Raw genomic sequence first — 128,936 nt, 5'->3', positions numbered from 1 at the left:
TCTGCAAATCGCGAGATGAATCTTTTGAGCCTAGTTAATTCATGATTGGACAATAATTGCCAACTAAAAACGAAAGTGTTTCAGTACTTAAAACAAAAAAAATTAGGAACTAAACAAGGTCTAAGGAATTTTTTTTGGTTTTGGCTATTGTAGCACTTCTGTTTGTATTTGACAATTATTATCCAATTATAGACTAACTAGGCTCAAAAAATTCGTCTCACAAATTACAGGTAAACTGTGTAATTAATTATTTATTTTATCTATATTTAATGCTCCATGCATACGTCTAAAAATTTAATGTCACGAGAAATCTTAAAAAAATTTAGGAACTAACAAGGCTGTAGTTGTTGTTATTCTAGAATAAACGTCTGATTGGTTCCTCTTGCTAACTTTTAGTCACTTTAGTTGCTAAACTTCCAAACACACTGACTAAAAAAGAGCTAAAATAGTTTAGTTACACTAGTCACCCAAGAGTAGCTAAAATAGTCTTAGCTGGCTAAAATTTAGCAGGAGAAACCAAATAGTACCTAAATATTCTACATCGTAAGCCAAAACTAAGTAGAGAAATGCTGAATAGTACTGAACAACGTGGGATATTTAGTACTACACCCAGAACAAAAAAACTGTTTAGGGTTTAGGGTTTAGCCTTTTAGGGTTTAGGAAACGCAAATACTGAACGATACTGAATTTTGTCAGTATAACAATTCGGAGGTGTAGAATAGTACTTGTATATATATACTCATAAATACTTAACTCTACATACAAAAGCAATATTCATATACAATAATTTTAATTCATATAAATGTATAAATACCTTAAAAATCATTGCATGCTTTATTGGTTTGCATACTTGGAGGTGGGGCCCTGTCTGGTTGGGGGCCCAGGGCGGCCGCCCCGCTTGCCCGCCTCCAGGGCCGGGCCTGGCCGCCATCTCAGCCATTCCAAGCTTGCTTCGGAATGTGAATCTACTGCCCGCATCGTCCTCTCCTCCATCTTCTTCCCCTAGCCTTTCCATGTGTGAGTGAGATATATGGCCACTGTGAAAGGTCCAAATGGCTAGAGGGGGGGGGGTGAATAGCCTATTTAAAATTTCTACAAACTTCAACTAGACAAGTTGGTTAGTAAAACAAAAGGCGAAGCTATTCTAGCACTAGCACAACTAAGCTATGCAAGCCACTTACACAAGTCTAGCACAAGTTACAACAAGAAAGAACAACTACAAACTTGCTATACTCCTAAACAAGAAGACTAAACTAAACAAGCTAAACAACTTAGCAAGAAAAACAAGTAAGTAAAGGAGTGGAGAGTGATTGTTATACCAACGTTGTAGAGTAGAGATATATCCAACCAATCACTCACAATCACAAGAGAGTCCTCGGTAAGAGATGACACAAGATTTTTACCGAGGTTCACTTGCTTCCCGGCAAGCTAGTCCTCGTTGTGGCGATACACCCACTTGATGGATCACGAGCTAATTGGCAATCCAAAGCCAAACCCTCAGCGGGTGCCGCACATCCACTCACAAGATGGGGATCCTCCAAGCCACGAGCAATCCACTAGAGTAGCCAATTGCGATCTTCCGCGGGGAAGGCTCAAGAACCCCTCACAAATCACTTGGTGAGGCTCGAAACAATCTCCAATCACGAGCTCAACACCTCCCTTGCACCAAGCCGTCTAGGGTGTCGGGAAACACCCAAGAGTAACAAGAAATCCACACTTGCAATCACCACCTAGTGCCACAAGAATGAAATCACAAAAGCACAACACTAGGGTTTCCCAAATCCTCTCACCAAAGATCACCAAGCTATGGGGATGGAGAGGAGAGGGAAGAGATGCTCTTGAAGCTCTCAGATCTATTACTAGAGCTCAATCTCTCACTTGAATGGAGCACAAATCCTTGGGAGTGAGAGAGGAGGAGGGGAGAGCTTTTCTTTTCTTGGAGTTCTTCAAGAGAGCAAGAATGGGGAATAGAGTGAGGAGGAAGAAAGGAAGGGGTGAGACCCGACCTTATCCTCTGCCAGCCACTCATCCGACCGTTGCAGCAGCCCAAACTCGCGAGAAATTCCAGTGCGGGTAGGAAATAATTCCAGGCGCACACGCTTTTGACCGTTGGCGTGGGTGAACTAAAGTATCGAAAAATTTCCAGTGCGGGTAGGAAATAATTCCGATCGACCCCTCTCTGTTGCAAGCACAAACACTAGAATATCTAGGTAGGGCAGTGAATAATTCCGATCGACCCCTCTCTGTTTGGGCAAGACTACTAGCTCGGTTTTCCAACTCAAAATCCCTTTTTAAGGTGCTAACTTTCCCACAAAGTACCAAAAACAATTGAGCACTTAAGTTAGCATTTTCACAAATAATTTTTAGGGCTTTCTCAAGTATTCTCACCACGTCACTAAGCGCTAGTTATATGCAAATGAGACTCACACTTAGTGGCACTAGATAACCTTTGCAATTAAAGATTTCCCCTCTTTATAGTATGGCTATCTATCCTAAATCCGGTCAATCACTTCTCTACTCATCTTAGACCGGCAAAAGCAAAATCCTATGTTTATACCTTTGCCTTGATCACTTTACTCCTTGTCCATCACCATGATCTCCACTTCATGCCTTCTCTTTATGACCATGTGTCCACCACTCATGTCACGTTGCTCCTTCTTCAAATGTGTTTCTATGCCTAACTCAAATCACTTGAACACAAAGCATTAGCAACTTGGTGTCATTAATTACCAAAACTAAACTTAGGCTTTCAATCTCCCCCTTTTTGGTAATTGATGACAACCATCACAAAGATATGAAATGAAATCGTAATGAACTTGAATTGCTTGTCCAAAGCATTTTAATCATGAGACAAGGTTGGACAAACATTTCAATTTTGATTTTGGTAGTACTAGCTCCCCCTACATATGTGCTTCCATGAGTTTGGTTCAAGTTTGCACATATGCATGGATTAGAATTTTGGGAGATTTACTACTACCAAAATGATGCTAAGGTATATAGAATGGACCTTTGAAGCGTGATACCAATCGGAGTTTCCAATATACCATCCTTAGCACCAATGTAGCTAGACATACATCAAAAACTCAAAATACCTCGTGAGATCACATTATATGTCTAGATACCACATGAAAATAAAAACTCTATACTAGAATTCAAAGCATCATTCAAGTTTTATTTCTAGCAATCATCAATCAAACAAGAGTAGTGAATTTAAACTTGTAAAGCAACACCTCATTATGTTAGTGCACATACAAATGCAACAAACACCTCATTATGTTAGTGCACATACAAATGCAACAAATGGTTCATGAGCTTGCTCCCCCTATTTGTGTGCTCAAGTTTTAATTTATCCCTTTCTATTTTCAAAAGTTTTCTCTCACTTTTCTCCCCCTTTACGACTTATCTTTGTTTCTCTCCCCCTTTGTCATCAATGACCACAAAGGTTCAAATTGTTAATGAGAATTAAGTCAAACAATGTGAGGGTCAAATTATAGTTCAATCTAGATCACTTGCCTAGAACATGTAATTTGGTTTGATCCAAGGACAAGCTTTTTCACACCTCATGAAGTATAAGGGTTATCTTGACCATGTTGAATTACACATCATAAGCTCATATTCTAGATTCAACACTAGGCTTGCAAGCTCACAAACATGTCATATGCTACCACTAGATCAATCAATCATAGAAACAATAGTGGTACCATACATACATCAAATTCTTTTGATTTTCATGAATGAGCCTATTGTCATGCAAACATGTCTATATGTTCTAAACATGTCCTTGCAAAGTATGAATGCTATGTCAACCATCTTTACCTTGCTTTGTTGGAGGAGAGACATGTCATATAGAAATGTAGGGGTGTACTCATCTCAAGTTGGAGAAGTCAAGTATGTTCAATTCATTCCTCAACTTACAAAATCTCTTCTCATCAAGTGGCTTTGTGAAGATGTCAGCTAGTTGATCTTCGGTGCCAATGCTTTCAATGCTAATATCACCCTTTTGTTGATGATCTCTTATGAAATGGTGCCTTATGTCAATGTGCTTGGTTCTTGAATGTTGAACCGGATTTTGTGTCATCTTGATTGCACTCTCATTGTCACAAAGCAAAGGCACATTCTTGAATTTGATTCCAAAATCATTCAAGGTAGCTTTCATCCAAAGCAATTGTGCACAACAACTACCGGCACTAATGTATTCGGCCTCGGCGGTTGATAGTGCAACACTATTTTGTTTCTTTGATGACCATGAAACTAGAGATCTTCCTAGCAATTGACAAGTGCCACTTGTGCTCATTCTATCAATCTTGCATCCACCATAGTCGGAGTCCGAATAACCAATCAACTCAAAGTTGGACCCCTTGGGATACCATAATCCAACATCATGAGTGCCCTTAAGATACCTCAATATTCTTTTAGTTGCCTTCAAGTGACATTCCCTAGGTGAAGCTTGGTATCTTGCACATTTGCACACACTAAACATCACATCCGGCCTTGATACGGTGACATAGAGCAAACTTCCAATCATGGACCGATATAGCTTTTGGTCTACCATGTTGCCACTTGCATCACTTCCTAATTGATCATTTGTGCCCATAGGTGTGCTCATTGGTTTAGCTTCTTGCAACCCAAACTTCTTGATCATGTCCTTGATGTACTTTCCTTGACTCACAAAAGTGCCATCCTTCATTTGCTTGATTTGAAGTCCGAGGAAGTAACTAAGCTCTCCAATCATGGACATCTCAAACTCATTTGCCATCATTCTTCCAAATTCTTCACAAAAATCTTGATTGGTTGATCCAAAGATGATATCATCAACATAGATTTGCAACACAAACAAGTCATTGCCTAGCTTCTTAGTGAAGAGGGTAGTGTCAACCTTTCCCATCTTGAACCCTTTAGAGAGAAGAAAATCTCTCAACCTCTCATACCATGCTCTAGGTGCTTGCTTCAAACCATACAATGCCTTCTTGAGCTTGTAAACATGGTTGGGTTTCTTGTCATCTTCAAAACCGGGAGGTTGTTCAACATAAACCAACTCATTTAAATATCCATTGAGAAATGCACTCTTCACATCCATTTGATAGAGCTTGATGTTTGTTGACACCGTTTTTAGGCACGTGTCCAGGATGGCAGGATAAGATGACAGTATGTGGTTTACGGGATGAGTTGCCGATGAGGATGGTTGCCGATAAAGGAGAGGTTGGACGTGACTAAATTTACAGGTGATGATGTGTCTGTGCCGATGACTATGATGAGGAGGTCTGCCGATGACCGTGGCGAAAGAGTGTGCCGATGATACAGAGGGGGAGTCTGGAAGCTGCTGATCGGGTTGTGGAAGAGTTTCAGTTTGTCACGAGGGATAACTGAGTTATTTCCTTATTTGTTTAAATCGTTTTGTATGCGGATTCCGTGTAATTTGGAATTCAAATTCTGGTCGTGTTTAGTTATAGCTCTTTGAACAGGGTATAAATATGGACCCTAGGGCTTTGTAATGAGCTATCTATCAATCAATCAAACATACGTTTTTACTCATATTCCAGCATCTACTTTTCGACGACTTCGTCATACTTTTTCCTTTTGTTACGAGTTCTTAGGAATTTGTCGACTTAAGCTCGGCGTGTTCTTGAGTTCCGCGTGAGTACCTCTTAGCCGTGACATCCGGGCGCATCGCTGTTGTCAGGACTAAAGTATTCGAATTATCACCTTTGCCGATAGTAAGGTCAAATCGGCTGGCACGCCTTAACGTTTGAATCGGGTATTAGCCCTTTGTGTTTGCAGATCAGCTTTGCATCAACACATCTTTTGGCACGCCCGGTGGGACAAAATTCAAGATCAAGATCAACATTTCGATCTCTGACCTCGATCAGGAGAACGTCATCCCCGTGACGGAGGCCAATCTCAAGGACGAGCAGAAGCAGGCTATTGCCCAAGCCATGGAAGAGTTCAAGCTGCAATGCCTGAGGTCTTTCAGCATAAGCAGGAGCAGCGAGGTGATTCAGAAAGATGCACTGCCGGCACCACGGCAGGTCACCTTCGAAGCCAATCCTGGCAAGCTTCATGATATGGTTGACAGTGCTATCAACCGAGCTTTGATCAACCAAGCCGGCGTACTGTCTAATACGGTTTTCAATGCCGTGGCAAGAACTTTCAAGGAAAGACAAATCCCACCAGATTATGTGGGCCCCTCTCATCATCAGCCAACAGCACCAGAGGTCACGGCTCCATCGGCTGCTTTGACGGCTGCAAGAGCACAATCTGCCGTCCCTCCAAGTACATCGGGAGCTACTGGTGCACTATCTGTGCCGATGACAACCAACCCACAAACTTCAAGTGGGCAGAATAAACTGACAACAGACATGTTGGCATCGGCAATGTCAAGGTTGACTCTTCCTCCTAACTGGTGGGGTTATGGTATGCCTCCAGAATTGACACCGGGAACATCACAAATAACTGACATGAGGGGCAAGACTCCTATGACATCGGCACCTCCCAATGCGCCGGTGAACCAGAGTCCTCGGTATACCACAACTACTACTGCAAGGCCTCACACTGGAAATCCTCAAGATTCAATGTTCCAAATGCCTAATGCATCGGCAGATTCAATGCTGATGCAACAGAGGTCTATGGCACAGTCGGGGTATGTCAATTCAATGATGGTACCCAATTACCAATCATCGGCAACACCTATGCCGATGAACGCCAATAATGGATGGCTTGGACAGCAAGTCTCTCCACAGTCGCCCCAGCAGAGTTATCAGACTACAGGGTTCCAGCAAGGACAGGTCTATCCCGGGTTCCAAGGTCAGGGGATTCCCAACCAGCCAATGAATTTCGGACAACAACTCGGGGGACAACAACTCGGGGGGCAGCAGTTCGGTGGTCCGCAGATTGGTGGTCAAATAATCAACCCAGTGTTCCGTGCAGATCACGTCCCGAACAGACACGTGGAGGTTCGCCACCAAGTGCCAGATCCGCAGCCGCCTCATCGGCAGGATGCCGACGCGTATTGGGCCGATAAGATTGCTGAAGTAATGAGGGAACAATTTGGGATAAAACCCAAAGTCAACACGTACTCTTATCGGACACCGTATCCTCCCGCATATGATTTGATCCCGCTTCCACATCGGTATAAGGTACCGGATTTTACCAAGTTTTCCGGGCAGGATGATACGTCAACCATGGAGCATGTCAACAGGTTCATCATTCAATGTGGAGAGGCTGGTAACAGGGACGAATTGAGGGTTCGTCTATTTTCATCATCATTGTCTGGATCGGCCTTTACTTGGTTTATATCATTACCTCCCAACTCAGTGATTACTTGGGCCGATCTGGAGAAACAATTCCACAAATACTTCTTCTCCGGGGTTCATGAGAAGAAGATCACCGACTTGGTCAAGTTGAAACAGCGCAATGATGAATCAGTTGAAGGTTTCGTGCAGAGGATACGGGAAGTTAAGAATAAATGCTACAGTCTGGTTCTAGATGATCGGCAGCTAGCCGATTTGGCTTTCCAGGGTTTATTGCCACACATCAGGGATAAGTATGCTTCTCAGGAGTTTGAAAGCTTAAGTCATTTGGTGCAGAGGATTTCTGATCAAGACATCAAGCCTTTCGAGCCCAAAAGAGCATGGAACAAGAAAGTATCGTTTGTTGATGAAGCAACGAGCTCCGATTCTGATGAGGAACCAGTCATCGGCTTGGCAGAGTGGGTCAAAAACAAGAAGCCGATGTCTTGTCCTTTTGGGCAGAAAGAACCAGAAAAGTTCGCTTTCGACACCGCTAAGGCCGATAAGATATTTGATTTTCTACTCCAGGAAGGTCAGATCAAGCTGTCTCCTAATCACGTGATCCCATCAACTGAGGAGTTCAAGAGGATGAGATATTGCAAGTGGCATAATGCAACTTCTCATGACACTAATGAATGCAAAGTGTTCAGACAACAGCTGCAATCGGCAATAGAATCCGGGAGGATCAAGTTTGACAGTTCCAAGACCCAGAAGCTGATGAAGATAGACCAACATCCTTTCCCGACAAACATGTTGGATGCCAAGGGGAAGGCCAAGGTCTTAACATCGGAAACAGCCGAGAAAAGTGCATCGGTAGATCCTCAGCATCAAGTTACTACTGCCGATGCAAAAAGTAAGGGCTTAGTCCAGGAAGGAACCAGTTCGGGTAGGCCCCCTCGGTCTGGTATTGTTATAACTCATAGAAGACCTCGAGAGAACTGGCAGCAACGGGAAAATCGGTATCGGCGCCAGCAAGAAGATTATCGCCAGCAAGAAGATTACCGACGGGAAGAAGAAAGACGCCGACAGGAGTGGAATCGACATAGAGATCTTTGGAACTGCCCGTTCTTCATCCATTGTTGGGAGGAAAATATTAAGCTTCCCACTGTCAAAGATTGTCCTGAGTGCAATGGTTATGATCGGTACGACTGGACTGATCGGCGTTATCATGATGACAATCGGCGATTTAATGGGCCGATCAGAGGAAGAGCATCAGTTCATGATCGGCTGGGGGGCAGGCTCAGCATGCACGATAGGCTTGGCAATCGTGTCCAATATTTTCCCAGAAACCAGGAAGAACTCGAGGAGATGGCTAATGCGCGGGTTCCCGATGAGTTCGTATTTTGCAGGGATGCTAACACACATCGTATGGAGTCAAGGGAGAATCGACGCCCGGCAGCAAGGCAAAAGCCACTTCCTCCATGGTGCCCTGAAGGATTAACCAAGACACAGAAAAGGAGATTGCAACGTGAAAGGCAAGAGGAGCTAAGCAAGGGCGAGAACTCTGGCAGTCAGCAGCCATCAGACCCTAAGAGGGAAGGTCCATCGGCAGGAGTCAACATGGTCTGTATGTTGCCGATGGAGTTTCTTGCACCATCCAGTGATGATGAGTTAGAGTTTTCTGATCAGATATCTCAACTGGCTCTGGATCCCATGACATCTGTCTTTGAGAAACCTGCCGATGATGAAAGACAGCATCTCAAAGCTTTATTCGTCAAAGGCAGAGTTGATGGGCAGCCAATGACCAAAATCCTGGTTGATGGTGGGGCTGCTATTAATATTATGCCGTACGCAGTGTATCGGAAGCTTGGGAAAGGAGATCAGGATTTGACCAAGACCGATATGATGCTCAAGGATTTTGAAGGAAACGTGTCTCCAGTCAAGGGGGCGATATGTGTGGAGTTGACCATCGGCAGCAAAACCTTGCCGACAACATTCTTCGTGATCAGCGGAAAGGGTGCTTACAACTTATTGTTGGGAAGAGATTGGATTCATGCTAATTGTTGCATCCCATCCACAATGCACCAATGCTTGGTTCAGTGGATAGGTGACAAGATTGAGATTGTCCCGGGGGATTCTTCTTATGTCATTGCATCGGCGGAGGCGGATACCTATGAGAGGACCAAGTGCATTTCAGGAGAAGTTTGGGAGAAGGATTTTCTCAAAGTTGCCGATTACGAGATTCCACCGATCCAAGCAGTCGGTTCTGACGACAGTTTTTAATGGATAGATTCGCCGATGATGGAAAATTAGGCCAGGGATTCACATCGGCCGATGATTTGGTAGAAGTAGATATAGGTAGTGGTGATAAGCCTAGACCTACTTTTATTAGTGCTAAATTAAATCCTGAGTGTAAGCAACAATTAACCGATTTATTAAAGGAATATAAAGATTGCTTTGCTTGGGATTATACCGAGATGCCTGGTTTAGACCGATCAATTGTTGAACATCGGTTACCCATCAAGTCTGGATTTCGGCCACATCAGCAGCCAGCTCGCCGATGTAATCCTAATATTCTACCTGATATTAAGGCCGAAATTACCAGACTCATTGAAGCTAAGTTTATTCGACAGTGTCGGTATGCCGAATGGATTTCCAATGTTGTTCCGGTTTACAAGAAAAACGGGAAGCTTCGGGTGTGCATTGATTTCAGGAATCTCAATAAAGCTACGCCGATGGATGGATATCCAATGCCTATTGCCGATCTGTTGGTTGATGCTGCGGCCGGTCATCGGGTCATTAGCTTTATGGACGGCAATGCAGGATACAATCAAATATTCATGGCAGAGGAAGATATTCCAAAAACTGCATTTAGGTGTCCTGGTCATGTCGGTTTATTTGAATGGATAGTCATGACCTTTGGGTTGAAGAATGCTGGTGCTACTTATCAAAGGGCCATGAATTTTATATTTCATGAGTTCATCGGCAAGCTGGTGGAGATCTATATTGATGATGTGGTAGTTAAGTCTGGGGATTTCTCAAAGCATCTTGCCGACTTACAAAAGGTATTAGAGTGCACAAGGAAGCATGGGTTGAAGATGAATCCCAATAAGTGTGCATTTGGTGTATCGGCAGGGCAGTTTCTTGGTTTCATGGTACATCAAAGGGGGATTGAAATTAGTCGAAGATCTATTGATGCCATCAATAAAATAGTGGCCCCTACCAACAAGACTGAGCTCCAGTCCTTGATCGGCAAGGTAAATTTTATCAGGAGATTTATATCCAATCTGTCTGGTAAAATTCATGCTTTCAGTCCTCTTCTTAAATTGAAAGCCGATCAAGAATTTGTTTGGGGAAAAGAGCAGCAGTTGGCTTTGGATGAAATCAAGAAATATCTAGTGAATCCTCCAGTTCTAGTTCCACCTCAACAAGGAAAGCCCTTCAGATTGTATTTGTCTACCGATGGGACAGTTATCGGTTCAGCTTTGGTCCAAGAATTTGAAGGGAAAGAGAGGGTAATTTACTACTTGAGTAGGAGGTTGATTGATGCTGAAACTAGGTATTCGGCCATTGAGAAACTATGCCTATGCTTGTATTTTTCGTGTATCAAACTAAGGCATTACTTGCTATCGGCCGAATGCACTGTTGTTTGCAAAGATGATGTGGTCCGGTACATGCTATCTATGCCGATTATGAGTGGCAGGATCGGTAAATGGATTTTAGCGCTGTCAGAGTTCGATCTGCGTTACGAATCGGCCAAGGCAGTCATAGGACAGATTATGGCCGATTTTGTGACTCAGCATTGCGGTGTAGTGGAGGCCTTGGAAATTGTGCCCTGGACACTTTTCTTTGATGGATCTACATGTGACCGGGGGGCAGGAATCAGCATTGTATTAGTTTCCCCTAAGGGGAAGAAGTATGAATTTTCCTTGCCGATTGTTGCTACATCGACAAATAATCAGGCTGAGTATCAGGCTCTGATCAAAGGATTAGAGTTGTTGAGAGAAGTTCGTGCTGATGCTGTCGAAATTTTTGGAGATTCTATGTTGGTTATAAATCAATTGGCCGGGAGCTATGAATGCCGAAGTGAAGCTCTCGTAACTCATTTCGAGAAAAGCATGCGACTGTTGAAAGAATTCAAAGATTTCCGATTAGAGCATATTCCTCGATTGCATAATGAAGAGGCCAATCGGTTGGCTCAGCATGCCTCGGAGTATCAGCCTATGATTAATGCAATATCGGCAATCGGTGCCGATGATTGGAGGAAGGAAATTATTGATTATCTAAAGGATCCATCCAAGAAAGTTGAAAGACGAGTTCGATTTCAAGCAACCAAATATGTGCTCCTCGAAGATGAACTGTATTATCGAACTATTGATGGAATTCTTCTCCGATGTTTGGGTGATGATGAAGCTAGGAGTTTGATGGGAGAAATCCATGAAGGGGTATGTGGAGCACATCAGTCGGCTTTCAAAATGAAATGGATGATTAGAAGGAATGGATATTTTTGGCCGACTATACTTGAGGATTGCTTTAAGTATTTCAAGGGATGTCAAGGTTGTCAAAAGTTTGGTAACATTCAAAGAGCGCCCGCATCGGCTATGAATCCTATTATCAAGCCTTGGCCGTTTCGGGGTTGGGCTATCGATCTGATCGGCCAGATTTATATACCATCTAGTAAGGGGCATAAATTTATTTTGGTTGCCACTGATTATTTCACTAAATGGGTTGAAGCTATTCCTTTGAAGAAGGTCACCTCGGCCAATATGATTGATTTTGTGAAGGAACACATTATTTACCGATTTGGGATTCCTCAGACAATTACTACCGATCAGGGCACTATGTTCACATCGGGGGAGTTTGATGAATTCGCAGTCGGTATGGGGATTAAAGTATTGAATTCTTCTCCTTATTATGCTCAAGCCAATGGGCAGGCCGAAGCATCTAACAAAGGGATTATCAAGCTTATTAAACGAAAGATTGAAGAAAATCCTAAGCGGTGGCATACATTGTTAAATGAAGCACTGTGGTCTTATCGAATGGCTTGTCATGGATCAACCAAGGTGTCACCCTATCAATTGGTGTATGGACATGATACAGTGTTGCCCTGGGAGATTAAGGCCGGATCCAGGCGATTATCTTTTCAAGATCGGTTAACCGCCGATAATTATGCTACTTTGATGACCGATGAGTTGGATGATCTAGCAGGGCATCGGTTAAAAGCTTTAATGAGTATAGAAGAAAATAAGAGGAGAGTTGCTAGATGGTATGATAAAAAAGTGAAGGCTAAGGAGTTTGTCGATGGGGATTTGGTATGGAAATTGATTTTGCCAGTCGGGACTAAAAGTGCGAAGTTTGGAAAGTGGTCTCCTAATTGGGAAGGTCCTTATCGGATAAGTCGATCGGCTCCTGGTAATGCCTATATTCTAGAAACTCTCGAAGGAGTTGAATTTCCTAGAGCATTAAATGGCAATATATTTAAAGAAGTACTACCCCAGCATATGGGTCGATGCATAAAAGTTTAAATGCCGATAACACTCCTATCGGCTGGATTCAAATGTTTTGGGGCTTAGTGTTTCAAAAGATGCCGATAACAGTCCTATCGGCTAGACTAAAAGCTGAGGAAGCAGGAAAGCACAGATATGATGCCGATGAAAGCTTTATGTGTTAAGCAGTGCCTGGATTGCCGATATAGCGCGCAACCGGATTTGGTTGGCTGCTTCTATCTCCTTAATGTCATCATCGGCAGAACCTTCTATCGGCTTCAGCTTCTTCTTCAGTTGAAGTGCCTTGCGACCATGAACATTTCGCTCGTGCTCAAGAAGCCTGATGGTCTCTGGCAATTGGCTCTCTTCCTGTTGGGCTTGGGATAAGGCGTTCTCCACTTCCTTGAGTCCCGCCAACAGGGATTCTCTTCTTGCCGATAGATCGGATATCTTCTGCTTCAGCGCATCTCCTGAAGATCTCAGGATACCGATGTTCTTGTGCTTCTCATCGGTCAGGAGTTTCTATTTCCTCATTTCATCGGAGAGTTGAGTCTGAGCGGCTCTATCGGCAAGACGCCGAGAAGCTCTCTGGTACTGCAGCTGGCGACTCTCCAGATGAGCGGCTTGGAACAGGATTTCTTCGACGTCGGCTGGGATTTGGCCTCTGAGAGTTCTGAACAGGGTCTTGGTAGGGTCGGAGTCATCGACCAAATGCGCTGTATCCTGGTGAAGGAGAACTGACAATTCTTCCAGCCTGGCCCTGATCTCTGCCGATGTAATGCCAACTGTCTGAGAAGAGCTTGCTTCTTCGCCTTCTTCTTCAGAGAGATCGATGGCGAAGGAAAACAGGCTATCGGGAGAATCTTGTTCCTGGGAGGGAAACCAAGGTTAGCTCATATTCGGAGAATCGGCAAATAATGCTGGCGGTAAACAGTGACTTACTTGCTTCAAGGCGATCTCTTGCCTTGGACTGGGAGGTGCTGACGGAGCTGCGGGCTGATCGGCCAAAGATGCCGATGGAACTACAGGTTGATCGGCTAAGGTTGCCGATGGGACGATATCGACTGAAAGAAGACAAGAAAGGTTATGAGACTAAATGAGAATAAGTTCATCGGCAACGGTATTGTTAAAGTATGTTACCTGGAGGAGGAACAACGGTTGTCTGAATCGGGAGAACCGCCGATGATATAATTGGACCCACCGGACCAGTTGTTTGTTCACCCACATCAACTGATGTACCTTCTGTTTGAGGCTCTTCCTGCTGGGATTCTTCCATCTGTGGTGCTTCCTGCATTGGTTGGGGAGATGGTGCTTGCTGTGTCTGGACTTCTGGAGAAGAAGGAGAAGACTCCACTAGGATTGGAGATACCGGAGGAAGAGGGGGAGTTGCCACTTTTTGGCGTTTCGTTTCGGCCCTGGTGCTCTTGACACCCTTCCTCTTTGGCTGGCTGGACTGGGTGGCATCGGCACCTTGACGTGTGACCTTTGCCGATGCACTGGTTTGCTGCAATAACGAACAAGGGTTTATAAGTATAAATAAAGCCGATATAAAGATAGTCAGCGTAAAAGATAAAGATTTGACAAATTGCCTTGAAAGCCCGCGCCAGAGTGGGAGCAGCTACCGTTGGTGATGTCTGGGTTCTCCTGGTGGTAACTTTCCTGAGGCGCACACCCCGATGCACGATGGAAGCCAGAGTGGGAGCATTGTGGCCGATTGAGGAAATCGGGCCTGATGGAAACAAGTCGATCGGCTTGCCACTCCTGCTAACCGATGAGGGGATGTTATCAACCTGCAAAAGGAATACAAGGGTAAGCTACTGATGGAAATAATGTTGAAAAAATGAAACATCGGTTGGAGATACTTACAGTGTCATCGGGAATTTCGTATTCAGAGTCGATCATGCCGCGGTATGAAAGGGCCGATCTGCAGAATAGATGCTCTTTCCATTCTGCCCACCATAACTTGTATGCCTGAGTGATAAAAGCAGCCGGAACCCATTCTGATAGATCTACATCTGTATCGGCGTTTGGTGGTAGTTGGGCTACTCGACTCCACTCAAGAAAGTTATTGATAGTTTCTCTGGGTTTTATCACATCGGCATAAGGAAGTGCGATTGGCAACTGGCCGAAAGCTAACTGGCGAGCTAATGCCGATGGATTGTAAAATTCATAAGTCTGGGGAGAAGTTTTTGTGCTACCAAAGAAATTCACTGGAATGGCTCTGGGAGCCACAATTGCCATCATCGCCTCATTGTCCCTGTCGAGAGCTTCATCAAATGGATTGAAGGTCAGAGGGAGCATGCTATCTGGGTCATCATAAGCCAACCATGGTCGTTCATCTCTGGCCAAACCCTCATACAGAGTCTGGAAGAATCGGCCGATCTGATCCGGATTACTCCCTGAACCAGGTAGAACTATGACGGCTTCGCCAAAGTTCAAGGGGGCACGCGTTGCCGATTCCTCTTCACCCAACACATGATTTTCGGCTATATCTCTTGGGAAGTGCTGTGAGAACAAGTTGAAATCAAGGCGCTTATGCAGGTGCAGATTGAGCCACATATTAATAAACCACCAGGGGCCTCCCAAGTTGCCGATGGATTGGCCAAGCAGGAGTTTCTGGGCTACCTGATGGAGAAGGTGGTAAACAGCGCCAAGCAAGTATCGGCCGAGAGGAAATTGGCCACCGTTAGCCAGTCTCTCTGCTGCCGATAGATAGACGGAAGTCGGTCCTGCCGATCGACCACAGAATACAAACTTGTCCAGCCACATGTTCAGAAAGGTGGTTTGCTCCTTTATGGTGACAGGCCCTCTCCCGCGGTACTTCTGAATGTACCCTGACCAACCGCTGATAGCGCGAGTCTCCACTTTGGCACTGGGGGCAGTATCAAAAAAGTGGGTGCTATCGGCAGAAGATATATCTAGACCAGTGAGCATGGCTACATCGGCAAGGGTAGGAGAAGCAGGGCCGTGGCCAAAAACAAAAGCATTGAGGGTGTCTGACCAAAAGTAGGATGCAGCTATCAGCAGTGACTCGTTCCTGTGCATATCGGCAATGGATAGCCTAATGCATTGGGCTAGCTTCCTTTCGCCCCACTGGACTTCATAAGAATTGCTGACCCTCAAGAACCAGTCTTTCCACCCTACGGTAGGGCTGGGCCAAGAGCGAAAAGTGTCTTTCCACAGATCTAAAGAAAAGTTTTCAGCTCTAAAGGGGATCCTATTGGTTTCTGCGTTGATAAGGTTGGTTGGATCTGAATCCCCTAGAGGGCCGAGACATTGAAGGTGTGGTTGATCGGTGGGGATGACAATTTTATTGGACAACTCCTAGTGATTTTGGGGGAATAAAAATACAAAGAAAAAGGAAAAGGAGAATATTCAGTAAGATGAATCGCGGATGAACAGGAATAAAAAAAAATACAGAAGATGAGATGGAGATCTGACCTCAGGGACGACGAAGCCAATGGCCATCTTGTCGTGAAGAGGACGTTGGAGGGCACCGGAGTTGATGAAGAGGAGTGCTTGTCGGAGGTCTTGAAGGTTGTGAATGGCGCCGCCGCTGGAAAAGTAAAAGTAGGGATGGTGAAATGATGTGATGGAGAAGGAGTACCCGAGAAGGAACTATTTATAGGATAAAACGGGCAAGGGCAAATCTGACTTATCTCTTTGCCGCATCCGAGAGACCCGGGGATGCTCAGGTAGATATGGTAACTGTTCGCACGGTAATCAAGGGATTGTGCAGGTGATTTGACGGGGAGCGGTCATTACTTGGAGATATTTTACTGTACAGGATCTTTTGGTCGGTCCATCGGCAGCATACTGTAACAGTCATATTGCCGATGGGCGGATAAAGTAAAAGGTAGCCATTTATACGAACGTCCTGATTAGTCCATCGGTAGATCTTCGTAACGGTAATATTGCCGATGTGCGGATGAGAAGGAAGTGCCCGTTCAGGAAGTTGAGGATTTCGAGGAATTTGCAGGAGAATAGGATCGGAGTTGTTTGGATTGAGGTTGTCGGTTACGAAATTAGGAGCATTAATTGCGGGAAAAGGCATTATTACTGCAGAAAATTTCGGAGCATTAATAGTTTCATACTCCGAAATTGGGGGGCATGTGTTGACACCGTTTTTAGGCACGTGTCCAGGATGGCAGGATAAGATGACAGTATGTGGTTTACGGGATGAGTTGCCGATGAGGATGGTTGCCGATAAAGGAGAGGTTGGACGTGACTAAGTTTACAGGTGATGATGTGTCTATGCCGATGACTATGATGAGGAGGTCTGCCGATGACCGTGGCGAAAGAGTGTGCCGATGATACAGAGGGGGAGTCTGGAAGCTGCTGATCGGGTTGTGGAAGAGTTTCAGTTTGTCACGAGGGATAACTGAGTTATTTCCTTATTTGTTTAAATCGTTTTGTATGCGGATTTCGTGTAATTTGGAATTCGAATTCTGGTCGTGTTTAGTTATAGCTCTTTGAACAGGGTATAAATATGGACCCTAGGGCTTTGTAATGAGCTATCTATCAATCAATCAAACATACGTTTTTACTCATATTCCAGCATCTACTTTTCGACGACTTCGTCATACTTTTTCCTTTTGTTACGAGTTCTTAGGAATTTGTCGACTTAAGCTCGGCGTGTTCTTGAGTTCCGCGTGAGTACCTCTTAGCCGTGACATCCGGGCGCATCGCTGTTGTCAGGACTAAAGTATTCGAGTTATCACCTTTGCCGATAGTAAGGTCAAATCGGCTGGCACGCCTTAACGTTTGAATCGGGTATTAGCCCTTTGTGTTTGCAGATCAGCTTTGCATCAACAATGTTGTGGGCACAAGCATAGGCTAATAATATTCTAATTGCCTCCAATCTTGCAACTGGTGCATATGTTTCTCCAAAGTCAAGACCTTCAACTTGAGTGTAGCCTTGCGCTACTAATCTTGCTTTGTTTCTCACAACTACACCACCTTGATCTTGCTTGTTTCTAAAGACCCACTTGGTACCAATCACATTGTAGTTCTTTGGCCTCTCAACAAGCTCCCACACTTGATTTCTTGTGAAGTTGTTCAATTCTTCATGCATGGCATTTACCCAATCGGAATCCTTCAATGCATCTTCTATTCTCTTTGGTTCTTCAAATGAGACAAATGAATAGTGCTCACAAAAAGATGCTAGCTTTGATCTTGTTTGTACACCACTTTGAATACCACCAATGACTTGATCTAATGGATGATCCCTTGCTATGCTTGTAGGTTGGAGTATTGGGAGTTGATTGCTTCCACTTGCTTGATTTTGATTTTGATCATCATCATGAGAGCCACTAGTACTAGCTTGATTTGTATCAATCTGCACTTCTTGATTGATCATGTGAGTGTCATTATCATCATCAACTTGCATTGGCCTTATGTCACCAACATCCATGTTCTTCATTGCATTTGCCAATTGATCTCCTCTCACATCATCAAGATTTTGGGCTTCACTTTGAGATCCCTCGGTTTCATCAAACTCAACATCATGAACTTCTTCTAATGTGCCACTTGCCAAGTTCCAAACTCTATGCCTTGCTTTTGGTGGAATAACCAAGTAAGAACCCTTCATCACATTTCTTCTCAAACTTGCTCAATCTTGTGCCTTTCTTGAGAATGTAGCATTTACAACCAAACACTCTAAAGTATGCAATGTTGGGCTTTCTTCCATTCAATAGCTCATATGGTGTCTTCCCAAGCTTCCCATGGCAATAGAGACGGTTGCTACAATAGCAAGCCGTGTTGATAGCTTCACTCCAAAATGAATGACTAACATTGTATTCACTAAGCATTGATCTAGCCATATCAATCAAGGTTCTATTCTTTCTTTCAACTACACCATTAGATTGAGGAGTGTATGTTGGAGAGAATTGATGTCCAATGCCAAGATCATCACACAATTCCTCAATTCTTGTGTTCTTGAATTCACTACCATTGTCACTTCTAATCTTCTTGATAGTGGTTTCAAACTCATTTTGCACCCTCTTGATAAAAGACTTGAATAGATCACAAACATCACTCTTGTCATAGAGAAAGAACACCCAAGTGTATCTAGTGTAGTCATCAACTATCACAAAACCATACTTGTTGCCACCAATGCTAGTGTATGTTGTTGGCCCAAATAAATCCATGTGCAATAGCTCAAATGCCTTTGATGTGCTCATTTCACTTTTCTTAGGATGTGCATTTCCAACTTGCTTTCCGGCTTGACAAGCACTACATGGTTTATCTTTCTCAAAGGTGACATCCTTCAAGCCTCTAACTAAGTCATGCCTCAATAGTTTGTTCAATTGTTTCATTCCAACATGACCAAGCCTTCTATGCCACAACCAACCAAACTTGATTTGCTAATTAGGCAAGATGTCAATTGAGTGTCACTATCATTGAAATCAACCAAGTATAAGCTACCTGCCTAAATCCTTTGAATATCAAGTTTGATCCATCAACACTAACCACCTCAACATCATCACTACCAAAGATGCACTTGAAACCAAGGTCACAAAGTTGTGCAATTGACAAGAGGTTGAAATCAAGGCTCTCAACTAGCAACACATTTGATATGCTCATGTCATTTGAGATAGCAATTTTACCTAGCCCTTTGACCTTGCCTTTCTTGTTGTTGCCGAAAGTGATAGAATCAAAGCCACCATTTTGACTAGTATCAATTGATTTGAACATACAAGACTCCCCGGTCATATGTTGAGTGCACCCACTATCAAGCACCCAGTGCCTTCCTCCGGCTTTGTAATTGACCTACAATACAAGATCAATTCTTTTTAGGTACCCAAACTTGATTGGGTCCTCCAAGGTTAGCAACTAAGCTCTTTGGTACCCAAATGGCTTTCTTCTTTGAGCCCATCCATGGTGCACCAATGAACTTAGCATGAACACCTTTTGTATCCTTGGTAAGCACATAGAAGGAATTAAGCTTAATTGAGGATACATAAGCTTTGGGTTTCTTGTTCATGCATTGTTGCTCTAGGTGACCAACTTGCTTGCAAGCTTTGCAATACCGGCCATTGTTCTTCATAAAGCTAGTCTTGTGAGGAGCAAAGGCGGCCTTGCCTTTCTTGAGGTTATAGCCTAATCCCTCTTTGTAGAGAGAAGCCCTTTGGCTACCCAAGCACATAAGCAAGCGGTCCTCACCACCATAAGCCTTGGCTAAGGTGTGATTGAGCTCTTTCACCTCCTTCTTGAGAATTTCATTCTCAACTTTTAGTGTGGTGTCGCAAGTGAAACCATCACTACTAGATGAGGATGATGTAGATGTGCTACATGAAGGGTTAGTAGAAGCAATAACAATAGGCTTACTTAAGATATCACATGTTATGCCTATGTTGCAAGTTTGAGCTTTTTCAATTTTAGTTGGCTCATTTTCACATTTGTTAACTAGTGACGAATGAGCTTCTTCAAGCTTAATGTGAGCCTTTTGAAGCTTCTTATGGTCTTCCTTTAGACTCTCATAAGATGCTCTAAGCTCATCAAGTTCTTGCTCAAGGGTTTTCTTATCCTTAAGCAAGGCCTTGCACTCCTTCCTAGTTTCTTTATAGTGATGAGTGCAATCTTCTAGCATAGTGATTAGTTCATCTTTAGTTGGTTCATCATCATCACTATCACTATCACTATCATGGTCACTCTCATCATCGGATGATACCTTAGTGGCCTTAGCCATGAAGCATGATGGAGTGTCGAAGATGGAGCTCTTTCCTTGAATTGCAATGCTAGCATGCGCCTTTTTTTTGGTGCTCTCATCATCACTTGAGGAGTCATCACTATCCCAAGTTGCAACATGGGCATCACCCTTCTTCTTGTTTGAGCCTTCCTTCTTTTCTTGCTTCTTCTTTTGCTTCTTTCTTTCCTTCTGGATAGCATCTTCATCATCACTATCATAAGGACACTTGGCGATGAGATGATCCTTGCTATGGCATCTAAAGCACCTCATGGAATGGTCATTCTTCTTGGAGGAGCTCTTCTTCCTTCTTGCCAGATAGCCCTTCTTCTTCATAAACTTGCCAAATCTCTTGACAAGAAGAGCCATCTCCTCATCTTCATCACTATCACAAGAGCTTGCTTCTTCTTCACTTGATGATTCTTGCTTGGCTTTGCCCTTGGATGTGGAGGCCTTGAATGCCACACTCTTCTTCTTCTCATCATCCTTCTTCTCACCATCCTTCTTTTTCTTGATCAACTCATCCTTTTCATCATCCTCTCTATAAGCATCATCGGTCATCACTTCTTGGAACACTTGTTGGGGAGTTGATTCACTAAGTGTTGTCTTGACTAGCACGGTGATCAATGTGTCAAATCTCTTGGGCAAGCTTCTCAAGAACTTCATAGAGAATTGACTATCTTTTACTTCTTCCCCAAGTGCCTTGAGTTCGTTCACAATGACTTGCAACCGGTGAAACATCTCCGGCACACTTTCATCTTCTTGCATCTTGAAGCTTGAGAACTTTTCTTGGAGGATGTATGCCTTGGCGGTCTTGGTTCCCTTGGTGCCCTCAAATGTTTCTTCTAATTTTGCCCATGCATCATGAGCAATCACAATGTTCTTGATTTGCTCAAAGGTCTTGTCATCAAGAGCTTCATGAAGAGCACTAATTGCAATGTCATTGCATTGAAGCTTCTTCTCTTCGACCGGTGTTGGTGCATTCTCATTTGCAACCTCAAACTTTGTTTCGGTCACCTTCCAAACTTCTCTATTGATTGACTTGAGATGGGCAGTCATCTTGACCTTCCAATAAGCATAATTGGTGCCATCAAAGTAAGGTGCCTTCTTGGTGTTATTGATATGCAAACTAAGAGCCATTTCTTCACCGTAGGTTGTTAAGCCTCAAATAAACGGTGCCTCGGCTCCGATACCACTTGAAAGGTCCAAATGGCTAGAGGGGGGGTGAATAGCCTATTTAAAATTTCTACAAACTTCAACTAGACAAGTTGGTTAGTAGAACAAAAGGCGAAGCTATTCTAGCACTAGCACAACTAAGCTATGCAAGCCACTTACACAAGTCTAGCAAGAAAGCTAAACACAAGTTACAACAAGAAAGCACAACTACAAACTTGCTATACTCCTAAACAAGAAGACTAAACTAAACAAGCTAAACAACTTAGCAAGAAAAACAAGTAAGTAAAGGAGTGGAGAGTGATTGTTATACCAACGTTGTAGAGTAGAGATATATCCAACCAATCACTCACAATCACAAGAGAGTCCTCGGTAAGAGATGACACAAGATTTTTACCGAGGTTCACTTGCTTCCCGGCAAGCTAGTCCTCGTTGTGGCGATACACCCACTTGATGGATCACGAGCTAATTGGCAATCCAAAGCCAAACCCTCAGCGGGTGCCGCACATCCACTCACAAGATGGGGATCCTCCAAGCCACGAGCAATCTACTAGAGTAGCCAATTGCGATCTCCCGCGGGGAAGGCTCAAGAACCCCTCACAAATCACTTGGTGAGGCTCGAAACAATCTCCAATCACGAGCTCAACACCTCCCTTGCACCAAGCCGTCTAGGGTGTCGGGAAACACCCAAGAGTAACAAGAAATCCACACTTGCAATCACCACCTAGTGCCACAAGAATGAAATCACAAAAGCACAACACTAGGGTTTCCCAAATCCTCTCACCAAAGATCACCAAGCTATGGGGATGGAGAGGAGAGGGAAGAGATGCTCTTGAAGCTCTCAGATCTATTACTAGAGCTCAATCTCTCACTTGAATGGAGCACAAATCCTTGGGAGTGAGAGAGGAGGAGGGGAGAGCTTTTCTTTTCTTGGAGTTCTTCAAGAGAGCAAGAATGGGGAATAGAGTGAGGAGGAAGAAAGGAAGGGGTGAGACCCGACCTTATCCTCTGCCAGCCACTCATCCGACCGTTGCAGCAGCCCAAACTCGCGAGAAATTCCAGTGCGGGTAGGAAATAATTCCAGGCGCACACGCTTTTGACCGTTGGCGTGGGTGAACTAAAGTATCGGAAAATTTCCAGTGCGGGTAGGAAATAATTCTGATCGACCCCTCTCTGTTGCAAGCACAAACACTAGAATATCTAGGTAGGGCAGTGAATAATTCCGATCGACCCCTCTCTGTTTGGGCAAGACTACTAGCTCGGTTTTCCAACTCAAAATCCCTTTTTAAGGTGCTAACTTTCCCACAAAGTACCAAAAACAATTGAGCACTTAAGTTAGCATTTTCACAAATAATTTTTAGGGCTTTCTCAAGTATTCTCACCACGTCACTAAGCGCTAGTTATATGCAAATGAGACTCACACTTAGTGGCACTAGATAACCTTTGCAATTAAAGATTTCCCCTCTTTATAGTACGACTATCTATCCTAAATCCGGTCAATCACTTCTCTACTCATCTTAGACCGGCAAAAGCAAAATCCTATGTTTATACCTTTGTCTTGATCACTTTACTCCTTGTCCATCACCATGATCTCCACTTCATGCCTTCTCTTTATGACCATGTGTCCACCACTCATGTCACGTTGCTCCTTCTTCAAATGTGTTTCTATGCCTAACTCAAATCACTTGAACACAAAGCATTAGCAACTTGGTGTCATTAATTACCAAAACCAAACTTAGGCTTTCACACTGGTCGTAGTTGAAGCACGAATATAGGTTAGGCCTTGTTTAGTTCGCCCCGAAAACCAAAAAATTTTCAAAATTCTTCGTCACATCGAATCTTATAGCACTTATGAAACATTAAATATAGGCGAAAACAAAAATTAATTACACAGTTTAAGTATAAATTATGATACGAATCTTTTAATTCTAGTTAGTTTATAATTGAATAATATTTGTCATAGATAAACGAAAGTGCTACATTAACGAAATAAAAAAAATCGCATCTAAACAAGGCCTTAGAATCACGCTAGATTAGGTCCATTAAACAATGAGATCAAGGGTAGACATTACTCCTATTTTTAATTAATTAATTAATTATATTGGTAGACTTCATAAAATTGGACTCCTTCCTCCATTATGGGTATATAAAGTATGTTTGGTTGTGTGGTTCTACCTAGCCTGACTAGAAAATAAGCTAGACTTAAGTTGGTCTGTCGAGTCAAGCCACTGTAGTAGTGTTTAGTTCTCATGTACTAGCTAAGTCTGGCTAAATTAGATTTTATTTGGTTGTCTGAATTAGTTGATATTGCTATCTCTTGTCCACACTGGTGATCTTACCTCCACCACTGTCTCATTCAACTCGTCACCATAAATAACGTTTTTATTAGTCAAACTAAAAAAAGAGTTTCATTTCTTGATAAGCGCGATATATACTTATTTTGAGACGGAAGGAAAAAAGTACCATAGATCAAGATTAAATGTTACTCTTAGGCCTTGTTTAGTTCCGAAAAATTTTAGGAAATCGACACTGTAGCACTTTTGTTTGTATTTGATAAATATTGTCCAATCATGAACTAACTAGACTCGAAAGATTCGTTTCGTCAATTCCGACCAAACTGTGCAATTAGTTTTATTTTTGTCTATATTTAATACTTCATGCATACGTCTAAAGATTTGATGCGACGAGAAATATGAAAAATTAACTAAACAAGGCCTTAGAGTGTCCCCAACAACGAAATCCAAATAGCCAAGTGAGCCGAAGATTGGAAACAATAAAATATAGAAAATGCATCCAACATTTCAGAGGACTCAGAGAGGGAGTTTTATGGGAGTCCGTGCGAGACTAGTAAGATGGGAAGCACTAGTGTTGTATTCTCTTTCATCTACAGCCAATCAAAATTCACTTGCGCTGTCGATTTTGGACACTGTTGGGGAGTAATTAATTAGTCATAAAAGAGAATTTTGACTGTACAAGTGTTGTGTACAATAATAGACTTATAGCTAAGCTAATACTGATGTAGAGGAGAGAAAACATAAGAAAGATGATAACTTGGCTCATGCAAGCACCAAGTTGAACACGGATGCATAAGTAGGGTAGACCCAAATAACAAGTGTTGTGAGGAGGAATAAGAAAGAAAAGATATTTTAGAGACAAGTATGAGACAACTTACTGTATAACTTAGCTCTAATCACTTAACTTATAGTCAAACACTTATTCTATTATTGACGTTACGCCGCTCGATTGCCGCTAGTCTAACCCAGTGGAGCTCGATGGGCTATGTCTATCATGCTCTGTTTTTGTCCTTTCCTACCGTCCTTTTCCATTGTGCGATCATAGGTGTAACTACTGTCTCCTCTCTCTTCTCCCCCTACCTCAGCCACTTTGAACGCCCATCACCATCATTAATCTATCATTAACATATGTGGGTTACTATAACACTTGAGGCTAATCATGGACTAACTAGGCTTAAAAAAATCGTCTCGCGATTTTCAACCAAACTGTGTAATTAGTTTATTTTTTATCTACATTTAATATTTCATACATATGTCCAAAGATTCGATGAGATGGATAAAAATTTTTTGGGTGGGGAACTAAACAGGGCCTTAGGCCTTGTTTAGCTCACCTCTAAAACCAAAAAGTTTTCAAGATTCCTTGTCACATCGAATCTTTCGCCACATGTATAAAGCATTAAATATAGATGAAAATAAAAACTAATTGCACAGTTTAACTGTAAATCGCGAGACGAATCTTTTAATCCTAGTTAGTCTATAATTAGACAATATTTGTCACAAACAAACAAAAATACTACAGTAACGAAATCCAAAATCTTTTCGCATCTAAACAAGGCCTTAGAATGAGCCATGCCTGACCGTATCCCCTGACTCCTGAGTGCAAAAGATAGGAAAACTGTATTCTCTCTTCGAAGTTATCGTCCTAACTATAATAAATTTTTGATAGGCCCTGTAATCCTGTTACTGGTGGTAGAAGGCATTGCCTCTCGTAAGCGTAATGTATACCTGTGTACGAGCACATGTGTTTGTTCTGTTTTTAAAAAATAAATCGCCAACAAGCAGAGAGAATTTAGGAGAGGTCAGACTCGTACAGGTTATAAATGCATTTGGCTAATAGCAAGAGCTGCAGAAGCAATGCTTTTGGCGAAGAAGCATTAAGAATAGGACAGGATTGTGAGCGGCAGCAGGCATGCAAACTATAAAAATTTTGAAAGTAGCGAAACGGTATTATCCATCATCAGACGAGAAACTAGCGACGGCCTCCATAGGCAACCACTGTAAAACATCACAAATACCCACATATATTACATACACATATAGCCCGAAGAGAGAAGAGGGGAAAATGGTCCACCAACTTTTTCTGCAAATTTTGCCTCCGAGACCAACTTGACAAAATGGCTAGAAAATATGCTTATGATACTAGTCTTATTCAATCAATGAGTTATGCCCAACATGCGTGTCAACCAAACTAACTGTGGTGTTACACAGCACCACACCTCAACAAGAAAACAGAAGGTACTGTCCAGAATGGTGGCCAGGCCAGCCAGCTCTGCCTTTGTGCTCATGCATTCCAAGAAAAATGCAAAACCGGTCCTTTGCTCTCGTTTCTAACCCGGTCGGACATATCAACATTCATTTGTTTGCTAAATTGCTACCGAGAAGAAAATGGAAACTGATTAGCTAATAACTTTGGAGACAACTCCTGCACCAACTGTTCTCCCTCCTTCCCTCAGTGCAAATCTTTGCCCTGCATCACGAGAAAAGAGTTGACAATCTAATATGAATTTCTTTTATCTTTAAGGAAAAAAAATAACATGGAGTGTTTAATGGCATCACAAGGAAAAAAAGAACAAGTTATCAAAAGACCAGATCTATATTATGAAAGAAGATTTGAGAATATAGTAGTTACCAGGTTCAAGAGGAACAGGTGATATCAACTCAAAATTCGCAGTAACATTGTCACCGGGCAAAACCATCTTCGTTTCACCAAGCAACTCAACCTTTCCAGTGACATCAGCAGTCCTGAAGTAGAATTGGGGACTGTAGTTTGTCATAAAGTGAGTGTGGCGGCCACCCTCATCCTTTGTCAGGACGTATATTTCTGCCTCAAACTTTTTGTATGTCTTCAGACTACCAGGTTTACACACCACCTGAAACAGTAGAAAATGACAGGCCATCGACATTACAGATGGTTCAATTTCGGTATTGGAGAAAGAAATTGTGGAACAAACACTAAAGATCACATATAGAAAATTTGTACAAGTCGTTTGGTGATCACACAACCATGTACCGTCAAATGCAAGACAGTATCCAGACAAAACAGTTCAGTGGCTATTTCAAGAACTTCTCAGATAATTTTGAAGTCAGGAATTATAACCTGGCCACGCTCAACATCACCACGCTTAAGACCACGAAGAAGAAGACCAACGTTGTCACCAGCCTGCACACAAGTTGCATGTATGATAATTTGGGTCAATACAAAACCTGGAATAATCTGCTTTCAGAATCATTACCTCTCCATGGTCCAGTATCTTTTTGAACATCTCAACACCAGTAACTGTAGTCTTCAAGGGACCACTCTGTGAACAAGAATATATTTCATCACAACATATTGGTGCAATGGGTACTAACCGCACAAAGGAGAAATAGAATAGCAGAAGAATCTTCTGCTCTTGTGATTAGTCATTGGCTTACATGTACAAATAAACCACCCAAAAGTTAAGCAGTCAAGGAAAAAGTGGGCTGTCTACTAAGTTGGAGCTCCATGTCTTACACCACAAGGCTCCTTGTTAACTACTAACATACTAAATTTGATAAACTAACAACTCTCCAAACACTAGAAGGTAGGATCAACATGCAGTAATTTAGTTGTACCAAACATTCGATCTCAGGCAATAAAAAAGATCTAACCTGTGTCAAACCCAAGATCTCAACATCTTCACCAGTTTTAATTGTTCCCTGTTCAACACGCCCAGTAACAACAGTTCCACGACCCTGCAGATCAAACAGGCTAATTAAAAACATATGATAACTCCCTCACAATAAATTTTCATTGATAATTCAATGGTCAATACTTCATTGCCGCATTGGAATGCCTAATAGCTCCATCACTAATTCAATCCATGATTATTTTAAAAACATGAAAGCACAAGAGAGGAAATTGTAAAAGCCACTAAAAATACTAAAAAAACACTTTAAAAAGAGAACAAATATGGTTTAATAAAAAATGTCTACTGAAATCACTCTTTGGTTCGACACAATAGGAATGTAAGGACAAGAACCATCATTGTACAGTATGTAACTGGAAACAAGATGTCTGTCTGAGATATAATTAGCAGATATTTAAAAAAAAACATATTACCAGATTGTACAGTACAATCCCAAGGCAACACTTTGACGAGTGATCTCTTTAACGACCTTATTTCAAACAACACGAACTAATACTATTTATGTGGTTTCATTCGACAATATCAAATTCAAGCTGTCAATCTACGTAATTTTTTAGATGTTCTTGGTGCAAACTTAAATTGTTTAACAAAAGAAGATGCTGAATTGAGATATTTGTTGTTTAGTTTTCTAGACTCCACGGCAATCACTTGTTCACAAAAACAGGGATTATACAATGCCTAATATCGAGGTGTTGAAAAGCTCAGCATTTAGTTGAATTGTCCAAATAATATGATCCATTTTCAATGGTGTAGGGTTATTCCAAATCAAATGTGATCAGTTGAACATGTAATTTTGGGTCACTACTTTAGCTCTTTGAATCCCTACGAGTGTAGGGAAACTAGTTCAACTGGGTAAGTTTTGATCGACCCAATAACCCAGGGAAAACCAAATTTGTTGCCCTGGTCAAAGTAGTGATAACAATAGCATAATCATAATTGAATAACTTGTGAATACTGCAGTAGTGATAACTCATAAATAAAATCACCTGGATAGAGAACACATCTTCAATTGGCATCAAGAAAGGCTTATCAAGCTGCCTCACAGGATCAGGGATGTACTCATCAACTGCATCCATTAGTTTCAAAATGGCATTCTTTCCAATCTCATCATTGTTCCCTTGCAAAGCAGACAAGGCCGATCCACGAATGATCGGAATCTCATCACCGGGGAACTTGTAGAAAGTGAGGAGCTCTGCAGAAGGGTGGGGTGGGGGGCTTAACCTTATTAGAACATATAGACAGCTATCTAAACATGATATGGAGACATGGATGGTAGCATACCCCGAAGCTCCATCTCTACAAGTTCCAGTAGCTCTGGGTCATCAACAGCATCAACTTTGTTCAAGAAGCACACAAGCGAAGGTACACCAACCTAAAAAGAGATCACACGTTCATCTGATCAAGTCAAGACTATAAAAGCAACACCTATACAATCTAAAAAGGCATTTGATACCTGACGGGCAAGAAGAATATGCTCCTTTGTTTGTGGCATCGGGCCATCAGGAGCTGACACAACAAGAATACCACCGTCCATTTGAGCAGCTCCAGTGATCATGTTCTACCATTTTCACAAATAATTAGGCTTGGACCACAAACAAGCTGGGCAACTACATAACATAATAGCCCTAGATGATGGCTTTCACTAGGGCTCTGTCAATTTGACGTGCAAACAACTTCCATTCATAAAATAGCAATAATGCATTTGAGAGAGAAAATATAGTTGGTATTAACCTTGACATAATCTGCGTGACCTGGGCAATCAACATGAGCATAATGCCTTTTAGCCGTCTCATACTCGACATGAGCCTACACAAACGATCCAGATGGTTAAAAATTGGACAGTAAATGAAGATTAAAAATAATACAAAGAAAATTGCATCTGGGGGTCTGGCCCAAACTATAGGACATGTGCTAGGACTCTACCGTTGCAATGGTGATTCCTCTGGCTTTCTCTTCCGGAGCCTTGTCGATCTCGTCGAAAGCAACGGCTTTGGCTTTCCCTGCCTCGGCAAGAACCTATAATAACGAGGAAACAAACGCTGTTGAATCAACCCAATTGTTTGGAAACCAAACGAGCAATTAAGCAGGACCATTGGCTAACGCATCAAACCTTGGTAATGGCAGCAGTGAGCGTGGTTTTGCCGTGATCGACGTGCCCAATGGTGCCGACGTTCACGTGAGGCTTCCTGCCACAGATTGATCCGACTTGCAAAGTGAATCACACGAAGCAATAGGCGGATATTGAATTGCACGGATCGACGGAAATGAATTCATGAAAGAATCCAAAACGAGAAAGTAGCGGGCACCGCACGGATCTGGGCCAAGGAGTACTCACGTGCGCGTAAAGGTGGCCATGGACCTCGCCCAGAGGGTCCCGGCCATAGGCGGCGGCTGGGCCGGCGCCGCCGCCGCCGCCGCGGGCGCATCGGGTAGCGCGGCGGGACCCGAGATCGCGGTCGCCCGCAGGGCTGGGTAGGAGAAGAGCCGGCGGGAGCCGGCGTTCCGGAGCACCGCGGCGGAAGCCATTACCTGTCGTCGCGTCGCGTCGCGTCGCTGCGTCGGCGGCGGCGGCGCGAGGAGGAGCAGAGGAGTGGAGACGAGGGGGGAGATGGGTTTAGGGCTTTAAGTTCGGAGGGGAATGAGAACGGCCGGCATCATCTAACCGTGCGCCACGCTGGGTTTTCGGGCCCAGACTTGCGGCCCAAGCCAAACGCCATCCATGGCCCATGGGCCGGTGGGCTGTTGGTTCTGCTCGCTGCCTCTCCTCCACGGCCACGAAAAATATATAATTAATAATTAATATTAATTAATTATTCTGTGCCGTCCCAGCTCAGTCCGTCCACCACACCCACTGCTCCGTACCATCCGTCGCCGCCGGCGCACCGCGATGGCCGCCTCCGCCACGGCCGCGAGGCCTCTCGCTGGGGCCGCCGCCGTCCCGCTCCCGCTGCCAGCGCGGCCGCGAACCGCCAGGGTGGCCTTGCTGCCCCTGACCCCTGTTCCGGGCCAGCGCCTCGCTCTCGGGCGGGCCGGGCAGGAGCGGCTGCCGGCGCGCGGCCGGTCGGTGCGGTGCCTGGCGGCGCTGAGCCCGGAGATGCGGGCGACGCTGGACAAGGTCGTGGGGTCCAGCAAGGTGGTGCTGTTCATGAAGGGCACCAAGGACTTCCCGCAGTGCGGCTTCTCCCACACCGTCGTGCAGATCCTGCGCTCGCTCGACGTGCCCTTCGACACGCTCGACGTGCTCGCCAACGAGGCGCTCCGGCAGGGGCTCAAGGAGTACTCCAGCTGGCCCACCTTCCCGCAGCTCTACATCGACGGCGAGTTCTTCGGCGGATGTGACATCACCGTTGGTAATAAACTCCTATATGTTTTTGTCGATTCATTCATTCACAGATGCTCTAGCCTCGAAATTCAGTACGTTTTTTTACTGAGCTCACGATCTCATGGTATTGGAAACTGACCCATTGGTTCAACAATTTGTCTGTCTGCCATCCTAATCCACTAATACGACACTTTCTAGTGTCTCACTAATAAGATGATGATAGATTTCACAGATGATCGGTACAAGCTCCATACATGCTTAGCTAATTTCAAGCGTACGACAGTATGCTTGTGCTGAAGGCATAGTCTGGAGTAGTGTCTGGTTTTTCCACCAAGTGCACATTCTATCTCAGTAACAATTTGGTTGTATTGTTGGAAAACTCTGGTTGCCCGTGTAGACAGGGGCGGAGCCAGGGCAGGTGCTGCCCACACTGTAGCACTCCCAGAGTCAACGAATGCTTAAAACATTTTGAGGAAGTCGAGAAACATTTTGGGAAGTCAAATTCAAACATTTTAAATTAGAAGTACAAAGCACCCTCTTTCAGACAGTGTAGAGGAAGTCGCTGACACAAATCTCGTTCTTAATCAAAATCTTTGCACACAGCAAATGAACATTTAGGGTGTTTATCACCAGGATGGTAAATTTCACAAATAATCAGTGCCAAGCTTCATGCCTCTGAGGCATACTCCAGACTAGCGTCTGGTTGGGTCGAACGCCTGTTTGGATGCTGCCTGCCAGGCAGCTGCAGAGCAATGCAAGGGCACAAGGCCACCTGGCGTTCGATTTGCTATGCCTGTGGCCAGGATGTGTTGCCTGGCAGGCAGTTGCCAGCCAGGTCGTCATCCAAATAGGCATATTCTCTCCCAAATGGCTATTCACTTGGTAAGCTTCAATTGTAGGCCTATAGGTGTCTCCAAAGGCCATGGGAAATGCTAATACGTGTCCTGGTCGCTTCTCGGCAGTTACTGCATAATCCTAATCTAGGCATTTGGTGTTGGAGACTCTTTTACTTTTTGGAACTATTTAAACGTCTAAAAAAATGTTTGTTTCCTTTGGAAATTTTGACTCTTAAAATATTTAAGCGCCTATAAACATGTTGCTTCTGTTGGAAGTTGAGATTCTTACACAACTCTTGATGACATGTCATTTTTCTCTTTTGTTCAGTGTCCGTGTAAGAGCTTTGCAGTTTGCACTGTGCATGCCCTAAATAGCAAAAGCATATTCTAAATAGTCGGGGGCCATTGACAGAGATCCTTCCTTCTTTTTCTTAGTAATCAGTGTCTTTGTTAACAGCAAGTGTGTCTTCTAAATACCAGACAAATACCTAGTGTTTTCCATTTGCATCAATGCCATATGCTCAATCCTTATTTCATTCCCGTTTGTATATTCCAATTTACTTTGTCTATAGATGGTCAGCCATCCCTGTTGTTTATCGTGGTTGCAAGAGGTGGGCATTGCCTCATAGAAATGAAACAGCTGGGTTCATCACATTCAGGAAATGACTTGCTTCTTACTTGCTCAGTGCCAATGACACTAACAAGACCACTCTCTAGGACAAAAGCAACATTATGATGGTCTCTACATCTAACACCTAATTTCTATCAACCATATATAACGACAGTATGATCTTTTAGTGATAATCAGGGATTGTCCTCATCTTCATTTTTTTTTGTCAAGAAGGAACAACAATTATCGTTCCATAACTCAAATTGATGACCGACAATTGGTAATTTCTTCCCAGTTGTATGAGTAAAATCAGACATGCTCAACTTTATTGATTCAGTGACTCTTAAGAGCAAATCACATTCCTTCACCCTGCATCATTGTTTGCCATGTCATCAGTATATGTTTTTGAATTTTGAGACATCTTAACAGTATCTGATCTGCTTGTGGACATTCCTAGATACTTGCATAATGACAGTGTCCTCTAAACTTAGTTAGATTATAGGGTTGATGCTGTAGGTTTACTCCACCCCAGGATGTGATGGTTTTGGAAAGTAGATAGCCAATGTACAAGACTTAATGCTTTAGAAAAAATAGTGACGAAGGGCAATCAATCTTAGGCCTTGGGGATCTCTACAGGACATTCTAAATCAGTGGTAAATTTTTTAATGTTTATGTACTTTGGGGTCAGGGGCTAGGACTAACCTGATTAGTCATGGCTAGAGTTGTTCCTTGGTTTTTTGTTTCAGGTGTTTTTTCCCTAGTCTTTTGTGGCAACCTGTTATTCTCTAGTGAGATGAGGGGACATAAGGGGGTTGTGTTGTATGGGACCGTTTTTCTCTCTCTTTAATACAAAGATATGCAAATCTCTTGCGTGTTCAAGAAAACAAAAAACTTGGCCAGGAGAACACAGAATAGCACAAATATATGGTGCAAACTGCTAAGGCATTATTTTTACTGAAGTAGAAAAACACTGCGCATACACCTGCAGATGCCTGTATTGATACGTGTACATTGACTTATCATGTACTCAGCAACTGAATTCCATACACACGGTATTTTCACTGCTGTTTCCACAACTCAAAACATGTATTTTGCATTTGAACCAATCTTAGTGGCTAATGCTAACTTCGCGGTCTATTTTGCAGAGGCATACAAGAGTGGAGAACTGCAGGAAACTCTTGAGAAAGCAATGTGTTCATAGGAAAAAAAAATTGAACAAGGACCACACAGGATACTGTTGATCAAAATGTTATAGTATTTGCTGTACGATTCAGCCATGTTAAGCTGGAGATGCTAAGTTGTAGACAATTTCGTGTCCAGATGTTCAGTGCACTTCGAATACATTTTTCTGGAATAAGCAACCAGCTGATGTTGATGCTGATATTGATTTGTTGTGAGATAAGAACACTATTATTTTGCTAAAATGATACAGCTGATAAGTTCGAGCGAGGGTGGGCAGCAAACTGTTGCACTTGCCGTTACGACACACAGAATTAACATTAGATCGAATATGGTTGCATAAAGAAAGAATTGCATCTGTATTCTTTGGTGGGTGCTCACAGCTATATTCCTTCAATCACCCCTGTTCGTTTCAGTGAAATTTGGCTTATACTGATGCTTATGATGAAATGTGATGAGAGAAAAAAAATCATGTTTGTTCACTGAAAAGTACTGCAGATGCTGCTGAAATACCAAAGTTGAGTCGTTTCGCTGAAATTTAGCTTATGCTGATGCTTGTGCTGAAATGCTGTGAGAGAAAAATATTGTTCTTACTGCAAGGAGTACAGCAGAACATAGCCGTCTCAATCCCCTACAATATTTTGTACGAACAACCCTGTGCTGGCTGATACTGGTGGATCAACAGCTGACAATTGGAATCTGTTCAGTGCGATGCCTATTGAATCCAAATCTTGTCTTGCTAGGATACAATTATACTACATTGGAGCATAGTTTATCCAAAATGATGCAAAGCTATGAACTTGTGTCTCTAATTTGTTTATAGACTTGAAGGCCCGAAACTGCCCATATCATTGGCAACCAATTTAGCCATCTCAACTTTTGATGATTCAAACGGGATTAATGTGGTTCGTTTGCGTACAATGGTGTGATATGTAACGAATGGCAAAATGACGACAAGAACAACCAGAACAAGGATCGGTGTGGCAGAATTTAATAATTTTAGAATTAGGTATGGCTTCTGGAACGTTTGGAATACAACGCTGCAGACTAGGTAAAATCATGTCAACGTGACTTTTTCCCGAAGAGATTTTGTTAATTCTTTGCACTTTTGCAAACTATGTCTGAGATCAATCGAAGTCATCATCATAGTTCACACAGACCAGGAGCAGCAACAGCTATGTAGCTGACCTCGAATTTTAATCAATGCTTCATAATTCACATATTTATTCAAGATTATTCCGTCAACCTTGAATCTTCAATTGAAATTTAGCTAGGAAATAATGTAAATTCCTAAATATAATGTCCAGGAAGCACTTAGTTTTGACACTGAAAAGTGAGAACTAAATGTGAATGATTCCAGTATGGTGAATATCTCAATAGTCGGAAAGAAAATTCTGTCACTGTTGTTCTACTCGTATAGTTATTATTTGCGGGGAAGGTACATGACACACGATTCCATGATACAAGAAAGATGTTCACCATAAAGATTTATGACACTCTTGCACCCTGAAGCGATTTGCAGAAAATTGGGCCTGCAGAGGTACGCATTTGTTTATCACCAAGAACCACAATGCAGTTATCTGTTGTTCTAAGATGAGGCTGAACAGCTTCCCAGATCTTCTTCTTTTGGACCTGACATGACAAAAGTGGAATGATGCATTACCTGCATTGCTCCAAAACAACTTCAGCAGCAAGACTAACATTCCTAGGTTTTTAGTATAATATAAGGCCCTACGTTTGTTTAGTATAAATTGGCTCAGTAAATAGGGAAGCAAGGTTTTCAAATTCAAGCTTGCTTCACATCCACACTTCCACAGGACTAGTTCTTCCACCACATTTTGTTTTACCGTAGAAAGCACCAAATTGCAGTGTAAGTTACTAGAAATACTAGAAGATATATCTATTTTATTTCTGCTATTTGTGTCCACTAGATTTCTTCCTTATGAGTTCTGACCAATACCAAGTCGAAAATAGACTCTTTAACTATGGATTTTCCAATTGAAATTGCAAAATGGTGTAACCATATGTGTACAATAATCTATATGACATGCTTCTATCTAAATAGCATACTAACATCAAAGCTTAAAAGATGTAGTTGCTATGAAAATATGGTCCATATGAAATGATCTTTTCTCAGACATCAGATCTTTGGTCTATCTACAATACTAATTTGAAATGTACAATGGCCCATGCAAATGTCAAAGATACTTAATTAAATTCATTTATGAAACACAAGAAATTTGTTTAGCATGGTAACATAAAAAATCAAGAACATCAAATGACATCTCATTTTTATTTTGATGCTGAAAAATGTTTCTAGAGTTAGGTCATGCTTATCCGGAAGTCCTATGACATGTCTGCTGGATGAGTGGTCACCTACACCTTCCATTCAATAAGGTGTAGAAACAATAGCAAATCATTGCAGAGGCTAAGAAAAGCAAGCGATAGTAAGCATTACTTGCACATATGTCAACACTCAACACCCAACCAGTCATTAGCAAATCATTCAAAAGATAGGGAAAATGTCCTAAATCTGTATTATTATGTGATGTGATACCTGATTTGGTGATGCAGGGTCAGATTGACGATGCTTTTCTTCTTCTGAACCAAACCATACTCTTTCACCAGGCAAGGAACCTTCTGGAGGGATGAGCAGCTCCACATTCTCATGGGAAGCATCAGAGGCAGCCATGAGCATGCCATTTGACTTGATGCCACGCATGTTCCTTGGTTTGAGGTTAGCAAGAACAATCACGTTGCTGTCCTGCACAGGTCATCAGAATCAAGGATACAATCCACACGACTCGACAAAAAATTGGCTATCAGGCCCACATTTCATAGACTGAGACAGACCCACAATTTTATATCCCACGATGACGATTCGATACACTGTACCAATTTCTCAAACTGTTGATCATATATGTCCAGAATCAGTGTGAATTGGCTATACTCAGTTCAAATCCAGAGTGAGCCATGATCCATGAGGATTTTTTAGGCAGTGTCCTTCTCTCTGGAGTTTATTTGCAGCATATAAAAATCAAACTAGATATTACACTGGAAATGTCATAAATCATAACTGATGATAGAGGTGACAGGTGTTTGTCCCTACCCTTTGTTATAATTGATACTCTAACAAAACTGGATTCTAACATGAATTCCATTTTTGTACGCTTATTACTAATGGATAAATAATGGATATCCTGTGCATACCTGGAGGTCTTGGATGGGGATGAAGTTGACGAGGCCGCTGCAGATGGTCCGGGGCTCCGCCTCGCCTACGTCCACCTCCTCAACATAGAGCGTGTCCGCCTCCGGGTGCCTCCACGCCTTCAACACCCGGCCCACCCGGACGTCCAGCAAGCCCACTAGGTCCTCCACGGTCGGTTCCGCCTTGTCGTCCCCGCTCGGCACCGGGGGCTTCGTCTCCTCCACCGCATCCGTTAGCGGTAGCGACGTCGGTGATGAAGAGCAGAAGAGAGCAAGATTCCTGCCGGATCTCGGCGACGGTCGGGCAGCCAGGAACGAGACGGCGCCGGCGCGGGGCCTTGCGAGGGTGAGCGGAGAGGATGAGGACGGGAGGAGGCGGGCGCAAGAGGCGAACGCCATTCTCGCAGCGGCCATCATACCGGTGCCGTGCCGCTGCGGCGCTGCCGGAGATAGGGGGGATACGACTGGGGGGCTGCTTCCCGGTATGATAAGCCCTGTGTAATGTTGGAGGCTTGCTTTTTTTTAAAAAAAAAAACATGGAAGGCTGCAGTGCAGCAAGATCTGAATGAAATGTAATCTTAATTGACCAGGGCAAAGGTTTGGGAGCTTTTTACCTGTATGCCATTATGAAAGATTGACCAAACCAGCAGGTCACTAAAAAGTTGTTTCGCACCGCTGTGACCAACTTCATCTTCGACTATACCCGTGTGCCATTCCGTCTCAGTTCCGTTTGTTTTGTGACGTTCAAAAGATCAGACACGTGGGTCCCATGTAGAAAAATGTCCTTCTTACCCCTGAGTCCATAACCCCCACGCGGAGGCCGTGCTCGTGCTGCTTTCCGCGGGCGCTGTTCCTCCGAGGCGAGGGAGTCGACGACATTCAGGTGAGTACGTTACTTTTCTTTTTTTTTCTTATCCTTTCTTTATTTAACTTTTCTTTTCTTTTCTTTTTTGTATCTATTTTTTTTCTTTTCGTGTTTCATGTCGCGGGATCGGCTTTCTTTTGTTTTCCATTTTTGTTATTGTTCTCATTTCTTTATTTTCCTCTTCGTTTATATTTTTATTTTTATTTACATTTCTTTTTTGTTTTAAGTGATTATTATTATTATATTAATTTCCATTTTATGTTTCTTTTATTTATTTTTTTCTTTTCTTTTCTTTCCGTTTTAACATTTTATTTCTAATCTTGATTTTTTAATTTTATTCTTTTTTTGTTTCGTGTGATTTTTCATTATGCTAATGATTTTTATTTTTATTTTTTATTTTTTATCTTTCTTTTTTTCGTGCATTATTCATTTTTTTATTTTATGGTCTTGTTTAGTTCACCCTGAAAACAAAAAAAATCAAGATTCTCTGTCACATCGAATCTTGCGGCACATGCATGAAGCATTAAATATAGATGAAAATAAAAACTAATCATATAGTTTAACGGCTAAAACTTTTTTAGTTTAGGTAACATCAGATCTGTGACCTTTTGTTTTGCTGGTTTGGCGTAGCAATACGAAAAAAACAAACAAAAAAATTCATGATTAGACAGCAGGTGCCGGCGTGCCGCTGCTTTCCCATGCATCGGACGGGATGTCTTGCCAATTTCAGTGCCAGAGATCAGGGCTTTGTTTAGTTCCCAACAAATTTTGCAAAATTTTTCAGATTCTTCATCACATCAAATTTTTAGAAATATACATAGAATATTAAATATAGACGAAAATAAAAAAATAATTACACAGTTTGGTCGGAATTGACAAGACGAATCTTTTGAGCCTAGTTAGCCTATGATTGGACAATATTTGTCAAATACAAGCAAAAATACTACAGTGTCAATTTTCCAAAAAAATTTTGGAAACCGCAGAGGCTCACCTAACTTTTAGGGCACCCAGATTAAGGTCTTATTTAGTTCAAAAAAATTTACAAAATTTTTCAAATTTTCCATCAAATCGAATCTTTAGACGTATTTATGGAGCATTAAATATACACGAAAATTTGACACACGGTATTTTAACCATACACCATATCCTGCATTTACCATGGTAGTATCCAAAATAGGCCGTTAGTGGCACACGGTATTTTGATTGGCTCGTTCATAGCGGTATCCAAAATTGGCAGTCAGCGGCACTGGGGATAAAAAAATTTTGTTGTCGAGACCAAGTAGCCCAGGGGCATTCAAGTCTATTGCTAGGCCACTTAACTGTCGTTAGACTTCAAAATGGACGGAATGGCACACGGGTATAGCCGAAGATGAAGTTGGGTATAACGGTGCGAAACAACTTTTTAGTGGCTTCCTGGTTTGGTCGATCTTTCATAATGGCATACAGGTAAAAAGCTCAAGGTTTGGCATTTTCTATATCCAGGTGCTGTTTAGTTCGTGAAATTTTTTTTAAAAAAAACCCTCAAACCCTAAACACTGAACAACCCACCAAAAACTTGATACCAAATTTTTTTGGTTTTGGTGTTTAGTTCTAAAACATTTTGCAAAATAGGGACACAAACAGCCCCTATTTAATGCCTCAGTTTAGAACTACACAATTTCGAACCAAAAATTTTTTACTCCATTTACTTCCAAAACGCAAAATATTTTGCTTTTGCACCAAAAAATTTTGAAACTAAACAAGGCCCTAAGAGCAACTCCAAGAGAAGAGCTATCCATGTTATGTATTCTATATTTGGCTATTTTGGGAGAGAAAAGAGAGTCCAACAGCTATTGTATTTGGTTTGCTAAAATAGCAAGTCATCTATCCCGGAGTTCTCGCATGGTAAATATAGCTTGCATGTCCCGCTAGCCATATGATTTGCCATATAGAAAGACTGTTGGAGATTTTTGTTTTTTTTACATGATTTTCTATTTTAGAGGTTGGCTAAATCTTGAATTTAGCCATTTATTTTTACCAACTCTCTTGGAGTTGCTCTAACGGGTGTTTAATTTTGGGTTTTGGTCCATAATTTTGCCTAATAAAACTAAACACCATACAAAAGTTTTAGCAAAATAATTGTCATACTCCATTATGGATTTTGACTTCAAAAGGAAAAAAAACTAAAAAAAGGTGCCAAGACACCATAGCAAGGACAGCAAATTCTGCATTTTGAATAAACTAAACATAAACCCTAAAATTTTTGATATGTTGCATTTTATCATTCCAAATTAGTTGGCAAACAAGCCCCTAATATAATACATGAATGATTTCTTAGGTTTTCAAAAAAAAAAAAAAAGAGTGCCAACTCAGCATTCAGACTCAGCGTAGAGACGAGGCTGGTTTGGGAGGTGGCACTGCTTTTAGATTTGATCAGAGACAGCAAGGTTCATGCAGGGTACAATGGTCAGCACACTCAGTCACTCACCAGCGTGTCTCCGTCCAACAACGATAGCAAAACAAACAATGTTAGTTTGTTATAGAATGTGTGACCCGTAACAAGTGCCACCAAGGACCAACGAATTCAACCAAAATCTCCCATCAGGACACGAATCCAGAATTACTCTACGGCGACTGGTTTCTTGAGATACAGAGAATTATTATCCTGTCCATGTGTAATTCATTTGACAGAACACTGGTTCATCTTAAATGATCTTCCACTTGACACCACCGGTTAATCTGAAATAGTCTCAATTCAGAGTCCTGCCGTTACACTATCTTAACACCACGGCAGGGCTACCAGGGAGACCTAAACCAAAATGGGCAAACACAAACACTCAAGCTTTCAACACCGCCTTATGGATCATGGTTTCCTTGTGAATCTGGTGACAGCTTTTCTCGACCAGGTCGAGAAGCTTCTCGAGGTTGGTAGCCCATGAGTTAAGTACACCGTTACAATCTTTAGTCGTCTGGAAACTGACAACTCCCATCGGCCTGTCAATCTTCGCAATCAAAGCTTTTGAGTTCACCATGTCTGAAAGATGCTTCTCTGCCTCCTGAAAAGAGTAATGTGTAGTTCTAGTTAGATATCTCAGCTGCAACTGCAGCTATAAAATGCTTCATAATTCAGGTGATTGTCATGTACTTGGACATTTAAACACAAGATGCCACACTTGGCATCACAAAGAAAATACTATATGATGCAAAGGTGAAAAATACAAACCTGCAAACTCAGGCAAAGAAGATCTGCAAGCCTCTTGAGGGTAATCCTCGAATAGTATTTGGACACGACCAAGATATTCTGAACAGAGCAAAAAGTCAGGTTCAGTGGACAAGCATGTAAAGCACAAAAAAAAAAATGTAGAGCAAACACAATGCAAGAATACATACATGTTCGATAATCCTCAGCTTCAAATCTTCTGCAGCTTTGGCACCCAAAGCTCCTCCGAGAAGATTCTTCTCGTTCTCGTATTCGTGCTTGGCGAACTCCCACAAAGTTGTCCACTGGATGACCTCCATGGTAACCAGCTGCTTCAGCAATAGCCTTTTTTCACATCATATCACAACAGGAAAAAAATAAGTGATTATTGAGATAAGCCTGCCTGGAGTTATGAGACTAATTTTGTGAACATACAAATGTACCTGAAATTGGGAATCTCCGAAAGGTTTTTGTCCTCGAGAGTAGCATTGAGAAGGCTAGATTGCATAGGATCATGGGGTGCTAGCACCAAGTACCAACAGATCTTCCGAAGAATCTGCAAAGGGGTAGTCAGATAATTAAGGGATTGGTGGAATGGGGTTAGGGGGAGTGTATACACATGTTGAGAGTTGACAGAGTACCGGTATCCACTTTGTTGGATCCTCTTTTATCGCTGGAATATCATAAATCGCCTTGTAACAGCGGCAGATTTCCAGGTAATCATTGTTGTGCATGTAATATCTGCGAAGAGACAACGAAGAATTATGATTGGCTCCAATATGAAATGTAGTTATGAACCATAGCGTTAAATAGAAAAAAGAAATTGGGGGTTCCAGAGGTAGTCAGGTAGACGAACCAATAATGACAATGACAATCAGATAGCATGCTAGTAGTGCATTAATCTAATTGAGATTGAGAAGCATCACATACCGAATCATGAGTTCATAGTAGACGCGCTTCAATTCTAGTAGGGATGGAATGTCTGCAGGAGCATCCTGAACAATATTGTCCCCTTCCTTTGGTTTCTTTTTTTCCTTCGATGGATCTGCTTCAAATACTCTAGTACTAATTTTCCTTGATAAAATTTGTGCTCTGACATAATCTTGCCGATCCAGGCATAGCCGGACCTGTAACAACAAAGGTTTGCATGAATCAGAATTTTAGTAAGAATACAATGTATTTAACATAATAGATTGGCATAATACCTGCTCAAGAATAAAAGCAATTTTTTCCGTCTTGGCCATGGAGCCAAATGTTTCGACCTGATAAACAGCTTGTTAGTCCATGACAGTCATGGATGGTCAGAACTGACAAACAGTACTAAAGAATGGCAGAAACATTGTCATATGTCCTCAATTCTAGTGCAGTGCAAACTTACAGCAACTTCTTGCATCAAATCGGCAGCCTCGTCAATCTGTCCCTGCTCCTCTTTGATTTTAGCAAGTCTTCTGATCAATCTTGCTCTCTCTATCTCAACATAAATCTGTAGATGAACAACTGTGAGATTACAGACATAAAAACAATGAATCTTAAAAGTAATACAAAATCATAGATGGAAATTTCTTACTTTGCCAGCAGAGACACTGCTCAGTGTTTTGATTAGCTCGATGCGTGTGTCAGTGTCTGGTGTCAAATCAATGTAGTCCATTGCTTTTTGAACCATGGCAGTAATGGCCTGCGATAAACATAAATGACAGTAATATAAGTGTACAGTAAAAAAAGTAGCATGTGACATACATAGTTAGTGTGCCTTTCTATATGCTTATCAATTTATAGGTAAACAAATGGACAAAGATGACTTATGAATCTGCAAAAACAAGATAATAGTTAAGAGTAATGCTTTGGTACTGCATAGGCTCCCATTTGAAAGCAAAGTAATAAAGAACTACTTACACTTAATAGATTGATCTAAAGTGTTCTGGTCATGGGCAAAACACTGCTCAAGATAATTGTGAATAAGACTCAAGAACTAGCAACTGCATGTCCAAGCAACTAAAGGTCAAAGCAAAATGTTGCAGATAAAGATTTCACATTGTGGTTGTTCAACAATGGATAGGAACAATGCAAACTCCAGAAGTGCAATTATTCACTGAGGCTAAGAAAACAAGTACCCTAACGAACAACAAAATGGATAACAGTTCAAGAGAATTGCATTAGCATGCATGTAAACATCACTATGGCCATGGATGAGAGCGTTTGGATTGCACATGCTTCATAGTCAACACAGAAGAATGGTGAGCAGCATGTAAAAAAAAGGAAAAGAGCAAATTTCACTAGCGGTCCTCGAACTTGTCCCGAGTTCTCATCTAGGTCCCGGTATTCCCAAATTGCACATTTACCTCCCTAAACTTGTCCTAAGTTCTCATCCAGGTCCCGGTACTCTCAAATTGCACATTTAGCTCCCTAAACTTGTCCTAAGTTCTCATCCAGGTCCCGGTACTTTTGAATTGCACATTTAGCTCCTTAAAGTTGTTCTCGTACAGGTCCCGGTACTTTTAAATTGCACACTCAGGTCCCTAAATTGCACACTCACCTTCGCCAAACCGCGCATGCATGCCCGCCTTACCCACGTAGCAACGCAACACTGCACCATACTCGACATCCTACCCCGAACCTGCCTACTATGTTGTATCATTGGTGTGGTGCTGCACCTATGTTGCCACGCTAGGCCATCTTGTACTCGCCTCACACTGCCATGACACCATGATGCATGCTCCACTCACCCTACTGCACTATAGTAAATGCGATTGTATTGAGACAACGGCCGATGCCGCAGTTCGATGGAGCACGAGCGAGTCGAGCGTAATCGAGGACCATAGCGGCGAAGGCTTGGCTAGGATGTGGTAAGGCAAGCACGACAAGGACGGCCAAGCAACTAAGCAGGTCCTAGGAAGCTAGTATGCACGTGCAACGCATTGTGTGGGAAGGGTGCGGATCGGAATGGTACAATAATAAAATTTTAGGGAGTTGGGCGTGCATTTTTTAAGTACTAGGAGTGGGATGAGAACTTGGGACAAGTTTAGGGAGCTAAATGCATAATTTGGGACCTAGAGGAGAACTTGAGACAAGCTTAGGAAGCTAAACACACAATTTAAAAGTATGAAGACCTGGATGAGATCTCGGAACAAGTTTAGGGAACTGAATATGCAATTTGAAAGTCTCAGGACCTAGATGAGAACTCGGAACAAGTTTAGGGAGCTGAATATGCAATTTAAAAGTACCGGGACCTATATGAGAACTCGGGACAAGTTTGAGGACCGCCAGTGAAATTTACTGAAAGGAAAATCAGTCAGTATTGTTAAGTAGAACTACACCAAATAAAAAAAAACAAAAACACAAGATGTTCCGATAATCAATGGACGCTGCAAATAGAAAGAATGTACAAAAGTAAGATATCAATATATCATGCATTCCTAGTATTCTTGATAATTACAACTGCAGGAGGATGGATAAGCCATACTTCCTCCAAAAACAAAAACACAAGATGTTCTGAAAATCAATGGACGCTGCAAGTAGAAAGAATGTATAATAGTAAGATATCATATATTCCTAGTATTCTTGATAATTATGACTGCAGGAGGATGGATAAGCCATACTTCCTCCAACCACTACATTAGTTTAATCAGGCAAACTTCGATTCAGAAAGCTTTCTCAAGTCTAGCTTCTTTTACCAGAGAGAGTTCAATAGATGTTTGGATCAACCCTCAAACCAATAGCTACTGTCAGCACCAAGTGTTACAACAAAGTTACAGTAGCAAAGCAGTTCTTCAGCCACTTCAATCACACGTTATTCAGTGAAATTTTAGAGTTTAAAGAGCACTCCACCTTCGTATAAGAAAAACGACTACTTACATATATATATATATATATATATATACTAATTACGTAAAGCAATCGAAGATGTAATGTAAGAGCAAGGCGGTGAACTCTCGAGAGCCGAACCTGCTTAAGCTGGCCTCTCCTCTTGGAGAGGAGAACGATCTGGTCGTTGAGCGTCTTCCACGCGCCGGCCTTGTAGCAGAGCTCGACGATGTCGATGACGGCCTTCCGCGTGCCGGCGACATCGCCGGCCAGCCTCATCTGCTTCTCGACATTGAGGAGCGACTCTATCGCCGCGTCGAGGTTGGTGCTGTCGCCCTCCTGCACTCATCCAGCAAGAGCAAAGTCAGACCGCGAGGTAGCAGATGAATCGACGCGGGATCGAAACCCTAGGCGGGGAGGGCGCGGCCTGCGCCTGCCGGGCTGCACAAACACTAAGAAACGGGGTGGAGCGCGGACGGGCGAGATGTGGATGGAGTGCAGGTGTGGGAGGAGGGCGGCTGGGGGCTCACCATGGCCGGATCCGGGGAAGCTGTGGAGGAAGAGACGGTAGGCGGCGAGGAGATCTGCTGGGCTGCTTCGCTTTGCTTGCGGGGGAAGAAGGTTGGGCAGGCAGGTAGGGCTTTGTTGGGCAGGCAGGCAGGGTAGCCACCGAGGCCTCTTCTCTTCCCTCCGAGTTTGTACTGGAACTGCTTCCCAGTCCGATGGTCCGTCGCCCCCTCCACGGTAAAATCGCGCCGACAGGTGGGGCCGCTCTGTCATTTGCAGGCCGCACTCCCTCTCGACCGCACCACCCCCTCTCTTGTATTGTGTCCTTTTCATTTCAAAAAATATATATTAATGTATAGTTCAAAATTCAAATATGTGCAATTTTGAGGCCTTGTTTAGTTCACCCAAAACCCAAATTTTTTTTCAAGATTTCCCGTCACATCGAAATTTGCGGCACGTGCATAGAATATAGACGAAAATAAAAACTAATTGTACAATTTACTGTAAATCGCGAGTTGAATCTTTTAAATCTAGTTACTCTATGGTTGGACAATATTTGTCAAATAAAAATAAAAATGCTATAGCTCCGAAAACCAAAAAGTTTTCGGAACTAAACAATTCCACTTGCTGATCTACGACGTCTATGTAAATACCAGTTTTAAAATGAAAATTGCTATTGTCCTTGACTTACTATGATAGCTGTAATAGTACCTTAAAATATACTTTATTAATAATAAAACAACTCTTAGGTCAGTTTTAATGGAAGTTTCAAGTGAGTTTCATTTAAGAAATGAGTTCCATTTAGATAAAATTCTTTTGGTACGGTTACCAACTCTTTATGAGTCTTGAAATTAATTGTTTTAAAAAACACTAAATGAAACTCTCCATTGAGAATGAATGTTTCATTGAAGTTTTATTTCATTCCACGTGATATGGCAGTGTTGAAAACAACGTCATGAAATTCATTATTAATATTGACCTTAGAAAAGTCAGCTTTGTGGTTGCTCGACGGTAAAGAAACTACATGAATTAACTATGTCTATAAGCCAATTAGCGTGCCAAGATTCAACGTCATGGAAACTCTTCTCTCTATTTTTTCTCTATTTACTACTCACTGAGTTTTCATTTGAGTTACGGAAAGTTAAAAAAAATAGCTTCGGGTTGGAGGGAAAAAGAAAAGGAAAAGAGCTTTGGGCCTTGTTTACTTTCCAAAAAATTTTGCAAAATTTTTCAGATTCCCCGTCACATCAAATCTTTAGATGCATGCATGAAGTATTAAATATAGATGAAAATAAAAACTAATTGCATAGTTTGGTCGGAATTGATGAGATGAATCTTTTGAACCTAGTTAGTCCATGATTGGACAATATTTGTCACAAACAAACGAAAGTGCTACGGTACCTGTTTTGCAAAAAAATTTGGAAAGGCCTTGGGTCGTCGAGTTTGGGTCCAAACCAAAATCGAGCCCAACGACGCGTTCGGGACCGAGACCAACTGGAGAGTGGAGACTGCTGCCCACCCGGCCACCCCACCCTGCTTGCAATCGCGCCCGCCACTAGGGTTTTTCCTATCTCGGCCTCGCCGACTCCCTCCCCCATCTTCCCCGACCCCGTATCTCCCAACATCCGGCGGCCGCCGCCATTGCCGCTGCTTTCTCCCAGCCGCCATGGTTAGGCTCACCGCCGACCTGATATGGAAGAGCCCGCACTTCTTCAACGCCATCAAGGAGCGCGAGCTCGACCTCCGAGGTTTGCCCACTCCCACCCTCCCTCCCCAACCAGTTAGATCTAGGGTTCTGTGTCCTGCTCTTCGAAAGCTCACAACCCTTGCTCCTCCTCCCCATTCGCTGCAGGCAACAAGATCGCCGTCATCGAGAATCTCGGAGCCACCGAGGTGAGCTCCGCCGTCTTCTTCCTTACCTCTCATACTTCCTTTACGCATGTCTGTAGGTTCGATTCCTTGAAGTTGGTACAGCAATGTTAGTTACTACAGTAGTGTCAGTATGTTATTGTCAGGCTGTCACAGCCACTTCCACTCACTTTTGTTTTCACCGTAGTTCGTAAAACCCAGGAGGCTCCAAGTAAACGGATTTTGCTTCTCTTGAAGTGAATATTGGGTGGTAAATGTTTTGACCTAGTGGATGCATTTTTTTAATAGACTGAGCATTTGATTGGTGGGTAACAGTGGCGGATCTAGGATTTTAATCATGGGGGTACGAACGAAAACGATATAGTTCATCGATATGAACATAACATAATTAGATCACTAAACGGTGATAAAATAGTTGTGAATATAGAGTGTTAAAGTTGTTATATAAGCTGAGTAGACTAGCAATTATGTATAACAATGTATTATATATGTATATATATTATTAAAGAGTATACATATACATATTAAATGTTTTTCAAAAAAATTTGGGGGGACAGCTGTCCCCCCATGCTACTACTCTAGAACCGCCCCTGGTGGGTAAACCAAAGGGAGCTGTATTTTCTGTATCGAGATACTGTCTTGGACAATCAATCCCAATGCTCTGCTCAACCAGCTTAGGGGGCGAAGGGCCTCATACATTTGTACTAGTATAGTAGGGGAGGACTGGTGGTCTATGTTTTAGTGGTGCACGTAGATGCCTCCTGTACCATAGGAATTGCTACTTGCAACTTTGGTGCTGTATTTACTGTGTAAACATCTTTTATGCTATGTATATGTATATATGCATACCTGCTTTCTTCCATGGAATTGTTAAAGTGAGAGGTTGTCTAATAGTTCAGGATCTGTTCTGATTTTCGTTTCATTCGAGGGGTCTAAAGGGCCTGTGTAATTTCTGTGTTAATATAGTGCCCAATCCAATTTATTTTGGGGTCTGGCTGGTCCACATCACGGTGATTTCATTTAGGGCATATCAATGACTTGATACTGTGCTGTTTGAATTGGTTGGACAGGAATAATAAATTTTAAAACTGATTTGGAATAGTATTTAGCTTTATGGGTTCCTTCTCTAGCTTTTCTTAACACCATGTCTATTCATTCTCTCTCTAACAGGACCAATTTGATACAATTGACTTGTCAGACAATGAGATTGTCAAGCTTGAAAACTTCCCATACTTGAATCGCCTTGGCACTCTACTAGTTAACAATAACAGAATCACACGTATCAATCCCAATCTTGGTGGTAAGAACTCTTGTATTCTCAACACGCGTTTTCTAACTGCCATATTTGCTCCATGTTTCACCTTTTTTCTTGGTTCTTTCCATGCAGAGTTTTTGCCAAAGCTTCATACGCTGGTGCTCACAAACAATCGTCTGACAAATCTTGCGGAGATTGATCCGCTGGCATCTCTTCCGAAGCTACAATTCCTTAGCTTACTGGATAATACTGTAACTAAGCAGCCAGACTACAGGCTATATGTGATCCATAAATTGAAGCATTTGCGTTTGCTGGATTTCAAGAAAGTGAAACAACAGGTGAGCAATATCTTTTGGCATATAAAGATGTTGAGATGTCAATCATTTGCATGAATATTTGTCACACATTTCATGCATTGCTGTCAACTTCTGTGCTTAATAGCTTATCTGGAGTTCATTTTTTTTTATTAATCCATGAATCTGCCACTGATAGTTTTTAAGATTAACCCTTAGTTGCTTGGTGTTTTCCTTAGTTCTGGTACAACAAATGATTATGTGTTTCTTATTTTGGGTTAGTTATGACGAGCGGTTAGCACTAATTGTCTAATGTCTACTGAAGTACTTTGCATAGAATCCGCTCGTTGTTGTTAAGATTGCATGTTCTACTTTTGTAATCTTTGGTATCAAAAGGAATTTAAAACTATTAGTGCTGCAATCAGCAAGCTTATGTGGTTTGACTTGTTGATGGGCCCCTATTGTGCTAACTCCTTCCTGTCACCATGTCCAGAAAAAACACTCTAAAGTTCAAAGTTACTTGACTTAAACAAGGATGTCATCTGATACATGTGTTACATTATTCACCCTTTCCGTGCTCTCTACATGTTTGCATTTGTGCGAACATGACTAGGAGTTTTAGCTAATTTATTATGTTCAGCTGCATTTATTGTCACAGAGTCTTCTTTGGAAAACATAAACCTAGACAGAACCTGCATCGCTGCTTGATTAGTTGATTTATTCCCCCACAGGTTGTTTGTTCATTTCCTTTGGAATGGCTCCAAAATATGTTTTGGGATGGACCCCAGAAGTGCTGGCAGCAAAAGGGACAAACAAGCAACTCTTTTGACTTTGGATTTTCATTAATTAGATGCATTAACACCATGGAATGCCTTGGCTGACATGTTTTTTCCATTGTCCAGTCTGCACATGTTGCTTTTGTTTCTGAGTTCCCTTGGGAGACATTTCTTTCTGTTTTGTAGGAGAGAGTTGCCGCAGCGAAAAAGTTTCACTCAAAGGAGGCAGAGGAAGAGGCAAAGAAGGTAGCTGTCAAAACGTTTACTCCTGGTCTGCCTGATGCTCAGGACATCACAATGGAGCCGCAAGGTCCTAAAGTAGTTGCTCCAACTCCTGAACAAATCACAGCTATCAAGGTAATAATTTGTTTCCAAATCATTTCCTAGCTTGCGCAGTATTCTCTTGGTGTTCCCATTGTGTGTTTTACCGAATAGTTCTGCTTGTTTATTTGCTGACAAAGCTGTTGTATATCTGTAGGCTGCTATTGTGAATGCTCACACTCTTGAGGAAGCTGCAAGGCTAGAGCAGGTAATGCCCAAGGACTTTGTTCTCATGCTCTTTGCAGCTTTGGCTTCTAACTGTGTACTGATAGCTTCGTTCAACACTTTGTGGATCATCGTGTTCAGGTATTAAGCACTGGCCAAGTTCCTGCTGAATTTGCAGTGCCCAAGCCTGATGCAAACATGGCTGAAGCTTCAGAGGGAGCTGAGAAGATGGATACAGATGGTCAGAACCAGGAGGGTGAGGCTGATGGGCAGAAACAAGATGACGAAAGCACCCCAATTCAAGAGGTAATGACCTAATGTCCGACGTGTGCACAAGCATACTTAATAAATTGTTTTCCTTGTGGCTAGTGCTTTCTCACACCATGTCTCTGCTTATCTGCATCTTGGCAGGATTGAAGGCATGGTGACATGGCTATATCGCCTTGGGCTGGAACCATTATTTGAGTTTGGTTTGCCAGTTTTCGTGGGGGGGAGAAAAGAGCTAGAGCCTGTCGCAGTACACCCTCTCTGGATCGCATGCCTAGTATCAAGTATTTTATGTATCCTGTGGAATGTGGATGCTAACAACAATTTTTTTAGATGATGGTACTGATAAGAGAATCAGATGTTGTAAACTATACATTCGTGCATGTTGGCGAACAAACCGTTCTTAAAAACCGTTGCTTGACTGATCGCAGAGTGGGATGTTGCGTTGCTTCCTATTCTCAAGTGTTGCTCGTCACAGCTGGATGTATCATTTTTGTATACGTGCAATTGTACTCAATGGTGGAATTACACTGTAGGCTGTCTACTGTGGTTGTCCAAACAAACTGCCATTGTAGTAGTCCAATGTATGTCATCTAGAAAAACTTGTCTAGCATGAAGGCAAGCACCGTGCAGGCAAAAAAAAAAAAAAAGAGATGATTAGAGGGGACACGAGAGTTTAGAAATCTTTAATTTCTTTCGGTCTCTTGTATCCAAAGATTTATCATTGGTTTATGAGTTCCATATAAAAAAAGCACTAGATCATTTTAAATTTTTTTGACTAGTCAAAAAATAAAATAAAAATAAGAAAGAGAAAAGTCAAGAGACCTCTAATGATCAACCTAAGGGAAAGAAAGACAGATGAGCCAATTTGAGATTTATTATTATTATTATTATTATTATTATTATTATTATAAAGAAGAAATTCTGATTTTTTTTGTATTTTATTATATCTTCAAGGCAAATCGATCCAGGTCTTGTTTAGTTCCCAAAAAATTTTACAAAATTTTTCAGATTCCCCGTCACATCGAATCTTTAGAGCTATGCATGAAGTATTAAATATAGACAAAAATAAAAATTAATCACACAGTTTGGTCGGAATTGACGAGACGAATCTTTTAAGCCTAGTTAGGCCATGATTGGACAATATTTGTCAAATACAAAAAAAAATTGGTACTATTCATATTTTGCTAAAAATTTTAGAACTAAACAAGGCCTAGTGTTGCAGAGTTGAGTTGGATGATGCATTCATGCATGAATCCTTGCTGCGTTTTGCAATTTTGCATGATGTCTGTACCAAACGAACTTGGGTCCGAATTCCCAGCCATCCGAATCCCATCCCGTTCCCGTCTCGGCATCGGCATCGGCGTTCCCCCACCCCACCCACGCCGCCTGACGACCCGCCAGATGTCCATAAACCCCCTGACACCCCGCCTCTGTCCCTGTCTTCCCCCTCCTCCCTCCTCACCGCGCGCCACGCGTCGCGATGCCTCCGCCTCCGCCGCCCGCTTCCACCGCCGCCTCGCGCGCGGCAATGCTGCACTCGGTCAACACCCTCGCCTCGTTCAGCGACACCCTCGCCGACTTCCTAGATCAGTGGGACTCAGTCGTCCTCGACGTCGCCTCCATCGCCGCCACCTTCGCTGTCCTCTTCCCGGGGCCCGGTTCCAACCCTAAACCCTACCTTCCCGCCCCCGCGCCGGAGCCGGTCAGGGAGCGCGAGCCCACTCCCGCGCCACAGCCGGAAAGGGAGCCCGAGCCCACTCTCGCGCCACAGCCTGAACCCGGACCCAATGCCGCGCCGGCGCCGGAGCCGGAGCCGGAACCGCAGTGGGAGCGGGAGCCCAGTCCTTTGCCGGAGCCCCAGTCCAGTCCCTTGCCGGAGCCCGCACCCGCACTCCAGCCACGTCCCGCTCCGGAGTCCGCACCCGCGCCCCAGCCGGAGCCCGCACCCAACCCCGACAGCGAGCGCCAGGACGGCGCTGGCGACGCATACGCGGCGGAGCTCGAGCACAGGTGCCAGCAGATGAACTGCAGGGGTGTCCGGCGCTTTGTCACCGCCCAAGTGCGGGACGGCGGCGTCGAGTGGCTGCGCCAGGTGGGGCCGGGCGCGCTGCGGCGCGCCCCGGACCCCGCTGCGCTCGTGCTCCGCGCCATCGGCCGCTACTACATCCGCGCCGAGAGCCCCGACGTGGAGGCCGCCTGCACGCTCCTCCTCGAGCTCTACGTGCGCGCCGGGTGCCCGCGCCTCCCCTGGGGGCAGGGGAGGGACGCGGAGCTGCTGCTGCGGCAGGAGGCCCGCGAGGTCGCGCTGACGTGGCGCAGCCGCCTCCTGCGCGGCAGTGGCGGTGGGGTCGGCAACGCGCCCGGCGCTGCGGGCGCTCGCGGCCTCGCTTTCTTCATGGCTGCCTTCGGGGTGCCCGTCGAGTTCCCGGCGCAGGAGCTCTGCGACCTTGTAAACGCTGCAGACGTCGCGGCCTGCGTTGAGGTGCTCAAGGCCTCCAAGCTCTTTGTCAGGAAGATGCGGGGTGAGAAAAATGAAATCTACTACTTCCCTGATAACATTCGAGAACCCTGATAACATTCGAGCGTTTCAGATTTTCCATGTTCCAGTTCAGGACCTTTTCAATGCGCTAACTGCAATTCCTTTTTCTTTTCTCTTGCAGATGTCGTTATCGAAATGATAAATAAGGCCATGTATCTTCAGGCAATGCGCATCATCCTTGCATTTGAATTTCAGGAAGCATTCCCTCTTGCACCAACACTCGCTCTCATCATTGAGAAACTTGAGCACGATACGAAAGATGAGAATGAGGGGCAGGCATCGGTATGTTTGTCATCATTCTTGTACCACATTTGTTATATTCGGCATGGTTTGCAGGATTTTATGCTTGGCCTAACCAGTTATTTCGTTCATTTGTTGTTATTGTTAGTATTCGGCAACCGTTTTATGATGTGTTAAGTTTCTTGTCTTCAATGCTTTCTAATAAACCTTATCCTAACGAGTACATGTGATTGGTTCTGCACAGGAGCGTGATGAGGAGGACTTGGCTCTTTTGAGTTCAATATCCAAATGCATGGAGGATCACAAGTTATCTCCCTCAGAATTTACTAGCTTTGCTGCGAAGATTGCGCTGTTAGAAGAGCGTGTTGGGAAGCCAAAACAAGCCTGTACAGGAGTTAAGCGGAAGAGAGCAGAGGAGTGTGTTGGGTAGAAGCAAAGTTCCCATATGGTTGCGCTACCTCTATTGCGCATCACTGGATTCTCTTTGTGCCATATAGTCAACTTCACTGGCACATGATAACCATCCTAGAATCACCACACAAAATAGTTGTAGCTCTCCAAATTTTATGCAGACTAACTTGCATATTTTACAGTCTTACAGACGTGTAGAAAGTATTCCTGGATATTCTAAACTCCACAGGGATACATCATGTGGAACGTACTATCTTCATAAATATGGAATCACTGAACCTATAGGAAGGCACAAAGAAGGTTATGATGTTTTCGTTTAACCTTTTTTTTAATAAGCTTGGCCCTGTTTAGCAGTTTCCCTACCCAAGTAAACTCAGCCAACTTTTGTTGTTTGTTGCATATGGATTTCTTTCGGCATCACCCATGTTTTCCCTTATGAACATCAGTTGGGAGATCAGTATTACTTGGCCTGATATAAATACATCATAAATGTTTTTATAGCTGTCTGGTTTATTTCTTATCAGCATTTTCAGTAAAACTGCTGGTTCTATCGTTCTTATTAAATCTACAATAGGGATATGTGATAGATGACTAAAGTTGTGTACTCTGTACTGTTTAAGTAGGCCTTTGAATCCTGCGAAGCACCTTTTCCATGAGGGCATTTGATTGAGGCTTGAAAGTCGAAAGAGAAACATGGTTTGTTTAACTATCCTATTTTTTTCTTAAATGTGTTTGTAATCCTCATTAGGGCGTATGGCAGTTTATGTGCCTTTGAGGGTTACAACTTTGTGTTAGATGTTGATTGAATATCAGTTGTTTTTGTTTTGTTGATTGTGCATCCCCTAATATAGTCATTTTCTTTTTCTTTTCCTTTTTTTTTGTTTTTTCTGGATGCGTTATATTACTTACTATATGGGTGTTAAGTGCTTGTTGAACATTATTCAATTGGTCACTTTTGTGGATGCATTTATCCAGTTACTAGGAAGTGACGAGGCCACTGGTTTTGCAACCTCTCATTAACAGATTATTAAGCCTTTGATTGACTACCATTGAACTTTGAAGTGTGTGGTTTGGATGCATGGAAACGTTTGTGCTAATCTGGATTGGATGCTCTGGTTTTTGTTGTAATGTGACCAGAGCAACTGAGAAACCATTTGACAACACGGCACTGTAGGCCTTTTGAATTTTGTTTGATACTCCCTTTGTCATATGTGTGTCACTCTCATTTTTTGTAAATGTTTTTAACTTTAATCGAATATATTAAAAAATTAATGTTTATGATATATAATTAGTATCATTAGAATAATCAATAGATATATTTTTATTAAATTTATTTGAAGATACAGATATTGCAATTAATTTTTATAAAATTTGATCAACATAAAAACCTGTGTGAGACTCTTTTTTTAGATAGAGGGATCAGCATAGTAGGAGGCGGCCGGTATGGGTGAAAACACTTAGGCCAGTCTTGGTGGATAAATTTATGGCTTTGTTTTTAAGACTCAATGTAAAGTTTTATCCTGTATTTTTATAACCATTTAATTTCATGACACAGTGAGAATTGGTAATCGTGCCAATAAAACTTATTTTGTCTATCTCTTCTTAAATATAATACCATGTTATTGAAACTACCTACTATGTGACAGCCTATTAATAAAACTCACGTCCTAAGGGAGTCTTATTGCGTCTTTTTTTTTCTAGAAAGGGATATTTTATTCTGTCCTATCTCGATTTGTACATTTAAACTCAGCTCAAATTCGTACCGATGGATATTGTTCGTTTGAGCTTATCAGCCGAATCTAATAGCTATTCAATAATGTTTTTTTTTATAATAAATTACTCAAAAATTAGTTAACAGCTGTCATGACTTATCAGCCAAACGAACAAGGCAAACTTTTTTTCTTTTGACAAATTTGAAGTCAGACAAAAACATTATGTGATGTTTTTGCTTTTCATTGTAGGCCTTGTTTAGTTCACTTTAATACTAAAAAACTTTTTAAGATTTTCTATCACATCGAATCTTTCGGCATATGCACGAAACACTAAATATAGATAAAATAAATAACTAATTACACAATACGAGACAATTTTTTTTGAATCTAGTTAGTTTATGGTTGAACAATATTTGCAAAATAAAAACATAAGTACTACATTTTTCAAAAAAAATTTGAACTAAACAAAGCCTGAGACATCCCGTTTCGAACAGGAACTGTGTTCGACTGGTAGAATTGTAGAAAGCAAAGGTAAGATAGGAAAAAAGAAAGAGTAGCACGTTCATTTGCATCTGTTGCCGTGTTATTGCACGTTGATTCTGCTGTGTTGGTTGTCGCAGACGTGGGTACTAGGTCGTTCTTCTTCCGCCGGTTGTACCCAATAACAATTCACTTCATGAAAAAGTATGGTTTAAAATACTATTAACTAATTTATTATACGAGGAAAATATTACTAAGTGGCTGTCAAATTTTGTAGGTAAGCAACAAACAAGTTCATAATTTTAATAAAAAATGAGCAGTGCACCACAGTCCAAGACAACGTCTATAACAGGGCCGGTGGAGATAGGATTCCAATTCAAGGACATACTCCACCTGGCGTTTGACTTCTAGCAATGTTGAATTTAACTTTGCCACCCTATTCTTTAGCACTACTTTAGTAATACTTCTCAGTGATTTAATAATATTTTTCTCTCACAATAAATCAGCAAAAGCATTAGCATAACTCAAATTCCAGCAAAATGAAAGCTAGATGCTCCACAAACTGGAAAATTGCAATGGAAGCAAGGAATGCAAGGCCGTTATAACTTGTGAGTACCACAACTAAAGATGATATACTCCCTCCGTCCATGAAAGAATTAATTTTACAGTGTTGTTCTAAGTCAAACTTTTTAAACTTTGATCAAATTTCTAGAAAAAAATACTAAGATTTATGTTATCAAATTAGTATCATTAGATTTATCATAGAATATATATGTATACTTTTATAAAAATATTTTTCAAGACAAATCTATTCATATAATTTTCATATTTGCAAACTCAACAATTTAAAAGTTACTAATGATTTTATGTTCTCAACCTTTGACCCAAACCTTGTCAAAAACAATTTCTAAATTCTATATAGAGAGAGTATAAGACAAATGATAAAAGACTCCTCGCGAAAAAAATGATAAAAGGCAAATGACGTTTCAATTGAGATAGATGTCAACAAACCATTGATATCGCTCCAAAAGTTCATTTTATCATGTATCTGAAGAACAACTTTTATTAAAATACATGATACATGAGCTAGAAAAACATCATTTACAAGCAGGTATAAAAAAAACATGCGCAAGGATTAAGATAACCAGTTTGTATAAACACATGCACAAGAATTAAGAGAAACAATCGGCATTTGCATTAAACAAAAAAAAAGCACATCACATCGCTTACAAGTTCAAAACTTCATTTTGTCAGTATACAACCGTTATTGCCATATTACTGAATGGGATGCTAGAGGATTCGAAGGAGAATATAGTAACATTCCATGATGAACGTACCAACATTAATCCTTACACTATTCTCATATTAAATAATTTTGCTGAAGAACACAACTAATGCTGACACTTATATTGATTTGTTGTGAGAAAAAAAATATTATTCTAGGATGAAAAAATAGTGGTGATAAGTTCAAGTAAACAGGGCAATAGGTGCACATAAGGCCTTGTTTAGTTACCCAAAATTTTTGCAAAATTATACATGGAGTATTAAATATAGATGAAAATAAAAACTAATTGCACATTTAGTCGGAATTGATAAGACGAATCTTTGGAGCCTAGTTACTCCATAATTGGACAATATTTGTGAAATACAAACAAAAGTGCTACTATTCATATTTTGCAAAAATTTTTTAACTAAACAAGACCTAAGTTAGAGAAAAATGTAGCTTCTCTACTCCTGTTGGAGATTAGCAAGTGGCAGCAGTCTAGTCAATGTACGTGCACAACTTCCCTCCCAACACACAACAGTCCCACTCGCACCAACCGCGGTTGCCAACCTAACCAGCAGCCTTTGACCCCCCCCCGTCGGCCGCCGCCGCCGAAGCGGAAGCCGCAGACCATGGAGCACGCGTCCGCCTTCCTCGCGCGCGCGCTCACTACGCCGCTCCCGGCATCCGCCGCCCTCCCGCGGCGGCGCCCGGCTCGCGTGGCCGTCGCCGCCGCGGCGCCGGAGCGCAAGCCGCCGGGTGCGGTGGCATCCACCACCAACTACGTCGTGCCGCTCGACGCCGCGCCGTCCGGGATCACGCGCCCTCTCGTCGAGATCCTCCGCGACCTCAACAAGCGCGTCCCGGACGCCATCGTGCGGCCTCCCTCCCGGCGCGCCTCCGCCTCCGACCCCGTCATCCCCTGGTGTGTGCGCCACCTCACCTACCGCCGCTACTAGCTCTCTTGCTCTAGGGCTGGGCTAAAGCCTTGCAGATCTTAATCCTAGGCCAGAATTCAGGCGGATCTAGCAACCCATACGCGATGCTTGGACCATACTCATATTTTTCATTTTTATCTGACCTCTTCCTCGTCCTGATTGTGCTCAGGTACCATGCCAACAGGATGCTCAGCTTTTATGCTCCAGGTGAGGCTACAATCCAAACTCATGCTACTGATAATGCCCACCCACTATTATGTGCGCTTGTTAAACTTGTAATGAAGCGTGAAGGGTGGATCATTAAGTACTACTAGTATATATGAGCTGCATAGGATTATTGTCATTTGGGTGTCAGCAAAATTCCATTTATCATGAGGCGAATTCAACATTTCCTTTTCCTTCCCTTGTAAAACTGCTCGAGCCCCTTGCTCCACTGATCTTGTGTGTTCACTCTCGACTTGAAATGTGCTGGATGTGCTTCATTTGCCAACTGTCTGTTTTTCAAATTTCACTGGGTTGTTCTCTTCAGGTTGGTGTGGGGAAGTCCGTGATGTTATTTACACTGACAGTGGAAAGGTGACGGTCATATACCGTGTGACTGTACGCGGAACAGATGGAGAGGTACCTCCACTGCCATCTTCAATTGTGATAACCGATTGATATTTGTCTCTGACCATTAGTTGACTGGATAACCAGTCTCACTGTTGCTTTTAACCTTGTTGTGTAAAAACATTTTAGTATTTTTTCCTTTTTTTTGTGGATAGATGATAGGTGGGTTTTGGCCTGAAATCCATGGGAGAACTCCGGCAAGAGAGGCCCTTTTTTTTGTGCATTATAGATTTATAGCTGTTGGGTTACCATGAATTCTGTTAGTTCTAGTTCAAAAGTTTTCTCAAAACAATTCCAGTGGCAGATGATTCCAAATTTCTACTCAATCTTAGTTTGTTCAGGCTTTGCCTATTTTCACACCCAAGGCGTAACCACATTTCTGTGTCATTCTTGGCCATTAGTAATAACCAGCCATATCTGTTGCCTGAATTCGTTTTCTACAGCTAAACAGACAGAATATGATTTGGTACATGCATGTTAAGTTATACCATTAAACAGAGAGCTTGAAATGGTATAAGGTCCCAGTGAACTATATGATATATCAGCAGAGAGGTTACGTGATTCAGCACTGGATCATAACCCTTCATCCTGCCTCCGACACCTTGGCTTTAACATTGTACTGTCCATGCCCAGTTATGTTTTGGTTATGCAGTCCGTGTTCTGAAGGTGATCTTTAATTTGCACCATGGCTTTAACATTTTGCAGTCCATACCTTGGTACATTTTAGGCTATGCAGTTTGTGTTTTGAAGGAGATGTTGAATTTGCGTGCATCAAATGAAATGAATTACTGGCACACTAAGACGACAGTTATTTGATAGACCTGTCTGGTGTTGTTAACACTGATGCAGGTTCATAGGGAGGCTGCTGGAACAGCATCACTGAGCGATGCACGGTTCGACGATCCTGTGTCTGCGGCAGAAGAGGCTGCGTTCTGCAAAGCCTGTGCGAGGTTTGGTTTCGGCCTGTACCTGTACCATGAAGACGAGACACCATAGAAGACCAACATTTGTTCACATCATCTAAGCCGGCTCTGTTCAGATTTACACTCTAGAGGCTGTGGTGTACTGGCGTTGATCAGTCAGTCTATCAGATACCCATCCATACTGCACTGTAAATACAGAGGCACGTCAAGTTACCCTTTGTTGCTAGGGCCTTGAGCTGTTGTAATTTTGTGTGGGATGTTGTTTGCTCATTTTCGTACAGTCTTGTCTTGCAAAAAATGTTGTCAGCTGCAGTTGGTGTGGATTATGGAATTATTATGAATATATACTCAGTATCTTTTTTCCTTATCTCAAGCACACATATTACCAAGTTTATAGAAAACTACTACACGTGTTTCATTGAAACCACCATAAAATATTTCTTATTTAGCATCTTGTTCGTTTGAATTTATCAACACTGGTTTTCAGTTATAGAATAATATTTTCCTTTTACAATAAATAATAAATCGGTATAGCAGCCGAAAATCAAAGTTACTAAAAATGGCTTGACACAAGTTTTTTTTTTCCTAATATAATATAAAATCTCCGATGTCATTTGCAAACCGGTTTGTAATCGTAACCCTAAACTTGCCATCGCACTAGTCGTCGTTGGCTGACGGGCTGAGTGCGCGTGCGTGCGGGCGGGCGAGAGACGCGGAGCACTTTCGTTTTTATTTGACAAACATTATTCAATTATAGAGTAACTAGGTTTAAAAGATTCATCTCGTGATTTACAGGTAAACTGTATTAGTTTTTATTTTCATCTATATTTAATACTCTATACCTATGACGTAAGATTCGATATGAAACAAGGCCCCGGAACCGGATACACCCACGACGACTCGCGGGGACGCGGGCGGGCGAGTGGAGGTCGGACACCCAGGAGACGCGCGGCCGCTCCGCTTCGCTGCCCAACCCCTTGTCCTGACCTCGAACCGTCCGCCGCCGCGTTCGACATGGGCGACCCGCCGGCGCTCAAGAGGCCCAAGCTCGAGAAGGACGACAACGGTTCCACCTACTGCCCCTGCCCCGCCTCCAATGGCGCGGGCGCCGCCGCCGCCAGTGGGGCGCCGCCGCGTGACGACGTGGAGGAGGAGGATGATGACATCTCCGAGGAGGCGGTCGTCGCTCTCATCGCGCACCGCGAGCGCGACGTCGAGCGCTGCAAGCTCAAGCTGCTCCACTACCAGTCCCTGGTACGCCCTCGCCCGCTCCTCCTCGCGCTCGCCTTTCTGACACGACGATGATGACAAAGTTGTGATCTTGGTTGGGTTTCTCTACTTCCGATGGCCGCCGCAGCTGGACACCGCGGAGATGAAGCTGGAAGAGGCGCAGTCGCGGCTCGCCAGGTTCCGAGATCGCAAGCCGCCAACAACCCGGTCGGAACCCAAGCTACCGACGCCGCCAATCCATAGGGACCCCAAACCATCCCCGCCGCCAATCCAGAGGGATCTCAAGCCATCGCCGCAGCCGCCACTGCCAGAGAAGAAGGCTCCCTCGCCCGCGCCGCAGCCATCGGCGAGGCCGCATCTTGTCATCCCTGGGACCAGCAACCGACCGGCCCCGCGCCCTGAGCCCATGCCTGGGTTGAAGAAGGCTGCCGCCCCGTCATCTTCTTCATCACCGGCGCCGCCGGAGCGGTCAAGGAAAGAGGAGAAGAAGCCCAAGAGAAAGATTGGTACTTACTACAGATTTGCCCCCCTTAGAAGTAGTAGTTTTGATTCGCAAAAAAAGAAGTAGTAGTTTTGGCCGTCGCTTTATCATTATTGATGTTTGATGTGCTATGCATCTCTCAGCTGTGCAAATCTGGTTTTACAGAACAGAAGGAGCATCAGAACTTGATCCCAAATGTCAAGAAATCATCTGCAACTGTGCTTAAATTTCAAGGTGGCAATTTGGTCTCGAGCCAACACAGGAGGAAGCTTAGGTGTCTTGAGCTATGCCCTGCTAATGATCAGCTCGTTGTTACCAGGTACTGCAAATTCATGGTATATAATAAATATACCAGTAAATAGGTACCATGAATGCACCAACTGTAGGGAAAAAAAAGAGCATGACACACGTACACTGAGGAGCACGCACGTGTACCATTAGTATTCAGCTTTGGCATCATTGAAATCATTTCTCCACCTCCAGAATTTTATGGTGCCTGCAAAAATACACCCAAAAAAGGTTATGTAATGGCAGTCTACAAGCACCACTCACAAAGCAAGCTTACTTCTAAGTGGGACTATTTGCTTGTACTTCTTTCTTGGACAAAGTTTTGCGAGCAGTAGTATAGGCTGCTGGTTTAGATTTATAAACTGGGATGACTGGACTAAGTTCTCAACCACTGTTCCAATATACATGCTGTCAAATCAATGATTTTGTTTACTTGTTTGTCTCAAATTGCATGTGAAACAAATAATAATAATAATTTAAAGTAAACATGATTTGATAAGTTTGCTTAATTTCCAAAACTTTAATCTTATGCTTTCTTGTGATGCAGTGCGCTGGATGGATTGGTTACTTTATGGCAAGTGGAGACAAGAGGGTATGCATAATGTTACTATGAATTGTCAACATGTTTTCCTTTTCATTTCCTGCTTTTTTTACTAATCTTTCAATCATATTTAAGAGATATGTCACTAGTTTCTGTAAAGTTGTAGTGAATGCACTATGATACTTGCAAATGATCTCAGCTTAAGTGTTTATGGTTACATGGTGATGGAAGAAAGAAAAACTTATATCTATCCTGAAACTTAAAATTCATACTTTGTATAAGCCTTAATGAGTGACTCAGCAGTACTTAATGATAGTTTTGCTTGACAGATATTGCATTGGTTTTGTAGATTTATGCCAACAGGATCCTTAGACAATGCTTTATTCTTGAAGCCTCACTCCCAAAATGATCATATATTGACACTAAGGAGATAATAAATGCATACGTGGGGTTGATATCAATTACGTAGATTTAAGTATTTACTTTATGAACCTTAAGTGTGGTTTTTTGCAGTTAAGGCTGAAGTGCCCACCTTAGTATGTCTTACCTTGCCAAGTTCATTAGCACAAATGCTAAAAAAAGTTCATTAGCACAAATTGACAAGAAAAACAAGTTAATCTGCTTTCTTTTATTGTTTGTCTCTTGTCTCTCTTCTCGCGCTTAGTCGAGACTTGGATACTAAACTCAGGCACTCAGCACTTTTCTTGTCTATCTTCTCGTGCAACCAAAATGATGTAATGCTATGGCACAACTGAAAGTCAGCACTTTTCTTGTGTGCTGGTATACCCAGCAGGATTTTTACTCTGAAACCTCTAGTTAGTTTATTTTATTTTTATTTTTAAAAAGTTAGCCAAAAAGGATGTGCCAACACTTTCCATTGTACCATGGGAAACACCATTATGGTCAAGCATCCAACAACTCTCCTTCAATACATGTTAGTGAAATTTTAGTGTATTGTTTGAATTAAGGCGAACTTGGTATGGGCACACACATGATGGTTAATATACTGTCTTAACATCAGATAACATCAACCTTATGAATCTTGTACGGTAGTTAACAATCATGGGACTGGCTAGGCCCAACACGTGAGGCAAGCAGCATGGATGTCCCATCCAAGCCATGCAGCAACAGCTTGATCTTGTCTGCTAGGTTAGTTGGTTTCTTAGTGATTAGTTGCATTAGGAATACCCATCGGTTAGTTGTGAGGCTATTTGGAGGAACCATGTATTCGTGAGGATGCAGGCAAGAATCAATAGTTCCGTATCTGTATTTTTCTCACCTTTAGCAGCCTACTCCACCTGGCCAGTCTCCCAGTGGATTTACCCCGTCATGGACTGGGAACATGGCACTAACCTTGCTCAAGTCACATGGAAAGATGATTTTGGAAATGGATAAGATTTTAGTATAGGTACAACCTTTAGGAAGTGTATTTTTTGTTGTTTGGTGTATCCATGTTTCATGTCATTACTTTTTGAAGGAAGAAATGCTACACCGCCGGCACATGTTAATTAGCATGTCAATGTTAAATTTGTACGCCAGTAGTGCAGGTACTAAGGAGAATATAGTTCTCTGTGATAGATGCACTTATTGTCTGAGTACATGTTAACTTTAACTTTATCATTTATGGTTGCAAAAGAACACTCCTGCAAACACAATTTGCATTAGTGAAAAGGTAAAATTGTTCGGCAGGTATCTTTTCAATTGTTAGCACCATTTGACAATGTACGTTATTATACTTGCAGACCTTCTCTCTCATTTCGTGGCAAAACAGATTTCTTTTCCCCAAAGCATAGATGGCCTGAAGATATAGCTTGGCATCCAGATGGCGAGACGATTTTTGCTGTATACACTGCTGATAATGACGATTCTCAGGTTTCAATGACAAACCTTATATCAGGACAAGTAAGAACTCTGTCTAAACTTGTGCACCCCTTTACATCTAGCTACATGTCTATATAGATTCAGTTAGCTGCAGTGTTATAATATGATTAAATTATCAAATTCTGCATATATGATTTCATATAATTAGTATTTGAGATAATAGTTATAGGGAGGAATTTGAGAGGTGGTTGTTTTAGTTATTCCTGCTCATATGTTAACTTAATTTGAGCAAACCATAGTTAGACTTTGCTCTTTTTCTTTTGTTCTATCATGTTGATGGCAATGATGATTGGCTGCTGAGATTGTGAGGTGGTCTACCTTTAATCGACCAGTTATAACTCAGTTAGGTTTTCCTGAAACTGTTTTCGTAAGTGATTGCCTTCATGCCATTTTACTGTTTCACTGTGTAGCGTGTAGGCATCAATGCCTTAGTGTGATATGTTGTCGTGACATAAAACCTTGAAAGACTTGATTCCATCATCCCTACTTTATGGCTATACTTGTCTATGCCTTATTTTTGTGAGTAACAGATAATCTACTTTCTTGAAATATTACTAAATGGTGTTCCACAATTTTTCCCTGAACTGAAACAGAGGAAAGTTACTTTCCTACCGGAGAAGCCTCACACAAAAGGAATCATAAATAACATAAGTTTCATGCCCTGGTCTGATGCATGCTTCGTTACTGGAGGAAGTGACCATGCTATTATACTTTGGGAGGACAAAGATGATTCATGGAAACCCAAGAGAGTGCATAAGGATTTCCATTCTTCTGCTGTCATGGGTGTTGCTGGATTGCAACAGAAAAAAACAATATTATCAGTTGGCTATGACAAGAGGATAATAGGATTTGATCTCTCTGCTGGACGGACAGAGTTCAAGAACCTAATTGATAGCAAATGCATGAGCGTATTAGCAAATCCATGTGATTTCAACTTATATATGGTGCAGACAGGGTAAGTGATTTTTTTAAAAAATGTTTCTGGAATAGTGGGTTGATTTTGTTGCTGTTAACCCTTGAGGTAATCCTAACCTATTGTTGCATTATAGCCTACAAGTTTAATATACTGCTCAAGCTGTAGTTTTAATGTTTTATAAAGAAAACCTTTCACTGATTGATATTCGTAGTGCTTATGTGATGTTCTAAGTGCAATGGTTGTCAGTAGCGCTCTATTCATATTTGGGGTGCATGGTTAAACAGTCTTGTTTGTTTCTTTGTGCTAACAGGGCTCCAGGCAGACAGCTGCGCTTGTTTGATGTCAGGCTTAGGCAAACTGAGGTTCATGCATTTGGTTGGAAGCAAGAGAGCAGTGAGTCTCAGTCAGCTCTGATTAACCAATCATGGTCTCCAGATGGCTGGTACGTGTCGTCTGGTTCAGCAGATCCTGTGATCCACATCTTCGACATCAGGTATCATGGCCAGAATCCTTGCCAGTCTGTTCAGGCACACCAAAAGCGAGTGTTCAAAGCTGTTTGGCACCAAACATTGCCATATCTGACCTCCATATCATCGGACCTCAACATTGGAATCCACAGATATTCATGAAAGTGCCATCAGGTTTTGGGCTGATTTTGGTGCTCAGCAATGCTTTTTTGTAGTGAAATAGGAACGTTCCATGAAGACCTGTGGAATCTGCTTGCTCAAAGCAGGACTTTGCATCAATTGAAGAAACAGCAAAATCAGCGTGCTTTGAGTTTGTTTTGCTGGCTGTGCTTCGCCATTAACTGTGGAAGAATATTGCAGCTCAGCAGCTGAAGAGACCCACAGTTGGATGTTTGCTCCAGTTGATCGAAACTTTTCCATCTTTTGAGCTGCCGCGGGAGTGGGTAGGTCATTCACCTGAAGACTCTTTGGCTCAATGTGTTGCCCTGGTTACTTTGGGAAGAAAACAGTCAAACTGCACACATTATGTCCAATATATACGGCAATGTATTCCCCGTCTGTTACTGCCTTTTTGCAGTAGATTTGCCCATGTTTGGGCCGTTTACAGGAGCTACAGGTTTCAGTTTCTCCCAAACGAAAGTAAAATAATAATGCATCCAAGATGCCTCGCCCAGAGTTTTTTGTTCGGTATTTTACTTTAGCATTCTTGCACTTGCCGTCCTGTTGTCAGGAGAGTCTTTAATGTTTGTTTGCTATTTTTTTTTTAGAAAAAAGTGAAATCGTTTTTATTCAGAAACTTTATCAGCATCAGTTTAGAACAAGTGATTCCAGTATGCTAACCATATGGAATCATTTCCCCCCCATGATTCTTGATTCTGACCAATATGTTAGAACAATACAGTATATATTTACCACATGCAACTGAAAGTAGCAGGTGCCCTAAGGCTTTGTTTAGTTTCCAAAAAATTTTGTAAAATTTTTCAGATTCCTCGTCACATCGAATATTTAGACGCATGTATAGAAAATTTTTCATTCTTTCTTTGTACGTATTATTATTGTAGATATGATGAATAAAATAAAGGAAAAAAAACAGACACTTTGGCCTGCTACGCAACGTAACGTACTACCAGCAGCTGTTGCTGGCCCGTTGCTGTGACTTGATGTCCGGCACAAGGACGTCGAAGCCACTGAGCGTCCACTCCGCCTCCTCGGCCCTGTCGCTGATGTAAATCTCGGTGCCGACGTCGAGCGACGTCCACCGCCTCCTTGCCGGCGGCGTGCCGGGGTCCTGGTAGAAGTAGAGCGCCTGCGACATGGCTCCGACGTCGAGCTCCCACGCCCTGGGGTCGCCGACCCACCCCTGCCCTTTCGCCGTCGGGTAGCCGAACTCGCCCCACACGGGGTGCGGCAGCAGCTGCAGGATCTCCTGCGCCTGCGGGTTGCTGTAGGCGTCGCAGTAGCTGGTGGGCTGCTCCGCGCTCGCCGCGTTCCCGGGGGAGCAGTACACGTGGTAGGCGCCGTAGGGGAAGCGGGCTCCGTCGGTGCGGTGCACGCGGCTGCCGTTCCGGAAGGTGTGCCACGGCGGGCACTGGTCGATCCGCGACGGCGTGCACCACGCCGGCGTGGACGGGTTGATGATCATCTCGCTGTACCGGGTCACGTCCGTCGCCGTGTCGCCGTCGCAGGCGCGCCCGTCGTTCTTCCAGCAGCTGCCCATGTCCATGAGGTAGAACTGGCTGTTGCGCCCGCCGCCCTGCTTCACCTCCAGGGTGAACCGCACCTTGAAGTCCGGCGACTCCGGCACCTGTTTGGTCATGCCTCTCGTGTCGTAGTGGTAGCCGCCGGAGAAGCCCTTGGTGGCGTCGGAGCGCAGGTACAGCATCAGCCACGGGTACTTGGTGGACGTGCGCAGCTTGTGGTGGAACGCCCACCCACCGCCGCCGCCGGTCGCCGCCACCTCCTTCTCCCACGTCACGGAGTAGAAGGAGACGTTGCCGGCGCCGAGGCGGTTGGCGGCGTCCAGGTCGTAGGTCCCGAACATGCCGCCGCGGAGCCATCGGCCGGCGTCGTCCAGCGCGGTGCGGTTGTGGAACACCAGCGGCTGGTTCATGCACCCGGCTCCACCGGGGCACGGGAAGCGGGACGTCTGCGGGAACGGGCGCGCGGGGCGGCCGTTCTCCGGGCATATGGCGGCGGTGGTGTCGAGGTTGCCGTTCTTGAGCATGACCATCCAGAACTGCCACGGCACCGGGGTGTCGGGCACCTGGCAGCGGTCGCCGAGGTAGAGCTCCTTGGCCGGCGCGTAGAGGTCGGCGTCGGTGATGGGGGCTGTGGACGGTGGGGAACCCGGGAACGGGTCGCCCGCGCCCAGGCGGTTGTCGGCGTCGGTGACCAGGTGCGCCACCGAGTAGAGTGGCTGCCCGTGCTCGTCGGAGCTCGTCTCTGCTTTTGGAAGAAAGCAGAGCAGATTGAGGCATGCAAATGCAATCCGTGGTCGTCAGAAAACCGAATCGAATCTAACGTGTGCACGGACCGAGATGGAAGCAGTCGGCGCCGCGGGGGCTGCCCATGCCGGGGGCCTCCTGGCCGACCTCGTTGCAGAAGTTCCACGCCTCCCAGGCCACGCGGAGGCCGTCGCGCCGCATGCCGGGGTCCCCGACCGCGGAGACATAGCCGCCGCCGTGCGTCCGGATGGCTCGTGCGGACTGGCAGCAGCAGGAGAGAAGCGCGACGAGGAGAAAAGTGGCCACTGCCGGTGCCGGTGCCGGGCACGCGGACATTTTGATCAGGTGGGGTGGGGAAAGCTTGTTGGACTTGGACAGCAGCGGCAGTTGGCAGCTGATAGAGAGTGATCCCGATGGATGGGGCAAGGACACTTCCTGTGGCCTCACACTTCTGTGTAGACGATGCATCACTCCGAGTATTTAAAGTCACAACGCAAGTACTGTCAGGTTAATGGCTTTGCTCTACTGCTATGTCCAGCTCCATCAGAAACCAAAAGGTTTTTAAAATTTCCTGTCACATTAAATTTTACGGCACATGCATGAAGTATTAAATATAGACGAAAACAAAAACTAATTACACAGTTTAACTGTAAATCACGAGACGAATCTTTTGACTCCAGTTAATTTATAATTGGACAATATTTATCACAAACAAACGAAAGTGTTACACTAGCGAAATCCAAAAAAATTTCACATCTAAACAAGGCCTAAAGTTTAATTTGTGTCATATATTAGGCCAGTCTCAATGCATAGTTTCATGACATAGTTATCAAAACTATAAACTAGATAACCGAGCCACAGGAGTTTTATGGGGATGAAACTCCTCTGTCATCTAATGAAACTCTTTCATTTAATGACTCTGCCAAGTCAACAATTTTGCTTATGTGGCACCCTATTTAATATGCATGACACTCTTATGAAACATGTATTGAGACTGGCCTTAGACGAATCTATTGAGTTTAATGAATCCATGAACAATACATGTTTACTGTAGCGCCACATTGATCAAACTATGAATTAATTAAGCTTAGTAAATTTATCTCGTAAATTAGTGTGTATTTGTCTAATTAGTTTTATAATTAGTCTATGTCTAATACTCCTAACTGGTATCAAACATCCGACATATGTTTGAGGTGTGGCTTGGGTTTTTTTGTTAGGCCTTGTTCAGTTTCAGAATTTTTTGGGTTTTTGGGTATTATAACATTTTTGTTTTTATTTCATAATTATTGTCTAATCACGGACTAATTAGACTCAAAAGATTCACCTCACGATTTTACAGATAAACTGTGCAATTAGTTCTTGTTTTCGTCTATATTTAATGCTTCATGCATGAGCCGTAAGATTCGATTGATGGAGAATCTTGAAAAGTTTTTGGTTTTTGGAGCGAAGTAAACAAGGCCTAGGAAGCGGGGTTTTTTCTTCTTCCGAGTCTGCGGGACTGTTTGGTTAGAGGTGATAAAATTTAACATACACTTTATTATTTTTATTTTATTGGACAATTAGTGTTCAATTATAGGCTAATTAGACTCAAAAGATTTGTCTCGTAAATTATTCTCTAGTTGTTGTTTTAGTTTTGCAAAAAAATAGTATATATTTAGTACTTTATACATGTATCTAAACATTCAATGTGATGGGTAATAAAAGAAAATATAGAATATTCTATGTGATAGGTGATAAAAAAAACATGGAACCAAACAGGACCTTGTGGTTGCCGTGGAGTGTTTGTGCTAATGTCCAGCTGCGGCTGTACGACAGGGTGTAGCGTTGGTGCCGGCCGGTGGATGACGACAGCGTGCCGGACAGGGTTGGTACTGGCGGTTTGCCCCACGCCGCGCAAAGTGACGTAAGGGGTGGCCTTGTTTAGTTCCCAACTCAAAAAATTTCACCATCATATCCAATGTTTGGGGCATAGAATATTAAAATAAAAAATAAACTAATTACATAGTTTAGTTAAAAAATTATGAGACGGATCTTTTAAGTCTAATTAGTCTATAATTAGACTCTATAGTAACCTACATATGCTAATAACAGATTAATTAGGCTTAATAAATTTGTATCGCAATTTTTAGGTAAGTTATATGATTAATTTTTTTATTAGTATCTAAATATAATATGAAATATTTGATGTGACATAAAAAAAAATTCACTCCCCCAAGCGCGCTGCGTGCTGGCCTCCCCACAAGGCTCAAATCTGAGGGCCTCTTCTCCAATGGCGCGATGCGTGCTGGCCTGCTGGGCTGGGATGCCAGATTAGGGCCATGTTTAGTTGGCAAAGAAAAAAAAATTCATAACACCGTATCACTTTTGTTTATTTGTGGTAATTATTATTTAATTATAGACTAACTAGGCTTAAAAGATTCATCTCGTAAATTTTGATCAAACTATGAAATTAGTTTTTATTTTCGTCTATGTTTAATACTCTATGCATACGTTTAAAGATTCGATGTGACGAGAAATCTTTAAAAAAATTGGCTTTTGGGGAACAACAACAAAATAAAATTAAGATTTCTCGTCACATCAAATCTCTAAATGTATACATGGAGTATTAAATATAGACAAAAATAAAAACTAATTTTACAGTTTGCCTGTAATTTGCGATACAATTTTTTTAAGCCTAGTTAATCTATGATTGAACAATATTTGTTAAATACAAACAAAAGTGCTACAATATCCTGAAATTTTTTCAGTCAACAACTAGTTGTAAAAAGAATAGGAATAGTCTCCTCGGTCTTGCGCCTTCTCAATTCTCATAAGTTGTATGTAGGTTTGGTATGTGTGAGCAAGCTGGGGTCAGGATAGGGAACTACCCTTGTATTTTTTTTTCTTTTTTTCTTTCTTTTTTTTTCTCTCGTCTAATAAAAATAGCAGCAAATCTTTAGTCGCCCTTTCTAAAGAAAATATAATAGGAACAAAACAAGAAGACAAATACGCAGCCCTTCGCGAGAGGGAGAAAGAAAGAACATGAGTTGCCCTGGGGCTTCAATGCTGCAGCAGCGATGCAGCTGAGCTGGTTGATGAAAACATTTTCCACCAACAACTGGGACTGCACATCATTCTGTGATTATCTCCCATTATACGGTGCCACAGCCCTTTGACAGACGCTTGAACTGAGGCCTTGTTTAGATCCGAAATTTTTTTGGATTTCGTCATTACAGTACTTTCGTTTTTATTTGATAAACATTGTCCAATCATAGAGTAACTAGGTTTAAAAGATTCATCTCGCGATTTTCAGACAAACTATGCAATTAGTTTTTATTTTCATCTATATTTAATACTCTATGCATGTGCCACAAGATTCGATGTGATGAAAAATCTTGAAAAGTTTTTGGTTTTTGGGGTGAACTAAACAAGGCCTGATATTTCTTCACCTATATTCGACAGTGTGTAGCCTTTTTGCAGTGGTTCTGCTGTTGTTGGGTGGTTTGCAGGCCACTTAAAGGCCAAAATGACAACAGTGAAGTTCTCACATGGTTGGAGTTCTTTTTTCTGAAAGACCGGTGTTTGGAGCTCTTGCCGCACAGATTCTATCGGCCTACAGAGAATAGATAAAAAGCTTTGTTATGTTGAGAATTATTATCGTTTTATTATTTAAGGGGGGAGGATCTAGCACTAGGGTGGGACAGGCTTGAGCCTTTGCTACTGCTACTCGAAGCATGAAACTCCTCTTAGCCGGCCCACAGTAGTACATATAGCATGAGGAGCTAGATATGGAAGATAATGCGATAAGCTCACTTTAACATATGCTGGAGTAGATCCGTTACTCCCTCCATGCCAAAAAGAATATTATTTTTTACATTTAGATTTAGATATCTTGTTTGACTATTTATCGGTTTCTGGTGGACATAAGAGATTTATACTGGTTCAGACCAACAATGTCCTACGTCCAGTACGAGGGTCGGATCTTGTATTATCTTGGACTCAAATTGCTCGTAAGAGGTTACAAGCAGGCTCCGAGAGAGGGAAAGGAGTCCCAGGTCTCGACCTTGGAGGCGGATGAGTGCTCGTGTGAGTGCTCATGTATGTTGTGGTTGTGTGATCGTGTGTTTTTCGTGTTCGGTGTCTTGCCTCCCCTTTTATAGTCTCAAGAGGAGGTGAGTTTTTACACGTGTAAATACTACTTTTACTTATAGTATATAGAGGAGGTGTGATGTCAGGACTGTAGCAGCAGGGTATTATACCCTCAGAGCGATGATCACGGCGTGGTTGTTACTGTTGATCGTGCAGAGCCATCCCTGATGTTGTGGATCTGACGCTTGGCCCTATTTTCCCCTGTCGGATCCTGTTGGGAAGCGTGGCCATCCTTCTCGAGACCACTTCCCTTGACCCGCATTACGAGACAGTGGTGCTTTGTCATGGCGGCAGTGTTGAGATTTGACGTCTCCCATCCCCCCTGACCGACCGTACGGACAGTAATAGGGGTAAGGCGTAACAGGAGAGGGCAGGTAGCACAGTGGGCACCGTCCCCTGCCGCAGCATGGGAGAAGGCATGCCCTGCGTCCCATCCGCGGTGTAGATATCGTGTGCAGGAAGCCTGGGAGCAGGAGACCCGAGCTGAAGCCAGGGCTCGGGCGAGACGTAGATTTCGTTCGAGGCCAGGGCGTGGGTGACACGTTGTCCTACTGGATTTGTTTGTTGGGCCAAGGAGGAACGGTCCGGCCTAACCTGATGATGTCCTGTGAAGCTTTTATGCTTTTGGTGGTAAGCTTTGGCTTTTGTATTCCCTTATTCGTTTTATTAATTTTTTTTTTCTAAATATCATCTATTTTTATGACTCATTTTATTGTTAAATATACTTTAATAATTGTTTATTTATTTTATAATTTACAGAAAAATTTTAGAACAGAGGGAGTAACTCAAATTTTAATTATGGTCAAACATGATGTCTAAATGTAAAAAAAACGTCACCTTTTTTCAGGATAGGGGGAGTAACTCAAATTAACAATGAAGTGTCGTTCGGCTATAGTAGAATCAGCCCAGGAATCAATCTAGGTGATGAAGTCTATATAAATTCTGTTAGCAATCCAGCCAGGATTTTAAGATGATCATTCCAGGTGAAACGAACAAGGCCTAAGTGGTCGTGTGCTCTTTATTAGGGAAAAAAAAGAAAGTACTAGAAGAGTACAACTACAATGCCGTGATGAGAGGCTAAAAAACAGCAGAAGCGCAGCGTTATTGGTTTTTAGTCGCAACAGCAGGCGAGGGAAGGTATTGCATCCGCACATTTGCTATCCCAAATCCCTGAGCCCGATTCCCCCCATGCTTTGGTGGGCCCTCCATTGCATGCCATGCAAGCTTGGCACCTCAGCACATCTCTTTGGCCCACGCCAGTACGCCACAGGGCCAGATGCAAAGGTTTGTGAAAAGAAAATCCCAAGAAGCTTCTCAATCTTACAATTTAACTTGGTTTTTGATTTACTACTAGGGAGAAACAGTAGAAAGCTACTGTCTCAGACTCACCGATTTGATTATCTTTTCCTCTTTTATCTCTCTTGAATGATGAGCCGTGTTCATGCAGCTTTGATGTAGTATTATATACAGTAGATAGATAGGAAAACAAAGTACAAGGTCTCCATTTACAGATGTATTTATTTAAGATAAATGATAGTCACATAATTGTTAACTTCACCTTTGAAAGTCTGTACTCCATGCTTGCCATGTGACCAAGCAAAAAGAACAAAACTTTCATTTCATTGACAACCTAAAAGGGCAAGATTTGCAGCAAGAAATTCTGGAAAACATTTTTTTTACCTGCAAAAACAAACACTGAAGACTTGCAAGGAGATCTACCTGTGGTGCTGCTGCTTTTACCTTCTTTTTTTTTTGGTTGTCTGTGAAAGGAGATGCTCCTTGCAGCATCCATCATCCATGTGTACAAATTGCAGTCACTCAAACGCTATATAAGCCAAATAACGGCGTGGGCGCCTCTGGTTGGTCGCCTTCCATTCCATCCTAAGCTCCTCTCCACAGACCACAGCTGCAGCCAGAGGCACCCACCTTATCATCATCCTCGCCTCGCTTCATCGCCAACACCAGCGCCTCCTTCTTCCCCGCCGCCGTCGACATGGCTGCGCAAGGTCAGCGATTTGATTCTTCTCTATGTCATGCTTTCTCTTCTGTTCTGTTCTGTTCTGTTGTTGGCGTGCGCGATTTGTGGCCATGAAATGAAGCAATCGAGAAGCTCAAGAGGAACTTGTGGTGGCGGTGGTGGTGTTTGTTTGTGCAGAGGAGAAGACTGCTACTGCTGTCACCACAGAGGAGCCTGCACCGGCGGCGGAGCCTCAGCCTAAGCCAGCTGCGGCGGCGCGCAGGGCAGGGCCGTCGGCGTCGGCCAACCCCTTCGACTTCTCCACCATGATGAACCTTCTCAATGTACGCTGCTGAGTCATCTTTCTCCTTTTGCTCATTCAATCCGATCCTTCTGCAAAACTCTAGTCGTTCTTATACTACGAAAATGAACTAAAAAAAATTGCCACGTTTAGCCGAGTTCGATGTTATCTGAACTGAAAGAGGTTGATTAACTGGCCTACCTCGTGATGAATTTCTGATGGTGGCCTGGCCGGCTGTTGATTGATTAACAAATGTTAAGTTGTCGACGGCATGCGCAGGACCCTAGCATCAAGGAAATGGCGGAGCAGATCGCCAAGGACCCGGCGTTCACGGAGATGGCGGAGCAGCTGCAGAAGACGGTGGTGTCCCCGCGGCAGCGGCAGCAGCAGCAGGCGGCTTCGGCGGCGGCGGCGGCGCAGCTGGACCCGCAGAAGTACGTGGCGACGATGCAGCAGCTGATGCAGAACCCGCAGTTCGTGGCCATGGCGGAGCGGCTGGGCAGCGCGCTGATGCAGGATCCCGCCGTGTCCACCATGCTGGGGGGCCTCACCAACCCGGCGCACAAGGAGCAGCTGGAGGCCCGCGTCGCGCGCATGAAGGATGATCCCGACCTCAAGCCCATCCTCGACGAGATCGAGTCCGGCGGCCCCGCCGCCATGATGAAGTGAGTGAGCGGCGAGCTTGCGTTCTTCCTTACTTCCTTCAACAAGGCTACCATGAAGGAGAAATTGAACTACCATGATGATCGAATGCGTGTTGAGAATGGTTCAGGTACTGGAACGACCCCGAGGCTCTGCAGAAGTTCGGCCGCGCGATGGGTGTCGGCGGCGGCCCGTCCGGCGAGGCCGGCGGCGCGGAGCACGCCGAGGCGGAGGACGACGCCGGGGAGGAAGGCGAGTACGAGGACGAGTCCATCGTCCACCACACGGCGAGCATCGGCGACGTCGAGGTCAGTGCCGGTGCCACGTTGTTACGTTACGCCTTGCACATCTGATCTGATGTGATGTGATCACCTGACATTCCTCCTGGTCGTCGGAGCTGCACGCAGGGCCTGAAGAAAGCGCTGGAGGATGGCGCGGACAAGGACGAGGAGGACTCGGAAGGGCGGCGTGGCCTCCACTTCGCTTGCGGCTACGGCGAGCTCCAGTGCGCGCAGGCACTCCTGGAGGCCGGCGCCGCGGTGGACGCCGTCGACAAGAACAAGAACACCGCGCTGCACTACGCCGCCGGATACGGCCGCAAGGACTGCGTCGCGCTCCTGCTCGAGAGCGGCGCCGCCGTGTAAGCCGCCCGCACTCCCCGCCGATCTGCCATGCCGGCTCACCTGAAAGCTAAGCAGCAGCCTGACTCCTCTGACACCTGGTGGTTGATTGGATTGGATTGGATTGCTCATGCAGGACGCTGCAGAACCTGGACGGGAAGACGCCCATCGACGTGGCCAAGCTCAACAACCAGGACGACGTCCTCAAGCTGCTGGAGAAGCACGCCTTCGTATAGACTGTCTAGACGTACGCCGCCGGCCGGCTCCTGTCGTCGCCGCCGCCTCCACGTCGCTCTCCATGCCATGCTCTGTTGATTTCTCTCCCTCCCCATCCACCCCACCTTCATCACCACTTAGTTGCGCATTGGGTGTGTATGTATCGTCGGTCTCAGATTTTGCTTGCGTGATCACGGTGCAATTATATATTTTTATATTTATTATTATCGAGAGGACTCCTCGTTCATCAGGAGGTTTTCGTAATGAATAAGGAACAAATTTCCATTTCACCGTCCAATCCAATCCAATCTTCTGTGTACTGTTTCGAGTTCCACCTCAGAAATTCTCATTTTCAATTTCGCGATCAGATCACCGCCGAATCCAATGCATGCAATTTGGGGTGTATGAACTGTTGGGGCCTCACATAATCAATCGGACGGTTCAAAATCGTCCCAAATTTGATCCAGGCTATATATTTGAATAACACGAGGGTCCCGGCCGCAGAATTCCGCGCCACCGCGCCCGGTGGCGTCATTCTCCTCCCCACTCCCCCAATGCTCCGCCGGCGCCGGCGCGTCCTCCCTCTCCTCGTCCAGTGCTCGCAACTCCGCCGCCAAAGCACCGTCCCCAGGTCCCGTCCGACTCCGCGGCGACGCGCCAGTGGAGACATCCGTCACCCCAGCAACGACGACACCCACCCGCTCGGCCTCGCGCGGCGGAGGCGCGACGCCACCGGCACCGCTACTCTCCGCTTCCACGGCACCGTCGCGGAGCCCGCTACCCCACCGCGGCAGCGCGCCACCCACGACGACGTCTGCTCGACGATCGGCCAAGACCCGAAGCCGCAGCACGGCGCCGCGGCCACTCGTGCCGTGCTCGATGGCGACGAGACGCCGGGCCGGGCCGCCGCCTACGCCGCCATGGTAGCCCGCCGAATCAGGGAGCGGGACCTGCCGCAGGCGGAGGCGCTCTTCCGCGCGGCGCCCGCGGCTGCTCGGGGGCTGTATCTGGACACTGTCATGCTCGGCGGGTACGCCAAGGCCGGCCGCGTCGACCGCGCGCGCGAGCTGTTCGACGGGATGCCGGTGAAGAACGTCGTCACTTGGACCGCCATGGTCTCCGGGTACTTCCGCGCTGGCCGCGTTCGCGAGGCGCGGGAGCTGTTTGACGTCATGCCAGATCGGAATGACTATTCGTGGACGACGGTGGTGCAGGGGTACACGAGCAATGGGATGCTCATGGAGGCAAGGGAGACGTTTGATCGGATGCCTCAGAGGAATGTGGTCGCTTGGACGGCTATGGTTAAGGCATATGTTGACAGTGGCCAGATTCAGGACGCGTGGGAATTGTTTGATATGATGCCTGAGAGGAACTCGTATTCCTGGAACGCCATGATTTCTGGTTTTCTCAGCATTGGGGAAGTGGCTGAAGCAGTTCAGTTGTTTGAGAGGATGCCACACAGACTCAGGAATGTGGTTTCTTGGACTACAATGGTCACTGGCTTGGCAAGGAATGGTCTTGCCTACAGGGCAAGAGAGTTCTTTGATCGGATGCCAGTGAAGGATGCTGCAGCATGGAATGCAATGATCACCGCTTATGCCAACAATGGCCAGCTGAATGAGGCGCAGAGATTATTCGATTCAATGCTTGCAAAAGACCTGGTGAGCTGGAGTACCATCATCGAGGCATATTCGAAGAACGAGCGTAGGCATGAAGCCCTAAACATGTTTCTTCTTATGCGCCGGTCAGCAGTATCTCCTAACATCAGAACATTGATTAGTATCCTGGTCATATCTGAGAGCACAGCTGAAGTTAAGCAAATTCACGGGTTGGTTATTACATTTGGACTCCTGTCAGAAACTTCCTTAGGAAATGCTCTGCTCACAATGTATTCGAGAAGTGGAGATCTGATGTCTGCCTGGTCTGCCTTTGAAAAGTTGGAAGAAAAGGATGCCATAACATGGACGTCGATAGTCCAAGCTTTTGCGAACCATGGCTGTGGTTACCATGCCTTGCAGGGCTTTGCTCAGATGCTGAGACATGGGTATAAACCCAGTTCAACTACCTTCACTGCTGTGCTGTCTGCTTGTAGGCATGCTGGGTTGGTTGAGAAAGGTCGCAAGATGTTCGAATCCATTTACCATGTTTATGGAGTAGAACCAACCATTGAGCACTACTCTTGCCTTGTAGACCTTCTAGGTCGATCAGGGTATGTAAGGGAAGCCAAGGAACTTGTCAATGGTATGCAGCAGGGTATGCGCGATGAGGCCATTCTCGCGACGCTTCTGGGAGCCTGTGTGATGCATAATGAGGTCGAGGTAGCAAGAGAAGTGGGTGAAGATCTTATCAGATTTGACCCCTCTGGTTCCGGAGGCTACAGGCTCCTGGCCAATGTATTTGCATCGCATGGAATGCGGGATGAAACAGCAAATGTGTGGAAGGTCATGAGGGGCAGCAAGGCGAAGAGGACGCCTGGTTTTAGTCAGATTGAGGTTAACATGAGGAATCATGTGTTCTACTCAGGGGATCAAGAGCATCCACAATGTCCTGAAATATATGAGATGCTGAATGACACAATTGTTCCTCAGATGAAGGGTTCATCATGCATTTGGGAACCGTCTCTCTTGTCTGATGCATTGGCGGATCCACCGCCTGGTGACCTCGGTTGCCTGGGCTTGCTGGAAAAGTGCAAAATAGATGTTACTTTGTCACAAAAGGGTAAACATGGTTGTTTGGGGGGCTAAATACTTTTGAGGTCTGAAGGTCTCCGAGGCTGAAAGTTTGTGGGTGAGCTGAAACTGCTGCAAGCATTTACCAAGCATAGTGTGCCTTCTGTACTTATTTGTCATATGTGGAAAGTAACCAGCAGAATTTCCTTTTGGATATCAAAGGGCCCAGCAAGAAATTCAGTTCTTCAATTATTGTTTCCCCTTGCGGAATTGTGATAATGTTGAGCATCTTCTTAGTAGAGAGCAGCGAGCAGTGTGCCTTGTCAGCACCCGTAGTTTGAAAAAACTATGGTACTCCTGCTAGGACATAATGATTAATGAAGATCCCTGACCTTGAAAGGAAACTGTTTGTTCAAGGTGATTTTCTTGAACAGGAAACTCACAGAATTTTCAGCCTCCCCCTATCTGTGCAGGCTGCTAGACAATTGGAGGAGATACAGACAGTCTTGTTAAAAAGAGTGTGGGATGAGGATACTAATGACATCTGGAACTATTCTTGGGGGCCATCTGAATATAGCAGCAAGAAAGCATACAATATTCTCATTGGAAATACAGAAGCATACCCACTCTTGTCTTGGCTGTGGACTTCAAACAACTTGGGAAAGCACAAAATTTTCTTCTGGCTACTCCTTACTTCCTTAGGGATAGATTGATGAATACAAGAAACTTGTTGAGATGGATCTGGATGATTACAGTTGTGTCCTATGCAACACAGGCTGTGAAGAAACCAGTTTTCATCTCTTTTTTGAATGTTCTTTCAGTAAATAATGTTGGAGCTCCATACCATACCCATAAATTGGAATCTGAATCTCCCTCCTCTTGATATGGTGATAGAAGCACGAAGTCGCTTTGGGAATCCTTTGTTGAGTGAAATCCTCATTACTGCTTGTTGGGTGATTTGGACCACAAAAAACAGAGTCATCTTTGATCATGGTCAAACTAACATCATTGACTGCAAAAGAGAGTTCAAAGAAGAACTTGGCTTAGTGCACAAAGCCAAGCCGAGTAGGCAGGAACCCATAAGTTTATGAAGAGATAGAGCTATAAAGTATAAGATGTTTTTTTTCTTCTTTTGGGCCAGCTGCCTTGTATTTCTTTGTCTGTACATACTCCATTCTTTCATTTAATGAAGAAGGCAAAAAAAAAAAAATCGATTATGGTGCATATTGATAGCGAGCACACGGAGTTTTAGCATCGATGGGGCTGTCAAATTCAAATACATATAGTATGCTATGCTACTGACGGTATGTATTGTTTTTGAAAGACTAATACAGGAAAATTGGTTGCTTTCCCTCCCACTGGGCGGGCGGCTTCCATTTTCTCATGAGTCACCGCCGTCTTCCTTATCTCCCGCATCCCACTACCATAGTCTTCCTTATTGTGAGTCTACAAATTCGTCTTTCCTCTCCTCCCCCTTCTACTCCGTCTTTCCTCCCTCTTCTTCTCGGTTTCTTACTTGTTCCGAGTTTGTGCGTGTGATTCCGTTTTGACCCATGGCGGCGGCGGTACATGAGCCGGAGGTGATCCGCGACAAGGCGGAGATGCGCGCGTGGTCACGCCACCGTCGCGCGGAGGGAAAGACCGTCGCGTTAGTCCCCACCATGGGCTTCCTCCACGAGGGCCACCTCTCGCTCATCTCCGCGGCGGTGGCGGCCTCCACCGGACCCGTCGCCGTCGTCGTCTCCATCTACGTCAACCCCAGCCAGTTCGCTCCCACCGAGGACCTCGCCACTTACCCCTCCGACTTCGCCGGCGACCTCCGCAAGCTGGCCGCCACCGGGGTCGTCGCCGCAGTCTTCTGTCCCCCGGACCTCTACGTCCGTGGCCCCTCCGCCGCTGGCGCGTCCGGTGGTGCGGTGTCGTGCCTGGAGGACGCCGGAGGGCATGCGCACGAGACGTGGATTCGGGTGGAGCAGCTGGAGAAGGGGCTGTGCGGGAGCAGCAGGCCCGTCTTCTTCCGCGGCGTGGCCACCGTGGTCGCCAAGCTGTTCAATGTCGTCGAGCCGGACGTCGCTGTGTTCGGGAAAAAAGATTATCAACAGTGGCGCGTCATCTGTCGGATGGTAACAACTTTGACATCGACACACAGATATAATTTCCTTCCGTTTAGGATCTGCAGAAAAAGACAGCCATGGCAAATGCATTGAAACTAAATAGACCTTAGGCCATCGACTGATGACTTTTTTGCTTCAGACCAGACCCCTCCGGTTTATTGCTGCTTTCACCAAGCTTAAAACCTGGCACCAGCCCCCCCTAAAAGAAAACAAAAAATTGGCACTGGAGGTGACTCTTTAGAAGCCAACTTTGCTTCTTTTCTGTTTCATGTTCACTTCAACTCTAGCCCCATGTAATGTGTCTTAGCTATTTATCTCAGATCAAGTTTATTAATTTGATACCTGTTACTGATACAGCTTTCTTTTTTTGATCTCCCCATTCCCATTGATAACAACGGAAATACATGTTACTGATACAAGCTCTTGCTGTTTTCAGGTTCGTGATCTCGATTTTGCCATACAGATAGTTGGTTCGGAAATAGTGCGTGAAGCTGATGGTCTTGCCATGAGCTCTCGCAATGTAAATCTGTCAGACGAGGATAGGGAGAAGGTCTGTCTTTTACTGCAAGTTGCATTTTGTTTTTGCAATGAACCTTTTTTATCACCAAAAAATAGAGAAGCGAGGTTTAAGTATTTTGTAGGAAAAAAAACTTATTGTCCAGTTTCTTCAGTGTTTAATTTAATCAGGTTGTAGTCATGCAGCAACTTTCCTGCACTAGCCATGGTTGTAAACTGTACTCTGTTAAGACGACTAGTAAATTGCAATTACCGTTTGGTTCTGCTTCGCTGTCCTTGTGCAGACCCAAAAGGTATTGTCAGTTTATCATCACAACAATCTTAGGGTAGTTCATAGAACTAGATAATAAGAGTAGAATGGGAATTAATATGCAAATGCAAATATGATGATTTTAGGCTATAATGTGATAGTCACCTTTATGTAAAGAGGAAACCATAATTTTCAAACTGTTACTCATTATGCTGATTTTCACATGCAATAAATTACCCTTTCACTTTGGTGTTGCTTCCATGCTATAGATCAGAAGATAATGGTAGCTTTGTTTTTCATTGTTACAACTTGATAATTTGATTTGTTTGTTAATAAAGTTTTGCTGCATATGGATTACCTTTGGAGGTAACTTTTGTAAACATCTTTGTTCCTTCTCAAAATAAACCTAGCTGTTAACTGTGGTCATTCCTTTGTTAGGCGTTATCAATTAGTAGATCACTGATGGATGCTAGAACCGCTGCCCTCAATGGAAGCAATCATAGCCAGCAAATAAAAGACCAAATAGTGCAGACACTTACTGAAGCTGGTGGTCAGGTTGACTATGTTGAGGTAATGTTCTACTATGCCTCCGTGCTGCTCCTGAACAATACTACTGTTCATAGATCTTCTATTAGTGGTTGAGTTTTCTATTATCTCACTCATCATGGTTTTTCTTTTTACTGTTTTCTTTTAGTACTATATAGTGCTGCTGGATTCCTCCTGGGGAGGGAAACAGCTGAAATCTGCATGACATGTTGCAAATTTATTGCCTCTGATAGTAGAATTCAGTACAACTAAACCTCTTTTTTTTTTGGTTGTGAGAGCCCAGTGCTTAATTACGTGATATGATGACTACTTATTTTGGTTAGGTTATTTTGTTAAAGCATATATAGAACCATCTCTGGCAACATGTTATAATCAAGTGATTGCACATTTATTGATTCAAATAAAAATCGACCTTTATTTGGTGTCAATGCAGATTGTGGAGCAAGAAAGCTTGGTGCCTGTGGAGAGGATGGACCGTCCTTGTGTAATTTGTGTCGCGGCATGGTTCGGGAAGGTCAGGCTAATTGACAATATCGAGATCCAGTCGACGTCCTCTGATAGATAACTTTGTTGTTTGTCTATCTGCTGAGCCTTGATGAATGGAGATGTAGACACGGCTTCTTGTTGTGTAACGAGTATACCAACACGCATTCTTGTCTCAGATACCTTATTAGTCCTGAATGGCTAGAGTTGTCTGAATAACAAATAATAAAGGCTATGTTTGTGCACTGCTTGCTCTTGTACGACGCTGTGATGCATATATGCTCATCTTGACTTTTACAACAGAAGGCTAGTGTATATTAGCCGGTGAACATTTTGGTCTATAAATAATATCTCTCCTCAGCAAGCAAGCTCTAACAGCAAGTCCCGTGAACGGATTTCTGTTGGAAATGATGGAAGAGGTCCTTCCTGCCCCAGTGGAACCGTTGAGTGATGTTTTTGATGAGGCTAAGGAAAGGAAGCTATTGATGAATCAAAATCGAATCAGAAAATGGACCCCTGGCACATTTTGAGGTACTGTGGTTTCTTTATTGGGAATTTAGCTAGCCTGCATTTTTTTTTTCCTTCCGGTGATACCATAAATTTTGGGTTACTGTTTCCTTTCATTAAACATGCAAAATGGTTGTGTGCTGTCTACAAAACTTGGACGGTTGGTACTGGGCCTTGGCCTGCTTGCAAAGCCCCTCCGATTCCTCCGCCGCGCTGTGGGGCTGTGGGCTGTGGCCGCCTCCCGAGCTGGACGGAGCTGGGTGGCCAAGCAGAGCACTATGGAGGTGCTTCCCATCGGATGACGTCTGCTCATCGGAGGATGGGCTCCTGGGGCGGAGAAGCAGACCCTGCTCCCCGAGTGCATTTTTTGCTGCCCTTGTGGGGAACACACTCTACTTCATCACTGATTCCTTATTATAGTTTTAATGTTCTCTATTACTTTTGGGATATATAACTTTTTACCATTATTAAGTTTAGCACCTCTCCAAATACCAACTTTAGAATGGTAAATACATTTTTACCATCAGAACCACGAATTCGATACAAATATACTATATTTGCCTTATGACAGTCCACATCAGCTGGCCAACATGGAGACTGAAGGGGAAAAGACCTCCCTGCCCCTGGCACCCTGCTCTTCCTTTCTCTCAGCTCAGGACACACACAATCAGCACTGCACTATGTTTTTTTATATTTTCAGCAAACACAAGATCAGATAAATGATCACACATAATGAATAAATTAACACATATAAATAATCACATATTATATTCACCACTGCAGTGCTGATTGTGCGATCATTTATCTAATAATATTCACATATAATATTCAGCAAACACAAGATCCGATATATGTGCGATCATTTATCTGATCTTGTATTTGCTGAAAATATGAAAAAAAAACACACTGCAGTGCTGCGTCCTAAGCCGAGAGAAAAGGAAAGCAAAGCGCTAGGGGTAGGAATGTCTTTTCCCCTTCACTTTCCACGCTGCCAGCTGATGTGAACTGCCACCAAGGCAAATATGGTATATTTGTATCGAATTCATAGTTCTGGTGGTAAAAATGTATTTACCATTCTAAAGTTGGTAATGTATTTCCTATTACTTTTTCATTCAGGCTGTCTCCGCTACTAGCACAAAGAAACCTTATCTCTTCTATTCACAGAACAAGAACTTGACCGTAGATGTCAAAGGGAACTCAGAGTTAAATGTATTTTTTTTTGTTTTATACATTTTCGAGACAAGGTTCAACTCATCTGATTCATTTGCTGCTGCTTGCATACTATTGAATCAATGAATGGAATGTTTTTGTTATGGCATCTGCTGTCTGCAAAATAACTTTATAACCAAATTTAGGCATTATCATCTGCCACCTGCACAACACATGCACAATTGCACATCGTGCATTGTTATGCAGTAAATCAAACAAATGAACAGTGTGACCATATGAGAAGGCTAATACAGAAGAATTGCCTTGTTATATTATAATAAATTCTGAAATACATGTTATGTTGTAAACTTAATTTCTTTGTTTTGATATACCTAGGAAATTCTGTGATATTCACTTATAAAGTTATGACCCATCAATGTAACCACCTCACATCTGTATTAAACACTACTAGGTATTGGCCAGCGTGTTGCTACAGGACATAAATTTGTACTGAAATTGTCCGAGCCCGTGAAAATTAGTTTTTAAAAAATTGCGCTGCCAATTGCAAACTGTGTATAACTTTTGTAATACAAAACCTTATCAATTTTTTTCCCTCTGTCCCATTACCAAAATAAAACGTTTAAAGTAGCAACAGTCAGATTCTACAATGATCAATGCAAAATAAATAGAATATGTACCAGTTTCTCTAGATCTCTAGAAAAAATGACATTAGGGGCTTTTTTTTTTTGCGAAGAAAATGACATTAGGGGCTAGCAGTCTTAGCACTGGTAATTCTGTGATACTCACAGGGGGGTGAAGGACATTAATAATTACTGAATCTTCTAAGCTTGTGAGATACATTCCTTAAATAAACAAATCAATGTCAACATTACATTAGCTTCTATGATTAGTCACCAGAATCACTCTATAGTTACCAGAGGCACTGTGCCTAAATCTCAAGCATGGGCAACAATCTGGCTGGACATCTTAGTTGTCAACTGCCCATTGATACTTGATCCAAGCACTCTCTGAAGCCTGCCAATAAGAAAACTGTCAGAACACTATGGCTGCATCAAGTGTATCTTTTTTTGCAGATAAAGAATTCCTGGGAGTGCTCTATCTGTCCGTTGGATGCATAATTGCTCAGCTCTTCACTATCTTCTCCTTCCCAGTCTTTGTGCAGCAAAATTGCTATGCAGCAGTAGCACCAGTTACAGTACCTTAGAAATCTAGCAAAATAGCAATGACCCTAGAACAGAAATGAAACAGATATGGCAGGCCAACATAAAACAACACTAACTTGTCAGTATGGAGGCTTGCGCACAATAGTTCCGGCATATCTTCGCTAGCTGTTAATTGCTAAGCTATTTAATTTACACATACAGCTGACATGAAGACCAAGAAGAATCCCATATTACTCTCCTTGTCCCACTCAGAAATAGCATTTCTTGGTTGTCCCAAGCTGAGTAAGTCGAGATCGAGTGGGTTTGGATGATGCTGGAGCTTTCTTTGGCATGTAGTTATCTGCTTGTGCTTTCTTTGGCATACCTCCCTGCTGCTGCCTTCAGTCTTATACATTTCACAAGTTAAATTGAAATTGTTAATTTACCTAGTCAACAAAGAGGTTCAAAGATCGAAAGATAATATAGCAGAGTTAATAGAGAGACTTTGTAATGCCAATTTATCATTGGTAAATCAGCAAGTCCCCAGGGAGAGGAGAGCAAGTTGGGTACCGTATGGAAGGAAGCACCATTTTTTCCCTTGACAAACTTGGTATTCATTTTCAGATTATTGGCAATTCCAAGGTCAAGATGGAGGTTGAAGTTTCTATTGACAAAAACATAATAAAAAAACACGAATTAGATGATTTCATTTCCCTGGGTATCTCCTCCCCATCTGTGGGTCAGTCACCCTTTCTTCTTAACATCCAGAGACGAACATCTCACTCAATGAGATGAACCGATGAAAACCAATTAAATCGCATGTCGTCTTCCAAGCTGAAACGTAAATTGCCCAACGGTTCACGACTGGTATTTCTGGGCTGACAGCATACCCTCTGATGAGAGCAGCAGCACTCAACTCCTACTACTCTCACCAGCTGAACCAGACAGACAGTTCACCAACAAACAGCTGCTAGCTAGTACTTGCCTGTCACTGACCGAGAGGCGAGAGCAGTTGAACAGATGCAATCAACCACCTTTTATATGTTGTTTCACACAAGCCCGGTTGGTGCACCTGCAACCCAAAACCTGCGGCTGGACACAATGTTCCACAAGCCACCATATTATACTACTAGCTTTTGGCATTCACAGCATCCAAACTGATTGAATAAATCATGAAAGATTATGAAATCAATGAATGATTCTGGGCTGTACTACAGCGCAAATGCTCACAGCATAACATGAACCAGAAGCCAACACTCTGTGACAGTGCAAAAAGCAGCAGCATTAAGGCAAATGCAAAGGAGGTTCAAGGTACAACAGAGTACAAAATACACACCAGGAGCACCAGCATCGACATCACCAGCCCTTACTTAGGGCCGCATGCATCTTAACCATTACACATAGTATACAGATAGGCCCCCCATCTTTTGAGGACCCATTCTGCCCAGGTATACCCACTCTACTAACACATGTAGATAGACAGCAAAACATACACACTCCAACTCTCAGTCGGTCCAAGATTGGTTTGGTTCTTGACGACGACAGACACAACGCAGTACACTGACAGGCTCACAGCTTGTTTGAGGGGGCCTTCCAAGTACCAGGTCCTTGCTTTCATCCAGGGTAGGGAAAACAAAACCAGCAGCAGCTTTCGCTAAAATAAACAACATTGCCAACCAACCACCATCCACAAAACATACAAGGATGATTGATATTTACTAGAAGCTCACAAGGCAACCACCTCCCCAACAGCTCAGATACCTTCCTTCTCACATAGGTCTAGCAGCGACAAGGTCTGCAAATTTAAATTTCATGAGAATGATTGACATGACAACTGGACAACAACATTATGAGATGATGCATAACGAAAATAAAATAGTCTGGCCCAAATCTAAAAGTAACTTCCATGCCCATAAGTTCTATAACTATAATACCAGCATGTCAAATGGCACAAGGGTATTGGCATGCTTCTTTGAAGGAGGGTTAGCTGAAAACATCATCCATTTTATGTTCAATATCAGACAAACGATGCAAATGACATGCATGAAATTGCACAGGAGACATCAAGAAAGTCACAATTATGCTTTTAAACAAGAGAATGTTGTGCTTGGTGCAGAACAAAGCGTATCCCCGTGCATAGCAAGCTAATAAAGTTTCATTATACAAGGGAGCTTTCATTGTATATTCATGTGCACAGCAGACTGGATATGCTATATACCTCCGCGATAGAGAGCTCAAGGCGAAACTTTGGGCCATCATAATGGTGCAAAACTGGCCTGAAGGAATCCTCTTCCAACGGCTTGCAAAGCTTCCTAATGCGGATCCTCACCTAAAAAGATGAAGGTGTCAGAGCAAAAAAAAAAAAAGAAAAAAAAAGAAATGAGGAATGCACATAATGACAAATGTTATCAGTACCTGAGCTGGGAATCTAGATTCACCTTTACACTTCTTATCCTCCCATGCAGTGGGATCGATATTAGACCCACCAAAGCTGGCAGCCTAAGCAAATTCGTTTGAAAAAGCAAAAGATAAAAGTTTCTTAGATTTATACTTAAGTGTGATTGGAATTTAAAACTTCAATATACAAATACAAACGAGTGGAATCAAAGTAAGTCTTAAGACATTTTATTTACTGAAACCAACTAAAATGATGAATCAGTGATCTAACAGAAATGGGTAGCAGCAAACAGTATAGATCTAGACATATACAGAGCACACCTACACCCAACTACAAAATAATGTCAACATTTTTTTACCAGTACACCAACAGTGCTCAAATCAATACAAGGGAATGAAAACAGGCTAAAACCCGACCATTAAAAGACTGCAAGTAATCCATCTAAAAGTGCCTCTTCAATGAATTTTGCTGTAGTAGCTGTATGTTTCTTTAAATATCAACAAACCATTGGTAAGAAGTTACATATAACTATACAAGGACACAAGGGAACGAAAGATCAAATCAAGCTTAAAATAGTCTATTTAGAATGGTAATAATGAACACAATTTTTTAGTTCAAAATATCATATATATGGCAAACAAACAACTGTTCAACAACTTCAGAGAGGCTTTGCAGGAATCAGGAAATCAGATAATCACACACCTCAAATACCCCATGAAGCTGGTGGGTTGTGTAGTTATAGAGGAAAAGAGGCAGGCCAGGAGTAATTGCTCGGACTGAATCACGATATCTTGCTGGCAATCCTGCAGAAGAGCAGCAGATATTGAGATACCATTAGTATATACACTGGTATCAAAACTATTTTCAAGAACAGTTTTATCATTTGATTTGATTTCTCAAGAGATACAAGAACATACAACACATACCAAAAAGCTGCCTCTTGAGATCCTCCTGCATGGTATCGTTGTTGCAGACAAAGATGTATCCACCAAGGACTTCATTCCTCGGTAGCATCTCACTTGTTGGCAATGTCTTGAAGCGCTTGTCAACTGCAGAATTGCCGTTTGCGCTCCCATTGCTGTTTCCTCCATTGTTGTTGCTGCCGCCATTGTTTTTCCCATTGGCGTCTTTCCCGTTAGGACTATTGGAGTACTTGTTCACCCCAACATTCATCTTGAACGCATTGACATTGACATTGGCATTGCTCCCCTTGGGGTACATTGGGTTCATGTTATAGGGCATGTTGTGGAAGGGGAGCTTCATGGCGGTGGGGGCCTCGTTCATCTTGAGATCGTTCATCTTGAGATCCAGGTTCATGAGGCCGAGATTGATGTGGTCCATCCTGCTCTGGTCATGATGCTGGAAGGACGTCTTGTCCCACTGCTTGGCGTCAGGGACGGTGTTCATCCTGGCGTAGTCGAGGTCGTTCATCCTCTCGCCCTTGGACCTGGTGATCTCCGCCAGCTTGGACGTCATGAGCGACCACTGGCGGTCCTCCACCACCTTCGGTTGCCCACGGAGCTCGTCCCCCAGATGCCACAGGCTGTCCATGGCTCGTCCAATCAAGTACCTACTGCAAGCAGCAAGGGCGGATCCAGTAAAGGGACATGGATCTACACATGTACACCCAATAATTTTTGCAAAAACTTCGAATTTACGAGGATTGTCATCAAATCAAATAGCTAAACAGCTTTAGGTTAGGGTTTCGGTGCTCAGCTTCGCACAGCATAAGGGAAGGGAAGAGAAGAGAAGGGGTGGGAGTACCTGGTGGGTGCTCGTCGACGGCGAAGAGACCAGGGAAAGCCTCAGCACCTGGCCTAGGGCGGCGGCTGCCCAGCAGTCGTCTGAGAGCGAGAGCCGAGAGAGAGAGAGAGAGAGAGAGGAGGCGGAAGAGGGAAGAGGAGGGAGGGACGCAGCGGACGATGGCAGGTTATTATACATACATCAACGGCGGAAAAAAAAAACGCACGGGCTTCTTGTGGGCCGTTTTTTTAGTTTCTCTGAGGCCTTATTTAGTTCTTAAAACAAATTTGCAAAAAAAGTCATAGTACAAGTTGAAAAGATATACTCCACATCGTTATATTATGAGACAAGAGAGAAAAAAAAGCTTGACATGAAAGGATAGAAATATAAATAGTTTGGCCATAAAAACAATTATATATCTAGAAAAAAAATATACAAATAACAATACTACATATATAATTAATAAATTACGAATCTTACCACTCTTCATGCGGCTTAAAGGAAACAATTTCATCTTTGATGCATAGTTTTTCTTAAAAAAGTTCATACTTCATGCTTATCCACGACTACCTGTCTCTAACAACTTTTGTCCTTAAATCACCTTCATCCATGACACACATTAGGACCACGTCTGGATCTAGACATATAGGCCGCATGCTATTTTTTTGATATGAAACTAAAATAATTTAAATCAGTACATTAGGGTCAAGGTTGGATCGAGAAAATAATTCCAAGCTTGCATTGAACAGTCCAAACCTTGTCCAATAAAGATCACGGATAGTGTTGACCTAAGGATAGGGACAATGTTCCAAATGGATACCGCGGTTTTTCTCTAGTGTAACTAAATGAACTAAATAGATAGAGAAGAACTGCGGGTATTTATTTGGAGAGTCACTTCCATCCTTAGGTCGACCTTGAAATGTCTAGATTTACTTGTACCATGACGATGTCAACTTCAGTCTCAACAAGCGGATCAGAGCTAGCTTTGGTAAAAGATGCATACTTACCGAAAGATGTAATACATGGCTGAAAAGAGATATATAAACCATACGGGTATATACTATATATATCTTTTTGATAAAGATCATGGTATACACGTACATCTTGAATTGAATACTGCAGAGATCGAGCATGTAGACCAATAATGGATGTCACGGAGATCGAAGAACAAGTCGGTTGGTTATGGCCTTGTTTAGATCCAATTTTTTTTTGGATTTTGATATCGTAGCACTTTCGTTTTTATTTGACAAACATTGTCCAATTATAGAGTAACTATGCTTAAAAGATTCGTATCGTGATTTACAAGTAAATTGTGCAATTAGTTATTTTTTTTATCTATATTTAATGTTCTATGCAAGTGCCACAAAATTCGATGTGATGGGGAATCTTGTAAAGTTTTAGGTTTCTAGGTGTATCTGAACAAGGCCATACTTGTGTCTATCTACCATGCAGACCAAATGGGTAGCTAGCTAGGACTAGGAGTAGCGGTGTGACTTGGACATGGTGCTTGGGAGGCAGGAGACAGCACGCAGCGACCGCCCAACTTGCGTGGGTGGGTGGGGCGCCAAACGGCCGCGCACGAGGAAATGCACATGAGCAGCTTGTCCTCTAGCTAGTGCCTTGCCTCCGCCTGCTTGATTTCAATTTTTGAATCCACTTATTCGTTCCATATACTTCCAATGGAAGATTGCTGTTGTCTTGTTGTTGATCAGTAGCTAACAAATAAAACCAACGGAAATTAAATATCCGTGTGAAACGAAGTGTGTAGAGATACTCTCAAGGCATGAAAACAGATCGGATACGGACGGATATCACCGATATCATATTTGTGGTCGGATTCAGATTCGAATACGAATAATATCAATCACGTCGGATAAGATACGATTGGATGTCGACATCATAAATATACGATTTAAGTATTTAGATATGAATACGGTATCGGATGTTAAATATTCGAACTTGGATACGGACAGATCAGAATCTCTTTAAACGAATTCGGTCTCGAATACGGTCGAAAAATATCTGTACCGTTTTCAGTCTCATGATAGAATAGCCTATGGTGATCCATTAACAAGATCAATCAATCAAAGTGTACGTGTGTCAAGTGTGCACTCCGAGAGCATGAAAGAGGCTCTAAGAGTGTGTTTGGAATTGAACCGTGGGGTACCGACGGCTCCGGCATATCAGAGCGGAAGCTGCACCTACCAAATGAAATGAGCACGCGCTTCAGAGCCAGAGCTGTTTTGGCACCCGGTGCTAGAGCGCCAAAATCTAGCTCTATTCCAAGGGCTTCGGCTCACGCTTGAAGGACATCAAATTAACTTTTTTATAACAAACTTTATTGATTTAACTTCTTACTTAGAGAGTCACGGATTGGTACTTCCCCGATGGGACACGGATTGGTGGACAGAGTTATTAGTTCTTAGCACCTAGCGTGGGATTAATAATGTTGCATGCATTTTATTTGAGTTTATTTCTCCCTAAATTAATCGTTTGTTGCATTTCATGTGAGTACTTACTACTCCCTCTACCCTATTAAAAGTGTCATTTTTTATTTTTGGATACTGTGTTTGATCATTCGTCTTTTTTTTTGCAAATTATAAAATAAATAAATTATTATTAAAATATCTCTAAGGATACAATAAGTCATAATAAAATAATTAATATTTATACAAAAAATTTGAATAAACTCTTTCAGAACGGTTAAACTTAAGTCAAAACGTCACTTTCAATGGAACGGAGGGAGTAAGCTATAATGCATGCATCTAACTAGTAACCACTAACCAGCACTACTGAAATAAACCCTTCCAGCTTCCTTCCTCCCCTAACATTTCCTTAATCTCTGTGTAGTCCCTAGCTTTTCAGTACACTGGATTGGATTGTATAACGAACCTGCAAGTTGCATGAATGCATGAGCTTAAAGGCAAATAATAATCAATCAAGTGTACTAGCTGTGTAAGTGTAGGTCACATGGAGTGACCATGTGCACCCAGCTTCGATGTACGTACCTACGCGCTTTATTTATCTGTTGGATCAATCTCAAAGAAGAAAATTGAGAATTTTTTTTGGGAAACTAAAAAATATATATATATAGAAAAAGGAAAGCTTCCACGGGTGCATGCTCTCGAGTCGATCACATGAGAGAAGTGAGGTTAATCAAATCTCCATTGACCGTCCATCCCTGCTTCCGATTCAAATGATTTGATTTTATTTTCATTTCATGGGCGGTGGCAGCAACATGCATGTGACTGCGACCTGCGATTGAATGGCCGGCACTGCCCTGCTGCATTGCAAGGACACAACACACAAGCTAGAGGAATCCGATGCGCTACGTACTTCTCCTAGGATCCATTCCATGCAGTGCAATATTCTTATTCGTACGTACGATTCGTTATTTGAATTCCTGGTCAGATCTTGTCATTTGAATTTGAACTGAAAACGTATCATTCAACAGAAACATGCATGTGGCTCATCAGACCCCTAGACATACACAAACGGCCAGTGGCGAATCCAGCTCGAGAAATGACCTAAGGTGGACTTATACTATAAAATTTTGGCAAACCAATGGCAATATAAGCTAACAAATTCCATAAGTTGTTTTGGCAACATAATAATTTGACCAATATTAAAGTTTTCAACATATATTTTTCACATCAAAATTAGAGAAGTTTGTTCCTTAAATTATGAGAAACCATACATACTAATTATGAGAAACCATACGTACTAATACTAATAGTTAACTGGCTTCACCAAATCATTCGATGATTCATCCTTAATCAAATTTTAAACAATTAACTATGTAAAAAGGGCAAATAAAAAATGAAGATACCTGAAAGGTCCTAATATGGCTAGAGGGGGGGGGTGAATAGCCTATTTAAAAATTCTACAAACTCACTAGAGCAAGAGGTTAGTAAATAACAAAGCGAAGTTTTTTGCTCTAGCTCTAATGGGGTGTTTGCAAGCCACCTATCCAACAATTCTATTTGATATAATCACTAGACACACAAGAGCTATGTCACTACTTACACTAGAAAGCTACCTAAAGTTTCTATACAAGTAAGTAAGCTACTCTAGTTTGCGGGAATGTAAAAAAGATGGTTTTAACTTTGTACCGCCGCGTAGAGGGGATGAACCAATCAATAATATGAAGTCCAATCACCGGGAGAAATCCAATGAACAATCACAATGGAGACACACAATTTTTCTCCCGAGGTTCACGTGCTTGCCGGCACGCTACGTCCCCGTTGTGTCGACCAACACTTGGTGGTTCGGTGGCTAAGAGGTGTAGCACGAACCTCGTCCTCACTAGGACACCACAAGAACCTACCCACAAGTGAGGTAGCTCAATGACACGAGCAATCCACTAATGTTGCCTTTGGCTCTCCGCCGAGGTAGGCACAAACCTCTCACAATCACCGGGAGATGGCCACGAACAACCACCAACTCGTGCCAAAGCTCCTCCACTGCTCCAAGCCGTCTAGGTGGCGGCAACCATCAAGAGTAACAAAAAAACCGCAGCTAGAACGATCCCCAAGTGCCACTAGATGCAATCACTCAAGCAAATGCACTTAGAATCACTCTCAATCTCACAAAGATGTATAATCTATGAAGGAGATGAGTGGGAGGTGTTTGCTTAGGCTCACAAGGATGTCAAGTATGTTAAAATGTCAAGAGAGTGAGCCCCAAGCCGGCCAAACACGTATTTATAGCCCCTCAAGCAAATAGAGCCGTTGGCTCTTTCACTGGGCAAACTGCGGGGTCACCGGACGCTCTTAAAGGGGCACCGGACGCTCAGACTCAGCGTCTGGTGCTCCAACGTCAGCCACGTGTCGCCTTTTGAACTTCTCGTGTCAGAGTCTAACGGTCACCTGCAGTGCACCGGACGCTGAGCAAGTTAGCACCGGACGCGTCCGGTGCACACCGGACTCATGCGCAGAGAGTTCCGCAAACCTGCGGGTCACCAGACGCTAAGCACCGGTAGCGTCCGGTGCTCACCGGACCCATGCGCAAAGAGAGTCGCAAAACGCCCGCACACCGGACGCGCACCACCGGACGCTCAAGCCAGTGTGCGGTGCCTTACCCTAGCTGGGCCAGGCACTGTCTGCACCGGACGCTCAGACTTAGCGTCCGGTGCCTCAGTGGCCAGCGTCCGGTGAGTATTTTCTCAGCGAGAAACACTCCCGTGACTTCTCCAAAATTTCCCACCGGCGTAATAGAAAATATGCACTTCATTTTCTCGAAAAGCGCTGAATCCCGCCTCGCAAGCTCGGCGGGAGGGAGAGAGGAACCCATCCTCTCTCTACCCTTCAAACTCCACCTCCTTCTCAAAGTGTGCCAGCACCACAACGTGTGTACCAACAAGTGCACGTGTGTTAGCATTTTCACAAACATTTTCTTCGAAGGAGTTAAGTTAGCTCACTAGGTTCTAAATGCATGCACATGAACAATGACACCTAGTGGTACTTGATAACCGCTTAGCCAAAGAATTCCTCTCTTTATAGTACGGCTATCTATCCTAAATGTGATCACACCCTCTATGGTGTCTTGATCACCAAAACCAAAACCCTAAGCAATACCTTTGCCTTGATCTCTATAGGGTTTTGTTTTTCTCTTTCTTCTTTTCCAAGTTGAGCACTTGATCATCTTGTGATCATCACCATCATCACCATGATCATCACTTGCTCCATCACTTGGCATGTACCAACCTCATTAAGTCTACACACACTTAGCATAGAGGTTAGTACTAGGGTTTCATCAATTATCCAAAACCAAACTGGGGCTTTCAATACCTGCAGCCCGGCGCAGGTTCTTAGGTTCCGCAAGTTTGTGAATTAGCGTGCGAGAGAGACGACCAGAAAGTCAGAAGTCGAGAATAGCGAGAAACGTGAGAAAAGCCGATTGTATTCTTACTGCGCTTTGTGGGCTATGGTTTTCTATATGGGCTGAACCACATATGATGGTCCAAGACGTCTAAGTTGTCTTCAACCTTCGTCGGATACTCTAGGAGCCTCTTTTTATTTTGTACTAATATCTAAAATTTTCATAGAGTGTCAGATCAGCCCCAAAAGGACCAAGGGCGGCCGCCTTGGCTCGCTCTAGTGGTGGATCCGCCTATGCAAACGGCATATTCTGGGCCTGTTTAGATCCAAATTTTTTTGGGATTTGAACATTATAGAACTTTCGTTTGTATTTGGCAATTATTGTCCAACCATGAACTAAACTGGCTCAAAAGATTCGTCTCGCAAATTACAGGCAAACTGTGCAATTAGTTATTTTTATCTATATTTAATGTTTCGTGCATGCGTCTAAAGATTCGATGTGACGAGAAATCTTGTAAAGTTTTGGATTTTTGAATGCATCTAAACATGCCCTTTGTTTTCTTTTTCTTTTTTGAAAGAACGGCAAAAGATTTGCTAGTATTTTTATTAGATGTGGAAAAACAAAAAGAAAGGAAAACCAACTTCAAGAGCAGTCCCCCTATACTGTCTCCACTTCGATCACACCAACCAACATATACAACATAGAGGATTGAGAGGGGGCATAAATGGGGAGACTACAAACAAGAAACCGACCACAACAAGCTAAAAATCCCTAAAAACTGATCTAGATGCCAACTGAAATTGTTTCATATTCTGTTTTTTTTAAGACTTCGTGGGGGTGAGTGCCCAACCTGAATTGATTCCATTGATTCCGGCAAACCGGTGCACGGAAGGGTAGTCTTACATGGGTTTAATGAAATTATAGATAATCAGATAAAAGGAAACGAAAGCGATTTACATACTGAATAAGACATTCCAACCATCTAGTCTACATGCCCAAAGGCGACAAGCATCTTTGCAATATGACAGGAGGCGATGGAGGCATGGCCGTTTGTGCCTGAAGATGACGTCATGGCGGTGGTTCCAGATGCATCAGCAGCATAGTAGGATGAAGGAGTTGAAATGCGTTATTGGCATTGTGATTGGCCTCGGGAAGTTCCAGAGCTCCGTAACCTGCTGGAAGTGAAGACCGATTCCACCAACATGTTCCCAGAACTGTTTGGTGACCTGGCAGCCGAAGAGGAGACGCTCAGAGGTCTCAGCAGCAGTATTACATAACACGCAGACTCCACTATCCAAGATATTTTTCCTGGAAAGGTTTTTTCTTGTTTGAATTCTGTCCCTGAGCAGCAACCAATCAAAGAATTTGCATTGTCACTATTTCTGATTTGGTTTTATGCCTTCTCACACGAGCAAAGCTGTTAGCAGTAGCTACGGGAGAAGGAGGGGATCGGAGGGAGAAGGAGATCGGAGCAGGGGAAGGAAGGCAGAGCACGTAAGGTAGGAGGAATCTTAGATGTTCAAGTTTGTTGTTGTTCTTGTTCCCCTTACAACTGGGGTCACGGGATTTATACATGGGGTGTTCCCCGGCTTGAACCAGCAGGCGCAGCTGCTTCTAACCTACGGCTCAAGTCCACTCCGGCCCGCTGACGACGACACTGGGCCGTCTGATCCGGCTCCCTTGCTTTGGACGCGCAGACTCGATGCTGGGGTTGGTGTTCATTTGCGCCACGATCCATCTTTCTTGCGCACCAACAGAACAGGAGAATTGAAAGGAGAGGAACTGTGCTGAATGATACCCTGTTTGAGCATTGTAGCAACCTGAGCCTCAATTTCATCTTTCAGAGCCGGTGGATAACGATATGGTCGAATGCTAACAGGACGGGCTCCCTCCACCAAAGGAATGACGTGGTCACACTGGCGCCTAGGCGGTAAGGAATCAGGAGGAGTAGTGACCGATGGAAACTCAGCCAGAAGGTCGCTGACAGCAGATGGACAAACTGAAGAATCTGGCCGGTCTGACACCTCTAAGCTGAGCAGCTGAATCAGGAATTGGAAAGGGTTGTCCCCCTCAGAATCAGAATTGCCATGAATCTGAATGGTATGACCGTGGTAAGGTATGGACAGCCAATGAGCATTCCAATCCACCTTCATCGGACTAAACAGTTGTAACCAATCCATACCTAAAATAATGTCATACTGGGGTATAGGCAGAACCTTCAAGTCATGCTGGAACTGATATTGCTGGATAGTCCAAGTAACACTCTTCACCACCGAAGAACAATGCATAGTATGACCATCAGCAATGCGAACTGCCACAGGAGCACTATGTGAAACTGGCAAGGACAACTGAGATACCAACTGTGAGCTGATAAAAGAAGATGTACTGCCAGAATCAAGCAATATTAGGACAGCTTGCTGACGCAGAATGCCCTGAAACTGCAATGTACGAACCCCTTTGGACGCAGTGGAAACAGCAGACAAGCTACAGCACTGTTCGTCAGCCAGAGTGTCTTCAACCTCTTCAGGATCAGAAGCATCAACAGAGTCTTCGGCCGCGATGACGGCATAAAGTTCATCCAACACATGAAGGCCCACCTTGGCTGCGCACTTGTGGTCTCTGCTCCACTTGTCACCACAATGATCGCAGAGTCCTTTGGCTCGACGATACGCCTTAAGATCAGCCAGCCTCTTGTCGATGGCCTTCGGTTGCAAGGCTTGTTTGTCAACCTCCCCAGCAGCACTGCGGTCACCCCGCTGATAGGACGTCCTCGGAGTCCAGGACCTCGAGTCCGCCCTTCGTGCATATTCTCCAGCTTCTTCCTGCAATGTAGCCAGGGTATACGCAGTATCCAACGTAGTGGGACGATGAACAAGAAGTACAGCACGGATATCAGACTTTAACCCATCTATGAATCTAGTGACATAATGTAAAGCATTAGGTGGGGACTCATAAGCTTTCAACTGATCAACCAGTTCAGCAAAACGGTCAACATAGTCTTGGACAGTAGTTTGCTGGCGAATACGGTTCATTTGGCGAAGAAGGAGGGTGTGTTGGTCACGGTCAAAACGAGAATGCAAGGCTTGACAAAACTCAGACCATGTCCAAGACTTAAGCTCTTCGGTAACAGATTGAACCCAACGCTTGGCAGAGCCAAGGAATTGCATACGGGCACACTGAATCCAAACTGAAGGCTGAACAGAGTACATGGAAAAGTAATCCTCAGCCATCGTGATCCAGAGTTTAAGATCAGTGCCATCGAAGGATGGAAAAGACAGTTTGGGTAGCTTGCCAGTAGGATTATAGTGGGTTTCGGGCGGACGATTACGAGACAAGAACAAATCGGGTGCTGTACCAAAAATCCTAGGAGGAGTTTCAGGAAGAGCATCCATACCCGTGACCGGGGAATGGACATGTGTGGTGACCACGCCATGCCCATCCTCCAGGTGGTGAAGGTCGACGCGGTGCCCGATTGGCCGAGCAGCCTGATAGCCCGCAGATGTTGGCGCGGCGTGCTGCTCCGATTTGACATTTGGGTCGGTGAAGATGCCCGGCTCCGTGAATGGGGAAGCCGTTTCGAGCACGGAACGTGCCCAAAACTTGTCCAGCTTGCCGAGGCGAAGACGCATGTCGTCGACGACGCCTTCGTGATCCCGGCGCCACTCGCCTAGATCTGCGGTTGTCTTCTCGATGGCTTGGAGGCGAACATCCTGGCGGAGCTCGGAGTCGATGATCCTTTGCTCCACCACCAATTCGGCCTCCTGGAAGCGGAGGTCGATGTTGTCGTCCACCTCGGTGAAGCGACGCTCCAGGAAATCCTTCTGCTCGATGAGTTTCTGCTGTATGACCGTTTGCTCGACGGAGAGCTTACGGATTTCTTCCAGCAGAAGTTGTGTATCTGGGTTCATGGCTGCGGCGGCGGTGGTTGACGTGCTCTGTTTTGGGCGGCGAGTATAGTGGTGGCGAATCGGCGGTTTAGGTGGAAGTGGCGGCGGCGGCGGGGGTGGAACAGCGGGATCCAGATCGGAAAAAACTTCAATCGCTCACGGAACTGGGAATTACGGGATCTCTGCGACTATCCAGCAAGCGCCAGCAATCGCTGAGATGAATCCGACCGCAGTTGTTTGTGAATCGAAAGAAAAATTCCGCCGATCTAGATCGATTGGCTCTGAGTACCAAGTGTTAGCAGTAGCGTACGGGAGAAGGAGGGGATCGGAGGGAGAAGGAGATCGGAGCAGGGGAAGGAAGGCAGAGCACGTAAGGTAGGAGGAATCTTAGATGTTCAAGTTTGTTGTTGTTCTTGTTCCCCTTACAACTGGGGTCACGGGATTTATACATGGGGTGTTCCCCGGCTTGAACCAGCAGGCGCAGCTGCTTCTAACCTACGGCTCAAGTCCACTCCGGCCCGCTGACGAGGACACTGGGCCGTCTGATCCGGCTCTCTTGCTTTGGACGCGCAGACTCGATGCTGGGGTTGGTGTTCAGTTGTGGAGGTGTCGTGCTGCTGACAAAAGCCCACAGGTGATTTTCTTTTTCTTTCTGAAATAAAGCGAGCCTGTCAAACCTAGAGCTAGAGGGGATGCATGCTGCAGTCGGAACGGAATGAGGGACGGACATGGACATCCTGGACACGCTCCAGCCGTGTTGCACTTCGAGAAGCCGATCCAGAAATCTGCAAAACAAGATGTCCCATCACAAATAACCCCCAAGCGAGTCTCTTGCCTGTTGCATCTTGTTTCCCATCACAACAAAAGAGCATGTCCGATCCATCGTTCTATCGTGTCTTGTGTTGCCATTTTGCTGCATTCGTCTAAAGAGCTTTACTTCCTCTTCAGCACTTCAAAACATTTCACTTTGTGGTTACTTTTCTAGAGAAGAAATTTCATTCTGCTCTACTTCTATAGGCTCCAATCCACCTGCAACATCCGAATTCTCATGCCTACGAACCAAACAAGGACTTTAAGGCCCTGACTCTTTAAATTCCTGTTACCTTCCGTTCCACCTATTATATGTGCCCAAACAGACTGATAGAGGGAGAAAAATTGTATGGTAGTTCCTAGCTATTCCTATATATATCTGTACATCCGACCTGAAAATTAAGTATAGGGGTGGTGGCCAATGCATTAGTAAAAGAGCTATTATGCTCTCAGAGATGAAGTTACTGTGCAAGTAATAAAACTATCGGAATTCAGTTCAAAGGTTAAGAGTAAAGAAGATTTTTAAAACAAAGATGGTATCTCATCTTGCCAAACTGAATGCAGTAAGTTCTGTATCCCCCCCCCAGCTGGCTTGAATGAGTGAGATGTATTACTGGGCCTTTGCACATTTCAGATTTGAGGAATCTCGGTAGACCTGTCAACATGTGACTAAAGTTCATCTAGTTTTTATTTCTACTGGTACACATATGCTTCAAGCGTCAAAAGTGACAGGCCCAAAATAGTGAACCTGCCAACAATATAGAAAGTATGTAGTTAGATCAAGACAAAAATAATATGACAGCTAATACTGGAAATAATAAATACAACAGATAGTGTGTACATCTGCAGGTGCTGTTTACGTTAAATAAAATCTGCAGGTGCTGGATATATCTAACAAGTTTATCTGAAAATATATAAGGCTGGAACTTTGTTCCATATCTAAAAAAATGTCAAAATATATAAATGCAAAACAGAACACCTCGTATAAGGTCGCAGTGTTTAGCTTAATAACTTTAACTGTACTCCTGGATCCGAACCTATGTGATGACCACTCAAGGCTAGAGATCAATATAATCTTATGAACCAGCATAACCAGCAGTTTTATACCAAGCGAATCAAAATGCAACAGGATTATGCAGGAAATTTCATAGATTCATCATCCAACAGAGTTCAATTCATGGATTCATCAACCTAACCAGCTCCTCCTTAATTGGATGCTAATGTTCCTAATCAAATTCCGAAAAGTCAAAATAAAAAAGAATTAAACCTGAGTTCAGCCTTCTGTTGGAATTAAGCAGTGTTTTTTTTAAGGAATCGCACTGAAATTTTCAGTAACAACAAGGATTTTATTGCAGTTTCTATCCAATTTTGATAATAAATCACGGAAGATGTCGTATAGCAACTATATGTTCAAGAAAAAAAAAGATCCTATTGCATCCCATTCCCATCCTAAAGAACCAGCAGAGAAAATAATGGAAAAGGTCATAATGCAGTACTATGGTATTTCAACTTTTAAAGGTTGCGAGAAAATGTATCTAATCCATAAATTACAATAAGGACCTGTCTGATTCATATCTTCAGGTGCTTTGTTGCTGGTTACACAAATACTGTCCCTGTGCTTAACAATGTGCTTATAGTGCCAGGCAGGGACAACTGCAAAAACATCAATACTTGAACAAATGAACTTTGCTTGATGTATAAAAATGGTAGCAGAGCATGTTTAATTAACAATGACAAGTTCCACAATCTTAATAAGTTATGATAAATAAAAGCTGTTAGTACAAAATATATGCAAGAGTTTAGATAAAGTAGAGCTTAGTTAAACTTCAATTATTATCCTCACATTCAGCATGGTATCAAGATTAGGTGTGCAAAGTTTCATTAAAAGCACTAACTTCATGAAAACTTAACACATTGAAGTTAATATTGTGCTAGGTCATGAACTAACCGATGTTATTTACCGACACCATTCTTAAATTTTGTTTCCTCATTTTTTATGTAATCCAATAAGCAAGCTGTTAGGTTCTATGACAATGCACGTCGTCCTTGTCAGGTCTGGATGAAAAGAAAGCAAAAAGACTTTAATCCTTGGTATTTCAATGTCTCATCAAAGCATACTCATGAAAGTGAAACCTTCTTCTATGTTTGATAACACCTTAAGTGGCCCAATTGCCTTCCCGATGTACTCCCTCTGTCCTAGAATAGATGACGTTATGGGATGCGTGCAGACCAAATTTTTTTCAACTTTGACGTCATATATTTAACGGTCTATCTAAAGATATTAATCATGTATTATAAATATTAATAGTTTTTTATATATAGTTGGTCAAAGTTAAGAAAAGTTGACTTTTTGGAAAGCGATAATGACTTCTATTTCAAGACAGAGGGAGCACAGGTTGTGACTTGAGATTAGTACAGTGATAGAATGGTCATTCAGAAAACGTAAAACATTAGCACGGTCACTTGCTCCCGGTAGTTATATTATAAAAATGCCTTTAGCTAATGAGTAGTTTTCATAAAAAAATGTAGGACAATGGACCAATAGAAGCATTTTTACCTGTCATTTTCGAGAAAATTGCAGATATAGGACTCCAAACAATGCGCTTCTCAAATATAGGACTCCAAACATTGTCTTCGTAAAAATAACCCTTGAAACATTGACTTCTTGTTTTACATGACATTTGGTGTATTTGTTCTTTTTCTTAATCTAAATACATGTATTTCTCTCCTAAACTGACCATGTTGTCCTTATGGCCCCTGCCCAACGCTCTATCTACCTGACCCCTAATCGAGAATACGATCGTTCTCCCTCGCCGCCGTCATTCTCTCCCTCAACGCCGATGGATGCATCGCCACCGCCTGACGAAGAGGATGGCCACCCACTCTCCATGGATGGCCATGCAGCCATAGCTCTGTCGGCCTCGCACCTGGCCATGGTGCCATCAGTCGTGGATGCGCCATTAGAGAAAGAAGACAAGAGGAGGTGTACGGCCAGCTATGCCCAGGCTCGGCGGCCAGCCATGCCCAGGAGAGCCGAGGCCAACGAACTAGCACGTCGATTCATATGAGATCGATCCAAGCAGAAGGGCAAAAGGGTCAGATTAGGATACAAATACATGTATTTAGATTAAAGAAGAGAACAAATGTACCAAATGTCGTGGAAATCAAGAAGCCAATGTTTCAGGAGTTATTTTTACGAAGACGATGTTTGGAGTCCTATATTTGCGAAGCACATTGTTTGGAGTCCTAGAAAAGTAACAAGTAGAAATCAGAATGGATCCAACCAACCAGACTAGAAGCTTCTTCTTTTGTGTAGTCATGACTCATGAGTATGCTGCATGTACAAGGATCAGGTAGTTTAGCACTTGCAACATTTCCATAGAGAAACAATCCATAATCCATTAGGAGCAACTGGTACCTGGCCTACCAAAGTATCTAGTTTCTTCTCAGTTCAGATATGAGACTCAGTTACTAAATCCAGGTTCTACGTTTTCTATTCTTCTCCTGGGTTTAATCAACAAATAGAGGTTAGAAAAATCCAGTACAGTCCAGTTCAAGCATAGAGCAACTAAAATCCGATATGCTCAAGCTATTATTATATGTTTTTAGCCGTCAATGTTATTACAGGAGTTCATAAATAACCTGGAGGGTCAGATGGCTCACTCCTAGCTAGTAACTAACTAGTCAAGAAATCAACTTTTACCATATATCCTATCCATACAGCATGGCGTTCCTTATCTTCAGCTCCTTACTTAGCATGGAACATCAATATGATTCAGTTTTATAGTTGGTGCAAGGAACATTACAAGACGGAAAAACTCAGAATCATTCTAAGCATGAATGGAAGATATTGTCTCTGCTCATGTTGTTTAAAGTTAAAGTGGTTCAACAGTAATCCAAACTGTATTGACAATCTCTACCTCTGTAAAACAAGATTCCCGTCGCAAACTTTTGTTTTTGAAATCTAGTTCCAACCAACGAAAATGCACAGATGTACTAGTACTAGATAAACCATTCCAATTAGCAGCAAGAACAAGAACGTTACAGAGGTAGTAACACTAAACATGATCTAATCTACCAGCACGGCGCTAATGGTAATGTAGGGACCTCCCTCTTAAGAGAGGAGACTGGAGAGCACTCTATGCCTTCTTGGGGGACTTGGCGGCCTTCTTGGGCGACTTGGGCTCCTTGGCCGCCTTCTCGGCCACCTTCTTGGGGAGAAGCACGCTGTGAATGTTGGGGAGGACGCCGCCGTGGGCGATGGTGACGCCGGCCAGCAACTTGCCGAGCTCCTCGTCGTTGCGGATGGCCAGGAGCACGTGGCGCGGGATGATGCGCGTCTTCTTGTTGTCCCTGGCCGCGTTGCCGGCGAGCTCCAGCACCTCGGCGGCGAGGTACTCGAGGACGGCGGCGAGGTAGACGGGGGCGCCCGTGCCGACGCGCTGCGCGTACCGGCCCTTCTTGAGGTACCGCCCGATACGGCCGACGGGGAACTGCAGCCCGGCCTTGACGGAACGCGACACCGACTTCTTCCTCGGCCCGCCAGCCTTGCGCCCCGCCGCGCCCTTCTTCGCCTTCCCGCCCGCTCCGGCACCGCTCACGTCCATGGCCGCCGGTTGCCGCTGCTGCGCTTCGAGATCGAGAGAAAGCGTGGGAGTTGAGAGGCGATGTGGGTGTGGATGCCAAATGCGAAGCGCGGCGAGATGCTTTTAAACCGTGCGCGCGCGCGCGGCGGGGAGGGAGAGGGAGGAATCCGTGTGGTGGGCCCGTCGATCCGTGTGCGGGGCCAATGGACGGTCCGATCGGCTGGGGAGCGGACGGTTGGATGTGGGTGGTTGCGGTTTCGGAGGGACGATCCGTGGGAGGGGCTGCTCGGCCAATCAGGTGCGTGCGACAAAGAAAGCACAACTGCCAGCTCATCTGTACTGTAGCCGTGTATGTAATAAAAAAAACCTACTAGTGCATTAGTTTACCCATTTTTTTAGTTTGACAGTTTTTATAGAAAAAAGATATGGTAACGTTTACAAGTTCAAATAAATGCAATATTTCAAGGAAAGGTTTTTAGAAAGATATATTAGCATTTACATGTTTAAATAACAGGTTAATGAAATTAATTTTACAGTATAAAATATATTTTTATATATAGTTGGACAAAGTAAAAAAAAAATTGAGAGCTATAATTTGGAATGGAAGGGGTAGTACGGTGTACTGTAAAATGATTTCCAGATTGGATCTTCTCATCTTAGGCCTTGTTTAGTTCCCAAATTTTTTTTTAAGATTCTCCGTTACATTGAATCTTACGACATATGCATGAAGTATTAAATATAGATAAAAAAGATAACTAATTGCATAGTTTATCTGTAATTTGTGAGACGAATCTTCTAAACCTAGTTAGTCTATGATTGAACAATAATTGTCAAATAAAAACGAAAATGCTACAGTAGCGAAATCCAAAAATTTTCGCGAACTGAACAAGGCCTTACTTTGAACAGAAAAATCAACAGAAACAAATCCTCACGCCTAGGCAACGGCAAACTTTAACTTATTATAAATCACAACGTTTCCATTATTATTTACAATGCCCCACTGTTACCATCTCTGGTTGATTTTATTGCCTTCTCATACGAAATTTGAAATAAAGCAATGGTACAGCGAGGCTGTCAAACCGCCGGAGCAGGCTGAGGAACTGCAGTCCTATTGCTTGCAAGACCAGGAGGACACTGCAGCCGGAATGAGGGATGCACATCCTGCACACGCTCCAGATACAGCGGTGTCTGCATTTCGATAAGCCGAGATATCTGCAAAACAAGGTGTGCCTATAAAAACAGTAAAAGTGGATGTCTATTGCATCTTGTTTCCAGTCACAAAGGCTAGAGGAAATAAGCATATGCTGACAATAACACGACTTTCTCAACGACCCTAGTCTAACATAACTTCATCGCTGCTCATGAATCATCTGAGGCAAGCAGCAACGATTTCATACATAACACTGATAACAAGGTCCAGTACATACCGCCCTGCGGAATGCAAACATCTCTTCTTGACCAGACAATATTGCCACAAGTCCGGTCGTAGACGGTCCTAAGCCAACATTGCCTCCTGCTAAAACATCCCTCCTCAGCTTTGTCCCTTCGGACTCGGTTTCGAACTGAAAACTGCATAGCATGATCAATCATGTGAAAATTCACTCTCAATTCATGTGCAATTCAGATTCAGACTTATACATTCCATTGTACACAACCAGAAACGTAATCCCCTAACAATCAATTAATCCCTTTTGTCATGGTATTTTGCTTTAGGCCTTTGTAATTGTTGTAAACTCTTCTCTATCTTTAATGGATGGCAGATCTTCTGCCTTTGCTTTAAATAAAAGAAAAGGAAAACACAGAAAAATTTTCTCCACAGCCCAGAACCAGCATATATGACAAAGCTCACTGAGACATATTTTCAGTTCATAGTGTTTGAAAAAACAGCCTTAAAGATCAGGAAAGGGTTATCGAGTTACCTCTCTAAATCAAAAAGAGGTCCTTCCTCAGTTCCTTGGAAAAGATCATCAATGGATGAGGCAGCTAGGCATATAAGGCGGCAGTGATGGTTGTACAACTCATCGATAAGAGTGATAAACCTTCTTGCCTAAATGAGTCATGATATTAGCAACAGATGGAGTATTTCAGAAAGGTAGAGAGCAACAACTAATTAATGCTTACTGCCCATCAATTCAGATAGCTATCTGAAAATTTAACAAACGGACCTTTTATGTTTCCTAATTTGCAATATATTTGTAAAGCTCTCCAACTCAATCAACATGTCATCTCCATCTTTCTATCCAAAATATTACTGTCTTGCTTTGCTAGTTTGCTACATCCTTCTAGAGATCCTTGCTCTTCAGCACTTCAAAATCATATTTTACTTTGTATTTAATTTCTTGAGAACATATTCCATTTTCTATACTTCTATAGGCTGATAGGCTCCAGTCCTGACTGCTACATTCCTGTTCCCTTCCACCTATTTTCTCTGCCCAAACAGACTGAAAGAAACAGAAAAACCAGCACGTGAAGAAATACCTTGTCACGGATCTTCATACTCATAGCTGGAATGTCTGATATGAAAATTGTATGGTAGCTCCTAGCTATTGCTATATAATCTGCAGCTCCGACCTGAAATTTAGTATAGGGGCAATCAATGCATTAGCGAAAGAGCTACTTTGCTCTCAGATATAATAAAAAGGTGCTACAATTGGGAAATACAAGTTTATGTATTTGTCTAACATCAGCTATTGTGGAAGTAATAATATCAGTTATTCTGCAGTAATAATTTATTCTTTCCATCTAACTTGAATTATAGATAGATATGAAATGAGATTGAGATATTACTGGGCGACCGCATAGATATTCGAAGTCAAACCTTGCGACGCCATTACAGCTTTGAGGAATCTCAATAGACCTGTCAACAGGCGACTGAAGTTCATTTAGTTTTAATTTTCACTGGTACAGAGATGCTTTATCAGACATACCTCCCAAACATTACAGGAATGGTGACAGAAATAATATTTCCTCCTGATTTGTTAGTTATGTCATACCACATAGCCTCATACATGCTGCGAGCGTCAGAAGTAGCAGGCCAAAAATAGTGAACCTGCCAACAATATAGAAGGTATGTAGTTAGATCAAGATCGTAAACATAATATGACAGGTAATACAGGGAATAATAAATACAGTGGATAGTGAGTAAATCTGCAGGTGCTTAGAAGGGATATATCTAATGAGTTTATGTCAAGATATATAAATGCAAAATAGATCATAAAAAACAGCAAAATTGTACAGGCCAAGTGTCATAAATCTCCTACATTGTTATACAATTTGTTAACATGCTATGTCATTCTGTCATCCACCAGGGGTCAATTCATGGGATTCATGCAGGTGCCCACCTCCTCCTAAATTGAATACTAATGCTCCTAACCAAATTTCTTAGAATAAATAAAAAAAATGAAGTAAACCTCAGTTGAGCCTTCTGTCGGAATTAGGCGACGATAATCCTTTTCAGTACCCACAAGAATCTTATTGCAGTTTTCATCCAATTTTGATAATAACTCAAGGAAGATGTCCCTTTGCATTCCATCCTACAAATCAACAGAGAAAAGAATGAGATGATCATAATACGGTACTAAGGTATTTTAACTTGTAAAGGTTGTGAGAAAATGATAACACATCTAATCCATAAATTAGAAAGACAACAAAATAAAACAATAAGGACCTGCCTGATTCAGATCTTCTGGTGCTTTATTACTGGTTGCTACAAGTACTGTCCCTGTGCTTAACAACCTGCTTAGAATGCCAGAAAGTGCTACAACTGCAAAAACATCGATAGTCTGCAAAAATGCGCTTGCTCAGTGTACTAAAAAAACACTAGGTTGCAGAGCATATTTAATTAACTATGAAAATTATAAAAGTTTCATAAATCATAAGAAAGCAGTAAGTGCAAAGATGTATATGCAAGAGTATAGATAAAATAGAGCTTAGTTAACTTCAATTCTTCTCAGATTCAACAAGACATAAAGATTAGGTGTAAAAAGTTCCAGTAATGCTGATTCAAAAGAATTTTCCAGTAACACATTAACTTCATTAAAACTTATAGACATGATGAAATTAAAATATTATGCTAGGTCATGGTGGTGGAACTAATCAATGCTATTTGCCAACACCAATCTTCATTTTTCTTATGTCCCCCAGTTTTAGAAGTAATCCAATAGCAGCTGTTACATGCTAGGAAATGCCAATCCTCTGTCAGGTCAGGATAAAAAGAAGGCAAAAACCAAAAAGGCTTCAATCTTGACACTTCAAAACTTAGGTACCTGTATCTCATCAAAGCATAGAATGCTTGCTCCAGTTTTATTTGCCTGTCTATCAACCAAAAACTTGTCAGCAACTGCCAAAAGGATGTGCTTTTCCTGCGTCTGTTGTTTGTACTTCTCTTCGCCAATCAACCACTCCTTAATTTTCACATCAAATGGAAGGCTTGATATCCAATTGAAGGCACTTGAGTGAATAGATTTGTCATCATCACGTCTCTTCCATACATCATGCATATGATCGTGTATTTCAAGCATGGCCTGCATCAAAGGGTACTATACTCTTATGCAAATCCTTGGCAACAAGGTCACAATTAAAATAAGATAACTAAACAGTTAATCTATAGTGTTATGTTAATGCCAACTTGCCAAGCCACACTTGTGTAAATGAGTTCAGACAGGTATGTGTGTGCCTGAGTATGCTACCACAACAGCTAACAGATACAGTTGAGACAGTATCGTTCTACTATTGCTAGCCATGTTCAATCAAATAAATTGATCTTCAGGTACAATAGCTAAATCAGATTACAACTAAATGACTGAACAGTCATTGGTATTTGTAAATAGCAGAGAATTTACCTCATGAAAGTGAAACCTTCTCCTGTGTTTGATGACACCTTCAGTGGCCCCATAGAACATGTCCATCAACATTGTCTTGCCTAAGTACAGGTTGTGCCTTGAGATTAGTAGAAGTGACAGAATAATATTTCACAAGACATAAAATATCAGCATGGTTACTTGCTCACGTTAGTTTCATAAATGTAGGGCAATGGCCCAATAGAAGCATTTTACCCCTCATTTTTAGGCTAGCTGAAAAACTAATGGACAGAATGGAACCTATAAGGCTAGAAATTGCTTCTTTTGAGCATGTGCAAGAATCAGGTAGCTTACCACTTCCAACATTTCCATAGAGATACAATCCTTTAGGAGCAACAGGAGCGACTGGTCTATGGCCTACCAATGTATCTAGTTTCTTCTCTCGGTTCAGGTACGAGACCCACTTACCAACTCCAGGTTCTATGTTTCCTCTTCTTCTCCTGGGTTTAATCAACAAAATACAGGTTAGAAAAAACCAGCATAGTCCATTTCTTGTATAGAGCAACTAAAATCTGGCATGCTTAGATGTATTGGTATGCATATTTAGCTGTTAATATTCTTGCAGGAGTTGAGGAGTAATAGCAGTGTTCCATCCATGGATGGTTTCAACATAACAGAAGTTCTCAGTGACATACTGAAACTATTATGACATACATGCACTGTGACACCAATAGATTCCCACTTAAGTATGCTAAATTGTTCTATAACAATGCATAATTTTGAGGAAGGAGACTAAATATTACCGTGTAACCAACTTGTCAAGAAATCCTCTTTTCTCATCTATCCATACACCATCACGCTGCTTATCTTCAGCTTCTTGGACAAGAAGCTTCCGCCGCTCTTTCTCCCTGCTATTCTCCCAGATGTACAGCTTGTTCTGCATAAATATAGGTTTCTTGCTAAACAATGACAACGAGGTACTGACAACTGAGAAGAAGCGATGTGCAACTTACATGATAATCCTCCATTTCCATCTCGTACTGTTGAAGCCTACTAAGTAAGTTGTCTAATTCAGAAGCTACATTTTCCTGGTAACTATCATGCGTGAGCTTCCCTTGGCTTACTAGATTCCTGTAGAGCGTAAGAGGACCTTCAGATAGAACACAAGAGTATGAGACACCGAAATTGGAGAGAGTGGGGGAGGGGGGTGATGTGGATGAAATTTGAGCACTGGGAATTATCACTGTATTACAACAGATGGATGTCTGTTTCCTTCCCAAAAAAAAATGTCATATTCAAAACCACAGATAGGTGCGGGTTTATTTTCAGAACCGAGGTATCACAGGTTCACACTTTCACAGGACTGGTTAGCTTAGATCTTAGTTGTGATGAACACAGTTGCAAAGCGCGCATGAAAAGGCAGCAGTGGCAAATTTGAATTCCATGAAATGCAGCCTCATGCGAAATTCGGAAGCCGATCAGCAACGCGGCAACCGAGCTATCGATCAGCAGCGAAGAGGAGGATGATGACGAGGTACCTGCGGGTTTGCGTCCGTGCTCCGAGGAGGCGCCGTCGTCCCCCGCCGCGCCGTGGAGGCCACGGGCACGGAAGAGGCCCGCGGAGGGCAAGGCGCGCGGCGCCACATCGAGGAGGGCGGCGGACGCGAGGGATAGGCGGGAGACGCGTACATGCAGGCGGCGGAGTATCATCGGTCGGCCGTCGGCGTCGGCGTCGGCGTCGCCACGCCGGAGACGGGGAGAGGTGGCGGGTACAGAGTAGAAAGGAGTTGCGGCGTCGGTTGTCTGGTCCAGGACCGGGAGGGAAGGTGACGCGGCGTCGTTTCTGGCCACGAACGCGTGGGCCGAGAGTACCTGGGCCGGTGGGCTCATTTAGGGCCACACGGGTCACTCCTACCTAGTACCACTTTGGCGGCCCATTGTGCGATGTAAAAGAGGCCAGTGGCGACCCTGGTTTTCAACTTCAAGCTTTGGGAATTTTGCTACAATTTTGTTGTAGATTTTTATTTTAAATGTATTTGAACTCATCAAAATACCAAGTCTTGAGAATTTTAAGGTTTTGAGAACCAAATCGATTTTTTTCTAAAAAAAAAATTCTAAAATTTTGGACTCTCTAACTAGGTGGCTAGGTAGCTTGATGGAGACATCACCACGCGGGGCATCAGTCCTTAATGTGTGCCATGATTATTAGCAGTGATCGATTTGGCTGGCGTACGTACGTACGTGAACCTTCCTTTAGCATGCCGCGTGCGACGAAAGCGACAGAGGACGACGGCTAGCAGCATGCATGTGTGTCATGAACAAAGCCAAGGTTTTCATATCTATCGCCCATAATGGTGTGATGACAACCAAATTAATAATAATGACGTAATCGCAGAGTGTCTCGGGCACTAAAAACGGTGGCTATGTAACAAGTTTTTTTTCCTGAATTCTTTAGTTTTAAGGGTATAAAGCCGGATTAGTATGTTCCTTTTGTAAAAATAAAAAGAAGAAGAAAAAAAAAAGTGGTGGAGCTAAGGGCATTCACATCACAGGCAACCCGTGCCTGGTGGCAGGCAGCTGCACCCTGCAGTAGCCCCACCCAGCCGTCGTCCACTCGTCGTCCGTCCTGGTGCTGCTGATGCTGGGCGGCTGGCCCACTCAGGCCTTGTTTAGTTTAAAAAAATCTTGTAAAATAGACACTGTTTTGTTTATATTTGACAAATATTATTTAATTATAGACTCAAAAGATTCGTCTTGCAAATTACAGACAAATTGTATAATTATTTATTATTTATATATATATATGTAATAGTTCATGCATGTGCCGTAAGATTCGATGTAACGGAGAATCTGAATTTTTTTTATAAAATTTTTTAGAAACTAAACAAGGTCTCAGTGGCATTCCTTGTTTGTGATAGATGTTAGGCCGCTGTCCCCTCTTGCCTCTGCCTCCAGCCCCAACCCTCCTCGGTGCATGTCCATGCATGCAGCATCCTTTTTCTTTTTTCTTTTTTTTCTGTGAGATCCAGTGATATATAAAGGTCTTGTTTACTTCCAAAAATTTTTGCAAAATAGGAATAGTAGCACTTTCGTTTGTATTTGACAAATATTGTCCAATTATGGACTAACTAGGCTCAAAAAATTCGTCTCGTCAATTCCGACCAAACTGTGCAATTAGTTTTTATTTTCATCTATATTTAATACTCCATGCATACATTTAAAGATTCGATGTGACGGGGAATCTGAAAAATTCTGCAAAATTTTTAGGAAAGGACTTATTTAGTTAAGGAGGTGAAATGTTTTTAAGGTACTATAACACTTTTATTTTTATTTAGCAATTATTGTCTAACTATGAACTAACTAAATTCTAAAAATTCGTCTCACAAATTACAGCTATGCAATTAGTTTTTTATATATATTTAATATTTTATACATGTGTCGTAAGATTCGATATGACGAAAAATCTTAAAAAATTTGAGTTTTGAGGTGAACTAAATAAGGCCAAAATATAAAATGGAACACACTGCAATCGGTCTGCTTTCAAGGTTGCTAAGTGCTGGATGCGTTTTTAGGCCTTGTTTCCCAAAATATTTTGCAAAATGGCTAATATTTCTTGTCACATCGAATCTTGTGGCACATACATAGAGCAGTAAATATAGATAAAAGAAATAACTAATTATACAGTTTACCTGTAATTTGCGAAACGAATCTTTTAAGCCTAGTTAGTCTATGATTGAACAATATTTGTCAAATACAAACAAAAGTGCTGCTATTCCTATTTTGCAAAAAAAAAATGGAAGTAAACAAGGTGTTAGTATCTATCTGTTTGCGAGAAATCATCTTTAATTAATATCGTTATTATAATGAGGCACACATATCCTGTGACGTGACAAGAAGCACCATCCATGTCGCTTGGAGGAGCAGCTGAGGTGCTTGGATATGAATTATGTATTACAGAGTGTGCTAGCTGGAAAATTTGCAAAGCTTGCTTGCTGCTGACTGGATGCCTAGGTAGGTCATCCAATTTTGCGGCAAGGGTGGTATTTGTTGGTGCCGTGCAGGTATGTTTTAATACCGGAACCTAACGCATTACCGGGGGCTAAAAGCAAAGCAGGGCATGCAGAGGCACTATCACCAAGTGCTCTAAACCAGCCAGGATTCTCATTCACCATCACCATCACACCCAGTGTGATCGAGCAGAATGCAAAGTGCGTATGAATCCAGCTTTTTTTTTACTTTTGCCATGGCCACTATCGCCACACCTTCTTGTGTACGACCAGCATAGCATGTAGTACGTGGAAGCTCTAAAAAATGCTTATCGCAAATCACAAAGATTTTTTATTTCAGCGTAAGTGCACCATTCATCCTTGTAAAGAATCCAATCTCCAAGGCACGGTGACAAAACAAGTAATGTCTCAACTCTCAACACACTTGGGCATGCAGAAGAGCATTGCTTACCTGGTTCAGGAAGCAAGAACTGGAACGACGACAGTTTTCATAAGAGCGTGTGCGCATCTGACCTCTGACCACACGCTCCTTTGCTCTTCGATTACGGACTGGGGAGCGGCACCTCAAGGTTATAGCAACATTCAACAGCAACCAGTTAGGATCGGACCGTTTGTCCTTTCAAACTCTAACTGAAAAAAACAAAAAATCTACCTATCCCAACCGGACTCTTGTATAGCACAGGTGAATGTTTACAAACTTCTATTAACAAGCATATATACAGTCAACCCGCCAATCATAAATCGCTAACAGCTAACTGTGCTTTCATGTATACAGATACTAACGGACGGTTCATGATCTGAACATTTGGTTTCCAACGGAACTTCAGTCTTATCTGCTTCGGGCAAACACGTCTCGTGAGGGCAGGGCCTAGCGAAGAATTTGGGGATCTTGTCCCCAGGCATAATAACAGGCAGACCGCACTCTTTCCCCACTTTCTCCAGCTGCAAAACAGGACACCGATATGATTCTCAGCTCAAATTTGCAATCTTTTGGTTATTCAACAAGATGTTAAGATGAGGTGTGTGCACCGGTCAGAAGTTTACCTTGTGATCAGAAGTCGTCTTGCTCGGTGTTGACGCGATGGAGATGGCCGTATGCTCGCTCTCCTGGAACAAGGCAGGATGCCGAGACCGGAGGAGGGCACGGAGCTTGTCCCAGTGGTAGCAGCATGAGAACATGCCACTCAGGGCAAAGATCACGAGGAGCAAGAGAGCAGTCCCCAGGGGAAACCCCAGGGTCGGCCTTGAGGAATGCTCAATGGGCAACGTCATGGATGGAGCAGGTGTCAGGTCTTCCAGCCGGGTCATTTGCATCACCTGGCTTCTGCTTATCTGGTTATAAGAAGCCAGACTTCCAAGGTGAGTTGGCTTGGTATATATACTTGGAAGGTAACTAGTGGAGCTGCACTTGCACGTACAGGGGATGATGAGAAGTGGACTGACGTGCACGGTCAGGTAGGCCGAACCATCCGTGGTACTGGACAGTGCTGTGGTCCACATGCATCTGCTGGTGCTAGTGCTTGCTTGACGTTCATCTCACTGTCTGTCCTTTCAAAGAAAAAGAAGCCGTTAAATTATATATGGAATACACATTCTAAGGGTGGCAAGAAAGTTACCAAGGAGGTGACGCATTCACTCTTCTGGATACAAGTTTCAGGTATGTCCCCATGGATATGTTTAGAAAAGGATGAATTCAATACAAATGTACCAAAGAGCTGTAGCTTAAGAATGGAAAAGCTGTAGCATAAGAGTGGAAAAGGGTAGCAGGCTCCATATATGGGTTTTATGAGGTAATAAAACAGGAACTTTACAGAGCTTTAAGGGATGTAGCATCAAAAGATATGCTATTTTCTTTGAAAGGAACCATTAGCTTAGAGTATATATAGGGATATCTCTGGATATGGTATATCAGGACTATTTGTAATCCCGGCCTACCGTATCTCTAAGCAAGGCTACTTGACCCTTAACGTACTCCTATATAATCTGCCCATGAGGCTCAGCAATACAATATCCAATTCTACCAATTCTATTTCTCCTACAGGAACTAATAAATTTTACTGAATAATAATGGGTTCTGAATGAATTTGTGGACCAAAACAGGTTAGCTATCTCAATCATTGATCAATTTAACACAAGTTGGCATACAACGCAAAATACACTGTGCAAAGGGCGCAGAACAGAATAGATGAACACGAAGCACTTTATCTAGTGTGCATTATCATTACCCTTTTGAAAAGTATATGCTTTTCAAAAGATAAAGGCTATCAACTTGAGTATCATTGACGCAATCCACACAAGTGTACGGATGGCTCATATGCAAAGTTATCAAGAAAATTTGTCTGCTGATCTTAGAAAACAGATGTGCCCACTAGCTATTATCTTACTAAGCCTAGAAGCTATGCCTAAGTAAGGAAGGCAAATGAAAGAGTTGGACAGTTTTAATTCTACAAGAGAAGCAGAGAAGCAGTAATAAAAGAGAAATCTATGCTAAAGTGCTTCAAGCAGTTCAGCACAAAGCAATTTTTTCTTAGGCTGTACGGCTGTACCATTTCATACCTAAGAGGGCACACCAAGAATGTTTCGCTTGCAGAAGCATAGTGATGCACTTTTAAGCTATGCTCAACTGTTCATGAAAGATGAGCTGCATGAGCAAATCTGATACACCTGTTTCCCACTCAGAGGCTCCCACGCGCTAAATAACAGCTGATATAAACCCCTTTTATTAACACACTGCTTCCTGCCAGTTGGATTTACATGCATGTCAGTGACTCAATGTGCTACTCTATGTTCAATGGGTTCACGACCAAGTATGGAATCAGCAAAGTTGCACTCTCAATATATTTGAAGCAAATCAAGGATTCTGGTTCAGAAAAGGTACTGATCGAAACAGGCAAATTTAGTGACTGAAACAAGCAAAGAAAAAAAAAGTGGTGCATTGCATTATCAGCGCATGTGTACGATGAGAGATTTCGATCCAATCTATAAAACAAAATACAAGAAATTCATGTGGACAAGACAAATAGTAACAATCTCAGGTTTTCCGGTGCATAAGGTAAACAAGAACTGTTGGAGAAATTAGGTTCATAGAATCACTTACACATCAGCCAATAAGCTGCTTGAAATGGGGCCTAGCACTACAAACAATGGTGATCCACACTGGGCCACCTACAATGCTACAGCAGAGCTATTGAGAGGGACATCATAGAATGTTAGGTAAGTGTCCTTCCAGGTAACTACAGAATCCATATGATTCGCATCACTTGATACAAATCAAGGCTGCAATAGTGACTGGCACACACCTATTAGCTTCTCACATACAGTACAGGACAAATTAATGTACCATCCCAATTAGTGCGTCACCAGCCATGCTACTTAATTGTATTTTTTTTTTCATAAGAATTTTAATACTGATGTTACTACTCAGTTTTTTTTCTTAACTAAAGCTACCCAAAGAGTTCAAACCAGTACTTTTTTCTCATGTACTGAAGTTGAAATCTTTAATCATCAAATAATAGTTTGATATTAGCTCGAATCATAAATACTTCTCAAACTTTCAAGCTAAAACATAGTACAGTGAATGTAACAAAATGATTTTCCCAAACATGAAGAAAATATGAGCAGATATACAAATGGTAAAACAATTTTAAACTATAATGTGCTGCAGATGAGCATTTCAGATTTATACAAAGTATTAGCATAATCTAGAGATGCTAAAAAGTATAAGAACCTTTTTTTGCAAACATTTTTTTGCTTTCATTCAAGTGCTTAGGAAATAGTCACTGACCTTGAATGAACACCCAAATCATGGGTTCAGGTGCTTGGTATTGATCCCAGGGCATAGGATGGTGATTAAAAAGAATAGCCGCATCCTTTTCCAAAAGCATACAATATGCATATAAAAATATCTTGCTATTTTCACAGCTCACACACATACCAAAAGCGTAGGATGGAAGAGTTATGTGAGAGCATACTCTTCAATAATTTATTTCAAATACTAGATAACATGGATGAAAGATAACAGGAAAGATATTAAGGATCTTGCTTAATGCGCCAACTTTGACTAGCCATATATTTTTGTCATTTTTGTAACTGACCATGCTTTTGGTAAAAATGTGTGAAAGTTAGCATCATATCGCTATGCACTAACAGCTAAAGTTAGAAGAAATTCCATCACAAAGCTAAAGGTACCTCCCAGTCCATCGAGAATGACCTAATAAAATATATTTTAGCCAGCAGAAGGAACCAACAAATTCAGTGGGCGAGCCTAAATATTAATCTCAGTGCTTTTCTATCTGTCGACAGAATAGGGCAGCAAAGGATATGTCGACTAAATAGGGCAGCAAAGCATAGTCGACTGATCATCATGTAGAAAAGGATGCTTGTAGAAACTTCATGGATTTTCCAGCAGTTGGCCAAATTGAGTCAGTAAAAAAAGTTTTTCTTGAACGACACAGGAGAGGTGCATGTCATTTCATTAAGAAGAAAAAGGGGGCTACAAGGGAGAGGTCAGAGGACCAATCCTGACGCCTCCCCCCCCCCCCCCCCCACCACCACCCACCCACACACACACCCTTGAATCAGTAAAATTAACGTTGAATGATTGTAATGTGGATTGTGGAAACCGACACATACAAATTTGAAGGTAAGTGCACTGCCAACAGCACTATAATCTCCACTGTAAATTTATATATATATAAAAACACTATTTACCAACTTACCATGTGTGCTGACTGCTGATGGGAAATTCTGTTGCCAGAAAGGAAATAGACTGATTACTATCACAGGACAGTCTTTTGGCCAATGAAGATAATACTCACTTGCATTTAAAGAATATTTCATGCCATATCAGATTGAAAAATGACATAGGAAATGTATGTAAGATGGTACAAAGTGAACTGCTTTGAATAAGGTGGCTCCCGTGTCCAAATTGGGGTTGCTTTTGTTTTTCCTAAGTGTGAGATCTTTTCTAGTTTTCTCTTCTGGGCTTTTGCCCCCTCCTTTCTTCTCTTATTAATATAATGATACACAGCTCTCCTGTGTGTTTGAGAAAGATGAACTTTCGGAGTTGACACTGAGTATCAGTAATCAGTCTCAACTTAGTTCCATGTATTTTTTTAACTATTTAGCATGGTTGTTGTTAACAATTAGTAACAAACCTATGAAACTTTTGACATAAAAAATGGAGAGAGCACTAATGTCTTGGAACAAGAGCCAAGGAATTTAGATTGATCCAGGCCTCAGAAAAGCCACGGAGGATGGTACGTGTACACCTGATTCACTCCACCGCCAGAAGAGAAGTTCATGATTCTGCAGGATTCACATGCTAATGTTAACCATATCACCACATAAATGTCTCAGCTGCATTTACAGTCAGCTAGTTTATCAGCCATGCCATATGCTGCATACGGCACCTTTCTGATAAATTTGGAGTTATTATTTATTACCCTAGTCAAGTTAGATGTTCATTTTTCCTAAATGCTAAAAAGGAAAGGTTGTTTTCCCCGTTTACCTTTCCATGGAGAAATGGCCACTGCATCTAAACAAAATTTGCTGTGAACCAACGATGACACTTCTGAATTGTATGCCTCAATTTTCATAAAAGATCACTGCATAAAACTAAACATTCAGGACTTTTATACTTTTATAGCAAAGCAGCTAAAACCATAGCTTGGCTGGCATGATCAATGAACCACTGGAGCCAAAAAAATTATTGGACATTGCATTAACAACTTGACTTGTGATGTATCATCCAACTGCTACCAGGCAGTCTCTGCACACCTCGCTGCTCCATCTTCCTTCTCACCCGCTCTGCATCCTCATGCATGCCACGGCCTGAATAGATGTTTGCGAGTGAAACAAAATTCCCTGCATTCTCTGGTTCGATCTCAAACAATGCTCTCCCAGCAACCTCTGCCAACTGCACCTCCCCATGTTTCCTGCATGCAGCAAGAAGAGCTCCCCAGGCTTTTGCTGTAACCTTTACTGGCATTGTTCGTATAAGTTCATAAGCTTGATGCAGCCGTCCTGCCCGGCCCAAGACGTCTACCATGCACGAATAATGATCTCCACAAGCTTCCACTCCATACCTCCTGGTCAACACATCGAAATACTGCAGCGCATCATCTGCACGACCAGAATGGGCACAGGCCGCCAACAAACTAAGGAACATGATGCTGTCAGGCCGAACATCATCCTGGTCCTCCATGTGTTGGAAAAGTGACATTGCGACCTCCGCACGACCATGGAAAGCGTAAGCTGAAACCAGAGAGCTCCAAACAACCACGTCCCGATCATGAACCTGGTTGAAGACCCTCTGTGCAGCAGCAAGAGAACCGCAGCGCCCATATGCTTCAATGAGGGAGCTGCCAATGTGGGATCTGGTGCACATGCCATGCCGCACTGCAAAGCCGTGCACCTCCTTGATCGATGTCAATGCACCCATCGCAGTGCACGCAGGGACGAGCGCCAGCAGAGTGATGAAGCTCGGCGGGACGCCCACTCTTCGCATGTGCCGGTAGACCTCGATGGCTCGGGTTGGATGTTCCCTGGACTCAGCCACCGCGGCGATCACAGTGTTGAAGCAGGAAGCGGTCGGGGCGACGTCCATGTGGTCAAGCGCCCACGCCGCGGCGGCGAGGTCGCCCGCCCGGACGTGGACGGAGATCATGGCGCTCCAGACGATGGCGTTGCGGGCGGGCAATTCGTCGAACAGGCGGCGGGTGAGTTCGTAGGAGGCGCCGCCATCGCCGCCGACGCGTGCGCCGTAGGACGCAATGAGCGCGGAGGCGAGGAAGGGGCTGGAGAGGAGGCCGCACTTTGCGGCGAGCGCGTGGAAGGCGGCGGCGGCGCCGGGCACGCGGAGCGCGGTGGCGGACTTGAGCGCGAGCGGGAAGGCGTGGGCGAAGGAGGGGTCGATGAGCGGCGGGAGGTCGGGGGAGGAGAGCATGCGGGAGAAGAGGCCGAGCGCGTCGCGGTGGCGGGCGGCGTTCACGTGGGTGGTCAGCAGCTTCGTCAGCGACGCCAGGCGCTGGTGGCGGGAGGGGAATGGCATCGGTTTTGAGTTTGAGCTCGGCGCATCGGCCTCGCGACGCCCGGTGACCGCCACCACTGTGCTACAGGCTACAGCTACCTGTTTGGAGGATTTGCAAGGCGACCTACTCTTCGGTTCTTCTGTATACGTATATATTTTTCTTTCAAAAAAAAATACGTACACTTCTTTTTAAAAAGGAAAAAAAAATCAAATTCAGTCCAGTCCAATCCAAAGTTTATTTCTTTCGGCTCGTTTTCTCTAGAAGATGTGTCTGCAAATTCAATTATAAACTATCATTTCCATACATCCCCTTACGTGCTACAGTTTTGAAAAATCTCGCTAGTGCGTATATACTTTTTCATCAAACTGAAAACATTTTATAACAGGCAAAAAAAAAAAGGGTAGTCGGCCACAACACTTGCAATGACAAGTGCCGATTTTACAGTAGAGAAGAGAAACAGCTGAAAGAAAAATGGACAGAGACTGCCATAGCAATTTTCAGGAGAACAGATCATCCAGATTGATGAAACAACTGAATCGTAGGGGAAATGAAACACCATCCAAGTTCCAAGCATCCACAATGTTAGAGCCATTCCTTGCACCATTCTGCAATTACAACGCTCCATACAAATTCTCGCTGCCAAAGCATCAGACTTAACCCTGGTTGAAAGAGTTTCCTAGACTAAACTCACTGATGCATGAAATAGTAACAACAGGTCAGATGTTAAACCGTCGCAACAAGTTTCCACAACAGGGCCGGGGTTGGCCTGTTTGCCGATCATAAACCATTTCCTTCGGACCCTGGCAACAGGTAAGAAACTTAGCCGCCTCGGTTACTACTAATCTTTTGGTTATGCACAATAACTCTCATCTAGCCTGTATAAATACACAAGAACAATGGCTTGTACAGTTCCGCAATTTGCGCAGAGAAAACAAACTGCCGCATCTCAGATCAGTCACTGCCTCAGGTCACTGGAAGTAATTCATCATTGGGCCTGGGGATCTAGACCCACAGCACCAAACCTTGCACCGGCACCAATCCCAGCATTGGGTGGCTGTGCCACCACAACATTGTCATCAGCAAATAGCGCCTTGATGAAGGACGGTGTCTTCAGGGGGCGCCGGCCAGTCATCCGTGGGTATACATCTTCCAGGAAGTAGTACACATGTCCAGCAATCATACCCTGAAAAGAAATGTTATATCAGTTAGAGATACATTGCTCCTTCCTCCCAAGAACAGAAAATGATCAAGGTGACAATCAGAATGCTATACATGCAAACTACAAGAGGCTCCTATGTCAATTCAATCACGCATATGGAGTCCAGTGAAGTTCATGATTCAGGACACCATATAACAATTTCAATCAAGATGGCAGTAGCCCATAAAGAGTGGAAGAGGTAATCTAGTATTGTAATGAGAGTAACAATTGTACCTCCACTATGCTAACATCATCAATACAAGCTCCAGGCGCAAACTGATTTAATGTTCTGATCCCAACCGTGAAGGCGAGTGTACTAACCTTAGTGGACATTCTTTTTTTAACATGCTGAACAAGCTTCAAAATCACCTACAGACAACTTGTGTTGTGCAGAAAAATGCAGAACTAGATGAACTACATACATTCATTAACAATTCAAAAGCTTACAAACTAATCTACCGCACACTGGCACATAGGAAATGCCAAACCAAGGTCACATATGCAAGCGAATAGCCAACAGTTACATTCATGTAGCCCAGTTGTGGCTGCAGAAAATAGCGGAAATAAGCAATATTCCTATAAGCATGCACCAAGGAAAAACAACTCCTTGGAAAAGGATGTTTCCAACAAATTCATTAATCCAAACGTAATGGTTACTATAGATTCATCTGAACTAGAAGAAACATACCAAGAGATCCACCCATGTGCTGCTCCCAACGAGGATAGAGAAGCCCAAAAGGACCTGCAATTCAAGATAAAACAATCAAGATAATGGCCATGTTCTGCTTGGTTGGAGCTCAATTTCACCAAACTGATCATTCACTCCCTAATAATCTAATTGAACAAAATCACAAAGCCTTCTTTAAGAACAAAAATTAATAGTGATCGCCTGTTTCACAATTCCTCCCAACCTGAAACTTACTGTTCATTTAGGCAAATATAAACATTTCTGATTTGTATTTTGTGAACACTATTCCTCATCAATGGTCCAATCACATGAATTAAGAGGTTACAGTATTCATTTATCTCGCACCTCAGATCAGGCACCACTTGAATAAAATGACAACAGAGCAAAGGAAATAATAGCTTCTTCCTACAAAATTCTATACAATTTCTGTATGTTAAAAATAGGTCATTCCTTCTTGTGCCGGAACCTTAGTAAAAGAAGCAAAGCAGGCAAGTTAATACAAAAAACATAGGTACGCCACAGGTTATCAGAAAAGTCCAGCATACAATTACATCATTGGACAAAGAAAAATAGAGCCTAGAAACAATAAATGTGAGTCCCAAATACAGAAGGATGGTTTTTAAAAACCATGCAACTAAGTATTGCATTTCCCTTGCATACATATAAGGATGTGCAACCAACAGAATTGCACGTTTCAGATGTCATGGAACATTCAGACATAACTGCATAAGAAAGATGATTGGTGTGATACATGGTCACCACAAAAATAACTTAACATGAATCTGGCTGATGTGGCATTCAAGAAACAGGGCAAAAGAACACCTACCCATGGTAAGTAAGCAGCCGTAAAGGTGAACAGACCCAGAAAGCTCATATGGATGAAAGGGTTGTGCTTGCTCCAGACATAAACCTGACATGCCATATCAGAAGTCACCAATGTAAGACTTTCTCAAACATGCCCTACAATTAAATTCACACATTTTTATTTACAATTATAAGTGCTGGTAATCCCATACCATCATAAACGTTAATGAATTGCTCAAGAACAGAATTCTGGCAAATGTCTCAGAAATGTAAGGTATCATCCCTCCGATCAGAACAATGCCAGTTAGGACAGTAGCACCAAACAAGAGCATGTAGAAAAAGTCGGCAGTTCTTCCTCTAAATGAGTTCTCCTCCAGAAGTTTGCAGTATCGAGCAAGAAAAAACATGTGGAACAGAAAATCCAAATCTGGAAAAAGAAAGAGAGTAAGTTTTTATTATAAGGGTGCAGCACTTGAGATGCAAATAAACAGTAAGCAATCTAAGTCTAACAGTAGTTATAAGTCTGGAACGGTGCAAGTGTATAAACATGCAAATAAACAGTAAGCAATCTAAGTCTAACAGTAGTTATAAGTCTGGAATGGTGCAAGTGTAAACATGCAATAAGTCAAGCATTTCCATGCTGTTAAATGCATACAAACTAGTATTGTGTCCAGAGTCACTGATTCTAGATGTTCGAATATTCAGATGCAAACCAGTGGTTGTCCAGTCTCTGACTTCATTTGATGACCTCTTTTGGCAATTGAAGTAGTTAGATAACCAATGTTAAATCATAAATAAGAATCTGTAAACTGTGCACACCCAACTCAACTCAGTCATAAGGAATGACTACTAAAGCAGACCATGTGGATTGTGGCACAGCTAAGATTGATGACACTGAATCAGGTTGACATAAAAACGCTCGATGGTGCAGGGGAAGATACTTCTCCAATTTACTCTATAGCAGTAGAGCTTAGAAGTTGAGTTTACAAATACTCCCTCCATCCCAAATTATAAGTCATTCCAGCTTTTTTGGAGAGTCAAAACATCTCAAGTTTGACCAAAATTATAGAGAGAATTATAAAGATTTATGACATCAAATAGATATACCATGAAAGAATAATTAATGAAGAATCTATTATACTTAACGTCTTAAATGTTATTATTTTATTATATAAATTTGGTCAAACTAGATCCTTTAACTTTCCAAGAAAGATGGAATGACTTATAATTTGGAACGGAGACAGCATAATAATTATTTTGCTGATGAGTTTGACAAGAATTACAGAAGAAGACAAGCAAAACACATGGATAAGTTTTGCATTCAAAATTGATGTTATGCACAGCAGCTCCAAAAAACATAAATAGATGGCACAATGCACCGGGTGCAGACCTTCCTCACTGGACACCGGGTGTGCACAAAGCTTCCATTCTAACATATCAACATGGTGCATATTTTCATCAATTAACGAACAATGCCCCCGAAACAAATGAAAACAGGATCTACTAGGTCATATACAACAAACCAGCTGACGAGCTAGTAACCCCAACCCACGCAATTAGGCTGGCAAAGCCACATCTAGCCACTACTACGTGGCTAGCTAAACGAATATCAGTTACTAGTTTTCACAACCAAGCACAGAATACATTAAATTAGCACTACATGCGTAAACTATATATACAGGGTGGCAAATGGAGTGGCATTTACACAGAAAATCCAAAACCTACTATCACAGTTAAAAACCAGTATCCTCTACAACAACGACCCCTATCCACACCACACAACATATACTAGTCGGCACATCACAGCGGGTCGCAATTGGAGGGCACGGAGCGCATACCCATCTTGCGGAAGTAGAGGAAGTTGGTGACGAGGCGCCAGATCTCGTAGTGCTGCACGACGAGCTTCGGGTTGAGGTACAGGTGGTACGGCGAAATGATCTGCACAGCCGCGCCAGCCAACGAAAAAAAGAGGAGATTAGATATCCTAGCAACAGGGGGCGAGAGAGAAGCATCTCCTAATCATGGGAGAGGGAGGGAGAGCCGGTACGTCGAGGGTGCAGCCGACGGTGGTGACGACGGCGGCGGTGAGATAGGAGCGCGTGATGATGGGCATCTGCCGGTACCACTCCTCCACCGCCTGCGCCATCTTCTCCCGACCAGAGCGAATCCCCTTTCCTCTCGCTCGCTCGCTCACTGGTAAACCCTAATTGGCCCCCAATCGGTGATCAAATCGAGGAGCGGTCGGAGCACACGGGGTGGGTGTGGGTGGAGATCAGATGGGGGGGAACGGACGAGACGGGCGTTCGGGGAGGACGGAGAAGGATTGAAGGCGACGTGGTCTTAATCCTTTCGCAAAGGCCGGGAGCGTGTCACTGACCTGTGGGCGCCCAGGGGAGGAACCTGTGGGCCTGCCAGATGCGTCGGTCGCAATGACGTCTGTATCACCAATGGAAGGATGACACGTCGGATCGGGGGCGTGTGGATGGCCCGGGTGGTGTTGGAGAGGGGACATTTGCTTTGTTGCACTTGCACACACCCTCCTTGCTTCAATTATTTCTCTTTATTATTATGGTCCTAAAAATTCATGATTTCACAAAGGTTGTTACAATGCTTTTGTATGGCGAGCATGTGTATGCAAATATGTGCCATACGCCAGCGACTTTTGATCTCCATCTTCATGGACTGGGAGTCTAGGATAAATTAGAAAGTGAATTTTCTTATAGGGTGTTTGGTAGGACTGAAGTAGATGTTCAGCTTCGCACTGTGTCAGCAGCTTAAACTAATCTTAAGATAACACCCCCTAAGTCACTTGTTGAAAGTTCTCCCAAGTCACTTGTTGAAAGTTCTCCCAGACGACTTTTAGTAACTTCAAGAGAAAAGAGCACAACTTCGTTTTCGTTTGGCTGATAAACCTTGACAGAAAGTACTGTTGGCTGATTTGTTGTGAGAGAAAAACACTACTGAATGACTGACAGATTCGACTGATAAGCTCAAACGAACAAGAGTGATTCTTGCAGCATGTTTTGCTAAAGTTTACTTAATAAGGTTTTGTACTCGATACAAAGGCTGATTTCTAGATATCGATTGGATCTACGTCAATGGTTGTAATTTTTGAAGTGAGGGTGTGGCCTATGCATATTGGTTCTAGCTAAGCTCCATTCGAAGCAAGCGTCCTTGGATATAGGACGTTTTGATGTGTTGGACTTTGTTCCATGGGCTTATAGAGGTGGTTTAACTGTTTATGATAGTAGTTTGGCAGATAAGTCACTAGTGGAAAGTTGTCAAGCTGAGTGGTTGTCAATAGACGTAAAATTTGCCTTTGGGTACGGATGAGCCTTAGTTTATATGTAAACGGAGTCAAAATCGACTAATTTCTCTCCAGTCCAATTTATAAGACATAGTCAATTATGACATGATCTTCTAAATTATATTTTAACCATTTATTTGTATTATACTATTTATAGTTATAATCAAATGATTATCCACAACCAGATTTTTCAATTTCTCCTAGTAATATGGGGTTCTCATAGTGTTTTAGCATTCAAAATTTAGTATAAACTTTCCCTAGTAAATACCTCCTAGTGAGGATTCCCTAGTGTTTTGACTAGTGGTAGTGTTTTATTACTAACTAAAAACACTAGGAGAACTCCACCATTTTGGTAGTGATCAGATAGTACATTTAGTTATAAATTTATTAACATTAAGTTTGTATTATAATAGTTAAAATTGCTAATCAAAGATTATAAACTTTGACTCTTGACTCATGTGAGATGTCTTATAAACTAAACCGAAGGGTGTAGGAAAGAGGAATAATAAGACAAAAGGAGTGCAATCAAAATTCAGTGGTTGCCTATTGTTAAATCAATGACAATTTATATGCTTGAGATAACCCTGTCCTGTAGCTACTTTAGCAGTATTTTTTAAAAATGAACAATGTTTTTCTCTAATAACATTTTAGTATAAGCCAAATTTCAGCAATACGATGTAAATACAAACAAACTTCATATCTTCTTCTTTTTTCTAGCCGCCCATCTTAAAATTTCCATTCTTTTTGAGAAGCGGTCATTCTACTATTGCAATTGAGCTACTACGGTAAATTGGGTGTAGATCAGTTAACTAGGTTCCTTAATCTGGAATTTGTGCACTTGAGTTTGAGTATTCGACCCGGCATGAGGACTCATAGTTTTAACTATTTATTTTTTTTATTGGTACATGGCACTCATATCAAGGCTAAAAAAAATAAGATGTGCGAGCATGTGTTTATGGGAATAAATGTATGTACAGATTTGAATGTATACGTGTGTGATGTGATTTTTTTTGAAAAAAAAAACAGAGTGTCTCTCGAACCCTATCCTGATTAAAGTTAAAGATTTATAATGCACGCTTGTTTCAATAGGCAATAGAAGTGCAGGCGAGTGATTAAAGATTCAATTTAGATTGCATCTAAAAAAATTCCTAAATTAATATATTTTCTCTATATCCGACTTGATTTTTCCCTCAATTGACTGGGACAGTGGAGTGAAGTTGAGCATATGGCCTTGTTGATTCAACGGTGTTCCTGTAAAGCTACAACACTACTGGGTGAAAATATGAATTATTATATAATAAATCATGTCGATTGATTACAAAGGAAAACACGTCTCTACTAGTCAACAGAAAAGGAAAGAACCCCTTGCAAGAAGCATGTGAGTGGTGCCGGATTAGAGATAGATTAAGTCTAATGTTGATTATGACAGTAGAGATTAGCCAAACCATTTTCTAAAGGTAAATTTGGCTATTGTTGAAGGAAAAACGTCTCCAACAAACTCTGTAAATGACTCTTCATATTTAGCAGTCCACCTTATTCGCTCTCTACTTTTGGATAGTCTATCTCACTAGTCATTCTTTTATAGAGTCTGTTGGAGTACTCTAATATCTTTTTGTCAAATCTATTTTAGAGAGTAGCTAAATCAATAAATTTGGCTAGTCTTTTTAGCTAATCTCTTGGAGATGCTCTGTGTCTAACTCTAAAGGACAAGTCCAATTAGGCCGCTGTGTAGCAGTGATGCCTACAAAAATAATGGACTCTACATCGAGCAAACAAGCATCGGTCCATGAGAGCTATAGTGTACAAAAAATAAAACATCGAAGCCATACGCAATAAAGTAGCATGAGTTTTCTCTCCATCCGATGGTTTGTGTGAGGAAAAAATCACTTGCTACAGTCATCAAAAGTATATTATCTATGGGGCATCAACGCAAGTAGATAATCTGATCCCCGTTTTTCAAGATTGATTTGTAACAGGCATCACTTCCTGCAGTGTGAGAGCAACATGGTGGTACATCTTCTAGTCCACAAGAAGGGACAACTATCCTAACTTCGGTTCAGCGTGGAAGAGGTGATTGAAGTAGTTAATGCTTTACATAAAGTGAAAGGCAATTCATACAAAGATAGATTAAAATTATGCAAGCATATGAGTTTTGTGCAACTGGTTATGTGTAACGAGACACATTTTTAATAATAAGAAGCTATATTAGATCAATACAAGTAGTTGACCCAAAGTGCTAAACTATCCTGTGTCTCGTTACACATAACCAGTTGCACAAAAGATCTACTTTGTCATTAACAAATGCTTTTTTTACTTTGTCATTTTCCTCAGCCAAAAGATCTACTAACTCTCGATAGTTTCCCTTATTGGTAGATTTCTCTGATTCATCAAGCCCACGAAAAGCTAAGCCTTGATGCAACAAGTATCGGACAGCTTTGATGGCTGTCTTCAATCGAATCAAAAGGTTCTCTTTAGTGATATTACTCTGCTTGTTTATGGCTTCACCAATTGATTGGCCAGGCTTCAATAAATTGTCACATCTTTTCACAGCTGTATTATGGAAACTGTCACATCTCTTGCCTACATGATCTCTAAGCCTATCAGATTTGTTCCACCCATCCCAACCATCTATTACAAATGCATCATTCCCACCTTGACCCTTGTTGCAATCTCTGAATAGGTAGCAATATAAACAAAAACACTTATCCAACTTTTCACTATACTCTAGCCAATCATACATATTGAACCATTCATGTTGACAGCGGCGTGGAGCCCCGGCTATTGTTTGTGGAAAGTTAAAACCAGGTGGTGGCTTACAAGGACCCTTTGTCAAATACTTTCTCCTTACATCATTTTGTAGCTGATCACCTATGTAATCTGATATTCTCCTTCTATCGGCTAGATCATATGGAAGCTCATCAAAATTTACCTCTTGTCGTGATATCCGTGAAGAAACGATGACTAGTAGGATTTGGTGTCGTCTCTTCTTGTCCTTGAAATATTTCCATCATTATTCTCGTTATCATTGGGTGGAGGCGATTTCCTTTTCAAAAACCGATCTAGTTTGCTTTGATTGACTGTCAAATCACAAATTGGTCACATAATTGAACTCTAAAGTAGGTAGACCTTGACTGCATACATATGATTAAAATATATACTTGACATTGAGATAAGAGATTAGAGAATGTTCCTGCTGGTTGATCACCGCGCGCCGCCGGCCGCTGGCCACGCCGCTCTGTGATTTG

At 42.9% G+C, this 128,936-nt stretch overlaps 18 protein-coding genes across 25 annotated transcripts; 8 read left to right on the top strand and 10 right to left on the bottom strand.

Moving 5' to 3' along the window:
- Positions 25,923-30,159, bottom strand: LOC8061408 (elongation factor Tu, mitochondrial). The gene is made up of 12 exons (XM_002463465.2): positions 29,870-30,159; positions 29,645-29,720; positions 29,458-29,550; positions 29,266-29,340; positions 28,988-29,092; positions 28,816-28,906; positions 28,521-28,726; positions 27,497-27,580; positions 27,100-27,165; positions 26,964-27,026; positions 26,496-26,736; positions 25,923-26,333 (listed from the first exon to the last, which is right to left on the bottom strand). The coding sequence occupies exons 1-12, from the start codon at positions 30,058-30,060 to the stop codon at positions 26,263-26,265; spliced, it is 1,362 nt and encodes a 453-aa protein (XP_002463510.1). The 5' UTR covers positions 30,061-30,159; the 3' UTR covers positions 25,923-26,262.
- On the top strand, positions 30,348-33,751 carry LOC8060866 (monothiol glutaredoxin-S7, chloroplastic). Its single transcript, XM_002466048.2, has 2 exons — positions 30,348-30,884; positions 33,448-33,751. Exons 1-2 carry the CDS (start codon positions 30,422-30,424, stop codon positions 33,501-33,503), a joined length of 519 nt encoding a protein of 172 aa, XP_002466093.1. The 5' UTR covers positions 30,348-30,421; the 3' UTR covers positions 33,504-33,751.
- On the bottom strand, positions 34,723-37,221 carry LOC8060865 (tyrosine--tRNA ligase, cytoplasmic). Its single transcript, XM_002463464.2, has 3 exons — positions 36,692-37,221; positions 36,039-36,245; positions 34,723-35,113 (listed from the first exon to the last, which is right to left on the bottom strand). Exons 1-3 carry the CDS (start codon positions 37,103-37,105, stop codon positions 34,970-34,972), a joined length of 765 nt encoding a protein of 254 aa, XP_002463509.1. The 5' UTR covers positions 37,106-37,221; the 3' UTR covers positions 34,723-34,969.
- On the bottom strand, positions 40,047-45,235 carry LOC8061407 (26S proteasome non-ATPase regulatory subunit 12 homolog A). Its single transcript, XM_002463463.2, has 11 exons — positions 45,063-45,235; positions 44,674-44,871; positions 42,299-42,406; positions 42,110-42,214; positions 41,937-41,993; positions 41,662-41,858; positions 41,373-41,472; positions 41,175-41,287; positions 40,923-41,076; positions 40,756-40,833; positions 40,047-40,588 (listed from the first exon to the last, which is right to left on the bottom strand). The coding sequence occupies exons 1-11, from the start codon at positions 45,063-45,065 to the stop codon at positions 40,370-40,372; spliced, it is 1,332 nt and encodes a 443-aa protein (XP_002463508.1). The 5' UTR covers positions 45,066-45,235; the 3' UTR covers positions 40,047-40,369.
- Positions 46,525-50,447, top strand: LOC8061406 (U2 small nuclear ribonucleoprotein A'). Its single transcript, XM_002466047.2, has 8 exons — positions 46,525-46,787; positions 46,892-46,932; positions 48,079-48,208; positions 48,296-48,501; positions 49,419-49,589; positions 49,711-49,761; positions 49,860-50,024; positions 50,130-50,447. Exons 1-8 carry the CDS (start codon positions 46,706-46,708, stop codon positions 50,133-50,135), a joined length of 852 nt encoding a protein of 283 aa, XP_002466092.1. The 5' UTR covers positions 46,525-46,705; the 3' UTR covers positions 50,136-50,447.
- Positions 51,444-53,657, top strand: LOC8061405 (translation initiation factor IF-2). The gene is made up of 3 exons (XM_002466046.2): positions 51,444-52,510; positions 52,649-52,809; positions 53,012-53,657. Exons 1-3 carry the CDS (start codon positions 51,469-51,471, stop codon positions 53,195-53,197), a joined length of 1,389 nt encoding a protein of 462 aa, XP_002466091.1. The 5' UTR covers positions 51,444-51,468; the 3' UTR covers positions 53,198-53,657.
- On the top strand, positions 57,172-59,471 carry LOC8061404 (DNA repair RAD52-like protein 2, chloroplastic). The gene is made up of 4 exons (XM_002466045.2): positions 57,172-57,559; positions 57,742-57,779; positions 58,102-58,193; positions 59,031-59,471. Exons 1-4 carry the CDS (start codon positions 57,267-57,269, stop codon positions 59,175-59,177), a joined length of 570 nt encoding a protein of 189 aa, XP_002466090.1. The 5' UTR covers positions 57,172-57,266; the 3' UTR covers positions 59,178-59,471.
- Positions 59,990-65,598, top strand: LOC8061403 (U5 small nuclear ribonucleoprotein 40 kDa protein). The gene is made up of 7 exons (XM_021450179.1): positions 59,990-60,358; positions 60,462-60,840; positions 60,981-61,134; positions 61,651-61,695; positions 63,387-63,546; positions 64,119-64,480; positions 64,752-65,598. Exons 1-7 carry the CDS (start codon positions 60,119-60,121, stop codon positions 65,068-65,070), a joined length of 1,659 nt encoding a protein of 552 aa, XP_021305854.1. The 5' UTR covers positions 59,990-60,118; the 3' UTR covers positions 65,071-65,598.
- LOC110431261 lies at positions 65,906-67,931 on the bottom strand. 2 transcript variants are annotated; one of them, XM_021450168.1, is made up of 2 exons: positions 67,442-67,931; positions 65,906-67,353 (listed from the first exon to the last, which is right to left on the bottom strand). In XM_021450168.1, exons 1-2 carry the CDS (start codon positions 67,818-67,820, stop codon positions 66,032-66,034), a joined length of 1,701 nt encoding a protein of 566 aa, XP_021305843.1. In that variant the 5' UTR covers positions 67,821-67,931; the 3' UTR covers positions 65,906-66,031. The 2 variants fall into 2 exon arrangements, with proteins under 2 accessions (XP_021305843.1, XP_021305848.1); XM_021450173.1 differs by having other exon boundaries at positions 65,906-67,350; positions 67,442-67,926.
- LOC8061402 (ankyrin repeat domain-containing protein 2A) lies at positions 73,326-75,506 on the top strand. Its single transcript, XM_002466043.2, has 6 exons — positions 73,326-73,486; positions 73,636-73,781; positions 74,018-74,403; positions 74,511-74,688; positions 74,788-75,020; positions 75,137-75,506. Exons 1-6 carry the CDS (start codon positions 73,474-73,476, stop codon positions 75,234-75,236), a joined length of 1,056 nt encoding a protein of 351 aa, XP_002466088.1. The 5' UTR covers positions 73,326-73,473; the 3' UTR covers positions 75,237-75,506.
- Positions 75,650-78,134, top strand: LOC8061401 (pentatricopeptide repeat-containing protein At2g35030, mitochondrial). The gene has a single exon (XM_021450381.1). The coding sequence runs from the start codon at positions 75,771-75,773 to the stop codon at positions 77,958-77,960; it is 2,190 nt and encodes a 729-aa protein (XP_021306056.1). The 5' UTR covers positions 75,650-75,770; the 3' UTR covers positions 77,961-78,134.
- On the top strand, positions 79,313-82,154 carry LOC8060864 (pantoate--beta-alanine ligase). Its single transcript, XM_002466041.2, has 4 exons — positions 79,313-80,008; positions 80,436-80,549; positions 81,204-81,335; positions 81,745-82,154. Exons 1-4 carry the CDS (start codon positions 79,439-79,441, stop codon positions 81,874-81,876), a joined length of 948 nt encoding a protein of 315 aa, XP_002466086.1. The 5' UTR covers positions 79,313-79,438; the 3' UTR covers positions 81,877-82,154.
- LOC110431661 (B2 protein-like) lies at positions 85,875-88,935 on the bottom strand. Of its 2 annotated transcripts, none has more exons than XM_021450919.1 (6): positions 88,776-88,935; positions 87,938-88,584; positions 87,714-87,814; positions 87,029-87,112; positions 86,832-86,942; positions 85,875-86,408 (listed from the first exon to the last, which is right to left on the bottom strand). In XM_021450919.1, the coding sequence occupies exons 2-6, from the start codon at positions 88,560-88,562 to the stop codon at positions 86,367-86,369; spliced, it is 963 nt and encodes a 320-aa protein (XP_021306594.1). In that variant the 5' UTR covers positions 88,563-88,584; positions 88,776-88,935; the 3' UTR covers positions 85,875-86,366. The 2 variants fall into 2 exon arrangements, with proteins under 2 accessions (XP_021306594.1, XP_021306595.1); XM_021450920.1 differs by having other exon boundaries at positions 87,938-88,581; positions 88,776-88,928.
- Positions 103,153-103,949, bottom strand: LOC8060863 (probable histone H2A.5). The gene has a single exon (XM_002463462.2). It carries the CDS (start codon positions 103,876-103,878, stop codon positions 103,411-103,413), a length of 468 nt encoding a protein of 155 aa, XP_002463507.1. The 5' UTR covers positions 103,879-103,949; the 3' UTR covers positions 103,153-103,410.
- LOC8060862 (putative ATPase N2B) lies at positions 104,775-110,579 on the bottom strand. Of its 3 annotated transcripts, none has more exons than XR_002448521.1 (14): positions 110,195-110,579; positions 109,670-109,806; positions 109,460-109,593; positions 109,011-109,156; positions 108,699-108,778; positions 108,123-108,380; positions 107,529-107,639; positions 107,268-107,390; positions 106,785-106,906; positions 106,645-106,728; positions 106,336-106,428; positions 105,777-105,904; positions 105,285-105,426; positions 104,775-105,069 (listed from the first exon to the last, which is right to left on the bottom strand). XR_002448521.1 is itself a non-coding variant. In XM_002463461.2 (14 exons), the coding sequence occupies exons 1-14, from the start codon at positions 110,544-110,546 to the stop codon at positions 104,932-104,934; spliced, it is 2,034 nt and encodes a 677-aa protein (XP_002463506.1). In that variant the 5' UTR covers positions 110,547-110,579; the 3' UTR covers positions 104,775-104,931. The 3 variants fall into 3 exon arrangements, 2 of the variants coding, with proteins under 2 accessions (XP_002463506.1, XP_021305223.1); XM_002463461.2 differs by having other exon boundaries at positions 106,645-106,714; XM_021449548.1 differs by having other exon boundaries at positions 106,645-106,714; positions 106,851-106,906.
- On the bottom strand, positions 112,972-117,181 carry LOC8060861 (uncharacterized protein At5g65660). Of its 4 annotated transcripts, none has more exons than XR_002451450.1 (4): positions 115,220-115,231; positions 114,082-114,206; positions 113,708-113,995; positions 112,972-113,605 (listed from the first exon to the last, which is right to left on the bottom strand). XR_002451450.1 is itself a non-coding variant. In XM_021457425.1 (4 exons), the coding sequence occupies exons 2-4, from the start codon at positions 114,161-114,163 to the stop codon at positions 113,408-113,410; spliced, it is 543 nt and encodes a 180-aa protein (XP_021313100.1). In that variant the 5' UTR covers positions 114,164-114,206; positions 114,280-117,181; the 3' UTR covers positions 113,180-113,407. The 4 variants fall into 4 exon arrangements, 3 of the variants coding, with proteins under 3 accessions (XP_021313105.1, XP_021313100.1, XP_021313103.1); XM_021457425.1 differs by having other exon boundaries at positions 113,180-113,605; positions 114,107-114,206; positions 114,280-117,181; XM_021457428.1 differs by adding an exon at positions 115,761-117,181 and having other exon boundaries at positions 113,180-113,605; positions 114,107-115,400.
- LOC8061400 (putative pentatricopeptide repeat-containing protein At1g03510) lies at positions 118,080-120,168 on the bottom strand. Its single transcript, XM_021449819.1, has one exon. It carries the CDS (start codon positions 119,712-119,714, stop codon positions 118,386-118,388), a length of 1,329 nt encoding a protein of 442 aa, XP_021305494.1. The 5' UTR covers positions 119,715-120,168; the 3' UTR covers positions 118,080-118,385.
- LOC110431115 (derlin-2.2) lies at positions 120,189-124,792 on the bottom strand. The gene is made up of 6 exons (XM_021449824.1): positions 124,432-124,792; positions 124,223-124,322; positions 122,597-122,811; positions 122,407-122,490; positions 121,581-121,634; positions 120,189-120,877 (listed from the first exon to the last, which is right to left on the bottom strand). The coding sequence occupies exons 1-6, from the start codon at positions 124,528-124,530 to the stop codon at positions 120,680-120,682; spliced, it is 750 nt and encodes a 249-aa protein (XP_021305499.1). The 5' UTR covers positions 124,531-124,792; the 3' UTR covers positions 120,189-120,679.

Source organism: Sorghum bicolor, chromosome 1 (genome assembly GCF_000003195.3).
Source record: "Sorghum bicolor cultivar BTx623 chromosome 1, Sorghum_bicolor_NCBIv3, whole genome shotgun sequence".
Classification (NCBI taxonomy): domain Eukaryota; kingdom Viridiplantae; phylum Streptophyta; class Magnoliopsida; order Poales; family Poaceae; genus Sorghum; species Sorghum bicolor.
This window is presented reverse-complemented; position numbering and strand designations above follow the sequence as displayed.

Bases quoted from the DNA above. Each gene is read 5' to 3' on its own strand.
- LOC8061408 (XM_002463465.2), bottom strand. From the start codon at position 30,060: ATGGCTTCCGCCGCGGTGCTCCGGAACGCCGGCTCCCGCCGGCTCTTC. The intron at 29,721-29,869 runs GTGAGTACTCCT...AATCTGTGGCAG, and splicing joins ATGGCCACCTTTACGCGCAC to GAAGCCTCACGTGAACGTCG. The intron at 27,027-27,099 runs GTAATGATTCTG...ACTTGTGTGCAG, and splicing joins AGATACTGGACCATGGAGAG to GCTGGTGACAACGTTGGTCT.
- LOC8060866 (XM_002466048.2), top strand. From the start codon at position 30,422: ATGGCCGCCTCCGCCACGGCCGCGAGGCCTCTCGCTGGGGCCGCCGCC. The intron at 30,885-33,447 runs GTAATAAACTCC...TCTATTTTGCAG, and splicing joins CGGATGTGACATCACCGTTG to AGGCATACAAGAGTGGAGAA.
- LOC8060865 (XM_002463464.2), bottom strand. From the start codon at position 37,105: ATGATGGCCGCTGCGAGAATGGCGTTCGCCTCTTGCGCCCGCCTCCTC. The intron at 36,246-36,691 runs GTATGCACAGGA...TGACCTGTGCAG, and splicing joins TCCCCATCCAAGACCTCCAG to GACAGCAACGTGATTGTTCT. The intron at 35,114-36,038 runs GTATCACATCAC...TTGTCATGTCAG, and splicing joins ACCCTGCATCACCAAATCAG to GTCCAAAAGAAGAAGATCTG.
- LOC8061407 (XM_002463463.2), bottom strand. The intron at 42,215-42,298 runs GTAAGAAATTTC...GTTCATCTACAG, and splicing joins GCAGTGTCTCTGCTGGCAAA to ATTTATGTTGAGATAGAGAG. The intron at 41,994-42,109 runs GTAAGTTTGCAC...GCTGTTTATCAG, and splicing joins ATTTGATGCAAGAAGTTGCT to GTCGAAACATTTGGCTCCAT.
- LOC8061406 (XM_002466047.2), top strand. From the start codon at position 46,706: ATGGTTAGGCTCACCGCCGACCTGATATGGAAGAGCCCGCACTTCTTC. The intron at 48,209-48,295 runs GTAAGAACTCTT...CTTTCCATGCAG, and splicing joins TATCAATCCCAATCTTGGTG to AGTTTTTGCCAAAGCTTCAT. The intron at 49,762-49,859 runs GTAATGCCCAAG...CATCGTGTTCAG, and splicing joins AAGCTGCAAGGCTAGAGCAG to GTATTAAGCACTGGCCAAGT.
- LOC8061405 (XM_002466046.2), top strand. From the start codon at position 51,469: ATGCCTCCGCCTCCGCCGCCCGCTTCCACCGCCGCCTCGCGCGCGGCA. The intron at 52,511-52,648 runs GTGAGAAAAATG...TTTCTCTTGCAG, and splicing joins CTTTGTCAGGAAGATGCGGG to ATGTCGTTATCGAAATGATA. The intron at 52,810-53,011 runs GTATGTTTGTCA...GGTTCTGCACAG, and splicing joins AGAATGAGGGGCAGGCATCG to GAGCGTGATGAGGAGGACTT.
- LOC8061404 (XM_002466045.2), top strand. From the start codon at position 57,267: ATGGAGCACGCGTCCGCCTTCCTCGCGCGCGCGCTCACTACGCCGCTC. The intron at 57,560-57,741 runs GTGTGTGCGCCA...GATTGTGCTCAG, and splicing joins TCCGACCCCGTCATCCCCTG to GTACCATGCCAACAGGATGC. The intron at 58,194-59,030 runs GTACCTCCACTG...ACACTGATGCAG, and splicing joins TACGCGGAACAGATGGAGAG to GTTCATAGGGAGGCTGCTGG.
- LOC8061403 (XM_021450179.1), top strand. From the start codon at position 60,119: ATGGGCGACCCGCCGGCGCTCAAGAGGCCCAAGCTCGAGAAGGACGAC. The intron at 61,135-61,650 runs GTACTGCAAATT...CTTGTGATGCAG, and splicing joins GATCAGCTCGTTGTTACCAG to TGCGCTGGATGGATTGGTTA. The intron at 63,547-64,118 runs GTAAGAACTCTG...GAACTGAAACAG, and splicing joins CAAACCTTATATCAGGACAA to AGGAAAGTTACTTTCCTACC.
- LOC110431261 (XM_021450168.1), bottom strand. From the start codon at position 67,820: ATGCATCGTCTACACAGAAGTGTGAGGCCACAGGAAGTGTCCTTGCCC. The intron at 67,354-67,441 runs GTCCGTGCACAC...TTCTTCCAAAAG, and splicing joins CGCCGACTGCTTCCATCTCG to CAGAGACGAGCTCCGACGAG.
- LOC8061402 (XM_002466043.2), top strand. The intron at 73,782-74,017 runs GTACGCTGCTGA...CGGCATGCGCAG, and splicing joins CCATGATGAACCTTCTCAAT to GACCCTAGCATCAAGGAAAT. The intron at 74,689-74,787 runs GTCAGTGCCGGT...AGCTGCACGCAG, and splicing joins CGAGCATCGGCGACGTCGAG to GGCCTGAAGAAAGCGCTGGA.
- LOC8061401 (XM_021450381.1), top strand. From the start codon at position 75,771: ATGCTCCGCCGGCGCCGGCGCGTCCTCCCTCTCCTCGTCCAGTGCTCG.
- LOC8060864 (XM_002466041.2), top strand. From the start codon at position 79,439: ATGGCGGCGGCGGTACATGAGCCGGAGGTGATCCGCGACAAGGCGGAG. The intron at 80,550-81,203 runs GTCTGTCTTTTA...TTCCTTTGTTAG, and splicing joins CAGACGAGGATAGGGAGAAG to GCGTTATCAATTAGTAGATC. The intron at 81,336-81,744 runs GTAATGTTCTAC...GTGTCAATGCAG, and splicing joins GTCAGGTTGACTATGTTGAG to ATTGTGGAGCAAGAAAGCTT.
- LOC110431661 (XM_021450919.1), bottom strand. From the start codon at position 88,562: ATGGACAGCCTGTGGCATCTGGGGGACGAGCTCCGTGGGCAACCGAAG. The intron at 87,815-87,937 runs GTATGTGTTGTA...GCTCTTCTGCAG, and splicing joins TCTCAAGAGGCAGCTTTTTG to GATTGCCAGCAAGATATCGT. The intron at 86,943-87,028 runs GTACTGATAACA...TCATCTTTTTAG, and splicing joins AATCTAGATTCCCAGCTCAG to GTGAGGATCCGCATTAGGAA.
- LOC8060863 (XM_002463462.2), bottom strand. From the start codon at position 103,878: ATGGACGTGAGCGGTGCCGGAGCGGGCGGGAAGGCGAAGAAGGGCGCG.
- LOC8060862 (XM_002463461.2), bottom strand. From the start codon at position 110,546: ATGAGCCCACCGGCCCAGGTACTCTCGGCCCACGCGTTCGTGGCCAGA. The intron at 109,807-110,194 runs GTACCTCGTCAT...TTCTATCTGAAG, and splicing joins GCACGGACGCAAACCCGCAG to GTCCTCTTACGCTCTACAGG. The intron at 106,715-106,784 runs GTATGTCTGATA...GCCTGTTGACAG, and splicing joins ATTCCTGTAATGTTTGGGAG to GTCTATTGAGATTCCTCAAA.
- LOC8060861 (XM_021457425.1), bottom strand. From the start codon at position 114,163: ATGTGGACCACAGCACTGTCCAGTACCACGGATGGTTCGGCCTACCTG. The intron at 113,996-114,106 runs GTCAGTCCACTT...TCTTATAACCAG, and splicing joins CGGCCTACCTGACCGTGCAC to ATAAGCAGAAGCCAGGTGAT. The intron at 113,606-113,707 runs GTAAACTTCTGA...CCTGTTTTGCAG, and splicing joins AGACGACTTCTGATCACAAG to CTGGAGAAAGTGGGGAAAGA.
- LOC8061400 (XM_021449819.1), bottom strand. From the start codon at position 119,714: ATGCCATTCCCCTCCCGCCACCAGCGCCTGGCGTCGCTGACGAAGCTG.
- LOC110431115 (XM_021449824.1), bottom strand. From the start codon at position 124,530: ATGGCGCAGGCGGTGGAGGAGTGGTACCGGCAGATGCCCATCATCACG. The intron at 124,323-124,431 runs GTACCGGCTCTC...GCGGCTGTGCAG, and splicing joins CCGTCGGCTGCACCCTCGAC to ATCATTTCGCCGTACCACCT. The intron at 121,635-122,406 runs GTAGGTGTTCTT...CTTGAATTGCAG, and splicing joins CGGCTGCTTACTTACCATGG to GTCCTTTTGGGCTTCTCTAT.